This window comes from Hydra vulgaris, chromosome 06 (genome assembly GCF_038396675.1).
Source record: "Hydra vulgaris chromosome 06, alternate assembly HydraT2T_AEP".
Classification (NCBI taxonomy): domain Eukaryota; kingdom Metazoa; phylum Cnidaria; class Hydrozoa; order Anthoathecata; family Hydridae; genus Hydra; species Hydra vulgaris.
The window spans coordinates 8351286-8487500 of NC_088925.1; the positions used below are offsets into that span (position 1 = coordinate 8351286).

Consider the following 136215-nt stretch of genomic DNA (forward strand, 5'->3'; position numbering starts at 1 on the left):
AAAAAAGCATGTATTTTCTACAAAAAATATTCTTCTTATTGCAAATCTTTATATTACGTTGAATTTCCTGTAGATACTATATTTAGAAGTGCATTTAAATTTTTTTGGAACTAAAGTAGGCTATCTACGTCCACTAATTTGTGCAGTATAGTTTTTATTGCAAGCCAGAGGAGTATTTAGCAATTTCTCAGACAGAAACGAAAATACATATAATATATATAATTTTTTTTTGTCTTACAAATTACTCAAAATATATCTGATTTGCTTATACTAAACAAAGTAGTGGACGCAGATAACCTACTTTAGTTCCAAAAATATTTACATGCACTTTAAAATCTGGTATCTACAGAAGATTAAACGTAATATAAAGGTTTGCCATAAGAAGATTATTTATTGAAGAAAATACATGTTGTTCTTTTTTGTAATGTGAATTAAATCAATATACCAGCATATCGATAATATCAATATGCTGGTATATTGATTTGATTCTCGTTACAAAGCTATAAGCATCTATCAAAACATTTTACTTGTATTTTTTATCAGATTATTGATAATGTCCAGTAAACAGAATTTGGAAAAAATAAAAAATTTAAGTTTAAAGGAAATCGGTTTACCAAGTCAAGCAGGGTGAAACTTTAAAATCCTCTTCAATTCGTTATCAAAAAATATTAAAAACTTCGAATGAGACTTCTAAAGAAGATGATGATAATTATTTTTTGTTTATAAATTTTAAAATTCTCAAATATTATATAAGTAGTTTAACATGCTCTGTGTGTAATGCACAAAGGCTGAGTTTATCCAATAAACTCGACCTAAGCATGGGTTTTGCAAACAATTTTTTAATAAAATACTTTTTTTGTGATTGGTGCAATAAATTTTATACATCTCTAACTTGTTCCTGTCCTCAAGATGTACCAATAACTGTTGATATCTGTAATGAAAATGACATTTTCATACAGGGGCGCAATCTATTTGAAATTAATGTTAAAAATGTAATTGCTTTTTGAGAAAATAGGAAAGGTCTTGCAGCTATCAAAAGTTTTGCTAGATGCCTCAATATGTAGTCATTATCCGAACCCAGTTATCGTAACATAATCAGTCATTTGTATAAAACTTACAATAATGTTGCAAGTAATAGCATAGTAAAAGCATTAGGTGAGATTAAGTTAAGCCCTAAAAAAAAAAGCTCATTTAGGCATCACAACATGTCGTGTTTCAGTAGATGGTTCTTGGCAGAAGAAGGAAATTTTCATCCCTTAATGGTTACGTTGCAGCCATAAACCATGGTAAGTGTATTGATATTTATGTAATGACAAAGTATTGCAGGCATTTTCAAGTTTTGAATAGAAAAAAAGGGTCTGAAGAACACCAAAGCCGGCTTTCCAAGCATAACTGTCCAATTAACCATCAAAGTTCATCGGGTGCAATGGAGTCAACTGGTGCAGTGGAGATTTTTATAGTGGTCAGATTTAAAAAACAACCTTATTTACAATGAATATCTTGGTGATGGAAACACAACCTCATACAAAGAAGTCTTTGCTTCTAATGTTTATAAAGATTATGGTATTAATCCAATTAAATTAGAATGTGTTGGACATGGGCAAAAGAAATGTGGAAACAGACTTCGAAATCTTCATAAAAAGTTCAAAGAAACAAAAATTCTTTGTCTGGTTGCGGTAAGCTAACAGATAAAAAAATTAACTCAATGCAAAACTTTTATGGATTTGCCATCCGACAGAATTTAAATAACCTATACGCTATGAAAAAAGCTGTCTTAGCAATTGTTTGGCGTTGCTGTGAAACAGATAAAGGGGACGAAGTTCAACATCAGTTTTGTCCACCTGGTTTGTCCAGCTGGTGCAAATATAAAAAAGGTTTAATTAATGGCACTAACAATTATAAGAAGAATATAAATTTACCATCATGGAGTTTTCAAATTTTGTTGCCAACATTTTCAGAACTCAGAAGTGACGAGTTGTTATCAAAATGCCTTCATGAACAAACCCATAATGCTAACGAAGGTTTCAACAATATTGCATGGTCACGTTGTCTGAAAAACACTTTTGTAACAAAAGATGTATTAGAGATTGGTATCAATCAATCAATATATCACGATAAAAGATCTTTCAATCGAGGTCATTTACAAATACTTAAAAACTAATCTTAAGTAAATACAATGAAATAGTATTAATAATACAAATAATAATGATAATAATGATAAAAAATTAACAACTATAAGAATAATAAGAAAGTTATATAATAATAAAACAATATTAATTTTAAAACAGCAGTTGAATATTATGCAGAGACAGGAAAGTTAGAAACAGTTATGTACTGACAAAACGTAACAATGATTTAATAAATATAATAAATCTTAATATCAATAATCATAATAAAAATAATAAAAGTAATATAAATATTTCATTAAAAAATAACTATATATAAACAAAAAAAATTTTCAATAACACTCACAAAGACGTGTCACCCACGCACAAACATTTACTCACAAAAATTATAGAGTTTTCATAGTAAATAAAAACATCCAAATAAAAATAAAAATCATATCATAATACCCATAAAACACATATCGTCCCTCAAAATTAATAAAATTTAAAAATATTTCTTTTTCTTTTCTTCAAAAACAGAGCAATTTTTATATTTTATTTAATTCTTTTTAATTACTTTCCATTTTCGAATGTTTTTTTCTTTTAACTTTGGTTTTTTGTTTTTCTTTTTTTTCTCGTTTCTTTTTTCGTTTTTTCTCTTTTGTTAATTTGTTTGATTTGTTTTTAATATTTTTTGTCTATGATTTTTGTTATCAATTCTGTCATAATTTAATTTAATGATGAAGCAAATGGTGTAAACAATGTAATGGCAGAGCTTGCAATTAATGGATGCAAACTTATGCAAAAAGCTACTATATTACTTAATAAGTTAAATATTCGATGGTCTGTAAATAAGAGTAATGTGAAGATTAAAAAAAGACGCAAACAATTAAGAATCAAAAAAAAAGGTCTTCCAGATAATGCAAACAACAAAGATGTTGCTGAAGTCTATGTTTCTGGTGGTTTATAAGTTGATTGTTTCAAATTTTTTTTTGTATTATTTCAAAAAAAATTTTTTTGTTTCTGTTTTTGTTTTTCGTTTTTACAAGCTTTTCGTTTTTCCTTTTTTTTTGCAACTTTAAAACGGTTTTTTTAATGTATAGTTAGTTTTTTTTCTTCTTAATATTGTGTCCAATTTGAGATTTTTTAAATATTTTTCTTTTGTTTTAGTAGAAATGTATAATAATAATATAAAGAAGCTTTATATTTTTTTTTCTTCCGGAGGTTTTTTATGAGATGCTTTTTTTTACAAAAAAACTTTTATAATTTATAAAAACTTAATTAAGTTTAAAACTTTTTTAGTTAAGCAGATAATTTTTTAAAATTTCTAGGAAAAGTATAGAATTATGCATTGTGCTTTAGCCTGCATTAGAGCTATTGTTGCTCTCAACTTTGTTTCCAAAATAGGCTTTGTTCTAAAAGAAGCCTCTTTGTTGGTTTTTGTATGTTTTATTAACAATTATAGCGAATATTTAAAATTTGCGCTAGATTTAAAAACTGTTTTTTAACCTTCTTTCCAAAAAAAAAAAAGGCAAAAAAATAAAAAAACCTTTTATACTTGCGTAACCAAAAAGAAGTCCATTTATGGCGAAGCCGTTAAAAAGTGACGTTTCCGTTTGTAATTAAAATAATCAATTGTTTGTAATTAAAGCTGAAGATGCAAGTATCAAAAAGTAGCGAAACTTTTTCAAACTGTTAAACAATAAATATCTCGTATATTAAACAATAAGAGAGCTCGTATTTATTAATGTTGCTACATCAAATTGCAGCCGTGGCGCAGTGGTTAGAGTTCTAGCTTAGAACCAAGAGGTTCAAGGTTCGACACCGGCTCTAGCCTAAAAAGCCACCTTAGTAAGGAAGGAGGCATGAACTTCCAAGTTAAATGCTCTTTTTAAAACGATGAAAATAGAACCTTTCGCGGTGCTCGTATAGACCTCAAGGAGCACCTAAGACCGTAAGGACTTCTGGGTGCCATTTAATAACCACACACACACACACACACACACACACACACACACACACACACACACACACACACACACAAATTAATCCAACTCTCACACAATATACTTTTTACGCCAGTTTCTTTACGCAAAACTTCAAAAGTAGCTACTAAAAATATGAAAACATTTTCAGGAGGTTGCAACATTTCAGGAGCTAGAAAAATTATTATAGTTTCTTAAAAGATCAATTTTTCTTTTATATTTTTGTAAAGAAAACTTATTTAAACTTCATTTACGGAAAAAATTTTACAAATACTTTTATTACGACTTTAGTTTATAAGGTTTTTATGCAGTTATATTCAACAATCTAACGCCCTTAACAACAGTAAACAGTTTTGTTTTACCCACAAAAACCACTATGGGGTCGTCAATAAATTACGTCACGCTCTAGGGTGGGGGTGGTGGGGAGGTTTGTTTTTGTGACGAATCAATCATACTAAATTGTTAAATCATACTAATTGTTATACTAAATCGTCTACTAAAGTGTTATACTAAATTGTCATACTAAATCATACTAATTGTTACTAAAAAGCTGACGAGGAGAGGGGTTATAAACGGTCAAAAATTGCGTGACGTAGTTAATGGACGACCCCTATCCAGTGGTTAAAGCATTAGCCAATAAAATAATTGCAATGCTCAACTAAAATAATATTGCAACTTTTGGCAGTTTTTTGTAGCAACTCTTGTGCATGTTGCAAGCTATTTTATTTTAAAGTTGTTACATTTTATTCACAAATTATATATAATCAACGAACAACAATTAAACTTAATAATGAAAAATCAATTAATTTAACAATTTGACACTATAACGATGGTGCATACGGTGTTAAAAATGTTTTCTTTATTTGGACTATTAGGAATTATTAGGAACTCAAAGTCTCAAAAAGACAATATTTCACGTGTAAAGCGCAAGGAAATTAAATTAAGTGAAAAGTTAAAAATAGACAAAAAAAAAAGCTCAGAGCTATATAAAAAAGACACTGATAAACAATATCAAAACTAAACTTTATTATTTGTATCAGTAGGGTTTTTAAAATTATGTTTTTTTTATTACATATTTTATATAATTTTTTTTTTTTATCTCAGGATTAAAAAGTCCAATTTACTTGAAAATTTCATAGTGTGTCAAGCACATATAAAATGTGCATTTAGTAAATTTACCGTAAATTATGGATTATCTACTATGTATTTATTTTAGTTCATATGAATTATCTCTTGTTGAAGAGCAAACCTATAAAAGTTTTTTTAGGTTTGCTTTAAATAAAATGGCATTTTGCTAATAGATGATTCACATATATATTTAATTACATCACTTTTCTCGTTTTCGTGCAGTGTTTGAATTAATTATTTCCCAATTACAACTAAAATTACGCAAACTGTGCAATGACGTCATTAAAATTTTATGAGTATCAAACTACACGACATAAAAATTTTTTTTAAAAAGTACTTAAATTAACATTTTAAATATTAAATAAAATTTTTATTATTTTTTTAAATAGGCTGCAAGAGGCTGCAAATTAGGTTTTGAATGAATTAAAGTAAAAGTTAAAAAACCGTGGCTAATTATAACTCACACTTAAAGTTAAATACAAGAAAAATACACTTAAGACACAAGACAATATTTATAAATGATATTTACAGATAATATTTACAACAATTTTAAATTTAAAATATATTTGCCTTAAATTAATAATTCAATTTGAACACCTTTTTTTCTTACATATTTAAGTAGATCAGGAGTGGAGTGGGTCAAGTCTTTAGAGTTTTTTAACTTTTTCCTACATATAAATTTTATCAACGATTTCGGTGATTTTTTTACTGGTAAAACAACTTTGTTTAAGTTTCCAACTGACCCAAAACTTTCTAATCGTTTTTGAGAACCAATATTATTTACATTGCTTTGAGGCACGGAATGAGACTTAATTTTATACCACTCTTTGAGTTTGTTTGTTTTGACTCGAGGTTTTTGATCCATTACGCTTTTAGAGTTCAACTTTTCGTAAGTTTCCGAATCATCAGATAACAAATCATTATCAGAAAAATAACCAGAAGTTATTGTGCAACCTGTTAAGTGACTATCTAATGATTCAGTTGAGTTGGAACTGTTTAGACGTTCGCTGCTTAATTTACTGTTGGCGATGTTCGACAAAAACTTGGTATCATTTAGTACATGCCAATCAAAAAGTTCTTCATCTTCGGAATATATGTAAGCATTCCTAATAGGCTGTAGGGTGGTAGAGTGGTTGTTGCGTTCTATTAGTTGAATGCCTCTATTTACACATTCCGAGCTTTTATCAAATGGAAACGTAAATGCCCTCCGCGAGTGTTTTAAAGTATATTTTTCATTACACGCTTTACTTTCAATTTTATTTTCATCTAAGTTAATTTTATACTCGCAGTGTTTTGAAACTTTCATAGCATTCTTTAACTTTTGGTTAAAAACTACAAATGTAGATTTTTCTTTCATTCGATTTTCGTTTGACTTTTTTTGTTTAACATTACAACAAAGTTCTGGAATAATATTGCATACTTTCCGTCTGACGCAGACATGCTCATTGTTTTCCTCGATAACATTTTTCTCACTGTAATTTCCATTTAGTTTTGAGATATGCAGTTCATCACGTAAAAACTCATCACGTTGATAACGTTTTTCTAAAATTTGTTTAGCTACATAGCTTAACGGCATATATAATAAATTTGATTCACTATCCATAACTGTTTCACCTTCTTCTATCATTTTAATTTTAAAAGCGATTGCTTGTTTGGACGTCATATTACTCCCCATGATTAAAAATAACCAATAAATACACATAAAAGTGTAATAATTTGTTCAATTAATGCACAGAATTTATAATTGCCGGTTAATGTTTCCTTTACTTAAAGCTTTCACTTAAGAACGCCGGAGACTAATATTAGGGTTTCAATACTTGCTAACTATTTATTATTATTATTTGTTAACAACTGTTACTAGTTGAAAACATTTTTTGCATAATTTTTAGTTATAATATTATTATTTGAAACACTTTTTAATTTATAACTATTTTATCATTTTTGGTTAGATTGGAAATTATAACAATGATAATATAGGTCAATGACGAACAATAGCTTTATTTGTGCCAATGAATATTAATATAGCTAGGAATTAAAATACATGAAATGGCTATTTTAAGAATAAATTGATTTTACTTGTGACATCACAAAACTTTCTGCTTGTTAAACGTTTTGTATCAATATAGTGATATATGTATCGTTATAGTGATATATGTATAAAAATAATTCTTGTTCATGAATAAACCGCACGCGCAAAATTTTTTATGATGTCATATAACTGATTTAGAAATTTTTAATCCCTTAAAAAAGTATTTGCTTATTATTGCTTAATTTAATTTTAAATTTTATTTAAGATAAACAACGTAAAATAAACTGTTTTGTATTTTTTTTTTCTGTAAATACTAAAAATACTCATCATTATTGTTAGTATTATTGTTGTTATCGTTATAAATAATAATAATATAATAGTAACAACAACAATAACAATAGGAATAAATGATTGACATACATACATACATACATACATACATACATACATACATACATACATACATACATACATACATACATACATACATAAATACATACATACATACATAAATAAATACATACATACATACATACATACATACATACATACATACATACATACATACATACATACATACATACATACATACAAACATACATACATACATACATACATACATACAGACACACATACATACATACATACATACATACATACATACATACATACATACATACATACATACATACATACATACATACATACATACATACATACATACATACATACATACATACATACATACATACATACATACATACATACATACATACATACATACATACATACATACATACATACATACATACATACATACATACATACATACATACATATATACTTACATACATACATACATACATACATACATACATACATACATGCATACATACATACATACATACATACATACATACATACATACATACATACATATGCATACATACATATGCATACATACATACAGATTAACAATATTAATGTGAAAATTCGCAAAATTCTTTAGTTTTACATAAAAGTAAACATTTTCGAGATTTCCATCCATCTGTAAAGCAGATGAATTTTTATGATTTTTTAGTTCACACTATCATGAAACAAAAAAATAAAAAATAAATAAAATAAGATAAAAGTAAATAAGCGACTAAATAAGTGAAGCCAAAAATTAAAAGATAAATCTAATTAACCAACTCATGTTAAAAGACTAAACTCATGTTAAAATGACCAACTCATGTTAAAAATACTTAAATTACTTTTTTGAAAATTCTTATAACATTTTATAATAATTTTTATAGCCAAAAATGTTTAAACTATGGTATTTTATGGTATATAATCGGTTATCTGTAAAGCATATATTATAACTATAAGGAGTATATAAAATAAAATATGATTATAAATGAAAACAGTTTGTTGTCTTTTTTATCAATATAATATATATAACAATATAACGGTGATTATTGATAACTTATATAAAATAACGTAAAATTTTGATCGCTATCATCAATAAAGTATTACAAATATTATAATCGTTATTATTTATACTTATTTCAATTATTTATACACATTTCAAATTTAAAACAGAAATTGAATATAATTTGGATTGTACATCTCAAAATTGTTTACCCCAGCAAGAATTTTTGAAAAAAAAGTGAAGGGATTAGACGGAAATTTTTTGTTTTCGTTGGTTTGGAAAAATTATTATAACTTAAAAAAAAAGGATTACGTAACCCATCACCAACGTAAGGAGAAGCAGAATCCTCAAGACTAGTTGTAACTGCACAACAAAAACATTCATTATCAATAATTTTTATTAAAATATATTTTATTCTAATAAATTTTACAAAAATGTTTGCACAAATTTTAAATGTCTCCTAAAAGTGTTTTTTAAACCTGTTTAAGACAAAAAGCTATTATAGACAGCTTTATTAAGTAAACATTGAAATGTTTGGTGAAATGCTGTTTGTATTACATACCATGTTTAAAAACAACCTAAGCGCATAACTTTAAAAGGATACGAAAACCTTATCGTATTCACTCAAAAAATATTGATTGAAGTAATCAAACAAATTGACTTAGCGTAAAATACAAAACGAATGTTTTGTTGTTTTTATTTAAAATTAATACTATTAAATAAAAAAAACGAATTTTTTCTAAAGTTATGAGTGTAAATATTTTAAACAAAAAAAGAAAAACCTTGTATTGTGCGTATGTTCTTAGTTACACTTATACGGTATACATTTTAAGTACTTGGGGATTTTTAATTATTTCAATGTTTACGTGAAATAATGAATCAAAGCATTTCATCAACGGCTTTTGTAGCTAGCGCTGAAATAGCTAAAACAACTTCAATCACTAGTGACGGAATTGTAAAAGGTACATTATACATTTTGCTGATCTTGTTTGTTGTGTTTATTAACGTCATGGTTATTCTGTCTTATTGCATCAGGGAAAAATCAAAACGAAGTATACCTGAGGTTTTTATTTTAAATTTAGCCGTTTCTTCCTTGCTTACGTGTGCGTCGGTAATACTTATAGTTGCTTATATTCGGATGGTAAATCTTGAAAAACGAGAAGAAGACTTTTTTTGTAAAGTTCAGTGTTTTTTTGGAACATTGCTTAGGTTAACTGATGTTGGAACGACAACAGGAGTTGCTGTGGACCGCTTTATTGCTGTTTATAAACCAATAACTTACCGTACGCGAGTTAAGTTAAAACATGGGTATGTACTCAGTGGAATCTTGTGGTTAATATGCATTACAATAGCTGCACTACCTTTTTTAGGAATTGGTGGTGTAGATAGAGGCTTGCTATCAATATGCACTGCAAACTGGAGATCAGAATTTACTTTAATAGTGCTTTCAGTAACATACTCTCAGTTTATTGTTGTTTTAGTGTGTTATATAGGTATTTTTAACTGCATTAAAGGTTTCATTGGACGTAAAAAAGCAATGATAAAATCTCAAATCACCAGCTACAGTCCTCAAATTACAAAGATTGTAGAAACTAATGAAAACCCACGAAAAGATATTGTAAATATTGTTAAAAACTCATACGTAGTTAGTAATGAACCAAACCACCTTCAAATAACTTCAAGTGAAACTATATCGGGTACGGATGAAATAACTGTTGATGAAACAACCTTTGATGAACCCAATGAAACAACAGCAGAAGAAGTAATACAAGAAAATATTAAAAAAAAAATAGTTACATCAACATCTCATAAAGTCAATAGAGTATCTTGGTTAGATAAAGTAAAAAAAGATCTTGTACCTGATATTAATGAGCTTCAAATTAACCTTAAAAACTCAAATATTATTGAAGACGAGCTTACTCTACGTGTGAATTTAAGAAAAAAAAGTAAAAGGGTTTATAAAGTAAAAAAGTTAAAAAGGTTTAGTGCAATCATGGCGGACAGATGGAATGCAGTAAAGATACGTAAAAGAACATCAAATATAAAACATATAAAAGAGAGTCAACGTTTTGCAAAAGTGATGGGAATCATCGTTTTGATATTTTATTTATCATGGATGCCACTTGCAGTAAGTATTTTTTTAATGAGCAAAAAAGAAAATGAAAATTAAGAAGAAAAACTCAAGAATAAAAAACTTGAATTTTACTTTAGATTTCGATAAACGTAGTTTATGCAGATGCACTTTCAAACGAGAAAGAACACGATTTACTGCAAATAGGTTACAACATAAGTATGTTTAGCTCAATCGGCGTTCCCATTGCTTTCCCTGTAATGTGCAAGCCTTATCTTATTGGATATAAACGGATTTTATCATGGCTTTGTAGAAAAAAAAAATGCAAATAAATATTGCAACCAAAGGTAAATATAAATAACAACTGCTAATTTTTATCTATCATAAAACAAGCTGTTTTATGATAGAAAAACAAATTTTAACAACAAATAACAAACAGCAATAACAAACAAATTTTTTCAATTTATCAAAAAAACTAATTTTTAATTTTTTAAATTTTACTTCTTTGAAAACTAGGAAAATTTTTAAAGTAGAAAAAATCAAAACATTTTTATTTCTATATACCTAGAAATTTTAGTGAATGTAAAAATGATATTATTTTGAAATAACGTAGTATCCAAGTGCACGATTTATCGTACATATATTATTATTATTATTATTATTATTATTATTTTTATTATTATACATATTGTGCATATATTATTTTTATTATTATTACTATTTTTATTATTATATTACTATTGTTATTATTATTATTATTGTTATTATTACTATTATTATTCATAAATCCTTATGCAGTATAGGCCAATAATTATTAAAAACTGTTTTTCATAAATGCCCTGGTATATAATTAACAATTTAATATTTAAAACAGTAATTCATTGAAGGTTATAATGTTTCACTTTGTAAGGTTTGCAGCGTTTGTTATGCTTTGTAGGGTTTGTGTCGTTATATATTTTTATGTTACGCTTTGTAGAGGTTTGTAACGCTTTTTAGGGTTTGTGACGTTTGTTATGCTTTGAAGAGTATGCGATGTATGTGAATGTACAAAAAATTCATCTAAACAAATGCGCATAGTTTTAATTTTTTTCTTATTTGCCAAAAAATTTTGCCTATTAAGGTAAGATATAAAACTAAATATTATTTTGAAATTATATATTATTATTATTTTCTTTATTACTTAATTTAATAAATTTTATTACTAAATATATAATAATATAATAAATAAATTTAATACTTTAAGTAATAAAATAATAATAAAAATTACTTTAAGTAACTTTCTAGGTAAATAATAAATTTTAAACTTTAGTATATTTATAATTATGTCATATTTTGTGCGTAGCCTGAAACTGTGGTCATTACATCTCGGGAACATAAAAGTAAACGTCAGCCACAAATATGAGTGTGTGTAGGACGGGGAGGAGGATTGAACTTTTGATAAGGTTAATTAATCTTCATTAATCATCAATAATTTTCCCTACAATTAAACTGATAAGACTAGTCGTTTTTTTAAGGAATATAGTCGGATAGTTGGATACTTGACACATTTTAATTTTTTACATAGGTCAATTTTTGACACCTTATTAGACACATTTTTTCACATTATTTTGACACATTATTTGACACAATTTTTGACAATTTTTTACACAAGGTAATTATTAAATTAATTATTAACACAATATTTGACACATTTCCATTTTTTCACAAGTCAATTTTTTAATTTTGAAGATTTTACTCATTTTACTCGTAATTAATAACGTTGATAAGCTAAAGGTAAATTTTCAAACCCTGAATTAAAAAATACCAACTTAACTTAATATACTTTGTGGTTAATATTTTGTATCTAATCCGCATTTAGTGTTTTTAAACTCTGGTATGTGATAATACGAAAAAAATTGTTTGAAACTAATAAATAAGGTGGGAGGGAATATTATAATAGTTGTTAAAAGTATACTTATATCATTTTTCAAAAAAATTCTGAAATAAAAACGGTTATGTAATTTTTAAAAAAGAAGTCCATAAAATTTTTAAAAATTAAAATTCAAAAACATTTTAGTTATGATTATTAAACTTTAAAATTAAAAAAATTCTGGAAATAAAATTTAATTCATATTAATGAGTTTATAAAAATTTATTTAATGACACTCTAACGAGCAACGTGATAAAGCCGAACTCGGTCTTAATGTATCCGTTTAGGAAATTATAGCCATGCAACTTTTGACCGCACAAACATTAACCTGCTATTATTTATTATATATTATATCATTTTGAGCAGTTTATATTGGTAGTAGAACATTGGCTTTAATTAATAAAATTTGTAAATGATTGTAAAACTTTTAACTTATAATTTTATACATAACTAAAATATTTTACTTTATTATAAAACGCATCATTCAGAATTTTAAAACTCCGATGTTGAATTGTGATCGTTATATATTCTTAACTGTTTTTTTTCATGCAGCACACACACTCAAACACACACACACACTTAAATATATATATAGGTATACATGCATACATACATACATACATACATACATATATATATATATATATATGTATATATATATATATATTTATATATATATATATATATATATATACATACATATATATATATATATATATATATATATATATATATATATATATATATATATATATATATATATATATATAAATGTATAAATTAGTAAAAAACACTTATCTAACTTTTATCTTCGACTTGAAGTTTCACCATTGCTGGATCATCAGGGAGTGTGGCTGATGGTCCAGCCATGGTGAACTCTGCCTGATGATCCAGCAAGGGTGAAACTTCAAGTCGAAGATAAAAGTTAGATTAGTGTTTTTTACTAATTTATTATTGCTCTGTTCTTTAAGAACATTGAGCACTCTATTTGTAAAATACACTAACATAATTTACATATATAAATATATATATATATATATATATATATATATATATATATATATATATATAAATATATATATATATATGTATATGTGTTTATATATATATATATATATATATATACACACACACACACACACACACATATATATATATGTATATTTATATATATATATATACATATATATATATATATATATATATATATATATATATATATATATATATATATATATATATATATATATATATATATAATAGCTATTAATTTCTATTTGCTATAGCGGCAATAAAAACGAACCCGTAAGATGGAGTCAAGATTTTTGCAACAACACGTCTTGATAAAGCGAGTCAATCTTTTCTAATTTAAATTATCCAAAAGACTTTATACTTCATACATGGATAACTCAAAGAACTCAAGTAATGGAAAGAAATGCAAAATGTCGCAATTTTTAAATATAGAGGTGTAATCTTAATAACGACCATAAAGATGGGTTTTTACAAATATCGAAAAACAAGAAACGAAAAAATAGTATTTTAAAGATTTTTTTATAATAAAGACTTTAAAACGTTTTTTTAAAGAGGAATCATAATAAATAATATTAAAACTATATATTCTGGAACTTATGAATAATAAAATTTTTCAATGTATATAGATATAATTGTATATACACTTGAAATAAAAAAGAGCTCTTGCAATAGAAATATATTAAGCAACAACACTCCCACTAAAAATGCACTTATATAACCCTCACAATAAAAATAAATTAAACAAAATTGTTTAATAAAATTTAGGGGAAATTTTTTTTTTGAATGGTGAACTAACCTAGGAGTAAGCTAGTTGCAAAAACCTGGCTAGTATCTAGTGCTTTTTAATTTTAATAGGTTAGATAAAATCAACAAAATTCATTTACCCTGTTGCTAGGTAAGTAATTATAGTTCGTAATATGAGACCTGATGTTACAGTTGAACTGTCTCAAGTTGCCATTGGTGAATTGGAGGATCGGCAACAATCATCAAAAAAGATTTTTGGTAACATTTTCTAAAAAAACAATATTAGTTTTACAAAACTTTTCTAAAAAAAACTGACATTACCATTATAAAAATTCTTAAGAAATCAAAACCATTAACTTGTCGTCAAAGCTGAGTCTGGGTAATAAACTTTGTAGCTTTAAAAGTATATTGTCAAATATCACTTTTCATTCATTTCTTGGACTCCACCATGCTACATTTAATGAAAAAGTTCACAAAACAATTTTGTAATCACTGAACATATTGGTTCCTGGAATAAAAATCATGGTAACCAAGATATGAGAAGAACTTGTTTGCCAAATATTCTTTTGATTTAAACAACTGCATTTCAAAAGTATTTTAATTGCAGAACTCAATTTATGGCAACATAAAAATCTATCTTTTTAAAGATCCAGTAGGTCAAAAGTAGACATCAAGCTATGCACTTAACAGTGAGCTAGAGGGTAGACAAAGTGTGAAAATTTTTACTTTTTGATCTCTACAACTTACTTAATTTTAGTTTCTCTATAAATTTAGAAATTTTTTTGTTAGTTAATATAATCCTTAGTTACGTTGACTCTAACCATTTTAACTATGTCCATTTTAACCTGATTTTTTTCAACAGACTCCACTCTGCAGCACTATAATTGTTATAATCAAGTTTTGTAATATTTGTAATGTATTTGTCTGTTTATTATAGTATTATTTTTTTTTTTTTTAGCATAAATAATGAAATAAGTACAATATCACTTTAAACAAAGACTAAAATGTGAAGGCAACGGTGTATTTTCGCAAATGCAATAGCCAATATTCTCTAACGTTGATGAAAATGATGAAAATAATTATCATAATGAAAGCAATAATTTTGCTAAATTTAATGAGAAATCAAGTGTATATTATATATTTGCTTCATGTATATGTATACATCCATTACGTTATTTCCGCACCCGTAGATATGAAATTTGACAAAATTAGTCTGTTTTAGTTTCAATATATACTTCAAAAATGCAAGTGAAAAGGTATATTATGGTATCTGAGCGTTACCAACAACAAAAACAACCAAAAACTACAACAACAGCAATCTCAACAAGGGTGATAAGACTGCAAGACTGATTAAAAGTTCAATGCTTAACTTTGAATAAATTTAAATTTGTAGTTCCCATACTAAAAAAAATTCAATTCTGTTGATAATGCATTACCAAGCTTGAGTTACTTGAGTTACCAAGCTATACACAAAGTTTTATAAGTAGTTTGAAACTTTACAATTTATGATGAGAACTAGTAGCATTAGATGATGTTGTGTTTGTAATTATTTACTCATAGAAAAATTTAAATGATTAGAATCAAAGAACAGAATGATTTATTTTGAGTTGATATAAGAGTGTGTTAAAATTTCAGGTTTAATTAGTTCGTATATTTAGTTCAAAGATTTGTCCTTTTCGCTTTAAAACACTAAGGGTCGTAATCCTACTGAAAAAAGAAATAGGTTGTTAATCCGCAGGGGCAAATACAGCAATATTTGTGGGTGATACCTATGTTTTAATACAAACCTCTATGCCAGTAGAGGAAGTAAAAAGGTAAATAGTTAAATGGTGAGGGAGAAGTTAATACAATCTTTTCCAACTATGCATGCCATAAAATTGATTTAGTTTTTCGTAAATCGTGTAATGTTTAAAATGTTAATAATGTGCAAGCAATTTTATTAAGTTCATTTTTTCTGATCAAGCAAAATTAATTGATACGTGTCAATCTATATGGGTTCTGAAACATAGAGGTTTTTCACTCAATGGAAGAAATCACATACAATGAAGGTAAGAATTTTATTTTATTAAAGGTTTATCCTCATTTCTAGATTTTTTAGGTTTACTTTATAGGCAATTATGGTCATTTTTTTAAGTTTCTCATGCACTATTTATATCCAAATTTTTAATATACATTAAATCATAGCAAAAAATATAATAACTAAATTAAGTATATTATTGCACGCACAGTGAACAAAAAGACCTTTTGAATTTATAAATTTAATTCTAGATAACACAACTCTAGACATTGCCTCTTCCCTATCATAACTAAGACCACTACATTTTCTGATATAAAGATTAATTGCTCACTAGTTTTGCTTATCTTTACCGCGTTTTCAGAAAAAGAAGAAAAACACGAAGCATAATAAAAGAAAAGATTGTTGCCCCATGCCAAACCCTCAGTCGATGTAGCAGCACTTCGCTGCGAGTCAGGCTATTTTTCAATCAATGTATGTACTGAAGCCCCCGGCAGCAGGCTATTTCAGTGTGACAAAAAATTCTTCATTTTTTGTTTCTATTAGAACAAAAGCTACCATTTCTGAAATTCTTAAAAAGAAAGGATTTATTTTTAAAACAGTAGATCTTTTTTAATGACTATTTCTTTATGATTATTATTGAGCTTTGCCTTGTAAGTGTAAATTTAAACAAATACTTGCCTTTATTAGCTTTTAATACCGATGAGTTCATAATTGTAAATAAAAATAAAATTCTTTTTTAGATATTACTAAATGCACTAACGTTTTTCAACTACAATCAGTAAATTTCCTTTTATTTAAATAATTAAAGGTTTATTAAAACGATTGAGGTTTTTTGCGAATAATTAAAGGTTTATTGGAATAATTAAGGATGCTTTTTTATATATTGACGGAACTGAAAGAACCCTTTTGATCAAATGTTCCAGCAAATTTTAATTGCCGTCTACCGGAGAATCAGGTCAAATATATCCTGAAACATTAGGATTTTTTTTGGCTTTGTTTACGGTAAACAAAGCGGTTTTTTGAACATAGCGGAGAAGAGCTATTTTTAGAGATATTTTGCTTATAAATATGTCTCTCTTTATATATACTTGAATATTATAAGTTTGAACTTTTTTTCTAAGTTGTCTAGAAAATTTTATTATAAATCATTTAAATATTATGGGTGAGTTCTGGGCATCGTAGGATACATTAGATCCACCCCTGATCCGAGAACCATTAAACTTTAAAAAATAATTTTAACACAAGACATCATATATTTATTTTTGTGCATATTAAAAAAAAGTTCGAATATTTAGAAAACCGGAGTTTTTTCCTTTTTTTCCGGAGATATTTAGTTAACCGGTAATAAAGATGAAAATAATATAATAAGTAATCATTAAAGCAATTATTACTTTGTTTTTTATAGCTTTAAATAATAAAGGTTTTAAAGGAATAATCTGAGTCGGTTCTCTATACATTTCGTCACCAGTAAAAATGAATTGAATCAACTCGATAGTTAACCAAAATATTTTTTACTTTGAAAAAATGGCGATCTATTGCATAAAATGTGTATCAAATAAAAACTATTAACTACCTTTTTTTTTTTTACATTAATGATGCTGTTTAACAATAAATAATCAACATATATATACAAGAAAAAAAATATGTCAGTAGAACAAAGAAGACAATAAAATCTTGTTAACGAGCACCGTTTTTGTATAAACAATAAAAAGTTTAAACTTTTCTTTTTTACAATGATCTTCATAAAATAAAGAGTTAAACAAACAGGGGCTTAATGACTTTGCCGTACATTTGAATCCTATTTGATAACTATTCCATATATTTGGTCCTCGATATGCAATTCTATATTCAGCATATTTATTAAAGTTTTGAGGCAGTTTATATGAGTTACTATATTTCCTCTTAGATAGTAGTTTTCATTTATGTTTATTTCAAACTTGTTATTAAAGTTTTCAGGAGAGAGATTATTATTGAATCGATACATAAAAATTAAATGCTGATAGATATTTATTTCAAAAACATCCATCATTTTCATATCTTTCATCATAGGTTTGGCGTGTTTACGCTTATTTTTAGAGTAAATGATTCTGCATGTTTTTGAAGACTATAAATTTTTTTAAGTTTTGATGGTTGTGTACTCGCCCATGTTATGTTTGCATTGCTAATGAAGTAATGAATTAGTCCAAGATATATTAGTTTGAGACTTTGTTTATTGATACATGTGGAACTCGATACATCATACCAATTATATTAGTGATTTTAGAATATATCTTATTTGAGGAGGCCAGGATAAATTCTCATCAACAAAAACTCCTAAGAATCTAATACTGGTTTGTTTTTTAATTAAGTTATTATTTAAGATAAGGTCAGACAACTTAAGAGGAATATTTTCTTCTTGTATTTTTTATGGAATAATATATAGTTTGTTTTCTGAGTTAAGTGAGAGTTTGTTAGCCCTAAACCAATTATTTACTTTATTTAGTTCAATATTCATATCTAAGTATAATTTCTTGATATCATTGTTAGTAAAAAATAGATTTGTATCATCAGCAAACATGACTGAATTAAGTTTTAAAGATGCATTGCATAAATTATTTATATAAATTCAAAATAGGAGTGGACCAAGGATAGATCCTTGGGGGACTCCACATAAAACATTTAAAACTCCAGATTGTATATTACACACATATTGTTTTCTATTGGTAAGATAACTTATAATCTAATTGTAAGTTTTATTAATTATACCATAGTGCTTTAGCTTATCTAATAGGATGCAATGGTCAATTGTGTCAAAAGCTTTTGATAAGTCAATAAATACTCCAAGAATAAATTTGTTTTGTTTAAAACCATCAGTTATTTGATTAACTAATTCAATGATTGCATGCTCTGTTGAGAGGTTTTTTTGAAATCCAAACTGGTTTGGGTAAAATAATTTGTTTTTAGTGAAGTGATTATAGATTCTATTATAAACTACACGTTCAAAAAGTTTTGAAAATAAAAAAAATATTGATATAGGTCTATAATTGGTTATGTCTGAAAGTTCGTTACATTTAAAAATAGGAATTTATTTTGCTAATTTAAGTAGGTCAGGGAAAATCCCCGATGTTATTGAGAGCTTAAGTATATGGATCAGAGGTCTGCTTAGACTGATTTTATTGAAGATAACTAAATCGCAAGTTATTTCATCAAACCCTCGTGCTTTCTCTTTTTTTAAAGAGGAAAAGGCTTCTTCGAACTCTTTATAGTTGAATTCATTATCATACAGCGTTATTTGCGGGTTTTAGGTAGTTTTTAAATGAATCAAATGTTGGACTTATTTTATTAGCGAGATTAGGACCAATATTTATAAATTATTTTTACAGAATATGTCAATGTTGTTGATAATAATTCTTTTTGGTACATAAGTTGGATTTGCATTTAATGATTTGATTACTGCAGTATTTATTTAAGCCTTTTTGATTAGATTTTGGTAAAAATATTTATAATTTTTGTAATTTATTTCATTTTCAGTGTTTTTATTTTTTAAAAATTCATTATAAAGTTTTTGCTTCTTTTTTGAGCATTTTATCAGTGAATTATCCATCCACGGATTGGAAAGTCAGTCATAAATATCCCGGTTTCAAATTCCATTTCCAGGTAACTATTAATTAAAATATTTTCTATTGCCGTTGCCGAGGTTTTTGACACTCGTGTTGGCTTATTAATTGCTGACAAGACATTAAATTTAAGAAGCATATCAAAAAAGGATTTTGTTTTAAGATACTTTGAATAAGTTAGAGCATCAAGGTTCATACCTCTGTTGTAACATAATTAATCTTTATGGATTAAACAAGAAAAACTATTACGTAAATTTTTTTTTGACTTTTTATGGTTTTTAATTAATTTAGTATACTATTAAGTTGAAAATAAATTAAATGCATAAGTTTGATTTTTATCATAAGCAATTCAACAGTTTATCAAAAACGTGTTTTTTTAACCCTAAAATTCCTCTTTAAAAAGCAAAATTAAAAATATTTTAGACTCTTCTTTTAATTAGGAACTACTAATTTAATTCTGTAAATAAATATTTAAAAAGTTAAAATTGGAAAAAACTTTAAGAAATGTGAGCATGTAATGTAAATATAAGTAAATATCCTATTTCCGCTTGGGGTAAATCCTATTTCCGCTTGGGGTAAATCCTATTTCCGCTTGGGGTAAATCCTATTTCCGCTTGGGGTAAATCATATTTCCGCTTGGGGTAAATCATATTTCCGCTTGGGGTAAATCCTATTTCCGATTGGGGTAAATCCTATTTCCGCTTGGGGTAAATCCTATTTCCGCTTGGGGTAAACCATTCAGTGATCGTCGGTCCTCTAGTCATTGACGTTTTGTAACTTAAAAATATGCTCAGCAAATACTAACTGAAGTGGCGAAATAATGTCTGAAATGATGTTTATCTTTTATCGTTTGTCTGAAATGATGTTTATGATTGTATTTACTTATTTTACTATCTGAAATGATTGTCTATCTTTAATTTATATATGAAGGAAGTTTGACTATCGTAAACATAAAAATTAACACATACGATGATTTAGAGCAAAAAAAGTTCCGTAAATATCCTTAGCTCTTCGGAACAATTTTCATAACTTTTTTCAGATAACCACAAGGAAGGCATGACATATGTAGTGAAATAAACTTTTAAAATCAAAACCTTTAAAATCAAAACACTGATAGGGTAGAAGAGATACCTAATTCTGAAAGAAATATATTAAGTTTTCCAGTATTCAATAACAACAACAACAACAACAACAAAAAATTTCTACCATTACTTTAGCCACAAGCAAGTATTTGATTTGATTTATGCCAGTAATTTATGTTTTAAACTAACACTTCTATAAGTAATTGAATTTTATTCCAGTTTAGTCTTATTCCAGTTATCGACTAAAAAAATGTTTTAATTTGCTAGGGTTTTTAGTCAGTTATTAAAAAAAAATTACTATCTTGATTGTTATTATTGCTTCACAACAATTCCCTTAGGGCAATTATTAATGTTTTATAAAGTTCTATCGTTTTATAAAGTTCTATCGTTTTATAAAGTTCAATCGTTAAGGGTTGTAACACTGTAATTCCCTTGGAGATTAATCCGAACCAAGGAGTTCTCAAATGATTATCTACTAAATGTTTATATTTGTATTAAATATGTTTATATTTTTCTAACTTTAATGAAATTAAAAGTAAAATAAAGTTAAGATAACTCTTAAAATAAACAGCTGCTTAATAACCATGAGCGAGATCTCGTCTCGTTCTCTTTTCTCGCGAGAAATGGGACTTCTCGTAAGAAACGAGAAATATAAAATTCTCGCGAGAAGTAGAACGAGACTTAAATATTATAATATTTTCCAAATTAAAAATTATTATAATTTACAAAATGCTTAATAACTTGTTTTTTTTGCGCAGCAAACTACTTAAATCCTGCTTTAAAGGGACTTCACTCGAAACTCTTCAAAAAATTTCAAACAACAAAAGAATGGTTAGCCTCACAGGTTAAGGATAATGATGAGTGCCAACCTGTTGCCAGAGTCCTTTCAGCAGTTTTGCCCCCTAATTCAAAACTGAAGCGTCAGTTTTGTCCCCTAATTCAAAACTAAACGTCAGACTTGAAACACAAGAGCCAACATCTGAACTGAATCCTATTTTGAGCGAAATGTGCCAGTATGAATATCTCCCTGATGCCAAAAAAGACTTTCCGATTCTTGATTGGTGAAAATTGCATTCAAATACATTGCCAGAACTCTCTTCATTAGCTAGACAAATTTTAGCTATTCCAACAAGTTTAATTAAATCAGAGAGAGTTTTTAGTTCAGGTGGAAATGTCGTCCGATTATCCAGACACAACTTACACCCAGAAAAAGTAGAACAAATCATCTTAATCAGAGAAAACATTGTCTTGTTGGAAAAGTTTGGCAAAAAAATTCTGAATTAATATTTGAAAAAGTTGTTTACATTTGACAAATGTCATTTGTGTCTATTTGTCAAAACCATGTTTACATTTTTTTTTTTTACTTGGATTTTAATAAATTTGTTTTCAAAAATTGTTAAATTTCTCGTCTCGTCTCGTTCTCGGTCTCACGAGAAGTACTAACTTCTCGTCTTGGTCTCGTCTCGGTTTGAAAAAACCTAGTCTCGCTCATGGTTACTGCTTAAGAATTGCATCAAAATTCCTATATACCGAGGAGAGTATCGGCAATGCAATTGAGGGTGCTATGAGGTAAATTTGATATATTTAATGTTCCGTTTACCTATTTAATTTAGTTAATTATTTAACTCTATATAAATTTAAAAAATTTTTCGTAAGCGTTGAAGAATTGGAGAGCAAAAACGTCGATCTTAGGATGTTGTCATGCGTTCGACATTTTGACATTTCGGGGCCTATAACCCCTTTATTTATTTTTGGACGTCATTAACGCTTTGTTTATCTTAAAGAACAACTATTTCTTCATACGATAAAACTTTGAGATCAACGATTTATGAAATAACGAGTGAGAAATTATTATTTAGACTAAAAAAACGTCCACCACTGGATGGTTTACCCTAATAGAATAATGGCTGTAATAAAAAAAGTTCATTACTTACTCTCAATATTATTATTAAAAACTAGTCAACCCGGAGCGCCAAAGAAATATATACTACAAGTTAACTTATACAGAACTGGCGTGTTTCGTACTGGCGTGTTTCGTACTGGCGCGTTTCGTACTGGCGTGTTTCGTACTGGCGTATTTCGTACTGGCGTGTTTCGTAAGCCCATTAACAGCCAGTCAGGCTAGCTTGTTCACATAATTGCACGGAAGATTATGCACTGTGGTAATATGGTGATAGTTGATCGAATTTTGCTTTGAAGCAATTGACACTAATAACACTTACAACTTTGTTTGGTAGTGCGTTCCATGGGTGAGAGACGCTGTCGTTGAAAATGTTTAAACAAACAAAGTAATTATTGTCCATTTCACAATGAAATTGCGATGATTCCCTCCGATATATTACGCAAACATAATAAATATCTCCTATGGCATCCGTTTTTAGTAGTGAGAATATTATATACATACATAAAAACTGTTTTTTGATTTTTTTCTAAACTAAATTAGAGGTTAACCATCCTTAAACAATGGCTTAGCGTTTTTGTAGACGGAAGCATAAATTTACCAACGTTTGTTAATCTGGCTTCCCACACAGCAACACCCAATGGGTACGGGACCTAAACGGAGGCGTGGTGGCCCCAAAGGCTATGCGGGATTCCCGCATGGGCTTTTCACTTTTTCATCTAAATATGGGCCTTTTGGCAAATTTTAATTTTTCAACATTTTATAGAAATTCCACAATCATTTACAATATTTCTGTTCACACAAATTAAATTTTATTAATCATTTGATATAAAGTCTTCAGCTTTGAGCGCAATTATATTAGTATTTTGCATAATAATAATATTGCTCTGAAAACAAAGTAGTTGTTTTAAGACGTATTATGATGAAATTATGAACCCATAAACGATTTTTAACGATCGTAATGTTGACGAAATAAATTTAAATAAGTCCGCAGACCCAACAATAATAATAGCTATTATTATATAATTAAATTAACTTAAATTAACTTAATTTAAAAATTTAACCACAAAACATTTTTCTTTAATAAATTAAATCGCAATACAATTACAATATAGTAATTGTATTGCGTTTTAATTTATTTAAGAAAAATGTTTTGGTGTTAAATTTTAAATTAAGTTTTATATAAATAAGTATCGAACTCATGTTTTGCATTTTTGTAACGTTTCGAAACAGATATAAACTTGTTTTATGATAAATAAAGTTTTTTATTTTTATACAGTTTATATTATTGTATGTAAATAAAGAATTCACTCCGTAATATCCTGTCCTCAAACAGATTAAAAAAAGGAGCACATATTTAAATATACAATATATATTAAAAAAAACTCCGAGTAGAAGGCAGCGTCGTTCATGGTTTCCTGCTGCAAATATATTACCAATCTCATCTATAGGGATTTCTTCTAAAATATTCGCATTGTAGTAACATAGTAACGTATCTCGCGTATGTTCCTGGGTCAATTTGTTTCTTAACTTGTTTTTTACATGTTTAAGAGCGGAAAATAGTCTCTCGCACTCATCAATATCAACACTTATCGTCAAAATATGGTGATATTTATGAAACGTATTTTTCATTGCCAAAGATCCGCCTAATGCTCTCCGTTGTAGAATATATCTAAAGTATGGAAAAATAAACATAATTAATTTTAAAATATAATAAATAACTGAACGCATAATAAAATATGAAAAACTCACTTGTAAGTGCATACAAGACATTGGTGCACAAGATGATTCTTTTCTTTATGAGCTCCTGTTTTGTAGTCATTTTCTGCCAATACGCGTTCTTCGTTATCTGAATTTTCTGCTTCGCTATCTTCCATTTCATTGTCGTCATTCAGTATCCCGATTCGACGTGAGCCAAGAGCTTTCAAATAGAGTCGAAGTATTTTGAGTTCTTGTCCAAGACTAACACAATCAATGTTGTTCAATGAGGGGAATTTTGCAATATATGTATTGAAATTGTACGCATCAATTTCTTTGTCAGTCTTACAAATCAGCATATTTGGACATACAATTGAACACAAAGTATTCAAATCTTTGCATCCTTTATCACTAAATCTAGCACGCATCTCTGTCAATATATTACCGAATATTAAAGAACGTATTTCTTGAAATGTTGATCTCGGAAACGCATATAGCTGTTTCATACGGACACTGCCACCACCGTTCCCGTATGCTATACTTAAACGTTTTAAATCATTTTTCAACTCTGAGTTTTCAGGATCTAATTTCATGATACTATATACATTTCTTTGAAGTACCCATAAATATAATAGTTAACATGCAAATATTTTAACATTAGAATGTATATGTACCAAAATATTCTTTTAACAAGGTTAAATAATTATGAAGCAATCAAACAAGATAATTCAAAGTAATTTAATATTGATATTATTACCTTGCAATATGAATCAGCATATCTCTAGAAGTGGTCAAATTTTTTTCCAGTTTCTTCCAATTTCAACAGTTTCTTCCAATTTCAACGGGGTTGCAGAGATTAATTGATTCACGCAGGAATAATCGCTATCTCGAAACTGCATTATTGCCATTAACTCATCCACGTGAGACATCATCTGGGAATATAATATAGCTAAAATTATACTCTCTTTTCGTAGAACTTGTTGAAGAAACGTAAAGGCAGTTCCTCGCGTTTCCATATCGAAATCAGAGTCAGCGGCAATTAAATCCAAAGTAGAGATTAATTGAACAACTAATCATTCGTTAACTGCTTCTCGGCATCCTCACTGTTAAATCTACCTATTAAACTAGTTACAGCCTTGCATTTTCCTTGCCACTTATGCGTAAGGAACTTAGCCAGCTTTCTACTTCCACCCTGATTATGCTTGCTTCCGTTGATTGTATTCACAAATACTGCACATCTCTTGTAACCTGCGTTTACAAAATTAAATAGGTTTTAAAGCATAGAGAACAGCTGCTGAATTGAAGGATGATCAATGAGGCTACAATGGTCAACAACAGCAAGACTAAGACGATGAGAATGACACCAAATGTGTTGATTCACATTTTGAGTAGCTTCACGAAAATGGTCCGCAAGCTTTTTCATCACTGATGCACCGTCGAAACAGTGCGCAATGCAATTCGCTTTCCAGTCAAGGTTTGTTTTGTTTAACATATTAGATATGTCTGTAAATAAATTTGTTGCTCTTCCACGAGTTATTTCACACATATCAATCAACCTCTCTTCAATGACATTGTGTAATGGAATGTAAGAAACGTATTCATCGATTTCCACTTGGTGTTGCTTTTGAGTGGTACGAATTACAAGACACATCTGGTTGCACAGATCTATATCTGTTGTTGAATCAGCTTGTATACTAAAAACACCATTTTTATTTATTAGGCTGTTAATTCGCTTTTGCATTTCAGTAGTGAAAACTTTCAGTAGTGCATCAAAGGTGTCGTTACTAAGCCAGGTAATTTTTGATCCTCTGCCAACTGCACCAGATTTTTTACTAAACTTACATTTTTGCGATGTCTTTTCGTTGGCTGAAAGCTGCCTCAAGTGTTCATTAAGCATTGGATCCACTGTTATAAGAAGTTTTAACAAGGCTTGAATGTTTCCATGCCGCAAATAAGGTTCCAAAATGGCAGTAGCATTTTCGTTTCGGTGCCCACGCCATGGTAGGCCTTGCGAAATGCTTTTATTATGCTTTTAAGAACAAAACGGTTTTGGTCTACAACTGTTTTAATCCCTTGGTCTAGAAGGTGACGAGTGGATTTTCCTGCTTTAGAGATAAAGAATGCGTCTAATGCTGCAGAGTGGGCAACTGATAGCTCATGTCTATTAATATTGTGTAGATGGTGTGATCTTCCGGTTGGGTCTAACGGACATCCAGTCACGAAAATGTTGTTAGCATCACCATTAAAACATATACATACACTGCAAAAATATTTCTCTCTCTTCTGGTTAAAGCTGAGCCATGTACGTACAGTTTCATCTTGTTCGTTATCAATATTGCGTTTATAACCTTTGGATACTGTATTCTTTACAGAGCTTGGTTGAATTGGATGGATACAAGTTATAAAACTTACCTCTTGTCCCGTTGCTGGCCTTTGCCAAAGTTTAATTGAATCATCTATGTTATCCAATGTTTGGAGGGATTGGATACTAATATGGTCTGACGTTTTCGAAATTGAAAAGTCAACTGAATTAATGTGACTAGAAACCTTGTCTGTAATTGCTTCAAAGGTATCATTGGAATCAGATGGTATAGAAATAGTTGATGCTGATGCAAAGAATCCAGGGAGAGTTTTTTGTCCCGATTGCAATATCTTTAACTCAGCTTGGATTTTTTCTTTCTTCTTTTCCCATCCGGATTTCTGTTTTTTCATATTTTTCTGGAAAAAAAATTTTAAAAATGATAAATCACACACTAATACAGAAGCAATTAAAATTGAACAAAATTTAGAATACATTAACAATTATATATGAACAAAAAAAGTACCTTTTAAGTGCTTTGTTCGAATCTTTGTTGAAATATTATAATAAAAAAATATCTTATTAGTAAATCTGTTACTCAGATCATTTTACTCACTTAGTCAATTTTCATGAGTATTTATACATGTCAATAACAATTAAGATAACCATAATATTACTCCCCGCTATCAATAAAAATAACTTGCACACGTTTTTAATATGTAACTCCCACGAGTTTAAAAATATGTATAACATAAATAACCTTTTAAAAATAGCGTAAAACCATATTATTTAACGAACTTATTTTAATTGAGGTGTGGGAGTACCGCAAATATTTTCAAATAAAATTTGATATTACAACTATACACTTTATATATTTACGACACATTTTTATTATTATTAATCATAGGTAAGTTTAAAATAAATTATAAAGATTCCATGGCTTTAAATTTTTTTATTTTCATTATTTTATTTTTGTTTTTTTTTTGAAATGAAAAAACAATAAAATAGCATTTTTTTTTAAATATGAAATACTTTTCAATTAAGTAACTGCTAAATAAAACTACGTTATAAAAACTTTTATGTTTAAATTATGTCAATAACGGTACCATTTTTAGAGCGGCATTTTTGCTGTTGTGAGGTTAAAACACCGAACTAAACAAAAGCATTAACTATCTATAAAAAGAATTTCTTATTTTTCAAGATTTTCAATATTTAATTTAGAATAAAATTATGTATAATTTAAAAAAATTTATATTATTATACAATAAAATATATATCATTATATAGTAATAGAAAAATTAAAATCTTTAATTTTTAATTTTGTGTTGGGCTATGTTCTTTAAACAATAAAATACTAATCGTATTTACTTGCATTAAAGTTAAGAAAATCAACACAAAAACCTGGTCGCTACATCGTGTTGTATCATTTTTTATTTTGAAGTATTACAAACAATATTATTAATTACAAATAGTATAATCTCAACTTGTTGGTTTGTATTGATGATTTATTAGAATAAGGTCAGTTCTTATATATATATATATATATGTATATATATATATATATATATATATATATATATATATATATATATATATATATATATATATATATATATATATATATATATATATATATATATATATATATATATATATATATATATATAAATATAAATATATATATATATATATATATATATATATATATATATATATATATATATATATATATATATATATATATATGTATATTTGTTTTCGTATGAGCCTTTACATCAAGCATATATGGTATTATCCCGCATGGGCTTTTTAGAGCCGCCTCGCCCCTGGACCTAAAAAAGTTGTCTTTTGAACGTTCAAAAGACGTCCAAAACATTCAATGGACGTTCAAAAGACGTTTAAAAGACGTCATTTTTACATCATTTAAATTTTCTTGCAAGATCTTTTTGCGGCTGACATGGGTTTGCTTTAACAAAGCTAGAGATAAGTTTTGCTCTATATTTATTTTGCAGCAGATTGAGTCTACTTATACCGCCGCAAAATAAATATAAGTGAATATAAGAAAACACCGGCCAAAATTGAACTATCAACAATGATGGTTTTTCAAGAAAAATATGTGTAAATGTAAAACTTTGTTTTTTGTTTTGATATTTGTTTACTGATTCATATAGAGTAAAACCGGGTTAAACCGCATACCATATCATTCTACACACTGATCAAAACTATCAAATAAAAACGGATATAATTATGAAAAAAAAAAAAAAATAGATTCAAATATATTCGAATTGATAAAATCATATGCCCATTCAACTCCATTTCTTTCTTTTTTTATACAAGATTTACGGAGAGTCAAAATTTTTATATTTTTATCGTTGCGAAACTGATTTTAAAATTTTTTAGCACTATCTTGTTGGAAATTTAATTTTAATTCTGATAGTATAAATTTTATGCAGCTAGAACAAAAAATTAAATCAAAAATCAAAAAAGTAAAAAAAACTATTTTTTCTGATAAAACCGCTCACTCGATTAATTACTTAGTTTAATTTTTGGCAAGTAACTAAGTGTCTATCTTTTCTAATTAACTAAGTGTTAATTTCGGTTTAATTAAAAATGAATTATAATATCATTTGTCAATACAATCATCACTTACTTATTAAAACCCAATTATTATGTTCATTCTCAATACAATCATCACTCACTCAATTCAATTTAACTCAATCACTTTAACATGTCAAATAAAAAAACAAATGCATACAAGGAAGACGATATACTAGCCGCATTAACTGATATGAAAGAAAATAAAATATCACTGAGAAAAGCTGTATTTAAACATGGCGTTCCAGTCTCATCGCTCAAAGATCGTAAAAGTAACAACAAAAAGGCTTGTGAGGAATGCGATCCAATTACTTTGTGATTAGGGTTATGGTTTATCCCGAAATATAATCCTAGAATTTGTATGTGGCTACCTTAAACGCGAAGATCAATTGCGCTTATTCAAAAATGGCAAGCCTGGTAAACACTGGTTTTATGCCATTATGAAGAGATAGTCAAAAGAAATTTCAACAAGAAAAGCGAATAACTTAGCATCTAAAAAAGCCGTTTCTTGAACACCAGAAATAATTGGTCGTTATTTTGAATGCGTCAGCAAGCAATATCAACAGACAGGTATAACTTCTGGGTGGCATATTTAGAATTGTGATGAAACAGGTTTTTCGGGTGATCAAGGCAAAGCAACAGTAGTGAGTCGAAAAGGCACAAGACGTGCATTTAAACTTACTGACAACGATAAAAAAATTCATTATACTGTCAACAATTATTGCAACGCTGATGGGCATTTTGCATCAACATTTGTGATATTCAAAGCCAAAAGAAACTTTCGATCTGACTGGGCAAGAGGTGATCCAGTAGGCACCAAATATTCAATTTCAAAATCAGGTTTGATGGATAACGATACGTTTATTGAATGGCTGAAAGAAGTATTTATACCCAAAACTGAGCAAATTGATGGTAATCATATTTTAGCATTAGATGAACATACAACTCACATAACTTTGGAAGCGGTATTGCTGTGCAAAAAACACAATATAATCTTTTTTTAGCAGAGCATTCTTCACATATTCTACAACCATCGGATAGAGGTGTCCATTGCCATGTCAAACAAGGATGGAAAGAAATTCTTACAAAGTGTTACAAAGTCTCAAAATGTAAGAATTTAGATAAACAAAATTTTCCATCGTTGCTCAAACTGCTGCACGAGAATGGTAAATGTTTTACACGCTTACATGCAATCGCTGGTTTCCAGTACACTAGCTTATTTCCATAAAAACTAAAATTTCCATAAAAGCATAAAAACACAGGCTTATTTCCATAAAAACAACATAAATCATAAAGCATTAGCAATCACACAAACGTTTAATACACCTTCACCAACTTTAACAGCCTCCGCAGCACCTACACTAACTTGCTCAGACACAGCTTCATCCTCGTCAATGGCCGCCGCAACATCTACTCCAACTACACACCGATTACCATCTTTCTCAACTAAACCAGATTCAAGTTTTGATAAGTACCAACCATGTGTTCAGCGTGTGAAAAAACAGTATCGAGAGTTGAAGCAGTTTTTTCAAGCCAGAAATCAATCGCATGTTAAGAAATTGAAGCATTGCAACATGCCAAAACTTGGCGGAAAATGTATTACCAAAGAAATTGTGATCGAGTTTCTCAAGCAAAAAGATGAAGAAAAAGCAACTAAGAAAGCCGTGAAAGTTGCAAAACTTAACGCAAAGCGTAGACTCTCTATGCCAAGTACTCAAATGCTTGAGCATAACAATGCTGAGTAACCTCTGCAAAACAATAATGAAGAACAAGTACCAGCAGCCAAAAGATTAAATGTAAAAATGTAGAGTACAGTTACACACAGAAATGTTGCAATGCGAGAATTTGATGTGTTAGGAAAGGTTGTGCAAAGAAACATGTTTATTAAAGAAATATGTAGTTGGAACTAAATTCTTTTGTTGCAAAAAATGTAAAAACTTTAATATAGTTTCTTAAATATAAGTAGCGTTAAAAAAAATAATTAAAAAAAAAAGTTAAAATTTAAAAAATTCAATGTTTTCTCAAGTGTGAGGTTTTATCAGAATGTCGCCTAAAACCGCTTAATTTCTTTTTCTTTACATTGAATATTTTCGATAATTTTATAATTTTTTTAAACATATATGTACATTATCTTATGTAGTTTTTTATTACCTAATATAAAAAAAATGAAAAATAAAAAAGTTATTTAATTTTTATTGATAAGTGTGCGGTTTGACTTCTACTCATTCGATAATAATGATAAGCAATACTAATTACCATAAAAATCAAAGAATGACATTTTAGCAGACACTTCACATGATTTTGATTTCTTCACTATCTTTAGCCATAATTATTACCAAAATATGTGAAAAATATAGACGATTTCAAAATGAGTTCATTTTTTAAATATGGGTAATTGGTTCCCGAGTTTTGACGACTTATGTGCTGCCCAATAATGCCTATTTTGGGTCAATAATGCGAAATTTGTGGAGTTTTTCTTAAGAATTTTTGAAACCGAAAATTAAAATTTTTATTTACTTTTCAATTGACATCGACGAGAAGACTTACAGTTGAGCACAAATAATAAAGTGTATTCATTAAATTTTTTTTTTAAACAAAGGAATGAATGCATTCAATTATACAAATTGTTTTTGTGATATAGTTGGCCCTGGCGTTGTTTTTTCTTTTTGGGGCATTAGGGTCAAGAGCTATAAAATCACGAGAAAAGTAATAAAAATTAACTTTAGTCAAGGAAAAAAAGAGCTTTTTATTATGTTATTAATTGTCAAAGTGAACTTATTCATACAAATTTATGAAAATCTAGAAACCATGTTTTTTTTTTCTTTACAACAATCATTATTATATATTTCAAAAACAAATAATATTTACATGTCTCCAGTTTATATAAATGTCCACCACAAATATTTACAATATCTAAAGAGCGTTAATAATGCTGTTTTACGCATGCGCGTTTGACATTTTAACTCATGCGAATTAAAATAATAAACTTAAAAATTCGTGGTTTATAATATAAAGTGCTGGCTATTAACTCATGCATTTAAAAAATATACACAAGTCCGTCGTACCATAGGGCTACTAGGGACTTGCTTGTCGTTGTCGTTGAAAATATATGTTATTTGTTGAAAATATATATTAACATATATTAGTAGTACTGTGTAGTTGTAGGAAAACTAAGAAAAGTCTTTTCATCGAGAACCTTTAAAATACAAAATAAACTAAAAATTTAAAGAGTAAAGACACACATTAATTTTTTGAGATCTACTGTTCAGTAATATTTTACTATGTATAGTTGCTAACAATTTTTATTTATTTATTTTTATTTTTTTAATTTTTTTTATTTTTATAGCTTAAATTGTTCTTTTTACATTTTATTATATTGTTTTTTTATATTTAATACATATCGATAAAATTGGTTTTGTTAATTATGAGATCTTTTAGTTTTTTCTTCAGGGCAATAAGATTTTCCAATTTAGTAAGCTCTATATTTTGAGGTATTGTTTTTGGTGTGTATATAGAGAACTTAATTTAGATTTATTTGTACTTCCCCTGGCAATATTAGCATATGTTAGATAACTTTGTATATAAGAAAAGTAGAGAACTTTCAGATTCTCCTGGGAAAGTATAGTTTTGACTTTGTAAAGTATGCCGATACTTTTTGATATTTTTGTATTTAATGTTTTTATATGGCGTTTCCAAGAAATCGTTTCGTCAATAATTATCCCAAGGAATTTAATAGTTTTTAGTTAATAGAATTTTTAGTAATGGTAGCATGCTTGGTATTTTTGGTATTTTGCTGGTTGGAATGAAACAAGATGTATTTTTTTTTCTTGATTTATAGATAATTTATTTATTTTAAACCAAATGTTTAGACTCTCAAGGTCATCATTTGCAGATTAAAATAAATTTGTGTCATCAGCAAACATTATTGCATCAAGTTTTTTTAGTGTTTGTGGAAGATCGTTAACATAAATTAAAAATAAAAGAGGACCAAGAATGGAACCTTGGGGAACTCCGCATTTTATTTTTAGTAAATTAGAATATTTATTATCGTTCGAAATAACACATTGTTGTCTGTTGCACAGATAATTTTTAAACCAATCTAGGCTAGTATTTTTTATTTCGTATTTTTTTTTCCGTATTTTTCCATTTTTTTAAGTAAGATATCATGATTAATTGTGTCAAATGCTTTGGATAGGTCTATAAAAGTTCCTAATACAAATTGCTTTTTATTAAAAGAATCACTTATGCTATGAACTAAATCTAAAATTGCATGTTCTGTTGAGTGCTGTACTTGAAAGCCGAATTGTTTTTTATTTAAGAACTTGTTTTGAATTAGGTATTCATATAATCTATTGTAGATTATTCTTTCAAGTATTTTAGAAAAGGTTGGAAGTATTGAGATTGGTCTGTAATTGTTCTAAAACCGGTTTTAAAAATAGGTACAATTTTAGCTATCTTTTATTTATCTAGTACAGTTCCAGTTATAATTGATGATTTAAATATTTCGAAAATAGGTTTGCGTATCTCCGAAAAGACATTGACGACGATATTACTGCAAATGTCATCTATACCTGGAGACTTGTTTATTTTAAGAGAGTTTATTGCATTTTCGAGTTCATCAATTTTTAGTTCTTTAAATATTAATTCGTTGTTGACACTAGTTAAATAAGTTTCAAATGAGTTGTTTGGACAAATGACTTTTAAAGCTAGATTTGGGCCTATGTTGACAAAAAAACTATTAAATTTTTCTGAAATTGCATTATTATTGTCATACTCTTTATTATCTATGACAATTTGAGCAGGTAAACTATTTATTTTGCAGGTTTTTATCCCAATTATTGGAATTGCAGGGCTCGTTTCCATTTGCGGTAATTGGGCCAAGAGCAACGAAATCTCTGTAAAAAGTATAAATATTAACTTTAGTTAAAAGACAATAACCTTTTCAATCTATAAAAGTAAACAAATTCATAAATTTATGAAAATCCTAAAAACATATATAAAAATCTAAGGGCTTGTTGCCCCCAATTACCCCAATTGGGTCAAAAGTAACAATTTCTTTGTAAAAAGCTTAAAAATTAACTTTTGTTAAAAAAAAGCTTTTTCATACTATAAGAGTGAAAAAATTCATATAAACTTGTGAAAACTCTAAAATTTTGTAAGAATCTTAAGGCTCGTTCCCCATTTGGGGCATTTGGGTCAAACAAAATACAATTTCCGCAAAAGCCATAAAAAACAAGAGTTTTTTCAAATTATTAGAGTGAACATACTCATATCCACTTATGAAAATGAAGAAAATATGTAAGTGAGTCATAAGCAATAAAATCTCTGTGGAAACCATTAAAAACGACTTTAGTTGAGAACAAGAGCTTTTTTAATCTTTAAAGCATTTCATAGTGCTCATATGTTCCTGAAAGTAAAGTGTTAATAATAAATTTGATTATTATTAAAAAAGTATAATAGATTTGTTTAAATTTAAATAGTAGGATCTGAAATAACAATCTCAGGATTTTCAATTAATAAATACTGAAAAAAATTTTCATTGATTATAGCATTTATCTTTCTAAACAACTCTTCTTTTTGTTTCTTAATCAAGTCATTGCGTTGGCTTTTTTCTTTTAGTGTATTGTTCCTTTGTTTTGGTAGAGGAAAGTTGCATGTGGGAATAATAATTACCAAGTTCTCCATCAGCTCACTTGAATTTAAATCAATTCGTTTATTTCCAGAAACTTTAGTTTTAAAAAACAGCTTCAATGAACATTTTGCCCCATTGAATTATGATAAAAATCTAATTGACTTCTAATAACTTGCTTCCTTAAAGTATTATTATCAATTTTTGAAGATTTATCTTCTGCTTTTTCTACTGTTTGCCAAACTTGTGATTTCAATTGAATAAGCACACTTACTATATTCGCTTTTTTTAGTGATGCTATGTTTTCTGCATCTGCTTTGAATTGCAGTTTTATTCTCAACATTGAAGTTTTTTTTGAAATTAACTCTACTTGTTGGTCTTTATACTTTAATTTTATTTTTTTAACACTATGAGAAGCTGTTTCAATTAATTAATTTTATGTAACGGTCTTCTTCTGATTTTACATCCAGCCATGCTAAGGTTTTATTTCAGTACCACATAGCATATGCTTGAATTGTTTGAATTTTGGCATATGGTTTAGTTCAAATAAGTAGATCCAGAATTGCGAAGTTACTTTCTAAAGCTTTGTTAGTCGATGATACATTTTCAGTAGCCTTTTGGATTTGATCATCTGAGTTTCAATATTTACGGCCTGAGAGCTGTTCAATTTCATGTCTTTTTTTAAGTATTATTGGAAATGCATGGGAAATTATTTCTAATCACTGTTGCACCAAGACATCAAATTCTAAATTGCCAGTATCCTCAAATAGTTTTTCTTAAAATTCATCTTTATGTATTTTAACATCTCTTGGGTTAAATACAGGTTTTTCATTGAGCATTGGACAAGCATCTTTGCAAAGATCTGACAATTTTATTTTTAAACGAAATAAATACTTATTCATGCTAAAAACTTTTTTCTTTTCTTCAATAAGTCTCTAAAGAGGAACAGTAATAAGCTTATCAAAAATACCTAGTGCACGAGATTCAGCTAAAAATAACTTATTTGATATATCTTCCTTAACTACTTTAAGTAGATTATTAGAATTTGGACATTGACACAAAAATTCTTTAAGAGATTTAGATTGATAATACAGTGCAGCCCCATAATAAAACAAAATATTAAATCTATTGGCTTTAAAAGGAGCAAACACTTTTCTTCACCTTTTCCAATGAGAAAAGAATTGAAATATCCTGCCACACCAGCTTCATCACTACCTCGTTTGTAGAATGCTTTATATGCAGTGCGTATAAGTCTTGCAGCCCCAGATTTAAAAGTTTTAAATGTAAAAGTGTTTTCGTGAGCATCATTCAGAGCAACTTTTTCAAATGAATCCAGTACTTTATCTGTTTCAGTTGCAAAGTTTATTAAAAGATGTAACAGGCAAAAAAAGTTTGACATATCCTTAAATTCATTTTTCTGTTCAATTATTAAACTATCCCAATGTCCTATAACTTTTGGTAATAATAGCCCCCTCATTTCTTTGAACTTACTGTTAAACAGTGGATTGACAGAACCTAAATCTGACATAGTTGTTTTAAATAAACAAATTACCTTTGCAAAGTTTTTTCCCTGTCCTTTTTGTCTAGAATATCACAAATATCATATAACATATCTGTGAAAGAACTCAAAATTGATACAGCATCCCCAGATGCCATTTCTGAATTCTATATTTAAAGTTTGAGATTATTTTTCAAATTTTGCTTTTAAAGCATCAATTTCTTTTCTTGTTTTTTCAACTTTATATTTCAATAAACAATCTTCTTGTTTAAATTTCAAATTTTGTTTGTTTTATTCTTTAGTTTCAATACGGTAAACTTTTTTTCTAGACTCAACAGGTTTTTGTTTGTTGCTGTATATAGTGCACTTTACACTCCATGGCTTGTCTTACAAATTCTAATTTCTCTCCATTGCTGGTTTTTACAGCTAATTTAAGTTTTTTGTTTTCACTTTCAAGACTATTCAACTGGTTACAGTAGTTTTAAAAAACTTTTTTAAAATTGTCGATTTCTTCAACTTTGCGCTTACGAGTTTTATTTTTGATTTTGATATGCTGGTCTTTCATAAGATTTTTTTCTTTTTCAGATGGCGTTGATTGTAAAAATGGTTGAACATTTGTTTCAGATAGTGGTGATATAAAATTTAAAAGCAAAAATTCTTCTTTCTTTTTTTTTGGTGAGCAATTTAACTTTTTGAATCACTCTTTTTATTTTCGAAAATTTTTGAATCACTCTTTTTATTTGAGCAGCCGTGGCGCAGTGGTTAGATTTCTGGGTCAGAACCCCGAGGTCCAAGATTCGACGCCAGCTCTAGCCCAACAAGCGACATTGGTACGGAAGGAGGCGTGAACTTCCTTTTAAATGCTCTCCCGCGGTGCTCTGTAATAAGACCGTAAGGACTTCTGGGAGCACCTAAAATAACTAAAAAAAAAAAAGTATGGTCATTTTTAGCAATATGGAAATTAGAAAAAAAGTGTTGTCTAAAAACTGTGCACACATTGGCTAAGTTTTTATCTTCTACACTTTGTACCAGAAATACAGATCTCTAATCTGTATTTCAAACAGCCAAATATAAAACACTAATTATATATCAAAGTCACATTAATAAGCGCTTTCTAAATTCTATGTAGATATATAACTATATAGGTCAAACGGAATACCATAATGGCGCCTAGGAAAAAATCGAAAAATGATAAGTGTATTTTTTAAATTGATAGGTCCCGATATAAAAAGCAAATGATTATAAAAACTAATATCAAATACTATAATTTAATAACCTTAATATTCATTTTTAAGGTGGTAGAGTGCCAAAAAAGCAATGTAAATCAGCATATTTACTTGTCAAAATGTGTAAATTAACGTAACTATGAAGAAAACGACTTAAAAAATTTTCTGGCTACTTTTTTAAGGAACTTTGAAGAATAACCTTCACAGAATAACATTTTTATTTAACATTTGCCAAAGGTATACAACGGGCAATTTGGTTTGAAATTAGATTTTTTAAAAAATACTTCCAGAAAAAGTTGCCGAAAAAATCGCGGTTATTTATATGATAAACTTGCGACATGGAAAAAGTCACGTGACTGAAATCCTTAATATTAGCTTCCGTGTGCAAAAAATAAAATAAAGCAATAAAAAAAATAAAAGTTTGTTAAAAGTTTTTGAGTAATAAACGAAAATTAAGAGTGCTAAACACGATCGTGTTCAACCAATAGTTTTTAAATTAAACTCCTTAGAACTTGAAAGTCATAAACTGAGGAGCAACTTTTTAACATACTTAATATTAGCAATTTATACTTTAAACTTGATTTGTGAATTAGTCGTTTAAGGTGGTATCCCAAGAAATTAAAGTTGACAAAAAAAAAAAAATTAGCTCCTTGTTTTTTCCTTCGCAGAATGAAAAAACTTTTAACATTTAACATTTAAGATTTTAACATTAAGTTTTAATAATTTTGGATTACGTCTTCCAAATCAATAGTTTTTTTCCCGTAACAACGCTGTAATAACCGATATATAAACAAAACATCTGTAAACTTGCGAAAAAATTCATTTAAAAGCGAAACAATTCCTCTGCTGCTCGGCAATTCTATGGCTAATGGCAATTTCATCAAACAATGTGACTTTAAAACCTCGACTTTTACGGAGCCGAGCAAACTACGTAGCGAAATCCACTACAACTACAAATAAAAACTTGCCAGAGAGTCCAAATGTAACCCCAGACACTTACATGCACATGTACGTATCAAACAGAGCGTCACATTGCTAGAAACAGCTAATAGCAACACCACTACCGATACCGGTGATATATGCCCATTGTTAAATAACTATTTTTAATAGGTTTTTATTTTGGAGCCCTTTGAAAGTCGTACTGAAGCAACTTGTATTGCCGACCCTGCAAGTTTTTTCGACAATAAAGTGCAAAAGTGCCTCAACCATCTCGACAAAAGAAAATTAGGCGGCTACGACGGCTAACGCCCACGGGTCCTTAGTAAATGTACAGCTTCCAATGCCAAGCCTCTTTCGCTTATCTACAAGTGCTCGTTTGCAATTGGAGTAGTTCCTAACTTGTGGAGAAAATTGAATGTAACGCCTATTTTTAAGAAGGGGAGTAAACAGATCTTGCTCACATCCATTCCACGTAAAATGATGGAAAGTATTTTTTAAACAAGCATAATGAAACACTGCGTTGCTAATGGCTTAATTACTCCAAAGCAGCATAGCTTTGTTCATTTCATGAGTTGAGTCTAAAACCTATTAGAAATTCAGGACATCATGACGTAAGCAATTTATTGCAGATACGCAGTAAACGTCAAATGCACAGACTTTGCGAAGGCGTTTGACAATGTGCGCTCGTATTCTGGATCTAAACTTGGTTACGCGACCAAAGTCAACGAGTGGTCATCAACGGGATCACATCTGAATGGCAAGCGGTCACTAGTGGCGTGCCTAAAGGCTCGGTCCCATTCCTAATCTCCATAAATGACTTGCCTGTCAGTCATTTATGGGTTTAATGATCACTCATCTTTATCACTCATCACTATATGGATTTAATTATCACTCATCATTAACTTAATTATCACTCATCATATGGAACTGTATGTCCACGACTGCAAAATTATTGACATAATTAAAAATTAGTCGGACAGCATCACTCTCCAAGCTGACATTGACCGAGCAGTGGAATGATCACATATTGGTTCATGCATTTCAACGTTGACAATTGCAAAATAATGCATGTTTGTTGTCGGCGCTAACGTCTTTTTCCACTCGAAAAGACTGTAGTTGAATGAGATCTTGGTACGATGATCTCTAAATATATTAACGTCAGACAACAAGTAGAGTCAGCCGTATCTATAGCAAATAGAATTATTGGGCAACTTAAAAATATATTTCGCAGTCGCAGCTTTTATTTATGGCATACCCTGTATCTCATTTACATTTGCCTCCACAATGTGTCACCATATTTAAAGTTGGACATCAAGCCCAACTTCAAGCAACAAAAACAATATTATCTATTAAATATCAGTCCTATGAAAATTGACTCTAGCCGCTCGGTCTAACAACACTGTAAAAGAGCAGACTTTATCAAGCAATCTAAAATCCCTCATTAACTCGAACTTGTTTGATTTTTCGTCCCGCAAAAACTTTCAAACAGTAAAGCCGAGTATATTTTGAGAGAGCATAACCATAAACTAGAACGCCAGCTTGTAAGGAATTGTGAAGAACAACATATTTTTTTTTCAAATAGAGTTGTTTTCCAATAGAATGCGCTTTCCCAAGCAGCAGTGAACGCATCAATCAATGCTTTGAAATACAGCATAAAAAATTAACTTTTAGAGACACAATTTGCGAGGTTAGAATTATTTTGTTCTATCTTTTTGAAGTTCGAGTTATTGATTATATTGTGTACCTCAAAATATTTAAATAATGTTTTTCAACTTTATTGAAGTTATAATCAAAAAAGTTGCGGAGAAAACGTAATTAGTAAAAATCTTTTTATATGCTGTTTCCTTTTTATTTTTTAAATCATTTTATCTCAAAACTCAAAAATGTGGAGATATTTGTCTGTGTTTTTATATTCGTCAGCATAGAGGGGCCTGGTGAGGCACCTCTTTATCAAACTTTATCAAGATTTATGGTATTAGTTATTTTTTTATCACTGAATTAAAAAAATAAAAATAGATAATTATGCAAAAGAGCTGAAATTTTAACATTTTGTTCTTCATAGTAATAAAATTTGTTTAGTGAAGGATTTTGTTCAACGCATTTTAGTTCCTAAAATTTTATCATATTAATCTTGTTTGACTGGCCTATTTTGTTAGAGTGTGTGTCGTTTTTTTTATACACTCAAACATATATATTAGTGATACTAGGGTATTAAAAAAGTAATTTTATAGAACTAAGGGTTAAGTAAGGCTTTCAATGTGCATAATGATAGAAAAAGTAAAACTCCCTGAATTTTTTCGACAATTTTATTTACATTTCAAAATAGTGTTTAGGCCAATATGTTATTTCTAAAACTATTGATGTTTGGGAATCCTTTTATATCTGATAAAAGAAAATTTTTATAAAATCATGCAAAAAATAATCTTTATTTGTATATATAAAACTATAAGTAACCATAAACATGTTAAAATTTTTTTTTAATTAAGAAAAAAAAAAAATTAACTTCTGCTTATAAAATTAACTAGAAAAAAACTCCCATATAATACCAGAGCGTTTCCAACTTTATTTTGCTCTTTGCACAAACAAATTGCAATTAATCTAACTATTATTTTATACGTTTTACAGAATAAAAAATGATAAAAATAATAATACTTGCTAAATATTCAGGAAAAAAAAACAACTAAAAGTTAAGTCCGAAAAAAATTATGTATAAATATAGTTAGTCTTTCTAGCATCGTATAGGCATATTGAAAAAATTTACAAGACCAAAAAATTTGAATATGGAAAATCTGCTATTTACAATAAATTCCAAAAAATTTTCTAGTCTTCTGAAGATTGCTTTTTTAAAACAGTTTACTTAGGATAAAAAGCATTTTTCAATTGGAGTAGTCTAGAAGAGAACCCGATTTGTGTATAGAAACTAATTTGGCTACCTTAAAAGCTTCTAAAAAAATACCATTTTTGAAAGAGTTATTCGTCATTGTACATAGATGTGTGGAGATTATTTGAGATAACAGCTATAGAAGAAATGTTGGTAGACTATTAGGAGTCCCAAATTTGGACCAAGGTTTTTATTATTTTTAAGAGTAGCTTTTATGAGATTTGAAACCTCATTTTCAGTTACGGGTCAAAATAATAGTAATCATTACTTGGTAGGGAACAATATTTTTAAGTAATTTGTTTTGAATAGTTGCAAAATAGTTACTAAATATATTAGCAACACTGGCATGATCTGAGACGATATTTTGATTGGTTTTGAGACTAAAAGACTTAGTTTTAGAAGAAGATTTGATGTTTTTGATTTCTTTAATTCCTTGTCAAATGTTGTTTACTTTACTGAAGTTGTTATTAAAAAAAGATGCGTAATACAATTTTTTATGATATCTTAGCTAACTGCTAATTTTATTTTAGTATAGTTTTAATTTCGTAAATATAGATTTTCGGTATTTACACTTTTTGATCTAGAATTTTTTTGTAAACTATGTTTTATTTTTATTTTTAATAAACTATATTTTATTTTTATTTTTAATAAACTATATTTTATTTTTATTTTTAATAAACTATATTTTATTTTTATTTTTAATAAACTATATTTTATTAAAAACTAGAAACAGATTAAGGAATACCAGAAGTTATCCAGAGCTTATATATCTACAAGGTGCTAGAAAAAGACTATTTATGTATAAGTTGTTTATTTATGTATAAGTTATGTTAATTTATGTATAAGTTGTTTCGGCTATAATCTTTAATTCATTTTTAATTCCCAAATATTAGCAAGTATTATTATTTTTATTATTATTTATTCTGTAAAATTTATAAAATATTAGTCAGTAAATATTCAGGAAATAAAAAACTATTACTAAAACCACTATATAAAGTAAATGACTAAAACCATTGATATAAAAATAACTAGTATGTCAAGCAGTAACATTCAGAATTTCTTGGCGTTTGAGATAGCTGACTTTCAGACATAAAGCAAACTCAGAACATTTGTATGTTTATATTTATGTCAAATAATGATGTTTTGCAAAAAATGGCGGTGATTGGAGGCTAAGAACAAAAAAAATTTAACTTCATACCCCCCCCCCCACCCCTAACATAAAGGGCAACAGTTTGATAAAATATTTTTTGTCATTTTCTCAACTAGAATTATATTTATCGATAAGTTTCAAGTTTCATAGCATTATCTTTTCGTTCCCAGCCTCCAATTATCGCCATTTTTTGCAAAGCCTTATTACTATTATCAAAATTATTATTTTTTTAATTCTGATTCACTCCCAGCAAGTCTGCAAATAACCACTATTAAGTTGGGAGTTACTACAAAAAAGAATAGAATATAGAATAGAGAATAGAAAAAAGAATAGAGCAAGGAAACGATTGACAGAGAACTTGAAAAGTTAAAGGGTGTATGTGTCAGGAAAACATGAAAGTAGACGAGAGTTCCAAATGTGAAGTGCGGATAAAAAACTATACGAATAATAGTTTTTAGAGAATGCAAAAACAGATACAGTAAAAGAACAAGACTTTGCTAAATAACACGTCTAACGATATGTAGTTTTAGTTGATGGAACTAGAGATGATAGCTCCTTTGAGCAGCGACATGATAATATTTTTAAAAATAGAAAGAAATGCAACTTTACGACGGTGGAAAAGAGGCTCAAGCTTTGCAGATAGACCGGGTCTAAATACGCTTACAATGCGTTTTTGGACCTTGTCTCTAAAAGAAAGAGCATCATTTAAAAAACCAGCGGAAATATGACAACAGTATTCCATACAGGGACAAATAAGAGATTTGTAGACGTAGAGAATGAAATCAGGAAAGAGAAAATGGCAAGCAAGATAACCTTAGCTGATGTTAGTTTTGCAATCAATTGTATATTTGGTTTCCATGAAAGGTCAATAGTAAATAAGAATCTAAGTAGACGTAAAGAAGAGGCCTTAGTAAAACGGTTGTCATTCATTAATATAAGAATGTTGACAGTACTGCGATAGTTGTTTGCAGTAAATAACTGAGTTTTGTTGGAGTTAAAATTTACTAGTCACTGTGAGCCCAATTTATTAAAGAAGTGAGATCTAATTCAATATTTTCTGCCTGTTCTAAGCGATCAAAAAGAGAACACTTTTTGTCAAGACAGGAGTATAAAGTTGAGTCATCAGCAATTAGAGACACTTTAGATGTAAAGTTCTTAAAAGAATAATTAATGTTGATAAGAAACAAACAGAACCAAGGATGGAACCTTGAGATACCCCAAAAGTTTCCAGAAATGAAGAAGAGTATTGGCTTTCGAGGATGACTTTGATGAAGCGGTTATAAAAAAGCAATTTGATAATCTTAAAAGCTTTCCCAGATACACCATATGAAACTAGCTTATGGAGAAAATCAACATGCCAAACTCTGTCAAAAGCTTTAGATATGTCAAGAGCAATACCCCTAGCCTCTCCACCTCCATCTAATGCAAGATAAAATCTTTCAGTAGAAGTAGTTAGCAAGTCAACCGTAGAGCAAGAGGATCAAAAACCCTATTGATTGTCTGACAGTAAGTTATTTGACTCAAGATGGGATGTGAGAAACTTGTTTATCAAAGACTCAAAGACCTTGCTAATAACAGAAAGAAGACTAAATGGAAGATAGTTGGAAGGATCAAAATGTTCACCAGAGTTTTTAAAAATTGGAACAGCAGATTCATAAGAAGAACAACAGAATCAAGGTTTACATCTACGCCAGCCTAATAGATGAAGAAGGGGTTAGAGGCTGGTTAGCAGAATTATTCTGCTTATCCCTAAAGTCTTTGCCTAGGAGGCCACCTACAAGACAATAGCTGGATGCAGTTAACATCTGCCCAAAATGAGTATTTTTATTGTAGCACCATCATCCTTTACTCAACCAAGAGCCCCAAGGCAGGAAATTTTTAAGTTGGGGTTTATTTCTCCCGGCCAAGACACCAGGGCATAAGGCAGGTAGTACTGGGTTATATAATACCATTTAACAAAATACTAGAGATAAGGGAGAGCGTAGGTTCGATTATATAATTTAATAGGTCGATTATTTTGTTAGTTAATGAGCTCACACTGCATCAAAACAGGTTTAAACATTTAAACAGAACATTTATATATTTAAATAGAAGACATACATATGTAAAGTAACTTATGAGTGAGTAAACACCACGCCAGAAGTTCAGACAGAACACAAATATAAATATAAACATTAAAAGACAGAACACAAACATACAGATGGTAACTTACGGATGAGCCAACACCGCGTCAGAGGTTTAGAAAGAACACAAACATATATATAAAGTAGATTACAGGTGAATTAAAACATTAACAAAGGCACCTCCAACTAAATAAAAGAAACAAAAAATAATAAATATATATCAATATATTACTGCAGGTATGATCGATTTTAAAAAGTACAGTTGACAGGAAGCCAACTTCTTCCAGTCTTTTCTTAGAAAGCAAATCCGACAAGGCAGCAGGATACGGAGCAGGTTGCACTGGGTTAAATGTTACCAATAGCAGAGTGATCATCAAGACCATACACCTGACATGACACAATTTGACATAAGTGTAAACATACAAATGTTTGGAGCTTGCTCCATGTCTGGATGTTAGCTACCAAAAACGCCAAAAAATCATGGATTCGTCAGTGATGTCAAGCATCTTGTATAACCATAAAATACATTTGATTTTAATTTTTTATCATTTTTTTAACAATCAGTTGAAATTTCCAATGCGAGTTAAATAAAATAGTGCAATTTTGTGCAGCTGGATTTTTATTGTTGCAATTTATTAGTGTAAAGAGCAAAATAAAGTTGGAAACACTGTGGTATCATGCGGGAGTTTTTTTTATAATTAACTTTAAAAGTAGAAATTGATTAAAAAATTTTAAGTTTTACATGTTTTATATATACAAATATATGTTATGTATATACAAATAAAGATAATTTTTTGCATGATTTTATAAAAATTCTTTTATTAGATATAAAAGGATCCCCAAACATCAAAACTTTTTTGGCCTTAACACTATTTTGAAATGTAAATAAAATTGTAGCGAAATTCATGGAGTTTTACTTTTTCTATTATTATGCACATTGAAATCCTTACTTAACCCTTAGTTCTATAAAATTACTTTTCCAATATCCTAGTATCACTAATATATATGTTTGAGTGTATAAAAAAAAAAGTTAAAAAAAAACATATTAACATTTAAAATTTGAAGATTGCCACTTTTTCAACTCTCTCAGACATTGTGCGTTGCCGTAAATTAATTTTGAGTAAAATTCTCTAGCCTATAATGTTAAAGTGAACATGTGACAAAAAGTTCAACAGATTTCTTAGACACTTGTGAATCAATTAAGATTAATAGAAAAGAATGTGTCTATGAGAAGAACGTATACTTACTATAAAAAATTTTGTAAGAACATATATTATATTGAAAAGCACTTTTTTATTTCAATTTATAAATGTTCTACAAGAGTTTGAATTTCCAGACTATTTCTTTTAAAAGTATGGAAGTGACAGGAATATTTATCCTTTGTGGTATGACAAAAAATCCCGTTTGTTTAAGTAATTTTTTGAAATTAATTAAAATATTTTCGTTTAAAAACCTGTTATGATATTTACATAAAGTACGAATTAGATATATTATTTAATGTACATGATAATTTAAATATTCTTTTTAAAATCGTCGTACTCTTATGTCTCTCGTTGTATTTTCTTCATTGCATTTTTCAATTGTATTTAAAAAAAAGCATACTAAAAACTATATTTTGCTGTCTACTGATGATGCAATTTTGGATGGTAATTTTTTCTCGTAATCGAGCATGAAAGTGAAACTTTATTTTTTCATCATTCTTTCGAACTCTGCAAAATAAAGAAATTTTTATTTACTTTAAAAGTTTGAATTTACAAGGCAATATTTTATATAAAGCTAATACGACAGTAAAAACCCATTAAGAATAAATGTACACAGTTATAATAAACTAGAAACTATGATAAAATAATAAACATATTCTACACAATTATAATAAACTATAAACTATGATCAAATAGTATTTTAAACAATTGATCTCAGATGGTTCTTATAAATCAAGAAGTATTTTACAGCTGATGCAAAAATAGCGTACTTAAAAAGTAAGTATATTTAAAATAAGAAAAATGCAATAAAAATATCAAAAAAAATATTTATTTTTATACTTTTATAACATATTAATACTTAGGAATCTATCCATTGTTAGGTAATATCATTTGTAGTCTTCTTAATTGATAGATTTTTAAAATATTTCATTAGCATATTAGTAACTTTTTTTAAATTCTATTATCAATGGATGTGATGAAAAGTGTAACTTGTAACTATGTAATTACTAGTATATATTTACTTACTAGTATATATTTCTTTGTAAGATTAAGATCTGGGGAGTTCTCAAGTCAGTTAAATAGCTGAAAGTTTTTAGTTCAAAATACTTTAATAACCCTCTTCGACATTCAGCACTAGGTATTATAATGCAAAAAAAAAATGTGTGGACCCACCAAAAACAAAAGTTGCAAAGTTGTAGAGATTATTTTTGAGTACATGTAAGTATCTATCAGCATTTTGAATGTTTTTTGGTAAATTCCTAATAACCAACATCTCCAGAAAAACAGCCCAAAATTATTTCAAAACCAGCATACTTTTGCAGTCTAAGTTTTCTTATCATTGAGGTAACTTTTCATATTTGATAGCATTATATATATGTATATACACACATATATATATATATATATATATATATATATATATATATATATATATATATATATATATATATATATATATATATATATATATATATATATATATATATATATATATATATATATATATAGTTAGATAAGTGGTTTTTACTAATTAATTATTGCTCTGTTCTTTAAGAACATTGAGCACTCTATTTGTAAAATACACTAACACAATTTACATATATATAATATATATATATATATATATATATATATATATATATATATATATATTTATTTATTTATTTATTTATAAGTACTAACTGACTTTAGTCTTTAAAGTTAACTAATGATAGTAATGTATTTTAAAAAAATCAACATTTAATTGATGTTTACATAAATAGTTTATCTGAAGTGTTTTGAAAAGTGAATTTTTCTTGCTTTTAAGAAGCCAAGTCATCAACGATGTCATCCTACTTAATACACTTAGCCACAGCGTAATTAATCAACAATATTGACAAGTTAGATAAGCGCTCTTGTCCCATTGACAATATAAGATTTTTGACCAACTTCTATCTACTAAAATTTCGCACACAAAGTAACAATAGTTTGAACTATGAGAAAAAGTCGTTGAGCAATTTTTATGTTAAGATAAACTGCAATAATGGATTTAAAATGAATAACTGGTAAAAAATCCATTGTTTTAACTTTTTAATTAATTTATTATCATCAAATTAGCTTGAAATTTAAAACATAGCATTTCAAATAACTAGAAATTTTGACTGAATAATTTTTCAGCTTTAAGATGAAAAAAAATTTATTATTTTCAATTTTAGATTCCCTTCAGGCTTTTGGCTCTCTTGGGTTGATTGAAATCGCACCGCTCGTACTGCCCTCACTACCGCTCTGCTTGTTATAATCTCTTTATCTTGATTTCCTCATAAAACAGGGTAATAGCCTTGCTTTAAGATCACTTTATACTGATTATAGATTTGTTATGTCAGTATTTTAACTGGAAATTAGAAATGGGTTCCTAAAATATAAAAAAACACACAGAAAGTTAAAACAATTGGAAAATACTTATAAATACAATTAGAATTTTCTTCTCTTTTGAGAGTATTACGCCATTTTTATTTTACTCCACCTGCATATACATAAAGATCAATTGTCTTTTATAAATCTAGATAAGATACATCAAAAAATATTAAGAAAAATTGATTTAAAATAAAACTAATGAAACATAAAGCATTAATTAAAAAAAAGTTAAAAAATAAGGGAAAGTGATGTAACTTAAATTATTTTTCGAGCCTAAGTTTTTTTTTCATAATGCTTAAAATAATGTGAGGGAAAAGTGAAGCATCAGGATAGAGTATGTAAATCGTATCATCAAATTAAAAAAAGTTATAGTATTTATAGATTTAAAATTGTAAAAAAAATATATATATATATATATATATATATATACATATATATATATATACATATATATATATATATACATATATATATATATATACATATATATATGTATATACATATATATATGTATATACATATATATATGTATATACATATATATATGTATATACATATATATATATAAATATATATATATATACATATATATATGTATATATATATTCGTATATATGTATCTATATGTATGTAAATGTAACATGTACATTTTAAATCCTATAATTTATTCGTATGAATAGTGTTATCCTCCTTTAATGCAGTGGTCATTTTGGAACCTTGGAGAGATGATTGTAATAATTAAAAAGCAAAACATGGAACTCTATATAAAAATCATAAAAATAGAAGTTATATACTTCCATTTTCATATTAACGTTTACGTAATGATTTTTTAACGTTTACGTAATGAATTTTTGCTCACAGGTACTTAATACACGGGAGAGGATATTTATTTGTATTTGAAAATCTTTCCCATCCACCCAGAGCTTGTTAAGACTTACCTCCCCGTTTTTTCAATTTTTATCTCAAAACTAAAAATTTAAACTTTCGGTATAAACAAGTCATAAAGAATAAAAAATATAAACTGATTGATAAAAAATTTTTTTATTCTTTTAATCAGGGTTTAAATATTTTTGACCTATAAAACAAATCTCGTAGGTCTCGATTGGTCAAAAATCAGCTTTTAATTCCACTACTAAGTGCATAATAATCCTCACCATAGTATAAATTAACTCATATTATATAACTTATATGCATATTAAATTCAATCGAAATTATGAGCTATTCTTCTACCCCCTTCTAATAAAACAACCCCCACTTATTTGATCTGAACAGAGATTCCCACCACCTGGTTTATTTCCACCGTGCCATGTATTAAGTACGTCAGAATAATTATGATACTTACATAATTTATAATTGAAGTTAAAATTATAAGATGATACAAATATGTAATTATATGTAATACAATCTTTCCAGCCGGCACAGTTTCATTTAAAATCTGTATTGACACGTGTGCGTCACGATACAAACGTAAACCAAAAACACGTTTGTTTCACTGGCAGTTTACCCGAGTTTAACTCGTGTTTTACGATGTTTTAAAGTCAAATTTAAATGGCACGTGTTTTTTTACTGGTTTCACATTTGCTACAAAAACGTAGCATGATATTGTAGTTGGTATAATATTAGACTAATATACTACGTTTCTTTTACGGTAAAACCATGTTATTCTTTTTGTTTTATAAGGTTTTAAACTTGTAATAGAAACTATGCGTAACGAAGTTGTGCCAGCTGGCATATTACACATAACCTATGTATCACTAGTTTGTTATTAATCTTTTATTTAATATTAATCATAGTTAATAATAATAACTTTATAAAGTTTAAATCTTCAACCCCTTTAAAATCTTATATCGTTTAAACCTTTGTAGTCTATCTCTCCATCCCCATCAAGGTCTGCTTCTTGTATCATTTCATCAATTTCTTCATTATTTAACTCTTCTCCTAAAGTTTGCATTGTTATTTTAAGTTCGGCAGCAGTTATTTTCCCGTTTCCATCTTTATCAAATACGTCGAATGCCTAAATTGTTTAACCAGATAAGTTCAGAGGTTTTGATAACAGTTATTTAAACAAATCATTAATAGTGCATCTTTAGAAGAAGTTTCCACATTTATAAAAAAATAATATCAAAATAAAAGTGACATGAGTAAATTATTTTTGTTTACAAACATACATACATACATACATACATACATACATACATACATACATACATACATACATACATACATACATACATACATACATACATACATACATACATACATACATACATACATACATACATACATACATACATACATACATACATACATACATACATACATACATACATACATACATACATACATACATACATACATACATACATACATACATACATACATACATACATACATACATACATACATACATACATACATACCAACAATTAATACATAAAATCAACAATTTCTACTATATTTATAAAAATTTTAAAAATTGTTGAGAAATGATTTTTTTTTTGAACGTTTTCCATAATTGTTGGATTGGAATTTCTTTTTTCACCGCAACTCACGTTAATATTAGTGCAAAATTACATTGCATATTTTTCTAACTAAAATCTTTACTGATTTTTCCCTTATTTTTTAACTTCTGATTAATTTATTATACATTAAAAAAAAAAAAAATTAATTATATTTTTAAATATCAAACTTAAGTTGGTTTGATCTTGTTACTGATTGTGTTAATCTTGTTGTTGATTGTGCTATCTTGTTATTAATTGTGTTAATCTTGTTATTGTGTTAATCTTGTTATTGATTGTGTTAATCTTGTTATTGATTGTGCTATCTTGTTATTGATTGTGTTAATCTTGTTATTGATTGTGCTAATTTTGTTATTAATTGTGTTATTCTTGTTACTGATTGTGTTAACTTTTTTTAGCTTTAATTTTTACAACTCTGATATTTTTCAAATCCTTTTTTTTAATTTTACCAAGTAGACTTGCAAAGTTGCAGTATAATTTGAAGTAAAAAATATTTATGCGTACTTTGATGTTCTAACAGTACAATTTAATAAATTCTCAGCACATGTAAAGTAACTGCTAAATTGGGTTTTTTTATCAGAAATATCTGCTTTTTTAAATGTTGGATTCACTGCATGTCTTCAAATGTTTCAGTCAATGTTGCAATCCTTGCATGTTTTCTAATGTTGCAATCACTGCATGTTTTCAAATATTTTAGTTGCTCCATGTTTTGTAATTGTTATTTCAAATTTTAACCCTTATTTCAGTTTTAAAGCCAAGATGAGGTCCGGTAGAGCGTTTTAGTGTCACTTGATTCCTCTATTAGCTGTAGAGGTTGTAATTTATCCTAATCTAAGTTGTTGATAAGTTCGTTTAGCTCAAAAACTTTTTTCTGTTTTTAGTCAAAGGGTTCATCCTTAATCTTCTGTTTATAATTTTACAAAATGAAAATGTGCCTAAGTGCCAAAGATTTTTTTTTTAATTTGAAATTAAAATTCTAATTAAAAAAAGTTAATATAGGGTTTCTTAAAACTAACTATAAACTTGCTTGGTTTCGTTATCTCTTTGTTGAATTTGAATTGAAGACCAAAAGACCGGATTACTATACCAAATAACATAAAAAAGAAAAATAGATGTTTATTTTTTTTATTGCCTTTCCACGCTGTTTACCATAAAATAATATATTATTATAGTTTTATTAATATATTATATATAAAGTTTTTTTTTCAAAAATAAAAGTTTATTTTAAAAGAAATAGATGTTTTGAATTTAATACGATGCCATTTTTTTTATTAAAAATTTCCTCAACATTTGTCTTTCTTTCGGTAATATTTTGAGCTTAAAAATATTTTTTTCCTTTAAATTTCTGGTAAATATTTCAATGAGGATATAATTTTTGAAAATCCAATCTTGTCACTGCGTTTATGAATTTCATCAACATTAATCAAAATAACCCATACCCATATTTTTTACTGCCTGTTCAAATTGTGAACTGTCGTATTCATCAAAAACTAATTTTGAGCCAATATTCTGGATCTTATAAATCTTTAAACAAATCCTTCAATTCCGTCAACAATAAATTTGCCGTGCATGGGTGCAAAAAAAGACCAATGAATTATTTTTTTGTATCGCTTTTGTAACCTTTAAATTCATTATATACAAATTTTTGAACTGAGAAAAGGCATTATAACTCCAAAATGTAATTTTTTAAACGGTTTCTGGCAGTTCTGGCTCTATAATTACATCAATAAAAGGAATCACGGTTTCTTTTGAGTGCTTTTGATATTGCAGTCACTGTATGTTTCAAATTATGCAATCACGGCATGTTTTCAAATATTGCAGTTACTCCATGTTTTGCAATTGACTGTTGTTTCAAATTTTAACCCCTTATTTCAGTTATATAGCTAAGATGAGATCCGGTAGAGCGTCTAAGTGATACTTTGCAAATGTCATCAATGATATACAGTTGAAGTGAAGATTGAAATTAGAGTCTGGCCGTAGTGAGCGCTTTGTAGTTCATTTTGATTAATGCATTTAAAGTTTTCTGCAAAACCAACACGATAGCTTCATTACAATTTGGTTTTATACATTTATCAATCATTTGATGATATACTTGATTAATTTTTGTATACGCATGATCGAAATAATCACGAACTAGTTCGTATATTTCAAATAATAATTCGTTTATTGACCCAGTCTTAGAAATTTTCTTAATATTGCAATAAATGTTACGACGAGTCTCTTTTGATTAATTTTTTACCCATTTTGCCAAGTTACTTAATAATTTTAATTCTCAATTTCATGCTTCAAAGTCTGAATACTTAGTACATCTATTCTATTATTTTATGTATATTTAGTACAATACTAGCGATGGTTCTTAAAGCACTCGATAAGTGGATACATACATGTGAAACTCAAGTGCATTTCACTGCCTGTCAACAATTAATCAACAAATCAAAACAAAAAAGTTTATCTTAAAGCATCCAATAAACTTCCTTAAGAGGGTAACATTAAGTTAACAAGAATTAACAAGAGTTTAACATAAAGTTTTTCCTTTCACAAATGTTTAAAATTAGATTTTTCCTTAACTTTTCACAAGCTTTAACACTGCCTGATCCTATTTAGTCATGTTCTGCTTATACCATCACTAAGATAAAAAATTTTTCCAACTTGACAATATCACCAGATAACCTTTTTCAGTTACTACAATCTAACAAAAATAACGGTTCACTTTGATTAACGTTTAAACGTATTAACGTCAAGATGGCCATATTTTGTTCTGGAAAACCTTTTAAAGCATTTTTTTTATTCTTTTCGTTAAATTACCTTTAACATGAGGACAAAAAAATATTGTCTTAAATTTTTATATTACTGACAAAACGCAACTTTAAATATAAAATTTGGAAGCAAGTTGTTTTAAAAACAAAAAAATTATAAAACTTTGTTTTGAACAGTCCAAAGTTACATTTTAATAAAAAAATCATAAAATAATTAAATATTTTAAAGTAAAAATTGTGTCCTTATACTATTTCCTTAACTGATGTAACGCAAATTTTCGCATTTTTCTCATAAAAAATTTGTTTTAATTATTTACTTTTGGTTAAAAATCTTTTTTGTCAAGTAAAAGTACATTTACCTTTTTGTTTTAGGCAATTTTTGCCGTTGCAATTTTTTAGAACCTTTTAAAAAATTGCAACTGCATTTGTTCAAAGTATTACGTCTTAAATGTGCTTTATTGAATTTTAAAAACGAGAAATTTGAGTAGTTTTGGTAGTGTCAAGTTGTCTCATAGCTAATATTATAATTTATATGTATGTGACTTTTAGGACCTATAAAGTGTATATTTTAATTATCTATAAGTATAAACAGTCAAAAAACATTTTTTTTAATCACAATTTTTTATGAAGTTTTTGAACTTCCCAGGAAAAAAAGTTCTATTTAATGATCTTTGAAACATGTAGTGTAATACATAGAGAAACATGTATAAAACTATATAGACCTTTTATAGAATTCTATAACATTTCTAAGTATTTTAATAATTTCTATAGAAACTGCTATAAAACTTTCTTTTTTTGTGTAGAAAAAAAAGAAGGTTTTATAGCAGTTTTTATATTTCTAAATAGAGATTCTATTAAAATTCTATAGATTTCCAATAATTTCTGTAAACTATGTTTCAAAGGTTATTAGAAATTCTACAGAACCTTTATTCTTGGAAAGTTTCTGCATTAAAATGAGTAAATTCCAAATGTTCCAGTCGAAAAAATAAATGTTGGATTCCTATTACAAATGTTTTTCTAAAAATAAACACCCTGGTTGTCAATGATTTGAATAAGAAAGAAGCTATCAAATTTTTGACCAAGAATTTGAAACAAAAACTATAATTATTTTGAAATGTTTAGAAAAAAGAATTGCTGAACTGTTTTACTTATAGAATAAAATATTATCGTTATTACTTTTGAAATGCTGATTCATTTTTTTTTTTATATGTCGAATTTATTAACTTTAATGCTAAAAAAAATAAGTCTTTTACGTATGGATATGCTGATTTTAAATTTTATTTCAACTTCTGAAAACAAAAAAAAAACTGAAAACAAAAAAACTCCTAAAGGCACCAACAATTGTACAAAAAAGAATTTAAAATTGATTCAAGAATTTATTATGTCGTACTAAAATGGAAATAAGAAGCAAAATATGTACCAATAGTTTGAAAAAGTACAAAAAAGGTGAACAAAAATTTGACTGAAAACCAGCTAAGTAATGTCAAAAAGCTTTGTTTTCTTAAAAGAAATTGTTTATTAATTTTTTCAGTTGTTCGTTTTTAACTTGAAAACAAAAAAAATTAAAATTTTTCAAATTAAAAAAAAAAATATTTACAATTTACACTTTATTTTGTAAAATATAAAACAAATTCTAGCGTATTTTGTCATTATAAACTAATTAACCAGATACGCTAAAATTTCAGAATTAAATCACCTACTTTTGGGTGATATAATTCTTAAATTTTTTTTTTGGGATTAGTATATGTGTATGTGTGTGTGTGTGTGTGTGTGTGTGTGTGTGTGTGTGTTAGTGTGTGTATACGTATATATATCACATACAAATGATATATATATGTATATATATATATATATATATATATATATATATATATATATATATATATATATATATATATATATATATAACATTTAGCACATATAAAACACCTATTTTACCTTTTTAATATCTTCATTGTTTTCTTCTTTTTTTTGTTTTGCCATTATTTTAACAAAATCTTCAAAATCAATTTTTCCATCATTGTTACCATCAACTTCTTTAATTATGCCATCAATTTCATCACTCGATATTGAAACACCTAAGCCTCTAAAAAGAGTTTCTATGTCTTTTTTAGATATCATGCCACTTCCGTTTTTGTCAATTAGATCAAATGTTTCACGTAGCTCTGCAATAAGTGATTCAGATAAACTTCCCTATACAAGATAAACTTTTCTTTGTGAATAAAATATTTTATCAATTAGTTATATTAATAACTGAAAAACGCTTTGAATGAATTTAATTTTTATTTCAATTTCTTCTCCTAATTTTTTTATAAAATCTTTTTAATATTGCTTTTTGATCCACATATAACAGGCAATACGCGTTATTAGTTTATAATGTAATACACTTTGACGCAAATTTGTTTTTACATAAATATAAATTTTTGATGAGCTGATCATAGAGTGCCTGTAATAATACATAACTTGTCATTAGCTCAAACTTTTAGTCAGTGACTTCTTATTTTATTAGTACCTGACATTTTTTGGTAGTATTAAAAATGCTGCAACTTTTATGATTTGCAAATTGAGATAATGACAAAAGTACTTTTTTTAGAAAGCTGTAAGAGTATGCGTAAAATCTGATAAGGCCAGAAAGACAGTTAACAATACAGAAAATATTTAAAATTGAGATAAAACAAAAGCAATCGAAACGAAAGTGTTAGAGAGAGAGGTTGTCAATTAAGAAAAAGAAAACCTACCCTGGGTATACAATCTTGTTATGACATTGCTTTAATAGACTGCAATTTTCTCTTTCCAAATTTTACTTTCTTAAGTATTCTCAAGGACGTCAAACACTACCTTTGATATGGGCGAAGAGAAGGTTTCACAAGAGCATCAATGGATCGTAAAGTCATTTTATCTAATAGTTATTCAAAATAAGCCGAAATTTATATTTAAGAATTCTAAATTGGTACATCTCTGTGATATCTCTTTATGATCGATTGGTGCTTTTGCAAAAGCATCTTATCACCTTAAAAAAGAGTAGTGTTTTACACCCTTGATAACGATTGAGAATAGAAATAATGGGATTAAATTTGAGTGTCTCAAACATTTTTTTCTTTCATGCAGAAAAAATACTGTTGGCCATACAATAAAAATTTGTCCAACTGTTTTATAAAGGGACAATACAAGTAGCATAAAAGTAATTCAAAGCAGAGACCTTTTAAAACGAAACATTAAGCAAATAAATAAAAACAAAAACTAAACAAAAGTTTTACGAAATGGCATTTGATGCCATTTTCATTTGCAGTTGAACTTTTCTGTTCTTTAATAAAAAATTTTTTGAAACATTATAAACTATGCAGTGAAGACAATAAATTTGGCAGTTTGTTTTCTGTAAAGCAGCAAGATCTCACATAAGATCTATTTTAAACAGATACCCTTACATTTACTTACTTATTCTCTCAGTTAAAAACGTAAGTGACGCTAGAAAAAAGTTTAAACATATTCCTTAGTTGATTTGAGGACGTCGCTATAAAAAGTATAAACGCAGATGATGATGTCAAACAGAAAAGTTCAACTGCAGATGAAATTAATTTTTTAATAAAAATTGTTCATCTAGATTGAACAGAAGATGCTTACAACAATCACAAAAAAGTATTCAAACCTAGCACAACCTGCAAAAATTTATTTTTAATCTCCCGGTAGTAGTGTGTATAGTGAGTTGCTATTTTCAGGAGCAAGTATAATTTAGGATAAAAAACGCGATCGTTTCTTAAGTAAATTTAACATCAGCCTCTATATTGTAACATCAGTCTCTATATTGGACAATTTAATTACAACTGACGTTTTTAACTTATCTTTAAAAAAAGGTATTATTAAAAGTGACGTCTCTGATCACTTTCCCATTTTTTTCTCCATAAACAAAAACATCAAAAAAATTCTACACCATAATAAACCTTTCATCAAACGTTTTTTTACGAAAACGAATTGCTCTGCTTTTAAGGAACAATTATCTTTACTTCATTGGAAACGTATAGATTCTAATGATGCTAATTTAGCTTATAATTCGTTTTTAAAAACATTTTTTGAAATTTATGATATTAATTATCCTAAACATAAAATACTAAAAAAAAAAAAAATATTTCACGTCACCATGGATTACAAAAGATCTCAGAAAAAGTTCTAAAGTTAAGCAAAAGTTGTATATAAAGTATTTAAAAACGAGAACATTAGAAAGTAAAACAATTTATAAGAATTACGCTAAAAAATTTGAAATGCAAAGAAAAAATTTACTAGAAAAATATAAAGATAATTCAAAGCAAACATGGCAAGTTTTAAGAGAAATTACAGGCAGTAAGAAATTGAAAGCTAGCTCTTTACCTAAAGCTATCAAAATTGATAATAAAATATTTGATGATCCAGGAGTGGTAGCTAATAAAATGAATGAATTCTTTACTTCAGTTGGACCAAATTTAGCAAAAAAAATTTCAAACACAAACAAAACAATAAACAGATGTAGTTTTCCTTTAATATCTTATCTAAATTCTTTTGAATTGTCTTTTGATGAATTTGATAGAGCTTTTAAAATGCTAAAGTTAAATAGAGCAGTCGGTCCTGATGATATCAATGGAAACATTGTCATTGATTCATATGATATCATAAAAAATATCCTTTTTAAAATATTTAAATGTTCAATTCAACAAGGAATTTTTCCTGATGAATTAAAAATAGCTAGAGTTTCACCAATATTTAAAGGTGGAGACTTACTTAATGTTAGTAATTACCGTCCAATATCTGTTCTCTCTGTTTTCTCAAAGATTATAGAGAGAATTCTTTATAATAAAATTTTTAATCATCTTTCTCAAAATAATATCCTATACAAAAATCAATATGGGTTTAAAAAAATAACTCCACTGAACACGCTATACTCCAAATAACACAATATATTACTGAATCATTTGAAAGTTCCAAATTTACTTTAGGCATTTTTATTGACTTGTCTAAAGCCTTTGATACGATAGATCATAAAATTCTTTTTAAAAAACTTAAATATTATGGAATCTCTGGCAATGTTTTGAAGCTTTTAAAAAGTTATTTAAGTAATAGAAAGCAATTTGTTCACTATAACGTATCATCGAAATCAAACTTGTTAGATGTAACATTCGGAGTTCCTCAAGGGTCTGTCCTAGGACCTCTTCTATTTCTCATTTACATAAACGATCTTTATGAAGCATCTAATTTAATGACAATTATGTTTGCTGACGACACGAATTTTTTTCTCATAGTAACATAATTACCCTATTTCAAAGTATGAACATAGAATTAATTAAAATTTCAGAATGGTTTAAATTAAATAAGCTTTCTCTTAACATTGAAAAAACAAAATGGTCTCTTTTTCATCCATACTACAAAAAACATCTTCTACCAAGCGAATTGCCTGCTCTTTTTATAGATGACATTCAAATTAAAAGAGTAACGGCTAAAAATTTTTTAGGGGTTTTTATTGATGAAAATCTGACATGGAAAAAACACATTGAAAACTTATCCTCTAAAATTTCTAAAAGTATAGGAATACTATTTAAAATAAGAAGCATGCTAAATAAACATACTTTAATTCAGCTTTACCACTCTTTTATTCATTGCCATCTAAACTATGCTAATGCGGCTTGGGGTAGTGTAGTAAAACTAAATTAGAACCACTTTATCGCCAACAGAAACATGTTGCACGACTTATTAATTTTAAACATCGATTTTATCATGCTAAGCCTCTTTTAAACGAAATGAATATTCAACGAAAACGAAATGTATATCAACTTAATATTTTTAATGTATTGTGTTTTATGTTTAAATGTAAGTCTCGCACATCTCCAATTTCTTTTCACAATTTATATTCTTTAAAAGTTAAAAATAAATACAATTTGCGTAATGAAAATTTTATTCTTTAACCTGTTTTCAAAACTAATTTTGGTAAATTTTGTATTTCATTTAGAGGAGCATTTTTATGCAACAAAATAGTGTTAAAACTTTTTGATTTCTCTCATGAATGGAACTTTTTCTTATTTAAAAGAAAATAGAAAGAAATTCTTTTCTCAGTTGAAAACATTCTGATATATTTTTAAGTTTGTTTTGTTTTTTATTAATACTCTTAGGAAATATTTTATCGTAATTTATATATACGAAATCTTTTATCTTAACTTATATATATATATATATATATATATATATATATATATATATATATATATATATATATATATATATGTATGTATGTACGTATATATATATATATATATATATATATATATATATATATATATATATATATATATATATATATATATATATAATATATATATATATATGTATGTATGTACGTATATATATATATATATATATATATATATATATATATATATATATATATATATATATATATATATATATGTAATATGTATATATATACGAAATCTTTTATCTTAACTTATATATATATATATATATATATATATATATATATATATATATATATATATATATATATATATATATATATATATATATATATATATATATACGTATATGTGTATGTGTATTTGTGCGTATTATTTGTATGTGTATATATATATATTGATGTGTAAGTATATTTATTTACATGTTTGTGTGTTTAAATATGTATAGATAATTATATTTTTATTTATGTGTGAATATTTGTCTATGAATTATTAAAAGATTATTTATTATTTAAAATCTGTTTAGGCGGTTCTCGATGACGAGATCTTATGATCTTCTGCGGGTATCCGCGTTCTTGTTGTAAATATATATATATATATATATATATATATATATATATATATATATATATATATATATATATATATATATATATATATATATATATATATGTTGATTTTTTTTGTTAAACAGCAACATAAATGAAATACAAAAAAGTAATAATAATAAAAAAATAAATAAAAAAGTTAAATAGAATTTCAATAAACTTTTGAAATATATGGCCTATAGAAATTCAATTGACCTTTTATAGAATTTCTATAGAATGTCTATTAATTTCTATAGAAATTGCGATAAATAATTTAATAAAATAATTTCTATAGAAATTCCTTATATTATTTTATTAAATTATTTATCGACAAATGCTAAAAAAATCATAAGTTATGATATATTTCATTTATCATAACTTATGATATTATTATCGTATTTAATAAACTGATTTTTTTGTTAAATAAAACATTAGTATGAATAATAGAATCTAATCTAAAAATTTGGCATTGCTAAAGCGCATTTTTCATTTGTAAATCTGTTACGAAAAATTTAATTGTTAAAAAAATTTAATTTCCGTACAACTGTTGATTATTCAAAAAAATAAATTCAATTCAAGCCCAAATCAAAATAAATTTGTATTAATTCTAGATGAATGTTAAGAGATATTGAATTTTTAAATGATTTTTTCAATATCTAATTATTAAAAGGTTGAGTCCGTTCGCACGCACTTGCGAATTGACTTTATCTTATTAAAGTCTATTTGCACATTAGATAAAAAAGTTAAATTTTTTTATAATGAAAGTTAACAAAAAATAATAATTTTTATAATAATAATAATAAAAAATAAATAATAATAATAAATAAAAAGCCATGCCAAATTTTTAAAGCATGAGATTGAAAAAAACTGAGGAACGGAAGTTTCAAAATAAACTACTAACACATTTAAAGTAAAACAATAATAATAATTTAATCAAGTAATGACAGTCAAAAAGTAATGAATGTCAAAAAACATTAAAAAGAAAAAAATTGTAATTTATTAAAATGATTTAATATTTTTTTAAATATTTCAATTTTTTTTTTCCGATTTTCAAATTGCTTCAATGGCATATCTCATTGAAGCAATTTGAAAATCAAAAAAAATCTTGCACCTTCATGACAAAAATCCATCATGGAACTACAATCAAGTCCCAAAAGCTGCTAGAACTCCTATACATACTGTTGGAAGGGTTATAAAACGAAGTAAAAAAGATTTTATCTATCAAAGGATCAGGAAGAAAATTTTTTTTAACAATAAATCAATAATAAATTAGATTAGTTATTCTTTTGAAAGAAATCCAGATTTGTCTAAAAGAGAAAGAGCTATAAAGTATAAAGTTTCTGATTTTTTGGTAAAGAAAGTGAAGAAATACTACAATTTCAAGTCTTTCCGAACAATCAAATACCCAAACTGTTCTGATAAACATAATTCCTCTGCCAAAATACGAGCACAAAAACTTTACTACAGAAGTTTTGACAAAATTGAATGGCTGCATTTTGATGGACAACATGGCTTACATAAAATGTGACTTTAATCAACTTCCTGGTGACAAATATTAAACTTCAATTGTTTGAAGCAGTGTAAGTAATATGCATAAATACAAACTTTTGGGCAAATATGGCGAAAAATTGCTTTTATGGCAAGCAGTTTGTAGTTGTGGAAAAAATAGTAGAGCATTAGTGACTTCATAAACACTGACATCAGAAATTTATATTCAAAAATGCCTTCAAAAGCGACTTTTGGCACTCATTTGATCTTTTTTTTTGGCTTGACTTTGTTTCGTGCCATTATGCTAAAAGACTTTGGAGTGGTATAAATTGAAAAAGGTTAATTTTGTACCTAAAAAGCTCAATCCACCAAACTGCCTACAATTCCGCCCCATCGAAAAATATTGGAGTATTGTCAAAAAATATTTGCGAAAAACAAGCAAGACTTTTAATTCAGTACAAGAATTGCTCAAGGCATGGTCAACCATAAGCAAGAAAATTACAATAACAGTTGCGCAGAAATTAATAGGCACCATCACCAGTAATGAAAAATTATTTTTTAATAAAAGATATTGGTAAAAAACAATAATATTTAATAAAAATATTTTTGAAAAGATTTTCAATTCTCATTTTTTTCGATCTCATGCTATAATATAAGTTATGCATTTTTAAAGCAATTTAATCTAAAGAAATAATAAAAAATTAAAATTACCTAATATAATTAAATTTTCACTTTAAAAAAAAAAAAAATAGCAAAAAAAATGCAAAAAAAAAAAATAATAATAAATAACGTGCCAATTGATAAATAAACTTTGAGAAGATCTTTTTTTTAATTAAAAGATTGCTTGCATAACTCCACTACACCTATTCCTAAATAGATGTACACTTCACTGCGCAAGATTACTTCAATTTAAAAAACTAAATTTAAAAAATCTTCCCTTTTTTTATTAAACATGCGAATAGACAATAAGTAAATCTAGTGTCTGTTCACGCGTAAACGTGCTTTATTAAAAATAAGAATTTAATGTTATGATAAATAATGAAATAAATAAAAAATTGAAAACTGAAAACTTAATGACTAGTTTATACTTTTTTTATCGAATTGATATTTTCTCGCAAAACATGGAAGTGAAATTTCTAACTTTTGTTTTAAAATTTCAATTTTAAACTTTTGTTTTAATGTTGAAAATTCCAATTTTAAACTTTTGTTTTAAAGTTGAAAATTCCAATTTTAAACTTTGGTTTTAAAGTTGAGAATTTCGATTTTAAACTTTGGTTTTAAAAAGTATTTAGATTAAAAACTTGATGTTTTGAAAAAAATAAAACTGACATAATAATAGTTTTTTTTTAAAATAATAGTCTAACAGCAAATCATATAAAACGCAACTCTAAAGCAAAACATTTAATATTTTCATCTAATTAATACTGAGAATGCTCGTTCATTTCTAAACAAACGTGAAAACTTTTTTCGTTTATTCCGGCGCAGTAAGCATTGTATCTCCTACTAAAATAGTAAATAACTTATTATTCTGGTTATTATTACTAAAATAGGACAATTAATAAAACTAATAGAATAATAATTAATTTGATAACCATTGAATATTTTAAAATAATTTTTACACAGAGCATTGTATATTGATTTTTGTTCATATTCTAAAAAATCTTAAATATTAAGAAAACCGGAGTTTTTTTCTTCTTTTCCGAACAATTTGGTTTACCGATAATAAAAAGTTATAAACCGGTAGTTTTCCTTACTGATCATTGAAGAAAGTTTATTTATTATATCATTTTATTTTTCATAACTATTAATAACAAAGGTTTTAAACCTGATTTTTTTATACAGTTCACACCTGTAAAAATGAATTGAATAGTCTTCTACTAGGGTAAGATACTTCAATTCGTTGGTAATTCAATTGGTAGATTTAGATTTAAAATTAATACATTTACAATTTTAGCTACTTTACAATTCTAGATAGTCTAATCTACAGAAACCTAGGTAGTAAATCTACAACTGGTACATTAACAATTCTAGGTAGCCAGAATATTTTTTTATTTATAATGTCAATGTCAATTTGTTAAATTAAATGTCAATTTGTTGCATAAAATTTGTCTTAAATAATAAAAAATAAAACTACTACGCAAAAACCTATTTTGACTTTTTTGAACATATTTATATTGAAGTTATTCCATCAAGTTCTAAATCAGAAGATTTGTTAAAAAAATATTTTTAAAAAGCTTTTACTTTAAAAAACCCAAAAAGAAAAAATCAAGAAATGATGCAATATTTGAACAAATAAACGCCACCTCTCTGGCTAATATTGACCGTAAAATTTTAAAAAGTTTTTTTAGAAAATCACAATGAAGAAGAACCATATGTTATATTAAATGTTTGTCCAAAGATTTATATTTTATTGAAATAGAACTTTTGTTGTCAGATTTTACACTGGAAAAACTTACTTGCACAATAAAAGAGGAATTTACTATTCAAAGAAATGCAACTTTATTGGTTACCAAGTTATCAAATGTACTTACTTATCCGAAATAATAAGGACATTAAACGTCTTAAAAGTAGAGCTGAGATTTTTCAATTGAAATGAAAGAAATCTAAAACTATTTTTTTGCAATGTTATGCTTTTTCTCAAATTAAAAAATACCTTTTTAAATATTGTTTTAAAAGTTCGTTTACACCTTAGTACTTGTAAAGTAATGTTTTTTTATGGCACTCCTAATAAACTCAGCTTTATTGTTAAGTTCAATGCAATTGTGGTTTTATAGAGGGTTTACTAAATCAATTTTTAATTGTTTATCTATTTGTTTAAAAAACTTTGCTTTGTCAAAGTACAAAAATTGTTTAGTGTACCACATGTTGTAACAATATTGACTGTGTGTTTAACTGTTGTATCTAATCTCTTTTAAAGACATTGAAATCAAACTTTCAATCTTCCAAATGCATTCTCAATTATTAATCAACATTTACTAAATGATGCGTTAAAATGGACTTCTTCTGTTTTTAAATTTTTACAATCTGAGTAAATTTTCAAGGGAATAAGTTAAATCACCGAGAATAAGAGGACCGAGTTCTATATTATCAACTTTTTTTACATAAGTTATTGGGTAAACACTTGAATTGTGAGATTTGCCAATCCACCATACAAAAATATTTTTGAAAAAGTGTTTGCTATCTGCCAATCCCTTTAAAATAATAGAGTGATATTGTTTTCATATATATAATCATCTATATAAGTATATATAATCCTCTGAATTTTTATAAAGACTCTTTATTCTTATGTGGGGTCCATCTACTGCTCAAATTACTTGTGGAAACCATATAGTTCAAAAAAATTCCCTTGGATAGATAATTAAAGCCTGCTTTGGACATACGTTTTGAACCCAATCGTCGTCGTTCCAATAATAATTGTACCAAAAGTTTTGACTACGAGGTTTAGTCCAAGACTTTCGGTGAACAGAATAATTATAAGCATTAATACATTTTATCAATATGTGTTGTAATTGCAGTCTTTTTTTTTCTTGAAATATACAAGAATAGTCTTTTTTGAGAGCGCCATTTTTAATGTGGAGATTAAAACGTGAACGCAAGAAAACTGAAAACGTGTTTTAATATAAAACTAGTTTTTCTTTAAAACAAGTTTAGTTAAAAACAGCATTTAGTGTGAACGGGGTATAACTTCTTAGGATTTGATTTAAAAAACGAGGTTTAAAACAAAAACAAAAAAAAACAAGTAAACTTTGGGAAATTTTTTCACCAAGTTTTTCTATTCCTATTCATTTCATGTTTAAATAGTTAAATGAGTTTAAATTTAAGAGTTTTTTTATTGCACTAATAATTTTTTTAATGTAGTTAAAATTTTTCTCGCCCACACCGAAGTATAACACAGAACAGAAATAAGATAGAAAAAAGTTATTTAAAAAAAAAAAAAGAAAAAATATGTGTGTTTTGACAAAATACATAAATACTCAAAAATACAATCATAACAAAGGTTTTGATTATATCTAAAGTTAAGAAATTAAATTATATAATTCAAGCTAGAAATTGACAAATATGCATTAACGTAGCATCAAACATAAAGCATAAAAACAAAATTTCCCGACAGAATACAAAAATATCCTGGCTAGAAGTACACAACTTTGGTGCTACCAAAATATGATGTTGAGATTTTTTTTTGCGTTACTACGAACATTATTAGTTAAAAAAATATAAAACAGAAAAGCGTAAAAAAAAAAAAAAAAATACAACTGTAAAGAGTTATTCTTTTTTTAGTTGGCAGAACAGAATAAAAACTGCAAAATGTCAGAAATCCATATTCACTAACTAATGTTAAATGTCAGAAAACAGACCGCCGTGTTCAGCAGAATGTTATTTTTGCCGCCGGGAGTCATTTCTGAAATGAGAAATGTCTTATTTTTTTATAATATATAATTTTTTTATACAGTTTTTTAATTAATTAGAAAAAAATATAATTTTTTAAATCTTTTGAAATAAAGATTTTTTTGAGAAAAGGTCAATTTTAACTGCCTAGAGTTTTCTGAAAACAATATTTTGAAAAAAAAAAGAGGATAAAACAAAAAATATGGTTGATGAGTAAGAACAATTGACAGTTTAAAATTATATAAAACATTTGCATTGTTCCCAGACCCGTTTTGACATCTTACCTTTGGCTGGGTGGGAACATTTTAAATACCACCATAGAACTCACAGTATATGTACTGAAATATAAACAACCCATGAAAACTATAAAAAGTAGAGCAATCAGGCACTCGCTGACTAGGTTAATCGTACAAACCAAAAACGCTAGTATGGGTCTCAGAATAATTTAAATATGTTATATGTTATTTTTTATTTACATTTGCATTTCTTTTACCTGCTTTAAAAAACTTCATTTTTCTTAAAAAGTTGATGGCATTTTTTCGAGGATACTTAAATGTAATATATAACTTAAATCTATCTTTAAAATCAGATCGAATAGAGATTGAACAATTAATAAATTAAATCAAATTAATTGTAAAAAAAAATTAAATAATAAAAACTATGTACCATAACTACAATTCCAGCAGAAAATTTTTTTTTGCAAAACAAAATCCTTATACTTTGGTCGTTTTCGATTTACAAAATTATAAAAACATTTTAAGGAACACTGTTATTTCCAGTTAGTTGTTGCTTCTATAATTAATGCAACGGAGTAAAGGTTTTCATTATTTATAAAAAGAATAAACCAAGCTTGTTTATAATTAATGTGATAAAGTATAGATATTCTTTATCATTCATTTAAAATCTGCCGGATGATTGAAGTGTGCAATGCAAAAAGATATGTGTTTGGATCAGTTCTAGTGTAACTAATCCTATAAATGATATTTGCCTTAACAAAGTTAAATGTTTTTTGAAATAAAACTAGCAATATTTTATTGTTCACTGATCAAAATGTTAAAATAAAAGTAGAAACAAATAACAATAATAAAAAATAAAAAACACCAAAGAAAGGAAAACTACACCCCATTATAAGTTGATGTTAAAGTCTGAAACTAACCTCTATTTTTTATACACAAGTTTAAAGGAGAATCTTAAACTTTTATGATTGTTATTTTTTTGGCCAACGTAAAAACTGGTATCGCTTTTATCCTACTTCAACTGCCGGCCACACAACAAGATACGCAGAAAACAAGTTCAATTGCCGGCCACACAACAAGATACACAGAAAACAAGTTCAGCCCATTAAAGAGCATTTTAACTTGCCGCGATTCGTAATCAAACAAAATTTATTTAGTGTAAAATATGTTAAAATGAGTTTCATTTTGACTTAGTTTTATGCAAGAAATTTACCAGCCATTGGGGAAGAGCTCTAGTCTGAAAATCAACAGGTTTGAGATTCAATGTTTGCCATATAAGCAAATATATAGCTTGCCATGTGATATGGAAAATGACCTTGTTAAATGCTTTTCCGCATTTTGTAACATTTGAAATGTTTTTTCAGCGATTTAGGATAAACTGCTACTTGAGATTTTTAATGGGTTTAACTTTAAGTCTGTTTTTGTTTCTGTGTCCTAGATAAAATATAGATTGGTTTATACAATATATATTTTATATTTATTTATACAATATATATTTTAATATACAATATATATATTATAATACTTTATTTATGCAATATATATTTTATAACTTTATTTATTTTATTTAATTACTTTTATAACTTTAAAAATTTACATACATACGGTAAACGGGGTATTGGAGTAAAATGGCGTTTTGCAAATACACTCTTTAAAAAACGCAATACGAAATGACGCCATCTTGAGGTAGTGTCTACTTTTCACAGACGTTATAGTAACAAGGTAAATATAAATTTTTGAATCTATTTTTTTCATAATTTTTTAAACTTCAACTTAAGAAACTGGTAATTTAAAATTAAAGTTTTGAACTTAAGCTTTTATTGTATCTGAATAATACTTTATCGTTGACAAATCTTCAATTTAAAAATAAAATCTGTTTCGATTATAATGCATTTTATTGTGCCACACTACAATCGGATAAAATAGAGTAAGTCACTGCTGTTGGTATTACACCAATCTCATTGTCTTAGAACTAACCCATATCTTAACAAAAATTAACTTTTCTAAATTTATACCACTCCGAGGTTCTCTTAGCAAAGTGGCACAAAGCTAAGTCGGGTCAAAACAAACCATGTTTAGCGTGGAATCAAATAAGTGGCAAAGTCGCTTTTCAAGACACTCTTGAATAAAAATTTTTAATACCAATGTTTATGTTGCCACAAAAGCTCTACTTTTTTTCCGCAACTATAAATTGGTTACCATAACAACATTTTTTTTATTATATTGATCCACAAGTTTATATGGGTCAGGGTAGCAACACCAGTTTTTGCCATTTTTTTAATGAGGTATAATAACATCTGTCCAACAACATCTGAAATTTCATTAATGTCTAACAAGATTTTATTGGTGTCTAAAAACACCTGTACAAAAATTAAGTTGATATTACAGATGTAGTTACATCTTTTAAATTACCAAAGTGTAATAACATCTGTGCAACTAAATTTTTGGATTTTACAGAAGTAGTTACAACTTTTAAATTATAAAAGTGTAATTACATCTGTGCTACTACATCTGTAGATTTTAAGATGAAGTTATTTTTAAGATGAATCAACTAATAATGCATTATTTTGAACATATGCTATTACATATAGAAATATTTTACTACATCTAGAGAAATTTCTACCAGATTTTATAGGACTTGGAGAAAATCTACCCGATATAGTTACATCTTTCTTAAGATAATGTTAGGGGTTGTTGAATTTTCAGATGATGTTGGACAGATGGTGTTATTAGAGTAAAAAAAAATACAGATATTCTTGGACAAAATAGTAAAGGTGATCTTCGACTACTCCACAAATGTTGTTGGACAAATGTAGTAATCTTTTACCGTTGTCAAAGATTATTCAAATTATAATTATTAAAATGTCATCGAAGCAAATTAAAAGTCGGAAAAAAATCTTGCGCGTTCATGGAATGTGAATCAACCTTCATGATAATAAAGGAAATTAATAATGGAACTACAATCGAGTTTCAAAAGCAACTGAAATGTCTATATTTACTCCTGGAAGGATTATAAAAAATATAAGAAGATTTTTTCCATAAAACTATAGGATCGGAAGAAAATTTTTTTAACAATAAATCAATGGTAAATGAGATTTATTTTCTTTTGAAAGAAATCCAAGCTTGCCTAGTAGAATAAGAACTTAAGGTACAAGGTTTCTGATTTTTTGGTAAGAAAAGTGAAGAAATGCATCAATTACTAGTCATTCTTAGCAATTAAATATTCAAATTGTTCTGACAATCAAACTCTGCGAAAAGCCAGAAAGAAGGTTAAAAAAATTTAACATCCATGGTTTGACAAAAATAAATATCTGCATTTTGATGGACAACGAGACTTACATAAAGTGTGATCTAAGTAAACTTCCTGGTGAAAAATATAATACTTCAACTTTTTGTAGCGGTGTAATCAAGTATAAAGATAAACGGTAAAAGATTACTACATGTTACATGATTTCTACATGATACATGGTGTTACACGTTACAAGATTACTACACGTTATTAGACATGGCAAAAACTGACGTTGTTACCTAACCCTTTGACAACTACTACTATTACTTGATTAAAAGATTGTTATTGTTTTTTTCTTAATATGTTAGTAAATTTTTTGTATGTGTTTTCTCATTTTTTTTCAATCTCCTACTTTTTAGCTTTATCGTATTTATTCTTAGAAAACTTCATCAACTAGTTTTTTTTCCTTAAATTCTTTAAGAGTTTTTCTTTGTTCCCTTGATGAGTTTTGACCTTTTTTTTGCCCATTTTGAATTCTTTTAAAACATTCTTTTTTTGCAAATTTAATTTTTTTCCAAAAAATTCTCTTGATAAGAAACCTCTTGAACTGGGAGAAGTTCAGTCTGCAGCTAACCAATGCCAACCAATTAATAGATAGTAAAGACATGATATAGAAATAATTTCATGCGATCCGAAAATTGATTTAAAAAAAATATTTGATCTAGATGCAATTTCTAAAAACGCCAATATTAAAGAACCTGACGCTTTGTATGATATATTAAAACCGCAGCAGATTATTAATCGCAGAATTCTATCAGAAAGATGCGCTAAATAAATTGGGAACTCAAAAAATGGCTGTAATCATAGATAAAGAGGGAATCAATTTAAGTAGAGTATCCAATTCTGTTTTTGAGGTGGAGAGGTCATGAGCTTAATCTAGTAAAAAGAATTGAAAAAAAACTTCGTTAAATAACCTGCAAAAAATGTCTACAGATTTGTTAAAAGAGAAGACCTGTTTATTTATCCCTATGGACTTAGCAAATATATTTGTAGACTTAAGTACAAAAGTTAGAAACCACATCCGCGAGAAAATTAAGCCAAACGATAATAAAGTAGCAAATTATGAAAAAAGAGTCTAGCAATTTAGATTTATTGACAGAGAACAAATAAAATAATAATGCTACCGACAATGTTTATGACTTATTAACAGGACGATAGTTACTGACATACTTAATGGTATCAATAAAGTAAGAAAGCAAAAAATGAAAAAAGTTTGATCTTCGTAGTAACACCCAGCGAAAAAGCGCACATGGGATACGCGTGGATTTTTTCCATATGTAACCCATGGGATTATTATTTTGTCCCATGTGGGTTTCATATGGTAAATCCCACATGGATTCCATATGGGAAATCCCATATGGGATACGCGTGGGTTTTTACCATATGGGGATTATTATTTTGTCCCATGTGGGTTTCATATGGTAAATCCCACATGGGTTTTGTGTGGTAAATCCTACATGGGATATAGGTGGAAAATACTACATGTTATAGATCTTAAATGCCACATATTTTAATCCAAATGGTATAAAAGTAGTCAATACTAGACAAATGAAAGTCCGAATGCTTCTATGATAATTTTTAAAGTTCTTTTAATTTAAAAATTACTTAAATAGTAATTTAAAATTAATCATCGAAGCTTTCAGAGAGGCTTAACTTAATCTGGTATTTGCTACTTTATCCCATTTGGTATTCAAAATGTGTAGCATTTTTGATCTTTTACATGTGATGTTTTTCACCTATAACCTATGTGGGATTTACCATAAACTATTATGACGAAATTTTATAAAATTAAAAAACGTGTTGCAAAATGAATTTATTTTAAAATAAATGCTATTAATCAATACACCCAAAATGAATATTAAAAAAAATTATTTTTTCTTTTGCGATTTACACGCCGTTTTTTGTCGATTGAATTAAATCGCTTCGGCTTGCAGAATACCAAAGTTTTTAGTATCTAAAAAAATACAAATATATTTATATATATTAGTATTTATACTTTTTTTCTAAAAAAAAAATAAATATATATATATATATATAGAGAGAGAGAGAGAGAGAGAGACAGAGAGAGAGAGAGAGAGAGAGAGAGAGAGAGAGAGAGAGAGAGAGAGAGAGAGAGAGAGAGAGAGAGAGAGAGAGAGAGAGAAGAAAGAGAGAGAGCAATTTTAATAAGGAACCTTATTAGTCGAGCAATTTTAATTATTAGCCAGGTTGAAGTCATTAGTGACTAATTTATTACTTACAATGACTAACGTATTATGGGTAATTAAACACATATTATGCGTAACGAGCTTGAACACATGAGGAGAATCCTGAAAAAAAGTGATCAATTAGGATAAGTAGTTAAACAAAAAAACAAAAACAAAAATGTAAAAACCTACTTTTTCAATGATGTAGACGTTGGGTGCAATAGCCACTGGATGCAAAAGTATCTTTACTTTTTCGTCACACACACGGCCTTCTATAATAACAGGCCTTGACATCGCGAAATGCCGTAAAAACTGAGGGCCGATTAAACTTTCACTTTTACTTATATTGATATATTTTTATATTAGGTAGGGTGTAATGGCAGTCTGTTTTCTAATAATAATCTCTAGTAAAGACGGAAATATAAAAAGAAAACCAAAAAGTTGTTAAAAGATCATCATATTTTTCGTATTTCAAATTTCATTAAGAATATTTATGTAATATTAAATAGTATCAATAACAAGCAGAACCATAACAAAGTATATATCTATATATTAAAAAGATAACTGTATTTTTAATTTTTTTTGCTAAAAATGGTAACAATAAAAAACACCAACAAAAGTTGATTCAAGCAAAAAAAAAGTTTTACCAATATATCTCAACAGGGTAAATATTTACAAATCCAAACATATTGAGAGACATATAGGCTAATGAGAAAATAAAAAATATAAGTAAATAGCATAATAAATTACAAAATTAATTTTCACATAAATTATGATAGCTTTAGTATTTTGGAGTGGTAATAAGTGAGTAATTCTTTAGCAGAATATTAGAATATACTCTGCATTGTTTTTTTGTGATTTATATTTAGCAGCAATGAACTGAAACTGAGTAACACAAAATGTTCTGCATAAAGGGTCAGAGCCACCTTGAAAAAAAAAAAGAGCAAAATATTGACCATTAGAAAAGAGTGTTAATACGACAACTTTATTATACTTTTATTTTTCGACTCTGTCTATTAAATTCTATTTACAATTTTTATACAGAAACAAAAATTCTCGAGGGCGTAATTATATACAAAAATAGCTTATGACTTGACTAATAAATTACATCAATTAACTTTGATAACATTATGACAAGAATTTTATACACGTAACAATAAAGTTTTATAACGATCAGCTATTATCACATCACCCCAAGAACTGAAGTTCTTAAGTAACATAGTCATTTAAATATGTCGGCTTTTTCCTTTCTCTGGTTGATCGTCTGATCGCTGGTAATAAATTATCAACGATTTCTCTGCCGTCAGCCTCCTCCTCAGCGTCAACAACTGTTTCTTCAGTTCCTTCCTCTCGTGTAGCAAAAATGTCTAAATCTTCTAAATCACTTTCATCACTGTCAACCTCTTCACTGATAACAATTTTACTTGAAGCGTTTGAAGAATTTGAGGCAGGAGCTATTCTCACGTCTCGCACATGTCTTGGTACACCATCAATTTCAATATTTGTGTTTGTGAGTATGTCAGTTACAGTACCAATTTTCCAAACTGAAGTGCACTTTGCATCAGCGGGGCGAACATAAACTTTTTCTCCAATTCTATAAGTTTTCATAACTTGCCGTGAACTTTCCTGAGTTTCAGTGTTTTTCTCCTCTTGAATTGGCAGACGCCAAACGTACTTTTTTTTTTGAGAAGCAGGTGCAGATTCCTCGTTTGTTCCCACCGTTGGTGTTGCATTGTACCAAAATACCGCTAATAAAGGACATATTTGTGCCCTCGCAGCTGTTCGTTTTACTGTGCGGTGGTTACGCTCCACAATCCCATTTCCTGATGGTCTATTGCACATCTATACTTCTTTTTAACACACCATTTTTCACATATATTTGAAAATTCACTAGATTTAAACACCGCTCCATTATCCATTAACAGTTCTTGCGGCGGGCCATGCTCCCTAAATAAGAATTCCAATTGACTTACTACATTTTTGGTATCTTCGCGAGGCAACTTTCTCCAAATTGCAAACCGACTTGGTCCACAGTCAATCATTGTTAAATATGGCGACCCTTTATAGTGAGTCACATCACAAGCAACTCGGTACCATGTGTCTGGTACATCTAGCACTCCATTTTCCCATTTTATTGGCGCTGGATCAATTGAATTACATTGACAACATTTGCGAACACATTCTTCGACATCTTTTCTTAATACGTGCGGAAGTCTTCGCTTTGAGTGACAATTACGAATTTCTTCAGCAATACTTACTCCACATAGCTCTTTAGCACTTCTTCGTGAAAGCTCATTTAACCAAGTCTTTGGAACTCTTGTCAACACATCAGCTTTGTTTTTGGAGGAGGGAACCCATTTTAACGTGATGTTTATATTATATTCTTTTATTAGGTCTTGCAATAGAGAAAGTCTTCTTTTAATAAGCATTTCTGATAATGCATTTGATCGAATCCTATGACTTTCAGTCAGCATACTTTTTAGCCATCCATGAACTGTTACTGAATCAGTGAACACCGACAAATTCTTTATATCCCACTTAGCAGCTAGGTTTATCCCACGCACCACAGCATCTAATTCAGCAATATTAATATGCATAACATCATTTATACTTCGAAGCCAGGCTGCATCCTCAATTATTACGCCATCGTATTCTATAGCAACCCCTATTGCCATGCTGCTAGCATCACACCACAATGTTGCTCCATTTTGAATCCCTTTAGCATTCCATTTCCCTCTCACAGAATCACAAACTTCTAATCGACACAATATTTCGATTAACCATGACTGAGCTTGATCTCCGATTAGATCATCCCAAGTATTTCCTTGACTATGACGTTTTATAAAACTGCAGGCAATTCTAAGCCACCCTCCAACAGGATAGTGACCTAATAAGTGTCCACATATTGAAAAAAGTTTCCGTCGTGTTACTTTTTCAGTTTTGATATTTTGTGACTTTGGAATGATGTTTCCACGTTTCCAACATAGCTCCTTTTTTTCATTTCTAAACAGTTGCAAACCCAACACTCGTGTAGTATCACATTGCACCGGCTCTTTTGTTACCAATCCATAACACGCTAAATGATTTACGACCTTTTCAACTGATGTCTTTTCCAAATTGACAATTATGTCATCAATGTAGTGGTCTGTTGCTTCACTAATACCAGCATTAAGATTCAACACACTGCCTAAGACTGAAGACATTATTTTTGGGGCAGAATTTAACCCAAAACCAAGATAGTATTTTTCTTCTTTGTAGACTACCTTCTGATGCTCCCACAAACTCGGATCAATATGTATTTGCATATAGGCACATCTAAGATCAAGCGTTGCAAATTTGTCACCAACAGTTCTCCATTTTCTAACTTTTTCATCACATGCATCACTTGAGGCATTATGTGAATTAACATACTGATTCAATTCGCGAAAATCCAGGACAGGTCGTATCTTTCCTTTATTTTCCTGCTCAACAGCCATTAACGGGACAATCCCTATTGTACTTTTTTCTTCTTTGTTGCATGGTTTCAACCAGCCATTTTTTACCCATACGTCCATCTCGTCATTAAATTGATGTAACAACTGGGGTTTCACCTTGTACTGCGCGACAGAATTTCTCAGTTGTGGTTGACCTTGTTTCCATTTATATTTAGCAGTCCACTTTGTACCATCAAAATAAGCATCAAAATCCTTGTCCTTTATACCAACAGCTTGTTTCTCTGCATGAATTGAAACAAAACCAAATTCAATTTTTCCATTGTACAAATGCACTCCTCCATAGCGATTAATGACATCCATACCAATAATAGCATCAATACCGTTGACAACACTTTTCAGAATCATTACTGATGTTTTGAGCTTTTTTCCTTCAATTATCAATGTTACTGTAGCTTCTCCCTCCGTTTTCACAAATTCTCCATTAACAGCCAACACCATTAGTTCATTTCTTCTGATACGAACACCGGCTTTCTGAGCCATATTGTTTGAAATAATAGTTCGAGTACATCCGCTGTCAACCAGTGCTTTTCCAGCAAAGATGTTCACTTGCACAGTGCATATTGGGAGCGCCGTTAGTTGTTTAGGGAAACAGCTGGCGCTCGCGATTCCCCATTTAAGTTTCCCTGATGCAACGAACAAAATCTTGCAATGTGTCCAGATTCTCCACATCTAAAGCATTTTATTCCATCATTAACAATTTGTTTCTTCGAAAAACAGATTCGGGCAACATGTCCAGGCTTGCCACACTTGTAGCAGTTAAAATCAGTAGCGGATGGTTTTTTAACATGTTTATCGAAACCAGAGATTGTTGTTGAAACATACTCTTCTTTTTTTTTTTCCGTCATGAGTACTCGTGCATGGTTTAATGCATCCTGTAAACTGATCCCAAATATTTTCACTTGTGCTCGTAGCTGCTTTGAAATTTCACCCGGCAATCCAGTTATGAACGCTCTTAGCAATAATTCTTCGCTTTCAACGTTGGCCAAACCCATAAGTTGACGTAAACTGGCCAAATACACATCAACAGATTCACTATCATTCCATCTCCGATCTCTGAACTGCTCGTAAGCTTGAAAACCATCGACTGCAAATGCATCTAGTAGAGCTTTTTCAATGTCCGCAGCGGCGGTTTTTTGGCTCTCCCCAAGTTGCTCATATAATGCAAACGCAATGCCTTCAAGAAACAGCGGAATGATCAATGAAAGATCGCCCATATTTTGCAGCTCTCCCACCAGTTTGATTTTTTTCAGCCACACTACAACATCTCCAGATCCATCAAATTTTCCAATCATTTTCGCCATAGATGCCATACTGCCGAAATAGCTTGTTAATACGACAACTTTATACACGTAACTTTATACACGTAACTTTATACACGTTAATACGACAAATTTTATACACGTAACAATAAAGTTTTATAACGATCAGCTATTATCACAAAGAGCATCAGAAGGAATTTCAAGTCCGCCTCTGTTTAGGCTATACAGATAACTTCCATATTTATAATAATAATTGGTAGAATCATCATAAATTTTTATTTCGCTTTTTTGCACATAGCCAGCTATGTTAACTATAGCCACTAATGTAGATTTATTAACTGAGCTTTCAAGATCATGTATATTATCCAGAAGTTCTTTTTCATCAGTAGAAATATCTCTAAAACATATGTCACAAGTATGACCATCGATACCATCAACAGGAATGTCAAGTTGTAATATCAATTTAGTAAGTTGAATATTAATTTTTTCAACTACAGATTTAGCGTTTATAAAGTAAGTACCTCCAGATCTCTGTCAAAGCTTAGAAAAAGCTTTTTCAAGTGGATCTGTTGAAAACCAACCTAATAAGACATACTTTGCTCCATTACTCAACAAAGTTTCTACAAGATCAATAAAGCCATAACATAAATGCGCTATTGCATTGCTAGTATCTAGCGTAAGCTGTTTTTCACGCTTACCTGTAGGTTTCATAAAATTTGACAGTTCAGCAATACCTCGTAGCAGTTGTAACTGTTGATCACCAACTGAGTGGATTTCTTCGCATAATTCATTTCTAAACCGAATGCCAGCACCAGGTGATTTGACATTACCAACATTCGAAAAAAAATTATTTTTCAATAAATACAGCAGTACCTTCAAATGCTTTATTTTCGATCTCTGGATGCGTTCTTAATGCAGCTACTGTTTCTTTGCAAAAAACAGACAAACAAAACTTTACAGATTGTCTCACTATTGGTTTTGGATAAACTGATTTAGCTGTAAGTTTAGAGAGTTTAAAAAGACTATTGCACTCAGTTTTATATATAGTTTCTAAATCACTCCACTTAGCCAAAGCCAGTTCTTTATTGTTCAAAAATTGAAGTTCCCCAGTCTTTTTTGTCAACCAATTGTTTCGTATAGATTTTAGTAGATGCACATAATCATACAATAAATATATACCTGATGTTGTTAACCATGGTTTAGTATCAACTGTTTTAAACATTCCAAAAAATCTTTGATTTACACGGTTACTATCAGTAATTATTACCAGTGTCTTACTATTTTCAATATTATTTATTGTATAGGCAATTTGTTGACATTGAGCAAACTAAAATTTAGAGGAAAGATTTGCAACAGGTTGAGCTCTACATATAAATTCTGGACCTCCAAAAAGACATTTAATCATAAATGATAAAATTGTTTTAGCTAACTTTTCAGGGTAGTTTACTGCTTGACCAAACAAAGCACCTCTTTGGTAAAGTAATGAAGCTTTGACATAGACCTCATCAATTAGTAGTATGGAAATTCTTTTTAATGGATTCAAATTCATAAAAATACTATTTATGAAACTTAGGTCCTCCATTGAGCTTATTTTTGAAGTCAATCGTGTTAAAGTCTTTATACTTGGCAACTTGTAGTCAATACACAAACAATCATATAAACTTCGTTGTAGTTGTAATTGATATTGTAGTTGTAGTTGTATAAATTGATATTTTTGTTGTAGTTGAGATAGTTCGACTTGCAAAGAGATACACAGCATTTCAAAGGCATTTTTAAGGCATTTAAAAAATCTATTCGTTAGTTTGACAATATTATTACCTTACAATGTTAACGCCTTGAAACTTACAACGTTATCGTCTTGAAGTTGCGCTATCTAATTTATAAACCAATCAAATTTTAAAGATTTATTAAAAAAGCGCGAACACAAACTTTCGTCTAATGTTAAAAGATCAATTTAACAAATTTGTTGCGCGATGTCAAGGCCTGTTATTAGAGAGCTTACGATACGAGAACTGCAACGGCAACCACGACAATTTATGTTAAATATTTATCCGTACGCATGCGTCCTGGATGGGATTCCCTGGTGTGCCGTTTTAAAACTTTTTCCACAACGTCCAAACATTTAAACTCGCGTTGTCTGAAAACGGCTCCAAAATGGATGAAAACAGTTCTTGTTCAAAAAGTGCACCAAAGTAAGTTTAAAATTACTGCATTGAATTTATGAAGTATACATAAAATTTATAAAGATATATATATATATAAATATATATAAATATATATATATATATATGTATATATATATATATATGTATATATATATATATACATATACATTATATTATACATATATTATATATATATATATATATATATATATATATATATATATATATATATATATATATATATATATATATATATATATATATATATGTATATATACATGATATTATACATATATTATATGTATATATATATATATATATATATATCTCTACATATACATTATATTATACATATATTATATATATATATATATATATATATATATATATATATATATATATATATATATATATATATATATATATATATATATATGTATATATATATATATATATATATATATATATATATATATATATATATATATATATATATATATATACACATGTTCTTATATTATGTAATGTTCATATGGGTTGTTGATAATTGTGTTCTTATTGTTTTTTATTCTGTTAACTTATCATTTTATTATTTGTTACTGTATATATTTTGCTGCCAAAAAATTCAAGTTTACTAAGTTTTTTGTTTCTTAGTTCAATTAGATGGACAGGGGATCATGATGTGTTTTTTCTTCGTGAAATTTTGTTACATGAACCATACCAGTTCAAAAAAGGGTCCATAGAAAGAGGGAAAAGTTGGGAAAAGATTGCGAGTGTTCTTAATTCTACAAGTCAGCCATTTTTTAAAGTTTAGTCACGAGCTGTAAGAGATCGTTTAAATGTTTTAATTGAAAACCATAAAAAAAAAAACCAGAGATGAAGAAAAGGCATCTGGAATTGATGTCATAGAATCAGAGGTTGATATAGCTGTTGCAGATATAATCGATAGATTCAAAGAAGCAGATGAAGCACACACATCGCAAAGTGATGCCAAAAAATTAAAAGAAGTTGACGATCACAGTAAAGCTGCAGAAATGCGAAAGCGTAGTATGGAAACTTTATCTGAAACTAATGAAAGAAACAAAGGAAAAGCATGCAAGCGTACAAGAAATAATGGTTCAGAAACTATTATATACTTACGAGAGAAAGGAGAAAGAGATGCGGTTATTAAAAAGGAAGAGCTTGAATTAAAAAAGCAAAGTCTTCAGAATCATTGTGATATGTTGAAGCTGTTTCAACAGCAACAAACAATGATGCAGGAAATGGTGCAACAACAATCGCAGCAGCAAGCGTCAATGGTTGAAATAATAAAACAACTTTCCAGGAAATAAATGACATTTATTTGTATATTATTGTAGTTTTATTTTTATACAAAGTATTCTTCAAGGGTAGGTGGAATAATATCAAAATAATTAGATGTCTGTGAACCATATAAACAACTTAGACCATTATTTAGTAAAGCGCAAACTATGTACATTTTCCCCACAGCATTTAGACCAATTTTTAAGTTTTTTCTAAAATCTAAAAATTTAAAATAATTCAAAATATCTCCAAACAACCATTCAACTGATACTCTGACTTCACTCATTTTTTTGTTCCAAATTTTCTGTTGTGGGGTTAACACTCCACCTTTAAATCCTGTTTGTAAATGCACCCTAAGAGGATATGCAGGATCACCATAAATACATAAAGGGTTACCTGCAGTATCAAATGAGTGTTGTCCTAATAAGTTTAATAAATTAGAATCCGCTAACATACCACTGTCATGTTTTTTTCCTTCAACTGGTCCAAATAAGTTAGTTATAAGTCCATTTGGAGCAACAACAGATTGAAATTTTAGACTATGTATCTTTTTATGTCCATTGTATAATACTCTTTGGTTTTTTCCAGGTCTAGTTATTGGCCTAACAGTGCCATCTATAAATCCCCAGCAGTTTGCGAGAGGAGCCCCTTTGCGATGGATAGCATCAGCAAAAATCTCAAGGTTATTTGGAGAAAGCCAGTTTTGATTAAATGTTGTAAGTAAATGAATCCAGCGATCATAAAGAAAGTTCATAACTTGATTTGAAATCATGCTTAACTGTGGAACAGGTCGTCCAAAACGAGGTATCATGTTTAGCAATCTACAAGGGTATAAAAACCGTTTTAAAAAAATGCACAGTGCCTCTATTGCAGTAACTTTCAATCCGTTATAACATACAAACTCTTGAGGTAGTTGAAGTACGTTGACTAAACGATATATATCACTCCTTAAAAATCTAAATTCGCTTTTGCATTCGTCGTCGGACATGCTTTCTAAACAAAACTGCCTATAACTCCAAAAAGGTAAATCAGGATTCTTAGAGACATTTAAATTGTACAGTAATAAGAATTCCTCGCTATCTATTATATTTGATTCTAATGCAAGTAATAAGTTATTTCTAACATTTCTTAAAGGAGCCATTTTTAATTTAGAAATTTTCCGTAAAACAATGTTGATTTTTTGTAACGGAAAGTCGTAAGTTATTTTATTTCAAAACGGCAACATAAAGATACAACCGCTCGTCCCAGACCTTTGAAGTCTTCGTTGCTGTTGCCGTTCTCATATCGTAAGCTCTCTTTTATAGAAGGCCGCGGTCACACATAATATAATATTCTGAAACTAATAAACAAACATCTAAATTTCTATAAGTAAATTTATTCTTTGATCATTGCCTTTATATCCTATCTTATTTTCATATCATAATCTATTATGGTATTATTTATATAACATATCACAACAATATTATTAAATTTGTGATGTTCAAATATCATATGAACATTCTCTAACATGTTCATATGATACTTGAATATAGTTCTTGAGTATATTATCTGCAAACAATTGACTGATGCAAGTTCAAATGTTGCCAAAAACCAAGCATGCATGCATGGGACACTGCAGTGTCCCACAAAGAAATGCTGATTTGAAAGTCAAATTTTCTTTATTAAAAAAAAATATTAAAAAAGGGGGAGATAGGGAGGTTTCCGTAATTTTTTTTAGGCTCCAAAACTTTTAGCTTTATATATAATAAGGTTCATAAAACTTAAGGGACTTACGAAGTAAATTGAGGAACAAAAACAGGATATTTACAGAAACTTTTCAATTTTTAATCTGGAGTACCACAGTGTAATTGGGAATAAAGTCGCTGGGTCCAGTATTCAAAGTAATATGATCTAAAGTAATATATAAATCAAATAAAATGCTTTAAAATGCATGCAGTTATACATATAACTCCTGATAGTTAACTATATGTATAACTAGTTATACATAAAATTTATTATATAAACTTATTTTTTAAGGTTATGCTTGAACAAATTAGTACCAATTAATTCAAATTCAAGATTTAGTTCAAGTTCAAGTTCTTATTTGTTCATTGTTTTTTCACTATTTTACATTTATTATTTCAAATTTGTTAACTAGTACTAATTCTTACTACAGTAAGAATATTTATCATTGTTGAACGTGATTTTATTAGTAACTTAATTTTACTTTCAACATATTTTGACAACACCCTTTACATTTTAAATGATGACAGCTTTACTTTTCTATTGATGTTAAATTTATTACGTTTCAATAACTCAGATTGAATTTTACTGAATTATTGTAAGCGTTGTAAGAATTTGTTGTATATCAAATGGTGTTGTAAATAAAGTAAAAATAATATATATATTTATATATATATATATATATATATATATATATATATATATATATATATATATATATATATATATATATATATATATATATAGTATTTAGGCTATGGGATCATCTATAAATGATGCCAGAAGATAGAGGGGCAGTGTGAGTTTAACAATAATTAACAATGGGGAGGGAATATTGAGACCAAAATAATGTCAATTAAAAAATTGAATTAAAAAAAAGAAAAGAAAATTATTTTATTTAAAAAAAAGTAAAACAATTTATGCTAGCTATGAGCAGGTTTAAGAGGTATTTACACCAACAATGTGGTCTAAAAACTTCTTGCTTTTGTTGCTTAAAACTGTAGAGGATCATAGGAAAAACAATTTAAATTCAGAAATTAGCTTGCTTATCTGAAAGAACAATTTGTGTTTTTTTTTTTCTTTTAGTACTGTTGAGAATAAATGTATAATTGAACCAGAAAAAAATTGATGGCATATGCATTTTTTATATTATATTAACAATTCAGATATACCATCATAATATGATAACAAAAACTGACATCATTTTCAATGGGAGATGGCAAAAAATTGACTGAGTTTGATAAAGGGTGAAGGTGTTCAATAAACCGGGTCATCATCTGACATCATTATGCATAGATGATCCTATGATTTAGGTAAAATAAGTAATCAATTTGCCATATTTCTCTTTAGAAAGTGTAAGAAAAAAGCATTGTTATGCTGAGAACCTACCAATTGAGCAAGCTTCGACCACCTATTTTATAAATTTGAGAGACAGAAGTGGAAGTGCGAATCGCAAAAGAACTAATAACAATGCTCTAAATTGATTTTAACTTTGTAGACTAACATTAATATAGTATTTAGAAATAATAAATGAAGTTTACATGATTTTTATAATTTGTATTTATTTCCATTAATTATCAGTTATCAGTCTCTGTTTTATAAAATGAATTAAAAAACTATTTATTTATAGTATAATAATAATACATAAATATTAGTTTCCTAATGCTATTATCATCACAATGTTAATGGTATTCGTTTTAAAGTGAAATTTTGTATCGATTTTATTGTTTTAATGTTATATATATATATATATATATATATATATATATATATATATATATATATATATATATATATATATATATATATATATATATAGATATAGATATATATAGATATAGATATAGATATATATAGATATAGATATAGATATATTATTTTTACTTTATTTAAAACACCATTTGATATACAACAAACCCCTACAAAGCTTACAATAATTCATTTAAGATTTAATCTGAGTTATTGAAACGTAATAAATTTAACATCAATTGAAAAGTAAAGCTGTCATCATTTAAAATGTAAAGGGTGTTGTCAAAATATGTTGAAAATAAAATTAACAAATAAAATCACGTTCAACAATGATAAACATTCTTACTGTAGTAAGAAATAGTACTAATTAACAAATTTGAACAAATAAATATAAAATTAACAAAAACAATGAATAAATAAGAACTTTAACTTGAACTTTAACTAAATCTTAAATTTGAATTAATTGGTACTAATTTGTTCAAGCATAACCTTAAAAAATAAGTTTCTATAACAAATTATATGTATAACTAGTTATACATATAGTTAACTATCAGGAGTTATATGTATAACTATATCAGGAATTATATGTATAACTATATCAGGAGTTATATGTATAACTATATCAGGAGTTATATGTATAACTATATGCATTTTAAAGTATACTATTTTATTTAAATATTACTTTAGATTATATTACTTTGAAAACTGGACCCAGAGGCTTTAGGCGCTACTGCAGTTTCTCCCCCCTTTTTTTTATTGCTGATTATGATAGAGAATTTTATGCTGATTAAGAATCGTATAAAAACATAGGTCTGAAAATTAACAAAAAGTGCTCTAATTCGCTGTTGAAGTTTAAAAATTTACACTAAAAAACGCTAATATTCGCCATTTTTTTAAAACGTTTTATATCAAAGTTTACATTTTGAAATCAATCGTTTAGAAAATCTTTTTTTAATTACGCAACCCGGTTTTATTGTCGTCAAAATTAAATTATATTGAAATTAAATTGTTTTTAATAATATATTTTATATATTTTTAATTAATTTTTTAAAAATTAATTTAAGATTTTGCTTTTTAAATGTACATAAATCGACTGACAAATAGGGATTGGCGCAATTAAATGTACATAATTTGAGACAGGGTTAGGGTTTGGGCTAGAGATAAATCAGAAAATGATGCGCTCAGCATTTTTAAACAGTTTTGTTTTACATTTTTGATAGAAACCAGGCTTTTTTAAATTCATCGTTGAGAAGAATTTTATTTATAACAGAGTATGAAAAAATGGCAAATATTAGCGTTTTTTAGTGTAAATTTTTAAACTTCAACAGCGAATTAGAGCACTTTTTGTTAAATTTCAGACCTATGTTTTTATACGATTCTTAATCAGCATAAAATTCTCTATCATAATCAGCAATAAAAAAAAAAAGGGGGGGGGGGGAGAAACTGCAGTAGCGCCGAGGCTTTATTTCCAATAACACTATGAAACTCCAGATTAAAAATTGAAAAGTTTCTGTTAATATCCTGTTTTGTTCCTCAATGTAGTTTGTAAGTCCCTTAAGTCATAAGGACCTTTTATATCTAAAGTTAAAAGTTTTGGAGCATAAAAAAAGTTACAGAAACTAATGTCCCCCACCACCACCACCCTATTTTTTTCTTTTTTAACAAAGAAAATTGGGAATTCTTTGACTTTCAAACCTGCATTTCTTTGTGGGACACTGTAGTGTCCCATGCATGCATGCTTGGTTTTTGACAACATTTGAACTTTCATCAGTTAATTGTTTGCAGATAATATACTCAAGATCTATATTCAAATAACTATTATATTATCTTAATAATACGTCTATTTGCACAAATCTTAATCTTATTTCTATAAAGAAAGATAAACATTATTCGTGGTACTTACATACTTGCTTGCCATTCTCTATATTAATATAAAATATTTTCACACAATATAAACGTAACGCAATGCAATGTCGATTTAAAAATTTTTATTTAGTTTTTTTTTAAAAGTTTTTTTTTTAGTTTCCAGCTTTCAAATTAATTCCCATGCAAATCTCACATAAAACCCACGTGGGATTTCCCATGTGTGTAAATACCATATGGTTCCCACATGGGTTTAAGGTGACAAATTTCCATACGGATACCACATGGGAAAATCCGTCCCACGTAAATCCCATCAATCCCACACGGAACCCACGCGGAACCCATGTGGGACGCGGTTTTATTTTTCACTGGGATAAGTGTGAGGCAGCTGCAAAAACTGGCATAAGTGTGAATTGGCATAAGTGAAAGCTGGAAAAATATTGAATTGGCCTAAGTGTGCCAAAAGAATTTACTAACTGGCATAAGTGTGAATTAGTTGCAAAAGCTTGCATAATTGCAAATCGGCATAAGTGCAAACTGGTGTTAGTTCGCCAATCAACATAGGTGCAAAATTGCATAATTGCACAGCATTTTCAAAAACTGACATAAGTACAATTTAGAATAAGTGCGCCAAAAATTTTTTGGCATAAGTGCCAATCGGCATAAGTGCGAACTGACATAAGTGCAAAGCAGTTGGAATAACTGGCATTAATGCAAACTGCTATAAGTGCGAAGCATAAGTTTGTAAATGTGTGAACTAGCAAGTGCACACCGAAAAAATTTGGCACAAATGCGCTTAAAGAATTTGAAAACATTGGCATAGGATTTGCACTAATGCCTAAACTAAATCAAACTTAGCAATTTTTGCGAATTCTTTCGGCGAACTTAAGGCAATCCTCACTTATGTCAGTTAGCACTCATGCCAGTTTTTGCAACTGCTTTGCACTTATACCAGTTTGCACTTATGCCAACACTAGATTGATTAGAACTACATGTTTATTTAAATTTGGGAAGTGCTTTAACATATCAAGAAGAATTTTTGTAGCCTCTCCCAGAGGAATTGATGGATATAAATTGACAATTAAACTAAAACAAAAAACTAAAACAAAACTAAGCGTTTCACAAATAAAATCACTCATAGAACTGTGTTTATATAAACGTTATTTTTTATGGAATGAAGAAATTCACGAGCTTGTAGATTTAGGTCCCATAGGACTTTCACTCATGGTAGTGCTTGCGGAAGGTTTCCTGCAATTTTTTGAAAATAGAGCAATCGACATTGCGCTTCATTCTAATCCACCGTTAGAAATAAAATCGTTTTTCAGGTACGTAGATGATAGCCACGCAAGATTTACAAATAAAGATTATGCCATCCGTTTTCAACAAATATAAACAGTCAACATCATGCCATCAAATACACAATTGAATTGGAAGATGAAAACAAAGGATTAAATTTTTTAGACATCCAAATAACCAATAATTGAAAAGGTAATTATGATTTTAACATTCATCAAAAAAAAGCAATAACAAATATTCAGGTTAACCCCAATTCAAACCACGATCCAAAAATCTTAGAAGGAATATTTAAAGGATTTATTAATAGGGCTTTATCAATTTGCTCTGAAAAATTTTTAAACGAAGAAATCGATTTCCTAATAAATGTGTTTGCTGAAAATGGATATGAAAAGAAAAAATTACAAAACCTTGCAAGTATTGTTATAAAAAAACGTCACTCAAATAATGAAATAAAATCTTAAATCTTTACTAACTTCACGCAACAAAACAAAACTACCATCAAATAGCCATCCCGGAGTATACCTAATAGAATGCGAGGGTGAACAAAAATACATCGGCGAAACAAAAATGAAAATAGCAACAAAAACAAAACAACACCAAAAAAATGTTTTTGAAGAAAAATTAGAACAATCTGCAATTGGGCATCATAAAATTAAATATTCATGTAGTATTAAATGGGATCAAGTAAAGACGTTAAAAGTAGAACCCAAAAAATTTGAAAGAAAAGTTCGAGAGGCAATCGAAATTCAGTTCAACAAATGCGGACCTAAAAATGGAGGTATGAATTTAGATGATGGTCAACATGTAAAGACGCAATTCTGGACGCCATATTTTTTATACCTACGTAATATTAAAGAAGCCCAATTAAAGCGAAAATTAAAAGAAGCCATTAAAATGTGACGTTACCGTTTGATTGTAATTTAATTAATAATTTGTAATTAAAGCTGAAGATGCTAGTATCAATAATCTAGCAAAAATTTCTTAGAAAAATAAAAAAATTAGTATTAAGAGAATTCGTATTTATTAATGTTCATATATTAAATGAATATATATATATATATATATATATATATATATATATATATATATATATATATATATATATATATATATATATATATATATATATATATATATATATATATATATATATATATATATATATATATATATATATATATATATATATATATATATATATATATATATATACACAGTGCCGGCTCAAGGTATTTTGCCGCACGAGACAAGATCCCAGTTTGCCGCCCCAACTAAAAGGCACCAATATATTAAAAAAAATACCTTTTTAAGTAAAACTATGAGTGACGTATAAAATCCTATATTTGCAAAACATTAAATCCAAACAGTACAAATACAAAAAGCAAGCAATATATACAAAATGGGCATATTTTATCATGACTTAGTGAAAGAAGTTCACTTTTTTACTCTTTTCAGATGCAAACCCTTCAATAATTCAGTAAAATCTAATTTTCTAGCCATATCACTTTCTATGGAAATTAAAAAAAAACCTGTCAAACGACTTTGTGACGTAGTAGATCTTAAGTAATCTTTAACTAATTTCAGTTTTAAAAAACTACACTCTCTAGATGCAACTGATACCGGCTGTGTTAACAGAATTCGTAAAGCAATAGAAACATTTGGAGTGAAATTATTGTTTCTTAACATAAACTCTAGTATTTTTAATGATGACGTTTTTGGTTCAATTAATTTAGACAATGCAAGCAATTCATCTAATAATTCCATGCCATCAATATCTGCAGAAGTATCTGGGCCTAATATTTTTTGAAAGTTTAAAAAATTTTCTCTAAGACTTTCCTTTGAAAAATCTTTTTTTATATTTGCAATATCGTACAAGAATTGAAAAGCATCACAGTGTTCATTTAACTGGTTAAATCTGTCTTCAATCGAATTTAAACATTCTATTTTAAATCTATCTTTTGGATTTATAATGGGATCATCTCGAGTTTCATCAGAAAGCATTTGCTTTTTAAACCTTGGTCTAATAGAAACTTTAAATGAAAATTATGGCTCCAAATATAATTCTGCTGCAATTAATTCTGCATCAGAAATAACTTTTTCAAAAGCTTCATCTGAACGATATAACTTTAAGAAGTTTACAGTTTTGTTCAAAGTTTGTTTGGCTTTAGAAATGTCAATTTCAATATTCTGAACAACTTTGCTTGCTAAGTTTACTTGGTTCAAAGAATTGAACCATATCACAGTACAGCAACAAAATTTAAAGTTTTTCATCTTTTGAGCTAAAACCTCTGCTTCATGACGTGAAGATGGATCATAAGCAATGTCCTAGCTGATTTTAAAAAGAGCATCAAAGATTTCTCCAGCACAGTATCGAAAAGGTCGCACAACTTTAATCCTGCTTTTCCATCTTGTTGCACTCAAAGGTTTTGGAAAGGTTTTTTTTTCCAAGATGATTTTTCAAAACTGTCTACGAGATGATAATTATAAATGGCTTGCACCATTCCAAAATAAACCACAGCCTCTCTAGATGATTTTGCAGCATCATTAACGACCAAATTTAATGAATGAGCATGATATGGAACAAAGAAGGCTCTGCTGTTCTTTTCTAATATTCTTTTCTGCACTCCTGACTGATGTCCTCTGATAATCACACTGTTGTCGTAGCCCTGTCCATGCATATCTTCAATTGGAATCCCAGTTTGAGTCAAAATTTTGTAGAAAAGCATCTGTGAGTGCTGCACCAGTTGTCTGCTCTACGGGTATGAAATTGATGAAATGTTCACAGACTTTAACTTCAGCATTTTTTATCTGATTAAAACGTAGCACAATTGACATTTGTTCCACTTTACTCACATCTTGGGTACAATCCACTATAATGGAAAAATATTTTGCCATTTTCAATTTTGACAAAATTTCTTCACGAATTTGTTTTGCAATTTTTTGAATGAGTTCATTTTGTGTATTTTTCCCCTAGTAATGGGTGTTAATCACCTCATTCTTTATTTGGTGAACATGATCTGCCATAATTGCATCAAACTATGCTAGCAGTTCGACTAGTTTTAGGAAGTTTCCATTACTTTTCTCATGTAAAACATCAGAATTTCCACAAAAGGCAAGACATTGTTTTCCTAAAAATGTCACTATTGCGAATAATCTTTCCAGAACTAACTGCCAACGCTTTATCTCTGCACTAAGAAGTCGTTGTTGTGATGCATCAATTGTTTTGTTGGGATCTAGTCGGTTTGCTAATTCCATCCATTTGCTTAATGAACAGATGTGATTTTTGGAAGTTTCATGTTCCTTCAGTTGTCTGTGCAACTTTTTCCTGTCTCCTATCTTCAAATGGTATGTCCATTTTACCAAACAACTTACATGAGAAACAAAACACAACGTCTTTTCTTTTAGAGTATATAGCCAGGATCTTTTAACAACTTTACCATTCTTGAGTACTTTTTGCGTGCATGAAGAATAAAATCTTCTGTTGTTGGCATTGACAGGAAATACAAAAGATGGACTAGATGCTGATGGACTATTAGAGTCACTCGAAGATCATCTAGAATTCGATCAGGCCAATCGGTAGGATCTGTCAGGTCTGTAATTGGTAAAGTTTGAAAACTCTGTTCTTCTTCTGGCAATGCAACTTGCGAAGTCGTAGATAAATTTGCTTCATCTCCCAATTTAGATTTTTCACCTTTCAGCTCATTTTTCACTTCCAAGTTTTACTGTTATATAATATATAACAGTAAAACTGAGCTGAAATAAAAAAAGAAATATATGTATAAACATACATATACACCCTAATATATATATATATATATCTACATATATATATATATATATACATATATATATATATATATATATATATATATATATATATATATATATATATATATATATATATATATATATATATATATATATATATATATATATATGTATATATATATGTATATATATATATATATACATATATATATATATATATATATATATATATATATATATATATATATATATATATATATATATATATATATATATATATATATATATGTATATTAGGGGTGTCCCTTATATAAGTAAAATTTTTTTTTGGATATTAAAGTGCATACCCCAACTTCTTTTTAAATTATCTTGACTTACCTAAATACAAAATACTATTTTCGTACGACAATATTAACGCATGCCAACATAACTCTAAAGATTTAAAAAAAATTTTCAACCATTATGTAACTAAATCAATTAAAAAATTTACTTTTAATAAAATATTTGGTAAAAGAATATAAAATAATGGATCAGGCAGTATATTTTCTTGTGAGGGACTCTTTTTTACAGTCTGGATACAAATTTCTATGCTCTCGCACACAGCGTAGCAAAAATTGCTTTTTATCTTTCTTCTTATGGAATGTATCTCTTCCCAGAATCAAGCAAACTCTCTCTCTTTGTAAGTTCACTGCAATGTTTTCTTTGGTTTGTTCATTAACTTCACCTTAAAAGAGTGATAAAATTGTAATTTCTTCTAACAAGTACCATAGATGTTGACAAAACATGTTCTGGGCTGCTTTAGAGATCGATTTGTCAACAGCTTTGTATTTCTTAAATCTCTATAATAAGTACAAATCTTGATTTGGTGCTTTCACCACCAGAGTACATCTAAGCCTTGGTTTCACATACATTACTTCAATGAATAAACAAATTTCTTAAAGTGCTTGTTTATCCTTGGCCCTAATTTTCATTTAGGATTACAACAAACATATCTTTAAAGAGTAAATAGCTCTAGCCATCCACCTAGCTTGATGCATTGCTGGAGGAGGTCTGATTTTAATTTTTTACTAATTATCACCTCCTAAGAAAATAACAGATTATTTAAACAGTTCCAGATAACCACCAGGTACAATAGTTTCTTGCAGTTCTCGATTACAAAATGTCAACAACTCTTTTCTTTTTGTATTACAAAAATGTTGTTTGACAATATTGGTATATGTTTCAATAACAGCTGGATTAAATGTTTTCCAGGGGGAAGCAAAAATTAGCAACTCCCTGTCTAGTTTTTGTTCCAAAAATATATAAGCACCTTTGAATGGCTCTGCATTAGACCCTGTTGTGTCACAGCACATTATTTGTACTTTGTCATCAAGGTCGCAGTAATAAAGTGCGTTTTACACAGCTTCAGCTTGATCTTGACCGAAAAGGCTCTCCAGTTTAGATAAAGCCGCCAGTTGTTCTTTTTCATCAAATGATATTAAAATTGCCAGACATTCTTCTTTAGAACTTTTTGTGTCGATTCCAGGTAATAATTTCCCATCTCAATGAATGGTCACCATTTCAGACATATTGTTCTTAAAGTGATAAAGTTCTTCCTTCCTTTTTTTGAAGTAGTTTCAGAACTTACCATTTGAATGAATGATAGAAAGGTTTTCTTAAGGCTTTCAGTGGTGCTGGTGTATTGATCGTGATATTCTTGCGTTTTTATAAAATCTTGTGTAGTAATAGATGACGATAAACTCCCGAGATACATTTGCTCATCTCTATTTTTTTCTTCTTTTAATTTTCCCTGTCTTGCCCTTTCTTTATTTTCGTCTAATTTATTTTTACACTAGTTAAACATCCTGGACGCCTTGTTTCTCTTTGTTTTTGTAAAAATATTTTAACTTCTTATATTTTTATCCGTTCCAAAGTATCAGCATGTGCTATATTGAATAAATGTGTTTCTTTCAAACATCTTGTTTTTTTTAGAATTATTTTGCAGTTCTCTCCAAATATGGTGAAAATCGACACATTTTTTACACAATTAGGTATAGCTCTGTCATTAAATAAGAAAATATCTTTTCTATTGCTTCTTAATTTTGCTACCATTTCTTAAATATAAAAGAACATGTGTTAATTACAAGAATAACTGAATCAGGGTTTTCTAAATGTGTGGATTTGCTTAAAGCTATTTTTACCGTGTCACAAAATTGATAATAGTTATTTATTTACAATTATTGTAAATAGATAATTAGTATCTATTTACTATAATTATCTTTTTTCAACTATCAATTCAGTGTCATTAAAAAACCGCTTTGAGCATATTCATCCTTTTAACAAATGAAGCGAGGAAGTGCAACTGCTGCGTCACTGCTGCACAACTTGTATTTTAAATTTTTTTTCAATTCTAATTTTGTTATTTAGGTGCCTCAAAAAACTTAACGGTCTTGTCCCAGAGTACCGCGGAAGTGCATTTAACCAGGAAGTTCACGCATCCTTCCTTACTGTGACGCGAAAATATGTCCTCCGCTCTTTTCGAACCTAGATCTCCTGCTTCTAAAGCAAGCGCTCTAACCACTGCGCCACAGCCGCTGGGGTTAGAGCGCTGGATATGAACATAATTTGATGCAAGTCCGCACAATTTAACGAATTCCAAATTAGGTAAAAATTTATTTTCAAGTATTTTAGAAGCAAATAAAAAAAACTAAGACCTATGCTTTAGAAAATTAAAACTTTTGAAACTATTGATCCAAGATCAAAACAGCATAAATCTTTCCAAATTTGTAGTAAAAAGTCTTGTATCAGCTCTATGAAAAAAAAGCTGCTGAGACAAACGTAAGGAATGAAAAACCAAATTCTTAAAGTTTTTCACTGTAAGAACTTGAATGACACATTCAACCATGTTCTTTCAGCAGGAAGATTTACATCACATAATTTAGTTAAACTTGCAACTAATGGAGGTTGTTCATTCTTAAAAATCATCCAAAGCATAGTTGACACAAAGCATAGTTGACACAAAGCATAGTTGAAACAAGTTCCAAGAAAAGTTATAGATAAGAAGCATCATATCTAGAATTAAGCTCACTTGCCCAGGATGGTTGTTTAAAAAAATTAGGCTCACTTGTCCAGGATGGTTATGTAAAATTAAGCTCACTTGCCCAGGATGGTTGTGTAAAAAAACAGATGAATTGCTGAAGCAGATGGTATGACTGAAACATATGAAAATTTGGGACACTAATAAGCTTCATTTAAGTTGAAGATATTTTTTACATAATTTCATGTAACTTGATTTTATCCAACACTTTGTGTAATATACAGTCTCTCTCAATGCAAATGCCTATGTTATTGATGTAATGTCGATTCTGGCAACCCTAAAAACTCTAGCCACTCTATATCATTTCGTTCTTAATGCAATAGCTATGCTAAATTCATCTCTTCAAGTAAAAACTTTGATCGACTAAGAATTATTCAAATTTTTTCTACCCTTTATTAATTAACTCCTGCGGGCAATCTGAGCTTTATTCTTGATATAATTCCTCCAGTGGATTTTTCGCAAAACTAAGGAAAAAAAAAAAAAACTTAGACTTTTCGCAAAACTTAAACAAAAACTTACTTTCACAAAACTTAAAAATTTTTCGCAAAACTTTTCGCAAAACCCCAAGGTGGGCTTTGAACCACGGATTTTACGTTTCTGAGGCAAACTTCTTTGTTATTTAGGGTTTTACAAAAAACAGAATTTTTTGAAAAAAGTTGTGTGTTAAAGAATGCCATATTTAAGAATAAATAATTTTTTTTAATTTTTTAGTAATTTTGATATATAGATATATAAATTCTTTATTAAAGCTTATTCTTATCTTTTTAGGATGTTAGTTTATGATATTTTAAATGAAAGTTTTGAATATTTACGAACTTAATGTTGATATATTTCATGTTTTATGTTTCAATGTAAAGAAAATATATCACCTAGTGCATTTAAAATCTTTAAAATTTGAAACCTTAAAAAGTATGATCTTCGTGTCTGTATTGAAGAGCCATTTTGAAAAACTAAAAATAACCAGTTTTGTATTTCTTGTTGTGGTCCTTCTCTTTGGAAAAAAATAATTTTTCCTAATTTTGATTTTTCTTTTAAATGGTTCTTTTAAATTCTTCTTTTAAACAGAAAGTAAATAAAATTTTATTTAAAAAAAAAAAACTACTAAAAACTACTAAAAATAGATATGAACACTTTGTGTTGAAAAGATAATTTTAAAATTATCTTTTCGACACAAAATATTTTTATATATTTTTAGTAGTTTTTTTCTATATTTATACTTTATTTTTCTTATTATACAGATTGTGAAGAATATTTGAATATTGTTTTTTTTTTGTTGTTGTTATATAGATTGTAAAGGAGTTCATGATAAGATCCGTTGATCTTCTAGAAATCGTGTCGATAATATATTCAATTTAAATTTACCTTGTACATATTCTGGCAAATAAATAAAGAAATATAAAAATATTTGCAACATTTAAGTCTTAAAAATTTTTTTTTTTCGGTATACGGCAGTGAAAACACATTTCAAAGGTAAAGTTTTTTCGTATATTTAGGGGAAAAGTTTTATTATAATTTTCTGCTGCTGGCCTGATTAAAAAAATTTAATTTTTGCTAAAAAGTCTAAAAAACATAACTTTTATCATTTAGGAACGAGTTTTGATTACAAGACTATTGTATAATAAAATCTAATTCCTTTTCTTTGTTTTCTTTGTTTGGGCTCAATTAAACTGTTTTAATAGCCTTTGTAAGTTTTATAAGTTGCTATTCGATCCGGATTAAAATTTTTACATTATCCTGCCCTCACAAACATTAATGGAGATAGAGAGGTTCAATGCGGTGACATCGTCACATTTTAGAGACATAAGTAGATGGTGGAATGTGGTAAAATGTATCACAAGTTTAAGAACATTAGGAGGAGCCTTGAAAAAAAATTAAAAAGATTGAAAAAAACCTGGAAAAAAAGATTTCCATTACAAGTAAATAATAATTTTTATCATGGTTGGTAGAAAACCTTTTTAAAATTACAGCCTTCACTTGTTTTGAAAATTTTGTATCATTTTTTGCAAAGATTTCATTATTTGGTAATAAACATTTAGTAAGTTTAAAACATTAAATTTCTGAGTTGCACATTGTTAATATCATGAGTTAAAAAGATTTCATTATTTGGTAATAAACGTTTAGTAAGTTTAAAACATTAAATTTCTGAGCTACACACTGGTAATGTTATGAGTTAAAAAAATCTCATTATTTTGTAATAAACGTTTAGTAAGTTTAAAACATTAAATTTCTGAGCTGCACACTGGTAATATCATGAGTTAAAAAGATTTCATTATTTGGTAATAAACGTTTAGTAATTTTAAAACATTAAATTTCTGAGCTGCACACTGGTAATGTCATGAGTTAAAAAGATTTCATTATTTGGTAATAAACGTTTAGTAAGTTTAAAACATTAAATTTCTGAGCTGCACACTGGTAATGTCATGAGTTAAAAAGATTTCATTGTTTGGTAACAAACATTTAGTAAGTTTAAAACATTAAATTTCTGAGTTGCACAATGTTTTGAGTCATGATGTCATGAGTTAAAAAAAAATATTAGTGAGTTAAAAAAAGTTTTGTTTTAAATTTATTTTAAATTTCATTAAAATTTACGGAGAGATTTTTAATATCTATCGAAGACTCCGAATTTGATGCAGTTGCATTTTAATTTTATCTTCAGAATAAGAAACGACCTATTTTAAAAATTCTAAATTATGTCTTTGTAGATACAAAAAAGAAGTATTGAGATTAAATAATTTTTTTTTACAAAATCAATATTGTATATATATTTGAAAAGCTATTTTATAAATATATGAAAATCTACTAAAATGTTGATCAGCTAACAAAATCTCGTTTGAAACAGCTCTCGAATAGACAAATTGTAGTTTATAAATGTCAACCTATTGTTTAAAACAAAAATCAAAAACAGTTTTTCAGATTTGTTCTTTATTGGTACAAGTCCTCAAGTTTATTTGATTTTGTGAACTGTTGTCTTGAAGTAATTTGAATCGTGATTTTATTTCTTTAAACAAAGAGCAAAACTCTAAAAAAAAAATAACGCAAAATTGATAAAAATTTAATTTAACTTTATGAAGAATAATCTTTATATAAGACTGTATAAAACTTCTCAAATGTATGCAGAGACGATTTTACATAGGAAAAGGTGTGTGTGTGTGTGTGTGTGTGTGTGTGTGTGTGTGTGTGTGTGTGTGTGTGTGTGTGTGTGTGTGTGTGTGTGTGTGGGAGGGGGTGTTCCACACCCTCAAAGAAGGTGATTTTTAAGTTATAGCTGGTTTTTTTACAAATTTAGTCGGGTATTTGACACAATCCAGTTGGGTAAATTTTAGTTTTGAGAACCTTTTTTTATGGCACTAGTTTTAAAGGGTTCACCCCCCCCCCCCCTTATTTTATTTTTAGAATCGCCTCTGAATATACGCGTTATCTGATTTGACGAGGTTTTCAAAATTGTGAAACACCAATCTTTCTATATGCAACTTATTTATGATATTGTGAAGGTTATGTTTTCTATTTATAAAAAAATTAACTCAAAAAAAGAATAGAAAAAGAAACTTTTACTTGAAAAAATAATAGTCCTCTTAAGTAGTCTGACGCGTTAACCTAATGTTATGGCAACGTTAGCATAACACTTTTAACGTTGTTCTGATGTTGACCCAACATAGTGAGTTGCTTTTATATTAATCTAGCAACAACTATTAAACAAGTTATAAAAACTTGGTTGTTCCAATTAAAGCCAATTGGTTGGCCTAATCAAAATCCTTTTTAGATTTTCAAGTTTTCTACCTTAACTGCAAAATAGCGTATATATAAAAATTATATTTTATTATATGCACCATTTTAGGGTGCATGCAGTAAAGTATAACTTAAAAAATTTTCTGAAATAAAAATAAAAAGCAAAGATGCTTTTATTGTTGTTGTTTTTGGTGCCCCAAGAAGACCTAACGATCTTGTCACAGAGCCCCGCGGAAGTGCATTTAACTAGGAAGTTTACGCCTCCTTCCTTACCGGGATGTGAAAATATGTCCAGAGTTTGTTTCGCACCTGGATCTCCTGCTTCTAAAGCAAGCGCTCTAACCACTGCACCACGGCCGCTTTAGCACTGAGACAGGCTATCAAAATACTAAATGAAGTAAAATCGGTGGGTAACAACATGAAATTTGAAAAAAACTAGAGTGATAACTAGACAACCCACTGGTCAGGCGTCGCCTAGAGGGCATCCGTTGGACGTTTCACGGACGTCCAGACATCCGTAAGACGTTCAAAGGACGTCTCCCTGACGACGTATGCCCACTGGGAAGATAAACCAATCCAAACTTTTCCCCAAGTCTTTATAGGAAGTAGCTTAACTGAAAAGTAAGGTGTTGATTTAATTTGTAATCTGCCACAACCAAAATTTAAAAGATATGTTATTAGGAGCGCGTGCAACATCTCTCATAAGGATTCAACAGACCAAAATGACTGCAAAAGACAAAGTTATTGCAAAGATCAAGTAACATTTAATGAAAAAAAGTTAAACTCAAAGTTATTTTTTCCAAACTCAGAAACTAGTGCGAAGTCAAAAAGTAAACAATTTACATCATTTTAGTTTTAAATATTCAACAAAAGGTGGAACTTAAATCATACATCTAGCATCCTCTAATATTAACAACAGGACTAATTACGATCTATATCTAGCTTTGATAAAATTGGAAAACGCTCCTGTTGAAATAAGTATTTCTTAACCTTCTCATATCATGAGCAGAACTACCAAATCAGCTTATTAGCAAAAAAACTTGAAGTTAACACTTCTAACGTACTTTATAAGCAAAAGATAGTTAAAGTTTACACTTCTAACTTTTATGTTCTACTTACTTTAATGAACTCAATTGACGTGACGTAAGTTTTAGATACATCAAGAAAAGTTCAAAATTTACTAAAGAAGAATTGCAACAAACACGCAAAACATTGAATAACATACGGAATAGCTACGGAAACAGGATTCGAATATAAGATAGAAATCAAAAAAATGCCGAAAATGTCACAACAATAAATCAACTTTTAAATAAAACGCTTTTATTCCTACCTGATAAACTGAAAAAATATGCAAACGATGCTAAATTAAAACCTAAAATTAATGCCAATACAATTGCAGTAAGATTAGAAAGAACATTAAAAAAACTATACGCCATAATATACGAAAACTGTAATGATTCGTAAATAAATAATTTGCTATAGATATTATAATGATTAGTACTCAAATAATTCCCTATGGACATTATGTTAGGTTTAAACAAAAAATTGTAATAAGCACAAAATATTATTAATACAATAGATATCATTTATACGCCATATTTCCTTACTAAATCAACTTTTTATGAGAAGTACTAATCTAAAGAATAAAAATATACAAAGAAAACAATTAAATATACGAAGAGAACAATTAAATATATGAAGAGAACAATTAAATAAAAACTTCTATTATGGATGTAACTCTTTATTTTTTTTGAATTAATTTTAATACAATATTTCAGGGGGATACCCTCGTTATCAAGTATAATTTATATATACAAAAAACCGTTAAAAACAAAACAAAAACAAAAGAAATCAATGTAATAGTATCTTTTGATTCATATATCGAAACATAGGTTTCCAAAGGAAGGCGGTCTGAATCAGGATAACCTCCGTTATCCTGATTAAGACCGCCGTCCGAAGGAGTTCATTCATGGCGTTGAATTTTAAGTGCCTCCCTCACTTTTCTGTTAAAATTGTTGATCTCTACTTTTAAAGTATTTTTATTGTTCCATGTAAAATTACCATGACAATTTTTTGAATACTCCGCTATTGCTGAATAATCCCATTTTCCTTCGTATGTATTTTTCTGATGTAGGTAAATGCGAGATGAAATTTTTATTTTTGTTACACCAATATTACATTTTTTGCAAGAGCATTCAAGTTTGTACACGCCTGGGTAAAATTTTATAGGAAAAGGAGCTTTATTTTTTATGGTAAGTGTATGTTGTAAATTTTTTGCTGATTCAAAGACTGGTGTGCAACCTGCTTTTTCGAAAGCTTTTTTTAACTTTGGACTAATTCCTGGAATCCACGGTAAAGATACAATATTTTTTGAGGAAATTGATAAATGTTGAGTTTCAATATTTTAGTATGTAAGTTTTTTTTTTGTGGTTTTTATAATATTTTCCAGGCTTGTTTTTTTATAACCATTTTCTACAAAAACATCAACTAGAAATAATAACTCTCGTTCAATATTACTATCACAGCATAAATATAATGCCCTATGAAAAAATCCTTCGAAAACTCCAGTTATACTTTTTGGATCATGGCATGAGTTTGGTTTGATTTGGACGTTAGTTATGGCATCTTTACGGTAAACTTTAAAATCGTACGTCCAAGTTTTATTGTTAATAATAGTTATGTCAAGAAAGATTAGCGTGTTATTTTTATTTTCTATTTGTATGGTGTACTGAGTATTTTTATGTTGGTTATTGAGTCATATTAAATAGTTTTTTGCATCTTCAGTAGAGTTAAAACGAGAATGGGAATCATTGACAAATCTTTTAAATCACTTTATATGAATATTATTGGAAATCGCTTGTGCAATGGCATTATTTTCGTGAAACTGTAGAAAACACTCCGCAACTAATACCATAAGTCCTAAACCAATAGGTTCAAAATCTTTTAGTTCATAAATGTCGTGTTCAAATAAAAAATGACTATACACAAGACATATATCTAAAAGTGTTTTTATTTCATCAAAGGTATATTTTGATGTAAAACTAGGATCATTTTTTAATCTCTCAATAAGGACATTGATTGCTTCCTTCACTGTGACTGAAGGATATAAATTAATGATATCAAAAGACACTTGGATTTCATCTTTGTCGATATTCCATGATTTAGCCAACTTTACAAATTGTTGAGAGTTGATTAAATGTGTATTGTTCTTATTGAGATTGGGTTGTATTAAATCAGTTAAGAATTTTGAAATTTTCTTTGTAGCTGTTCCAATAGTGTTTACAATAACTCGCATAGGATAGTTTTTTTCAGGAGTTTTTTTTTTTATGACTCCATACAAATGAGGTGGTATAGTATCACTCGGGTAAAGATCTTTATATTCTTTAACCGTAAATTGACCTGCTTTATTTAGTTTTCTGAGTGTGTTTTTAACATTACGAATGCATTGTGGAGTTGGATCATAGTTAAGTTTTTTTGTTTTGCATAAATGTTCTTGTATTTCGACTAAAGCACTATCAGAATTAATTCGCACTAGTCCAGGTCCTTTGCCAACCGGATATATCTTTATCTTATAGTCCTAAATCTCATAAAGAGCTTTTTGTTGTTCTTTATCCTCATTTCTTTTTATAGGGTTAACCATTTCTAAAATTCTCAAAACATCTTGTCTTAATTTAACTCCGTCAGTTTTTTTAAATTGTTATCCTGTAATTTTAAAGCAGATGATTCAGTAATCGTTATCTAAATAACGCATGTATTTTTGATTGGGTACAAACTTTTGGCCGAGATCAAGTAATAATTTTTTAGCTAAATTAAGTGCTGCCTCTTTAACTTTTTAAACTGATTTGTAATGGTTGTTGTTGCTTTAATTATTTTGTAAAATAACTTTTCTCTGGATTTTATAAACATTCGTTCATAAGACTTATCGGTAACATTTATTATCGGTAACATTTATTATCGGTAACATTTATTATTGATAACATTTATTATTGGTAACATTTATTATCGGTAACATTTATTATCGGTAACATTTATTATTGATAACATTTATTATTGGTAACATTTATTATCGGTAACATTTATTATCGGTAACATTTACTATAGTTTGAAAATCGCGTTTGTCGTTAACAAATGTTCGCTTATAATCTTCACAAAGTTTAACCTCATTTTTGAAGTGGAAAATTCTTTGCTTCTTTTTTTGTTCTGGTTTTTGTTTGGTTTTTTATATATAAAAATTTTACTTGATATTGAGAGTATCTATATTCCCCTGAAATATTGTATGAAAATTAACTCAAAAAAAATAATAAAAGTTTTTTATTAATTTAATCAATGTATACAAAAACGTTCTAAGTCATTTTTTTTAATATTTGACTTTTTGATGAAAATTTGTTCTTTGAAGACAGTTCCACCATTGTATAGTAAAACATTCTAAATAAGATCTCTCCGTACACGTTAAATAGAGAGCTGAAATATTGTCTGTAAACTAAAAGGTTCTAGGTCAGTGACTCAGAAGGTTTTTGTTGGCAGCACTGAGAAAACCAGCTGTGTTCTGCTGGTAGCTTTCAGATGTTTTTAATCCAATTTTTTTTTGTTTTGGTTACGTTTGGTTAAATTTATTTCAGATCTTTTTTATTCATTAAAAAAAGTGCCTCTACAAAAATTCCTCGTTCAACTTATACTTTAAAAAACACCTCAAATATGCTCATAAAAAAACCGTTTAGACTATATTTATATTTCCACAAGGAAACTACGTCAGTCAAATCCGCCGTACAGGGTTTCTCCAATGCAATTAATAATTGAATTGCGTTATGAATTGTAATTATTACAATTTATCTTGTTGTTTTAATGAAAAAGACTTATAATGGATGAAGAACCTAGTAGTAGCAGTGGAAAAAAGGTTAAAAATGAGGCTATGTGGAAAAGGAATGTTGTTAAAGAAGCTAGAGTGAAAGGTAAAGAGTACATTGACTACAAAGGAAGAATTGTACCTGCTACTACTGTTGGAACTGATTGCATGTGAGATTTGTATTGCAATTTTGATACCCAATTAGCCTTTTAATAATTTGTTTAGGTCTATCATAGCATACTATGCAACATGTTTTCATAAAAACGTCTTAAACAAAACTAATCTAACACGTTCCATATCGTTCCATTTAATTGTCTGTAGGCCACTTATTGATGGGCTGATGGTCCAAACTTACAAGATGTCTCAAGTCGTCGATCGCATCGTCGAATTTCCGCAAAATGAGTGCTACCCATTAGGTTATGTTCCAATAAAAAGAGTGAAACTGCAGGATATCAGGAAGCTAATGCAATATGTTCCGGATGAGTTCAGTGGTTTTTATGATGAACTCATGAGCTGGCCAAAAACCGACGAGACGAATGGCGGGGAAGAGGAACACGATATCCAGTGAGGTGTCTGACAAAGGCTTTGTAATCGGTCTTTTTACACACTGTGTGATTTAACATGTGTAATAGTTTGAACTTTGATTTTTAATAGTTTTTTGTACAAAAAATGAATAAATATATAAAAGACAAGCTTTTTGTTATTATCCTTAACAAATGTAAACAAAAAGGTTATAAGTCAAACAACTTTAACTATGTATAACACTTATATATATCACAAATTTTGATATATATTTTAACAAATCTAATATTTAAAGATGTCAAAAAGCACCCAGAATTTTTTTTGAATTTATTAAAGTAATAATTTTGGGTTTAATAAGTTTTTTCTCTTTCCCCGAAAAAATAGTTTTTATGACTTAGAACGTTTTTGTATACATCGATTCAATTATATATTAAACTCTTTAAAGATGTCTTTTAAAATTTATACGAAGAAATGACAAACTTTTAAATACTATCAAAACTATTTAAAAATACGTATTATTTAATAAAAATCTTGTAAAATAAATACTAATAAAATAATAAAAAATAGAGCAAATAAAAGTATAAATATTCAATAACTTTTTCTGTTACCTTCATGGTTCAATTGACAATCCATGTTAAACGAGTTGCCATCTAAAAGACTTTCCACATTAAAAGTAGAATTTTCAAATGCTTTTCTTATTGCGTCATTTAAACTTTGGTACGAGACAAAACCGTGATTTTCAAAAATATGAAATGCTTCTATTAACAATTTTTCTTCGTTAATGGGTTCCATTACTTGATTCATTAACTCTTCAAACTCAGAGTAACTTATTTTTCCGTTTTCTGAGAAGAAAAAAATTCGATAAAAGATTAGTGTAAATATTAAATTAATATTTAAACATGTTTAAAAAAAAACTGTTTTATAAAAGGGTTGTGCATAGATTACGTCCTGTTCTAGGGGAGTAGGGGGAGGAGTTAGAGGTTTGTGCCGACTTGTACGGAACTTGTTACTTAAAAGTTATAATTTTTTGACGAGGTTGTATTTTTTACGAGGGTGACGCAACTAATGAAAGATGTTTATCTCTAAGATGTATTTAGTAACAAGGGAATTATAAAAAAATATAATATTTATTTTTAAGTTTAAGTGTTACATTTATATATATTTGCAGTTTCTATACAAAATACATCTACAATACATCTATACATATACATCATACAATATCATATACAATATCATACAATATCATACAATATTATTCAATATCATACAATATCATACAATACATCAATACATCTACAATACATCTACAAATACATATTAAAAGTTTCTATACAAAATACATCTATAAATATACCGTCAACATCAAACTTAACAGTTGTATCTAGCAACCAGCCTTCAGTAGGGTTATATCCTAAACATCTCATAACAGATTTTAGGTTCTGAGTGTCTATTTGACCATCTTTATTTTTATCATAGATAGTAAATACCTCTTTGTATACTAAACAATATTAAAAGTAAATATAAAACACTATGGTATATACTAAACTAAGTAAGCAATTTAATATTTAACAGGTTACCTTCTACGTAATCATCTTCGAATTCCTGTAAATTAAAAAGACTAAACCAAATTTAATTTCCATTAATAAAATTAAAAAAAAAAAACATAAAAAAAAAATACAATTTTCTAATGCAAATTATAAGAAACTATCATCTACATTTTAAAAAACTACGGTTTATTATCAATTTTCAGAAAAAGTTTTAAAGAATTTCTATAAACTTTTATATTTTACTATATGATTCAAAAAAAATTTTATAGTGTTTTTTTTTCTGGGTAAACTTGTCCTCCTAACTACCCTTTCTTAAAATGAATTCTGCTTTAATATATAGGGAAAGTTCGTGTACCTCCTTGTACTTGGGCCACCCCACTTTATTTGAAAACTATATAGTTCTACGTTCTGCTTCTCAGTCTGTTAATTAGTAATAAATTTTTTTTTTCTATTTGGATTCTCAAAGAGCGTTGGACATCAAGTTATAATCGGAAAAATCGGTCTAAAATAAACTTTTGTTGCTGGAATCTTAGATTATTTTGCAATATTGGAGAAAATGCTATTCTATAAGTTCATGTATATTGTTTGTTACTTGAGTTCTAAATGCAATGTTCAATAAGTTTCCTCTCAATCCGAGTTTTTTAATGGATGACATTTTTTATGAGGCAATCAAGTCTTGTAGCTAAGACCATATTGTTTGCTTGTACTTAGGGCTATATGCGCGTTTCTCTAATAAAAAATTTGTTTAATAACGAGCTAGATTTTTGAACTTTGGTGTAGAAAATTTTTTTTCTCGCTAAAAATAAATTTTTAATCAAATTTATGTGTCTATTTTTGTTGTCAATTTATAATAGTGTTAAACCTAACTTTCAGAGAGCGGCTCTAGGCACAATAGCTAGCAGCCTTGAGTACAACTAAAAATATCTTATTGTACCCAGGGCCACTCATTTTTAAACTTTTTTTACATGACGGACTTTTATAATTTTAGTCATATTAATAGAAAGTTATTAGTGAACCCGTTTTTACAATTTTCAGACAAGTCTACGGACTATTGATTTGGGCAATGTAAAAATCCGGCCCTAGGTACATAAACTTCCCCTAATAGCAAGAGCTAATGTTACTGATAATAAATGTGAATAAAAATTATTGAATTTAAATTAGGGTTCATTTTCGAAACACAATTTTCGAAATTTTTTGATTAAAACGTTATCGATAAAAACTTTTTTTTCGGATTTTGTAAAAACTTTCGAAAATTATCGAATAGCTAAAATAAATTCGAAAACTTAAATTTAATTTTGAAAATTAATTTTAATTTCGAAAAAAAATCAGTAGTTTCGATATACTAAATTAATTTCGAAGTTTAAATTGAATTTCAAAAAGTTAAATAAATTTTGAAAAAAAAAAAAGAGTTTCGAAAAGTTAAATTAATTTTGAAAAAAAAACCCTTTTCGATTAGCGAAATTATTTTTGAACAAAAAAAAAAATTAAAAAACGAATTAAATTCAAATTAATTAAAATCAAAAAAAAAAAGAGCTACATTAAGTTAAATTAATTTCGTAAAAAAAGGTTTTTGATTAAAAGAATTTTTTTTTGAAAAAGAAAAATGAGTTTCGAAAAGTGGAATGTCAGTTTGCGCATTCAGTGAACGCGGACGTATACAGGGCCGACAACGCCTGGGGGAGAGGGGGCCAAAAATTCTGAAAAATTTCAGAAATTGGCGATTGTGCTCCTCCACTTCGAAACCCATATCGTCGGTCCGGTTGTTTATACTTATGTTAAATAATGATGCTTTGCAAAAAATTGCGATGATTGGAGGCTGGGAACGAAACAGTCCTTTAACTTTATTCCCACCACAAAGGTGAGAGGCAACAACTTGATAAAATATTTTTTGTACTATTACCAACAAGACTTATATTCATAAATAAGTTTTAAGTTTCATAGTATTATCTCTCAGTATTCAAAAATTATGGCCATATAAAATTTATAACCCCCTCAAATTGAGGGAGGTTTAAACTTTATATGGTCATGATGATAAAAGATAATACTATGAAACTTAAAAATTATTGATGAATAGAAGTCTAGTTGAGAATAATACAAAAAATATTTTATCAACTTGTTGCTTCTCGCGTTTGAGGTTGGGGGGGGGGGATGAAGTTAAAAGGTTTCCATGTCTGGAAGTTAGCTATCTCAAACACCAAAAAATCCTGGATCCGTCACCGATTGTGATTTTGATCTATCTGATCCACATTTTGAAATTGTAAATATTTTTCACAGTTTGAAGAGTTATTGAAAAACAAGAAAAATTGCTGATAGAGTTATAGAGAATTATAGAAAAGTCATTATATATACCTTTTGCAAATTAAAATTTGCAAAACAAATATATAACGTTGTTCAACGGGCTGTTCATATGTATGAAGAGCATTTTGCCTGGGAGAGAAAAACAACAATAATTTAGCGTGATGTTGTTTGTTTACCAGATGTATTCGACTTAGATACGATAATCTTAGGAACGATTTTTATATCTAGAAAAGTTGACAGACACTATAAAGATGCATCTTGCATGTGCCGGATGCATCTTTATAGTGAAATTATAAAATATATGTCTAGCAATTGTGTTAATAGTGAAGTTATACAATAAATATGCAGTTATTTTTTTAATGTTATAATAAGAGTAGACGATTTTTTGTCAGGTTTTTTTCTGTAACGTGTGGGAAATGTGACAAGAAACCTTTGACTTTTTACGCTAATGTATTTTTCTATTTACCGGAACATATATGTTGCTGTAGCCTTTCTTTGAAACGAGCAAAACTTAATACAACATTTTTTTTACTGATATCGCTGTAAGTCAGATTTCTATTTAATAAAAATTTGTTTATAACAAATTGAGTTTTTATCCTTGAAAGAAAATAGAGAAATTAAAATGAGCTAACAAGTTTTCAGCAAAACCGCCAATGTAAACGTACGGGGTATTTTGTGAGAAACAAGAAAACTGGAAACAAGTTAAATATATATGGAAAGTTAAACATATATGGAAAACAATGTAGGCAGTTTTTGGTAATAAAAAACTTATTTTTAATGCTAGCACAGTAAAAATGAACTTTTAAAGCAAAATTAATTTGGTGCAGAAATGAAGATACATAGCTTCAATATTGCAAATTAAATTGAAAACTTTTTCTACTATTTATTAAGCAAAACAACGTGCAAATAGACCATTATCGTAATAAGGATATAAGATGTATAAAACGGAGTCAAAACGCTTATAGCATTTTGCGATATAGATGAGGATGATACTAAAAGTTCTAACAAAATAAAACTGAAACCCATATGAAACTTATATGAAACCCAGAAAAAAAAAAAAAAAAGGCCAAGAGTTTTCTAATTTGCTGACATGTGATAAATATCCAAGTCCTATTTTGCCAAGTGAACCTATCTAAAAAAATGTCCCGATTTACCGACTGATTCATTAAATAGGGGTATGTCACAATCTTACTCTTTATCATTGCCACACATATTCTTCGCGTCGGCCTTGACTACATCTATAGCCATCAATATTTATACTGAAGAGCGTATTTAAAAGAATTAAGAGATTTTGAGAATTATTTTGTCCTAATTTTAGGAGATTTAATTTTTTGTTATTAACTTTGTAAATTGTGTTAAATACTCATTTAGATGCAGTTTTAAGAATTAATGTAATAAAATAAATATTTTGAAATGATTTTAAGAATTTTGAAAGTAAAAAATTGTTTCGATACCGTTTTTATGATTTCGATAATATAAAAACATTTCGATGCAAATTATTGAGATTCAAAAGTGAAATATTGGTTCGGTGCTCTTTTTAGAATTTCGATAATATGAAAAATATTTTGATACAAATTATAGAGATTCGAAAGTCTAAGTTTGTTTCGATAAATTTAAAACAAAAATAGAATTATGAAATTTTATTTTTTTAATCGAAAATCAAAGTTTTGCAAAAGGGAACAACCCTAATTTAAATAATGTCTTGTTAGTAATTAAACGTCTTAATTACGCGTCTGAGGTTGATAAGTAAAATACTTTAAACAACGTTAACGCGATAAAAAGAAGTTGCAAATGTCTTATTTGGCGTATATCGTTAATTAGAGTACGGTTAAGAAAAATTAAGTTTTAAAATTTAAACATAAATAATAAGTTATAGCACATATTTAGCTGATAAATGTTGAAAGCATTTCTTTGAGTAATGAGTCAGTGCATGCCTATCTACCTCCACCCCAAACTAATTGATCTTTGTTGGATATTCGCGATATTTGTATAAATGCGATAAGTTTGTATTAATAAGTTTGTATTCCCTTGTGCATATCACAAGTATTGACTCACACAAATAAACTTATATAAATCACGTGTGCACAGGTTTAATAAATCATCTGAACATTTGTTAATCGAATCATAAGCCAAAATGTTGAATAAGTAATCTAGACACTGGTTAAACAAATCAAAATATAAGTAAAACCCTCATTGATGTGGAATGTTAATGATAGCAATTATTTCTTTCAATTATTATTCATGTACAGGTGCCGTTATTCAAATAAGATTGTCCCAATAAAAAAATCTCAAATAAAAAGAAACCATTTTTCTCTAAATTTTTAATAACAAATAAATACTTTATAGAACTAAAACATAATAATTTAGTCATAAAATGGCCATGGTTACTAAACTAAGTTATCATGTTATTGCATAATCATTTAGTTATAGAATGTTTGAAATAAATACAAGCTTATGCAGATGGTATAACTCTTAGTTATATTTTTTGAAGTCTAGGGAAGCTTGTAAAAATCTGCGCAGTAATTTAAATTGTATAAAAACAATATAAACTGTTTAAATACTACTAATATAGCGTTGACTTTTGAGTTGCAGGGGCGTGTCTAGGGGATGTCTGCTACGTCGTTGGACGTACGTAAAATCAAATAAAGTTTTTTCATTTTGAATATATTGTTGAAAAAAACAAAAGTTTTACTCTATAACTATTATTATATACTATAACTATGAAAACTAAGCTGCAGCGGTAACTAAATAAATTATGCACAGAGTTAATTATCTTAAACGCTTGGAAAGAAATTAAAAACATAATAGTATTTCGGTTTCATAATTTTGCTATTATATTAAAAAACTTCAATATTTTGATGGAGGTTCATCTAACTTTTCAGATGTACAACTTAATTAGAAACTTGAATTGACATTAACTTATTTTATTTCGTTCTATAGAACTTTATTTTTTGAATATTTTCTTTTAGTTAGTTGATAAAAAAATCAAAATGAGTATTTCAGTTAGAACAAATTTTTAACTTCCTTTTTAACATACGAGTAAAATTTTTTATCAAGTTTTATTGTTTAATTATCATTAGGAGAAGCTGTTTATAATTGCGTAAAACTAGGTAAAAACTAGTCTGTATTCTTTGTTTTTCTTGGATAATCAAGCATTTGTAGCAAAAAAATGGAATGTCTATATCCAGATTTTATGATCCAGAGGCCAATTATTAAAAAAACTGTAAGTAGCAAGTACTGTGACAATAAAACCATATTTTGTAAAAATAGACCAAGGTTATGCGCAGAATTCAGTGAAATCAATAAGAAAATGTGTATTTTTATAAGGCCAAGACCTAAACAATCAAGGCCAAGGCCAAAATTTTCAAGACCAAGACCAAGGCCAAGGGCAACAGTTTCAAGATCAATGCTAAGGTCAAGGCCTTAATTTTTGGCTTTATGGCAAGGCCAAGGACTAACAACTCTGTTAAATAGTACCAACTGGCTCATTAAAAAAATGTCCTCAAAACTAAAATTTAGCCGACAAAATTTGTTAAAAAATTGACCATAACTTGAAAATCACCTTCTTTGGGGGGTCGAACACCCCCGCAAACTCACCTCTGTCTTAAATTAGAAATATTGTCAATCAACACCTTCAAATATACTTTGAACAAGCCTAAAAAGTGCATTTTAAAATATTCTAAATTGATTTATCGCTGTTCCTTTGCTAGACCATACCATTTGTGTACAGAGTTTAACATAATGTTCGGTAATACAACTTTAAAGTGTTTTAAAGTACCTGTCTTTTAGGTTTTTTTGTCCTAATCTTTAGTTTTTTCAAAAAACAATTGCAGAATGTCAGTGATCTTGTTATACTATATTGGAAAGGCCACATTATATCTTTTAATGGCGTTACACATTATATCTTTTAATTACGTTAATTTTACCAGTAGGAAATTTGTTTGAAATTTTTGAATTTCAAACCATTTTTTTACTAAGGTGCCTAAAAGGTTATAAGAGAATGGTTAGAAGAAGTTGCAAAGCAAAATGGTTGAAGAAGTTGCAAAGTCTAAATGGTTTAGTTAAGCTTTTTACACAGAGTTGTTTATAAATAGAAAACAAGTTTTTAACAAACTTGTTATAAATACTTGTGAATTGTGTTTTAAATAAAATTCAAGTATAAGAAAAATATAATTCCAAGAAATGTCTTAGCTACCATTTGTTGAACAGCTATTTTCATACCCAGACATTTTTGTAAAAACATTATTTAGCATTGTAAAGTTATTACAGTAAGTTTTTTGATTCTTGGTAAGTCTTTATAAAGTTTATTTATAATTAAAGTTTTTTATAAAATTATATTTAAAAAATTTACACAACTGAATAATTTAAAAATTCATTTTTGCAAGATAGCGTTAGGAGGTGCTCCTTGTAAGTCATTATGAACTTGAGAATAAATAAACAGATTTTGTTCCCAGTTAGTTATCAATAAAAGATGCGACATCCCTTGTACCTTATTTGTTTGATTTTTATTATAAATAAAATTTATTAAGTCTTGCGCTTACTATTTAATTTTTTTTTAATTTTTTTTTATGGTAATATTTTGAATTTTGTCTACAGAAATCTTGGATTTAAAAATTTATAATCTGTATTTATTATACGTTACGTTAGCTAAGTATTTATTATTAGTTTGCAAAATCATTAATTCAGCTTTGGTGACCATTTTAGCGATGTTATATGTCGTTTCAATAATTATTGAATTATTTTTATGAAAAACACTTAATTCGGCCAATTCTAAAAAATAAAAATAAAATTGGGGGGGGAGGGGCATATTTTTTTTTGGACTTACCCAAAAAATTTCTTGTACACGCCTCTGAGTTGTATTTTTAATAAATATAAATCTGAGTGAAGTTTTTATTCAATCCAGATTTTGGTTTATATATCCATCACTCAAATAGGTACTTTACCAAATAATAAGATAGTATAAGCACAGTTATTTATAACTACACCTTTTTGCGCTTTATTTGGCCAATTTTCACTTTAATTTTCACATTTACAAATTTAAGTGAAAATTACCAAATTAAAATGAAAAAACGCCAAATTAAAGTGAAAATCGGCCAACTTAAACGCAAAAAGGTGTAATTGAATTTACCTACGTCAGTGTCTGAAACATTTCAATAATTTTAATAAAAGTTTGTATAATTGGAAGAAGCGCTCTGCGTAAAATCTCATTTGCAATTGGACTTTAATCTTATTTGAAATTAGTTTTGGAATGCGATAAAAAAGATAATCGTACCATTTCCATTCCTATTAAAGTTAGGTTTGGAGTTCTTTGTGCTATGTATATAAATAGAAACTTCTGAAATTACCTCAGAAATGCAAGATATACCAGAGCTGATTATTTTTGTATTTTTTTTTTAGTTGAAGATACAATAATACATAACTATAATTAAAGCCGACAATAAATGGGGGAAGGGCGTAGTTAACATTTGTATTTTAATAAAGCAGGTCGAAATCCTTCAAAATACCAAGTGTTGCCGAACATTCGGCCGCCAAATAACCGGTGCAAAATAAGTTAAACTTGTTTATGCGTTTCTTTTCTCAATAAATTAACTTTTAATACTATTTTTTGCAAACTAAATCACCTTATTGTATTGATTGATTGTACATTAAGCTATTATAGACGGTATTCAGTAAGCATGTTGTTCTAATAAATTAAAAGTGCAAAGCCATCTATTTGGGCAATACAATTTTCAAAGATATAAAATAAGCATTATTAACCACAAGTGTTGAAATTCAATAGTTTAAAGACCTATCTTTTAGCAAGCTCTCAATAAAAATATTAAAGTAAAAATCACTGAGAAAAATATGTTTGTTTTAAGAAATCTGTAAACTTTAAAGACATTGTTACAAAAAATGTTTTCTAAATATAATTACAGTTGCTGTTTAAAAAAATGCAATTAAAAATAACTTATAATCATTAAAATTCATTGTAAACAAGCTAAATTACCCAAATAAATGTTGTTTTAATATATTAGGTTTTGTAGTCGAATTTACCTGTTATATGTAGTAATCTTAAGCAAAAAAAAACTTACTTAAAAATGTCTCAATTTAAGCTCCTTCAATTGAAGAGCGCAAAACATATAATTCAAATTTTTAATAATATAACCACTTGAGCAGCTGTGGCGCATTGGTTAGAGCATAAACTTTTTGGATCACCATAATTACCAGGGGAAAAAATACAGTCAGATCGTCATTTGTTAATTTAACAAGTGTATAAAGGTTATACTTTGTAAAGCTAGTAAAAATAATTATGTTTACATAAAAATAAAATAAAACTTCTAGAAAATAAATGCAAAATTAAAGTTGCAATAGAGGTAAAAACTAATCTATAAATAAATTATATTTTTTTGTACATAAACTCAATTTGAAAAATAAACATGATACAAACAGTTTTTTTTTTTTACATTTGTATAATATTTTATAATTAAAATCTTACCTTGGTCTCAGATTCACTTTGAAAGTTTCTTTTTTTATATATCTTGTTTCGAATCGTCCGTGTTATTTTTTGCATGTTTATTTCTTTTAAAAATTACCTTAGGAAAAAATTTAAAATATGAATATTTATTGCTTTAACTTCACACAAGACGTAGAGTGTTTCTTTATGTGTGTGGTGCGTGTGCACTCGTTTGTGTGCGTCCGGTAATAAGTCGCCAAGGAGAGCAAATTTTTAACTTTAACCAAAAAGTGCCAAACATCACGTTATAAACTTGAAAAATGAAATTATAGGTTATAAACTTGAAAAAAATACTTATTTATTATAAGCTTCATAAAGTATTTATTTGTTAAAATAACCTGTGTATGGTAACGTTAATAGAGCTTGTATTGAGTTAAAGCAAAAAACTCGATTGGAGCAATTTATTTGGGGTAAAAGAAATAAAAATGAAAAATTTTATGAAGAGCATTATCATTATTCAAATGTAAATTTTAGTCTCATGCATTAGCTTTATAGACAATAGAATTCAATTTTATCAACATATTTAGATGTGTGTTTATATATAAAGACTCCTCAGGAGGAAACGGCAGGGTCACATTTTAAAATTTTTGACTTTTTAGACTTTCTAGCTTTATAAACTACCATCTTTTGTATTTGATTTTAAATCAAATAATTTATGTATATTTAAAGTTTGATAGATTTAGGCCTCTCTTCTTCAATATGCAAATAGTCACTTCCCCGAAAAAAAGAATGTAAATAACACTCAGTACTTACTAATTGACATATGCTATATTTACTCTGTATTAACAAGATTTACATTAAAAGCTCAAAGTCCTTGTTTTTCATAATACTCGCAGATGATTTCGTTAATATTTATAAATTTTTGTTACAAATCATTTTGCGAATAAAAGTTCGAAAAAAAGTTCGTTTGCTCATGTTTGCTTTTCTGCGTTTATTTCAATCTCTAGCATAAAGAAGGGAAGGGTGGAGACAATAAAAAAATTCTTTTAACCACAGGCAAGTTATATTTTTTTTATTGAATACATTAACGATCATTAAATCTTTATTCGTAATGCAAGTTTTCAATAAAATAATTCATATTAAAATTGCAATAATTTATTATATAGGTCACTCACTTCACGATCAAAGAGGAAAACACAAAAATCATTATAATAGCTTTGCTCCTGAACCGTAAAATTCAGAGGTCGAGAATCCCACTATTTTAATAATAACTAGGCGACTCTATCTTCCTGATGAACTAAATAATACTTGGATGTTTAACCTATTTAAAACCAAGTAAAAAATGATAAACTGTTGTATGAATCTCATCGAAACACATTTAACGCTAATTTTCTTTTGGATATCTAGGACTGACACTTGTTCCAAATGTGATAAGTTTAAATTTAAAATTGAAGCTATAAAAATTGAACTATCTTTTAACTCAGAATGTAAAAAACTTAAACAACATTTTGATGATATAGAATTACAAAAAACAGAACGCGACAAAGATGTACAAATATTTTATGTTGGAAAATGAAATGCAAGGTTCAAAGCGCAAAGGCAACAAAACTTTCAGTCAATGGTACTTGATTTCCAAAAAAACCTTAATTTATCAAATCAATCCACCAATGATCAATCCACCAATTTTACTACAAAAGAAAACTAACATTTCATTAGTTGAATATTCATGCGCTTACAAGTAATGAAGTTTTTTTGTATTTTTATGATGAAAATAACCTTGTAAAGGAGCTGATGAGGTAACTTCAATGTTATATAATTTTTTATGAAACATTTAGACAAATTCTATCTATAGAGTTATTTGCGATTCATATGCTCGCCAAATGTGCCAAAATAAAAACTATACATTAATTCGTTTTATGGATTTTCTTATTCATGAAAACAAAAAAATTAACTTCATTAAAATTACATTTCCAGAACGTGGACATTCTAAATGGAATGTAATAATGATATGTAAATTAACTGCAAAATACCTTCACGTGTTCCATCAGATTGGAATAAAACATTTAGAAATGGTCGTAAAAGACCCTCTCTATTTTATGTTGAAAAATTGATTTTATAAGACCATTTTATAAGAACAAATATCCGATTCCAACTCGTCCCTTCTCGTGAAATTTAATTTAGAGGAGATTCAATTTTAACGTGATTCATGAAATGAATTATTGTTAAAAATAAATTAAAAAAAAATTGAAAGATTGTTATAAAAAGGTCACATCCCGATTCTATATTCTTCAAAACTTTGCATCTCCATGGCAAAGTTTTAATACTTGTAACAAGTATTAAATGTCCAATACTGTATTTTACAATTCTTTGCCTTACAATCAAGAGCTCGCCGAAACATTTTATAAAAGTATTGACTCTGAAGATGAAAAATAAATAGGCGTCTTTTTTTTATTTAATGTTTGTCTTTCTTGTTTTTTAAGTCTTAGTGTTTCTTGAAAGATTTTTAAAATTTAATTTGTTTCTTTATTCTCTTTATTTTACCTAAAAATTTTTATCCTATAACAATTTTATATCGAATTTAATGCTGCCGTTACCCATTCGTTCGTGTTGATACGGAGTTTTTTTAAAAAGATTTATCACGCTTGGCCTTATAACATTTCCTTTTATTTTTTTGACCACGCAGTAAGGTATTCTTAAATCTTTATTAACAAGGATATATTTATATATATATATATATATATATATATATATATATATATATATATATATATATATATATATATAAATATATATATATATATATATATATATATATGTATATATATATATATATACACAAAGACCCGTATTTTTACAAGTAATTTTTTTTTTAAGTTTATTTTAGGTGCCCGAAAAGTTCTTTACAATCTTATTACAGAGCACTGCGGTTGAGCATTTAATTGGAAGTTCACGTCTCCTTTGTGTCCTTCCTAACCAATGTCGCAAAACTTTGAGAAGTTAAGTTCCAAGCACTAGATCGGAAATGCACTAGACGGAAATGCAGATACTGTTGTTTAAGCTGTTGAAAGCTATTCTTGATGAATACAATTTATGGAAGAGTATGAAGATGATTATATCGGACAGTAAGAATCTAAACACTGAAAGAAGGAATGAGACTGTCATTTACAAAAATGTTTTACTGGAAAGAAAATGGAAGAACCGCTATTCATTGTTTGCTAACATCCTGTTCTTGACTGAGTCCATTGCGTAGAAGTGGATAAAGAACTTAATTGAATGAAGAACCAATATCAAATATCCAGTTATCCCGAAACTTGTAAAGAACTACGAAAAGTTTTCAAGAATTTCAAGTTTGAAAAAGAAGTGATTACTGAAACAGCAGGATGACGTGGTGATATGAAATTTCATTTACCTCAGATATTCTGCTTTTTTGGAGTATTTTCTCAAGTGAAGTTTCAGAAAATAATGCAAGATGGATCTCACTACACGACATTTGTAAATTCATTATTTACAGTAAAGTAAAAGTTGAGTATTTATAAATGATAACTAAATAAATATAAATGATATATCTGACAACTTTCCAGTCTTTTATTTTACAAAAGCCAAGCTTTGATAGAAAAAATTGAAATAAATATTTCATTTAACGTCAAGAAAATTATATAACTCTGTTATGTAGTTTTTGAGTAATAAACAGTAAAAGCCTAATTTCAATTTCTTATAATAATAGGTTAGGGCAAGGAGAAACAAACTCTAACATAACATTCTATCAACAGCTATTAAATATTAGAATATTAACAGTGCCGTGTTGCGCATGTCGAGACCACATAAAAGATCCTTTTATTACAACTTTTTCAGCACGACTGAGACAACTGTATAGCTTGTTGTCATGGGACTCAAACTTTATTTACCATTATCTACATGGCTCTATTTATGATTCAGTCAAGTTCTCTTTAGCCTAAAACATGACTAAAATACCTAAAAATGTTAAACATAAAATCATCACCATCAACTGTTATATCTTTCATATATATTCTATATGTCATATTTCTTACAATTATTTGTGATCTTTGATGTAACTTTTTGTTCGTTGAGTTTTAGCTCTTGCAAAATTTACCATGTTCTCTTGTTTTTTGTGAGACTGATTTAAATTTAGCTGTTTCATTTTCGGATATCGGAGTTGACGGAAACTCTTTTGATTCGCAAAGGCTCCATAAGTCAATTGATTGGCGAAGGCAGATACCTATGCATTAATTCATATATATGTAGTGAAATCATATTTAAATCCTCTGACTATTCGTTTATATGCTTTCGTTTAGCCCCTCTTTATTCGCACCATAGCTCCTCCTCACTCTATAACCTTCCTTTTTTTTCTTTATCGTTCTCCTTCTTTTCATTATTACACTTCTCTAGATGTAATTTCTGACCAAATTTACCAAGTCCTTTTTTTTTATTCCCCTGCCAATATTGTTTTTATTGGTGACTAAAGCTCATATCTATTATATTTCTCAGTCCCTTAATCTGATAACTTTATTTATTAACTTTGAGTATTGTTTTTTAGATAACCCAGCCTACTTATTTTTACTCCTTGGTTTGTTTCTTGTCTCTGACCAAAGATTGTGTTCAAAATATTCAAATTGCTCCGGCTTTTGTTGTTAAACTCATCTTCTCAATAACTTGTGGTCCAGACTCCTATCATAGTGTTACAAAAGTGTTCTTCAGAACTCGCTTCAATCTAAATTATTTAATAAGTGCTTGGTTGAATCTTGATATCTTGCCTGCTTGATAATGGCATCTGTCGTTCTAATTTTAAACAATTCTGGAGGTCACTTTGACCCCTCCAACTAATGTTCAAATAGTATTTTCTCAATTGTTAGCAAGGTCTTTGATTCTTTAATAAATATTTCTAACATCTCATCTTAATTTTAATAACTTACTCTCTTACAATCAATATGGATTCCGATCTTCTCGTTCTACAAGTTATATGCTAATTGTTTTAACAAAAAGGTTCTATCGTGCATTAGATGAAGACGAATCAAAGGCTATTGCTCCTGACACATCAAAACTTTCAACTAAATTTGCCATGATAGTCTTTATTATGATTTCTCCAAAAATTTTATGTAATTATTACAGTATTTCTTTCTTAAATCATTAAATTTCTTAAAACTATACTTAAATAAATGGTTTAATAACCGCAGTATGAAAGTCAATCTTGAATGCCTATACTCTCCGTCCTTTTCCGATAATTTTCCAGAGTACCAAAAAGTTCCATCCTTGATTCTGTATTGTTTCTTATCTACCTCAATGAAGTTCCTGATAACTTTACATCCAAAGTGACTGTATCTACAACTCTCCTATCTTGTCAAAAAGTCTTCAGTTTTCGATCTCGTAGAAGAGGTAGACAATCTTTAGGCCGATCTCTTTTCTGTAACAGCTTGGGGCTTGTGAATATTAACTCAAGTAAAACTCATTTCCTTACAGCTATTAATTGATACAAGGTTATTCCTAAATTATATAATGTCAACACTCTATATAAGTCCTCTACTTTAATAAATTTTCAAATTATAATTCCTTAGTGACCTTCCACCGTATACAGAATCTATTGTAAAGTTAGCATCAGTTAAGGTTACTTATTTATTCTTTTTTAGTTTTAGATGTACCAAGAAGACCTAATTGGTCTTGTCACAAAGCACCGGAGAAGAGCATTTAACTAGAAAGTTTACGCCTCTTTCTTTATCAATGACACAAAATATGTCCAGAGCTCACTACGAACCCTAAATCTCTTATTTCCAAAGCTAGGGCTCTAACCACTGCGACACGGCCGCTTAATCATTCGCTTTATAATTCTCGCCATTTTATTTCTCCCAATTCCATACTCTACCTCTTATTTGTTCCTGATATCATAATTGGGCTGTTTATTCTTATGATATATAATTGTCGTGAGGTTGCATCTTTTGGTTGCTGTTCTAGAGATAATCTTGACTATCTTGTTAAGGAGAAAATCCCACAAGAATAGAGATTTAAAGTGTACATGGTATAGTTGATAATCAGTGTATTGCAGTCGAGTTCTCCTAAAATTTAGTTTAAATAAAGAAATTTTTCTAAATTTTTATTACCCGATATTAATAAAAAATAAATATATTTTTCAAAGATAAACATATTAGGCATAGTATGTTAAATTGTTTGTTAAATATTTTGGTTTTATTGTTAAATGACTTTTTTATCTGCGCAAATAAGCAAAATTTTGGTTTTATTGTTAAATGACTTTTTTATCTGCGCAATTAAGCAAAATAATTTTGAACTCAAAATATAATAAAGATAACTTAGTGGTACCGAAATTTATCGAACTTATTGTTTGAATCTAACTTATAAAAATGTTTACCAAATTTATACAAACAAAAAAGGTAGGTATTAATAATATTTTAATAGCTAATAATAGTTATAATAATAACAATAATAATAACTATAATAATAACAAAAATTGATAAATAATAACTGTATTAGTTATTTTACGTTATTTTCTAAAATATACGTTAAAAAAAGTGTTTTTTTTATTTTATCGAATAAAAAACTCGGTAAAACTAATTCAACATTTATCTGACTTTTTCAAACTATAAAACTTTTTTTAATGATACTTTTGCTTTTTTTTTTCTCATTGTAAAAAAGTACACAATAATTTTGTCAAAGATAATTAAGATTTTTTGTCGAACTTTGAACGTCAAGACCTTTTGGATTAAGTAAGCACTTTAACCACCTACTAAAAGAAAGCACTCTAACCATCTATTAAGAGGAAGTACAATAACCACTTTGTTTTAAAAATCTGCTTTTTAACGCTTTATGTTAATTAGAGCCAAAAAAAATCTTTCCCACTAAAAAAAACTCTATATAATACATTTCTTTACAGTTAATGCATGAAAATACAAAATTTTTTTATCATTTGACTAAAGTTTGTGAGATATACTGCAGTATTTTTTTCTTTTTCATATCTTTATTTATTGAAATTATAATTCAAATTCGGTTTTTACGGTTACTATTGATTGAAATTATAAAAAATTACAAAATTTATTTAAGTTTGTCTAATATTTTTCTATCTGGTTCGAGCAATTTTAGGTTTAAGACATATACCCTGTAGTACCAATTGAAGTGCGAAGTTTGTTTAAACTTCTCATGTTAACAGGCATGTGCTTTTTATATAGTTCCCGCATTTATTTGTATTGTTTGAATAGATTCTAGATGACTCGTTGTTCAATGGGGAACAATGGTCATTCCAACAAGACAGTGCCCCTTCGCACAAAGCGAAGACAACACAGAGGTGGTTGACAGCCAATGTGCCCGATTTTATCTCTACGGATGCCTGGCCGTCAGCATCACCAGATCTTAATCCATTGGATTATGCAATCTGGTCTAAACTGGAGGCGAAGGTGTGCTGCAAACCTCACACTTCCGTTGATGCCCTCAAGCGATCACTTCTCAGAGAATGGGATGCTTTATCCATGGATACCGTGCGTAAATCAATCGAGGAATGGCGTCCAAGACTGGAGGCGTGCATACGGGCAAAAGGGGGTTATTTCGAGGACTCTCTTTATTAATGTGTACTTTAGCATTTTAACTAAAACATAACATGCATATAATATGTATATATTACATTTGTTCTTGCATTAAAAACATGTTCTCTTAAATTTTTTTACTGAATTAAAATTTCGCACTTCAATTGGTACTACTAGGTAGGCATACCACAAACACAAGTTTATAATATTCATTTATGACACATGTAATAAATATTGTAAAATATATAAAATATATATATATATATAATATATATATATATATATATATATATATATATATATATATATATATATATATATATATATATATATATATATATATATATATATATATATAGCTGTATATATAGTATTTTATAGTATATACAGTATTATATATAGCTGTATATATAGTATTTACATATATATAGTTATATATATGTAAAAATATAGTTTTTATATATATACACATTTAGCGTTGCAAGTATATGTATATTGGATACTTTACCTATAAAGCTTCTTTCGTTTACTGAAGTATAAAAAAATTTGATCTTCTTTATTAGTATTTAACTATTTTTTGAAACGAAAACGATGAAGTTGTAAAAATTTATTAAGATAACCGATAATGCACATAATTTAAAAAAAGTCGCCATGAGTTCGAATCATAATTATTGTTTCTTTACAATATTTATTATGAGTGTATATTAATAATTCAGAAATAGAATGTTGAAAAGCGATAAAAGATCTTTTAATTACAAAAATGTTTTTAATTATTTAATTTATTCATAAAATAGTGAAAACTGGAAGGTTTGAAGTAGCAGTCGTCTATAAGAGTATTATAATAAAATATTAACGAAAGAAACATGTTTATGTAAAAAGTATTTTGTATATTAATTTTTATTATAACATTAAATACTGTAAAATATATATTTATATATATATATATATATATATATATATATATATATATATATATATAATATATATATATATATATTACCTTACAAAAAAAACATGAAGCTCGTAACAGTACCACCTTTACCCCTAAGCCTACCAAGGCATTTACAGAGGGCCCAGCGCATGTGAGGGCCACGACGCCTGTGAATTGAATACATTATAAGTATATAAGTTATAAATTATATAAATGATATATCAGCTAAAGATTCATAAGCTTACTTATATAGAATTATAAAGATTAGTTTAAATATTTTAAAAAATTTTACTTATATTTTATTTGCCGAATAAAAAAAAAACCCGTACTAAAGTACAATGGGAATGAAATATTGAATTCAATGGAAACTTTTATTTTGTATTTATTTCAATAAAATGTTTTGTTGAAATAAATACAAAATAAAATTTTTTTGTAGAAAGAATTTCTTTTTAAAAGAAATGCGTGTTATCATATTTTTTGTTGATGAAATTTAACATTAGACAAAATAAAACGAATTCATTTGAGTGGCGTACTAAAGAGAAAAAGAGCCTGTGTTGAAGGCAGCTTTCTCTTTTTCCACTACAAAAGCTTCATTTAATATTGCACCTGAATCTACGAATTCTACATCAGATGCAAAGTTAAAGCAGAAGAATTAATGGGATAATTTACTGAACGTACTGCAGATGGACATTCATATAGTAGAACCATTGTTGTCAACATTGCTGAGTATTATGTTCAGAACATTCTGTCAATTATTCTAATAATTATTATTTTATTTTAAACCCTTTACACCCATACACCAGGGCCAAAAAATGAAACAACGTCAAAAATTGTTTTTGTATTTTTTATCGGTTACATTAAGTAAATGAATTTTATTTTTCATGTTTTTCAAAATGCACGTTTTTATTTCCTGCCACTAACCCTACCCATACCACCATCCCACCCTCTCCGAAAATGTGTCAGCGGGCACTCATGGTCAGCGCTGTCCATACATGTTTCCGGTTACCTTGAAATGTTAAGACGTCCCTGGTTTTCAGACGTCCCAGTTACTTATTTTTAAGATGTAATTGAGAACATGAAAGTTGAAATGAAGAAAATATGAACTTATTTACATTCTTTGCTGGAACAATGACTTTTTATTTTTCTAATTTGTCGGCGTGTAATTCACTCAACCAAACAAGTTTGAAAAAAAACTAATTTTCATTAAATAGCAGAAGTTGGTAAAAACGCTATAAAAAAAAAAAAAAAATTTAATGACACTAACGTCTCAAATATCAGCAAGGAAGTTTGCAAGGGATCTCATATTTTGTAAGTAGCTCCAAGCCAAAAAAATTAACAGAGGATCATATTTAACTTAAAGAATTAAGATTAAAACCGAATGTCAAATTTTTTGAATTTTATAAAACGGACAACAATAAAACAAAAATAAGCCAAATATAATAAGCGCATCAACGAACATGTTACAATTGGTTGTCAGACTATTTGGTTAAATAAAACAAATTTTAACTAAATATAAATTATTTAATACGAGTTTATGTAACGAATGAATGTTTGCATAGTTTACAGACTTAAGGGAACACAACCCCATTAAAAAGTGTAAATTATTTTAAAAAAATCAAATTTTCAAAAATACACTTCACTCAAATTTATCGTAGAAACTGATGGTGATATTTATTTCTTCCAAATAGACGCTAAAATTGGTCAAAATTTATTTACTCAGATGTTTGTTATTTTAGGTCTCCTAGCGACGCACATAGCAACAGTTTTTAAGTACTTTTATTTAACTTTTTTAGCACTATTTTCAAGTTGATTTTAAGTTTTTGTTTGTACACATGACTTTTTGTTTGTAAAAACGACATAAAAGATGTAAAACCGACATCAAATAACGAGTTCTTCCGGTTGACTTACTGGTTTTGACATTTTACCAGAAACTGTTTTAAATATATGTTTAATTTTTAGTTTAATAAAAATTTGCTTTATAAGATAATCTTGTGGCTGTTTAGCTATACATATTTATTTATATCGTATATCGTATATTTATATCGTATACAAGTTTAAAAATATATATACTAATTGAAGTGAAAAAATCATCTCGTAAACTTCGATCTAAACGACGAAAAAGTAATGTTTTATAGAACTAACACTCTTTTTCGATTTGACAGTTTTACTGAAAGCTCTGGAGTTACAATTAAAGATAACAGAGCAAAACAGTTTCTGATAAGAAGTTAAATGATTAAAGTAATTGATGACTGTTGTATAAAAAATATTACAGGGAACCAAATAGTTCAGATAACATTGTTAGCTGAGATTTTTAACATTCTTTTGTATCCAGAGTGTCATCATCCAGAGTGTCATCATCCAGAGTGTGTAAATCAATAAAGTTAAATTAAAATCAGAAGTTAAGAGCTTTTGAACTTAAGTTGTAACGTACAATTTGCGATTGGTTTAAGTCATTTGGTCATTGTCAGTTGTGTAATATTTAATAGATAAAATAAATGTTCAAAGGTTCAAAACAAATATAATTGTTGTTATAAATAGAAACTCTATAATTTTTTTTAAAGCATTTTTTAAAAGTGTATTAATATATTTTTAAAAGGTATCAATATTTTTACTAACTTTGCTTGACTGTGGATATTTCAGAAACGGTTTGACCAAAACTTATCATATTTGGACAGTTTGTTAGTTATGTATAAAGTTGTGTCATAAACCTCAAAGTTATATGGATGTAAGTGTTAAAAAATGTAGCCATTTTTTAGTCACCATTGAAGAAAAATTAGCATCACTTTTAAATCAGTTAAAGAAATGAAGCACTTAAGGAATGAGTTAGTTTTGAAGTTTTAGAGTTTCATTTTTTTATATATATATTTTGCCGTTTGGCAATAATTACAATAACTTAATAAATAAACAAAAATTTACATGACAGGAGCAAAAAGAAGACTATAGTTGTATTATCACTACGCCCCGTAATACATAGCATAACTTTTAAAAACGATAATACAAAATCTTTTGAATATTAATTAAATTTTTTTTAAAATTATATTTTAAATAAAGAAAGAAAGAAAAAAATAAATAGATAAAAAAAACTAAAGGAAAAAAAAAAAAGTTTATTTTTTATATTTTATCCTCCTATTTCTTTTTTCTTTTTTTAAATTTCTTTTGTTAGATTGAGAATATTGATAATAATAAAAAAAAAAGAAAAAATTTTCATACCTCTAACATCATTTCATACCTCTAACATCAAGCTAGATATATGCAAAATTTTATTCTATGTGATTTCTTACATTTTGAAATATTTTTGCTACAAAATTGACAATTTTAAGTTTCCACTACTTAAAATTTGGCTCCTATGGCGACCCTAATATTTTTTTTTTTTTAATATATTAATTTTTTCTTATTTTTCTTATATATTTACTGTATATGTAGTAAAAATTGTTCGACTGTTAATATTAAAGATTTCTTATCTATGTGTTTTCTCTTAACTGGTTTGGAAACTCAAAGTTTTGCGTAACAAAACATTTTCATGTTGAAATTGCGTGACGAGATGACGTAACATTGACCATGCAAATCATAAAAATGTAAAAATGCTGCAGAAGGAGAAAACTGTATTTTTGTATAATAGTGAGTTTATAATGCTCTAATAAAGTTTTGAAAACGATGCTAAACTTGGCAACCGTGCTGAATATATTGTAGAAGATGTAAGTACTTTTGCAGAAGATTTAAGTACTTTTATAGAAGATGTAAGTACTTTTGTAGAAGATGTATTTACTTTTGTAGAAGATGTAAGTACTTTTGTTGAAGATGTAAGTACTTTTGTAGAAGATGTAAGTACTTTTGTAGAAGATGTAAGTACTTTTGTAGAAGATGTAAGTACTTTTGTAGAAGATGTAAGTACTTTTGTAGAAGGTGTAATTACTTTTGTAGAAGATGTAAGTACTTTTGTATGGACAACTTTGTTTACTCTTTTATTGATGGTTTGTTAACAATTTTTGGAATTTAATGAAAATTGGTTATAATAATAGTATGGTATAAATATGAGCAAGTAATATAAAAAATTAAATGTGAATTTATTCTAGCTTATCGCTAATTTTCCTAGCTGGCAATCCTCGTGGATAAAACGCAGTCAGTATTGTCACAAGTTGTCAATAGCTAGTTGCTAGCCGATTTTCCACAAAATAAATTCCTTGCAACTTTATGGTTGTGGAATATATGAAAAAAAACATCTAATCTTCTTATTAAACTGGCTAGAAGATGGGATCCCAGGAAAAAAAGTTCTATAGAATTTCTATAAGCTTTTGAAACATATGACCGATAGAAATTCTTTAAAATTTCTATAAAATTGTAAGTGCAACGTGGGGCGATTTTTTTTCTTGCAGTTGATCTTTGTAAACGAGTGGATCTCCTTTTATTTTTACTCGACGTCTGTATAGGATTACAAAATCCTGTTATTTTAGAAAGTTTGAATCCTACTTATTATTGATCAGCGTTTTGAGTTAAAAATTTTTTAACAAACTAACCTACTTATCATAAATTGTGTTTAAAAAATTTTGTAATGAAAATCTTTCCTAATTTTAACGGCTTTTTATATTTTTAAGGTCTTCTAAGCGCGAATTTTGGATTCTTTATCTAAAAACCTTTGATCCTTTAATAATTAGTAACTCCAAAATCTACAACAAAACCAAACGCCAAAATCCGAGCTTTTTTAAAAAAATATTGTTACCCAACATTAATTTTTTAATAATTATTTTGTAAATAATTTTATAAAAAAAAAATTAAATTTACAAAATTTTGAGCAGAAATTTTCAACAGACTGTGGTAAAGTTAGTTTAACGCTCTCAACAAAAAGGCAACTCTTGCTCAAATGACAGAATTTGTTTTTATTAAAATTTGAGACTATGAAAATAACCTTTTTAAATATCTTTTCTAAATCTAAAACTACAAATTTGGTTTAAAGATTATTTCTTGGTTTCTCTTCTCAATTAAGTTTAAAGATTGTTTTTTCATTTCTCTTTTTAACAATTTTTTCTCTTCTTTTTAGACTGGATTTTATGTTGGAGTAGTTCACAGCCTTCTTTGATTAGTTTACAAGCTCCTTTAAATAGTACAATAAGCGAACAGGAATAAAAAGGGTTAAAGATATTTTATAATAGATTTTTTGGATTTCTTGGTTGAACTAACGCCGCAAGTTTTTAAAAAGTGTGATAAAAGCCCTCTTGAAGCAACTCTGCAGTTTTCTCGATTGAGTAACTATTTTTACTCAATACTACTTCTCCTGTTTTAAATAGTATAAAAGCCTGTGGTGATATAGACTGAAATCCACCACAATTTTTTATATAAAATTTTATAAATAGTATAATAAAAATCATTAGGCTTACTCATCAAAACTTTTTTTTTCTTCAATTTTTCCTGTTAACAAAATTGTGGGTGTATCTAACAAAAAACTTTTTGCTTACTTTTTATAACATATATAACGATAAATAGGACTATGTTCCCTCTCTCTCAAGCATTGAATTTAATTTTGTTTTAGTTTGTAAACTCGATTACATCGTCAATAACTTGAACTAAGGTGGCTTTTTACACTTAGTCAAGCGAGCTAAAATATAGTTTGCAATGTAATATCCTAAGATTTGAGGTTTCATCAATATATTTGTAAAGATATATAATTTACAAAAACAAATAAAATTTTTAAATGTTTTTAAAAAAATCGAAATAAAACTACCGCATCACCATTAAAGCTGTCAAAAGTTTATTTTATTAGATCAAACAAATTTTTCATGGCCACATTTTCTAAGAAAATGTGGTTTGAAGTCTTATCTCTAAAATATGGTGGGAAGAAAAGATTGTTTTTAATAAATATAATGCTTTTTTTCTTACGAGTTATTATATTGCCTGTAGATTAAGCATGTTACAGATGTTAACATGTTATCAAATGGGTTTAATAATGATTGCAATATAATAGGGTTTTTATCGATTTATCTATTATTTTTAGACACAGTAAACCATAAGATACTTTTGAATAAACTAGAAAATATGATATTAAAAACAAAAGTTTACTTTCGTTTAAATAATACCTAACAGAAAGTCATAATAAATGCATAATAAATAAAAAGATTTAAAAAACAACATAATAACTAGTGAGGTACCCCAAGGTTCTATTTTAGGACCATTATTATTTTACTTTAAATAAAATGACTTATACTCAGCATCAAAATTAATAAATACTTATTTGCAAATGACAATAATTTATTTTTATTCTCACAAAGATAATAATGTTCCTTTTAAAGTATTTAATAAAGAATTGGATAAGATAAACGAGTGATTTATAAGTAACCAACTTTCATTATATGTAGAAAAAAAAATTTATCCTGTTCCATAAACCTAGTAGAGCCGATAATATTCCTCTTAAATTTCCCAATCTTTTGATCATTAACATAATAATTAAAAGGAAATTGACTAAAAACTTTCTAAGAGTGCTTTTAATGGGTGATGCGGAAGTTATCGGACATAATAAAAACGTCAATAACTTATTTATAAATTAAAAAACAAACTACTATTATTATTTTTTAATAACGCATTTATCTTTTAATAGAAATATATCATTTTTTATATGAAAAAACACCACCATCTGCAATTGATCTCAATTTTGCTCTGATGCCTTTCATATGCGACTGTAAAAAGTTTAAATCAATTTCTTGTAGTTTTAGTTTAATGCGATCAATCAAAACTTGCTCTGTTGAAGCTTGCCAATCTCCCTCGTAAACCTTGTGTGCCAAATGTCCCCAAAAATTTTCAATTGGTTGTGCTTGAGGCACATTTGGGGGATTGGATTCATTATCAACGTAATAGACTTATTGGTCCATCCAATTTAGAGAATCTTTAGAATAATGAGAACTTGCTAAATCTGGCCTAAATAAATAGTTAAAGTCTCCATGATATTTGTGAATAAATGGAAGAAGTCGTTTTTCTAAACATTCATTAATATAGATTGATGAATTGATCGCTACAGCCTTGGAAGTGCGAAACAATGGCTCGGACATACCACGGTCAGATATGGCTATTCACATTAATAATTTTTTTGGAAATTTCTCTTTTCCTATAAAACGAACACTTTCTGGGCATGTTTTTTTGTTGTTTGTGTAGTATCCAGAATTTTCAGGCATGTTGTCCCCTGCAAAACAAAAGTATTTTTCGTCATCGATGACTAGAAGCGATTTTGTGTTTTAGAGTTTCCTGCTTCTTTTCTTTTCCTTTATTTGTTGTTCTATAGTGTATTTTGGAGTCTTTTCATGTTTTCTATATATAATATTCATTTTTTTTAACTGACGACCAATTGTCGATTGATTTACACCGAATTTAATACCTATTTTTCTCAACTGACTCCTTTTCGATTGTTGACAAGTCTCATTAATTCAGCTTTCTTTCCTCTAGTCCAGGATGTCGGACGACCAGGGTGCTCTCTATCAGAAAACAATTGAACAGTTTCAAGTCTTTTTAGGTTATCATATATTGTACTTCGAACAAATCCTTCCTTTTCAAAATGATTTACGAATTTTTTTTATTTTTATATTAGGTTTATTTACAAAAAACATTTTTAGTCGCTTTCGAAAAGATTCTCGTTGAGCTGCATTTAACCTCATTTTAAATAACTGTGTTTCAAATAATAAAGTTTATATTTTATAGAACGTTTATGCCTACGCAAAAACTAATTATTATGCTCAAATAATGAAATTAGGATTTGTCTCATAACTTCCGCATCACCTGTTAGATGAAAAACTGTAATAGAAACTTCATATTTAGTATATCGAAAGTAACATCTCAAAATCAATTTCCATTCATATTGAACAAAACCTTTTCTTAATAATGAATCTTTCAAAAAGCTATAATTTTTATTTATTCACAGCTATATTTTCTACTGAAACGTTACCTGGGGTAGCGCTAATTAAACTGAACTCAAAAAAGTATAGAGCAAACAAAAATATTCTTGCAGGATAATATTAAATAAATTAAAAAAAAGCATATGTTACAACCAGATGGTTTACATGGATCAAGAAATTTATTATTTTTTATTTCATATTTATCAGTAGATGTAATAAAAAATAGAACTTGGATAAAGACAGGAAAAAAAAAAGAATTAGGATAGAGATTGAATAAGTAATCAGAAAAATAATGTTTGGATGAATGAATGTTTTTGTTGTTGAAGTCATTTAAGAATCATTCAACGCACAAATGATGTTAACATCAATTGTTGTGTTGAATAGTTTTTAAACGACTTTAATATTAACAGTTGAACAATAAAAAATCCTCTATCTGATTACTTATCCATTCTCTATCCAAAATAGTTTTTTTTTAGATCTACTGATAAATATGTAAAAACAAAAATAATAGATTTTCTTGATTCATGGAAACCAACTGAACCAGTTAAGGCATGTACATAAATAAAATGAAAGAGTAAATACGTCATTTGTTTCAGCGTACAGTGTGAACAACAAACCTTAAACGATTTTTAGATCGCCCATCATTATTATTGTTATTATTATTATTCAGTGATCAAATACAAATACAATAATCTATTTATAATTTGATGAAGAGGTGCTACACCAGGCCCCTTTATGCTGACAAACATGGAGATACAGACGCTACAGACAAAGCAGCAATTGTATCTATAAAGTTACTTTCTTATGTTGTTTTTGAAAGCGTTGATGGATTGAGCGTTCGCTGCTTCTTGCGAAAGCGCATTCCATGGGGCGACAATTCTATTTGAAAAAAAGTTATAACGCTCCTCACAGTTTTTTACCATCTGACGCTCTAGTTTATGGTTATGGCCTCTTTGAATATACTTATCTTTACTTTTTTAAATTTTTTGCGGGACGATAAAATTAACAAGCTCGAGTTTATAAGTGATTTTGAATTGCTCGATAAGATCTGCTCTTTTGCGGCGTTCTTCAAGAGTTGTTAAACCGAGCCGTTGGAGTCGATCTTCATAGGTCAGGTGTTTAATAGTCAATATTGTTTTTGTTGCTCGATGTTGGACTTGCTCGAGAATGGTAATGTCTGATTTTAAAGGCGGTGACCAGGCTTGTACAGCAAACTCAAGATGGGGGCGAATATAAGTGAGATAAAGAGTTCGCCATAAATAAAAACTGCGACTGCGAAATGTTTTTTTTAGTCGCCCTAGCATTCTATTACTACTGATGCGGCTGACTCTATTTGCGGTCTGACGTTAAGGTCATTCGAGACCATCACACCAAGGTCTCTTTTGACTGCGGTTTCTTCGAGAGGACGACGGGTGCCGTCGACGTTAGACATTGAGTTTTTGTACGTTGATTTGTTACATTCGCGCCCAACATGCATTACTTTGCATTTCTCAACGTTGAAATGCAAGAGCCAAATATGTGACCATTCCACTGCTCTGTCAACGTCATCTTGGAGAGTGATGTTGTCCGACTCCTTTTTAATTATCCCTATTATTTTGCTGTCGTCGGCAAACAGTTTCATATGATGAGTGATTCTGTCCGGCAGGTCGTTTACAAAGATTACGAATAACAATGAGCCCAAGACCGAGACTTGAGGCACTCCACTAGTGACTGCTTTCCATTCAGAAGTAATGCCGTTTATAACCACTCGTTGACATCGATTGCTTAGCCAAGTTGCAATCCAGTCAACGAGAGCGCCTTGAATACCGTACGCTCTCAGCTTATGAAGAAGGCGTTTATGTGGTACTTTGTCAAACGCCTATGCAAAGTCTGTGTAAATGACGTCTACTGCGTGTCTGCAGTGAGTTGCTTCCGTCATGATATCCCGAGTTTCTCAAAGGTTTGATACGCATCCCTTACGATGAACAAAGCCTTGCTGGTTTGGAGGAATTAGACCATTAGCAACGCAGTGTTCCATTATTCTTTTTTGTAAAATACTTTCCATAATTTTGCAAGGTATGGGAGTGAGCGAGACTGGCCGGTAGTTGAATGCTTTAAGCCTACTCCCCTTCTTGAAAATAGATGTTACATTCGATTTTTTCCACAAGTCAGGAATTACACCATTTGCAAACGAGCACTTATAGATAAACGAAAGAGGCTTGCAAAGGTAGCTGAACATTTACTAAGGACCCTTGGATGTAATCCATCGTAGCCGGTTGATTTTCTTTCATCAAGGTTGTTTAGGCATTTTTGTACTATATCGATAGAGAAACTTGCTGGATCGATGATACAAACTGCTTCAGTACGACTTTCAAAGCCTGGCATTGAACCTTCGGGCTCTAAAACAAAGACTGATTGAAAATAGTTATTTAACGATGCGCTTATATCGCCGGTATTGGTTGTGATGTTGCTATTGACTTGTTATTTGATCATGTTAGGTGTAACATATTAAAAATTATTGCATCAAAAATGCAAAGTTGTCTAATAAGATTTTCCTATGAGTTACTACTAAGCTGAGATTTTCCTATTAATTATTATTAAAAACTAAGGTTTTCTCATTGATTATTGAAAGTTAGAAACTATAGTTAAGCATTTTCTAAGTACTATAGTATATATTCATGTTCTGAAACTTTTAACAGGATGTTAAACCTTTAACAGGATGTTGATAAAGAATTTCTTTTTCAATTTACTTCTTCATTTTTGATATCACTTCTTTATATTCTTCAAAGCATAGTTGTTTTACAGAATCTAACTAAGACATTATGTTAGTCCATAAATATTGTTTAAATGTGCTTTAAAATCCAAATTTTTTTAAAATTTGGAATTTAAAGCGTTGATGAGTTTTTAAATTTATTTGATTGAAATTAATAAAAACTGCCGAGGCTCAGTAGTTAGAGTTCTGGTTAAGAACCAAGAAGTTCAAGGTGTGATTGGTTTTTGTTTCAGTAACTTTGATGGATTTTGTTTCAGTAACTTTGATGTGATTGGTTTTTGTTTCAGTAACTTTGATGGATGTTTTAAAAAGTGAGCACTCGTCTTTTTTATTTCGATAAGATAAGATGGAAGCAGTATGACTAATTCAGTTTGTAAATAAAATAGTATAATTGCTATCAATCGCTTTTCAGTGCAAAAACTCAATTCATCAAATTGTTGATTGGCCTCTTGCTGGTTAATTGAACCTTCTTGATTTGCTGGTGATTCAACCATTTATTTCAAAAACCGACTCAAACCAAATCTGATTTCTATTAACAAGTATATTTATTGTGGGCATATTTTGGAAAAATAAATTTCAATCTTTCTCTTTATCTTTTCTGATTTAAATTTTAGTCATAATATAATGAAATCCATTATCTACGCTATCTATGTCATCGAAAGTTATTTTCGAAAAATGAAAACGTTGCATTAGGGTAATTCCACATCAAATCACCCAAAATTTAGAAAATTTTGAACCATGGGTTTTCAAGTTTTTTAAAAACCTCTTTGGCTGTTCCATCTTAAAAAGAAAAGTTAACATATAAAATTTTAGCTAAAAATGTTGAGAGGTTGACAAGATACTGCAATTTTAATACTGACCTGGTTTCCTAAAATGACCCGGTTTTCATAACACTCTGAAAAAACATTTTCCTTAAAATAATAAGAAATAAAAATGGCAAAAACATGAAAATAAACATATATAATGTTTTTTTGATGCTGAATTCAATAAATGTACTTAAAATGCTAAAATATAAAAAGAACATGCTTAAAAATTAATAAAACAACTAGTTTCTATAAAACAACTTTTGGGCCCAATATCTCAAAACACCCCCATCGAAAATTTTTTTTTTTGCTGTTAATATTTTCAGCTGTTTATAATCTTACTAGGCACAAAAAATCTAACTGGAAAAACGACTGAAACATACGGAACTTTAATTTCAAAGATGTATCGAATTTTCCAATAAGCTATTTTAAAAAAATTTCAAATAGAATTCTGTAAAATATTATATTTAGTTAAAAGACTCCTTAAAAAAAAAACAATTTTGTTATATTTAAGGAAGTCTTAATTATATGATAACTTAGTTATTTGAACTTAACAACTGAAAAAAATATCCTGTTTTGTTTTATATAAAAACTGAATTAGTGTGATATGGATGTGCATTTGTTTTTAAAATTTTGACAACTTTTGTAAAAGTTTATTATTACAAGTTATTACAATTGTGCAGATAAGCTATATACAACTATACATACAATTATACTATATACAAAATACATAAAGCTATATGCAATTATATATACAATTCAATTACTTTTAGAAAATCTTAGAGTAGTTACGATAAATGAGTCACAAGACATGATGAGAAGTAGCTTAAATATTGCTCCTGGGAAGAAACTTTGCAAACCCTGTAAGCAAAAGATTGCCAAAAAAGCAGATCTTAAAGAAGAGAAGCAAAGTCAGGGTGAACAAGATAAAGATTTTCTAATATCATCATTCAAATAAAAAAGACAGGAGATCAATGAAGAACTTGAAAATTTTAATATATCTCCTCTAAAATCTCATTCAAAGTCATCAAAACATATACTCTCAGGAGGAAAGCGAAAAGTTGCGCGCATCAACGAAATGGTAAGTAACCTTACTAGAAAAACTGAAAGTCAATTCAATGTTCCCTCAAAACTGTGTTATCAACCAAATGACATTAAAAAGAAGGCTGAAAACTTTGATGAAATTATGAGCTTGATAAAAGAAAAAATTCTATGTTCTGACAAAAGAACTATTGTTCAACTTCTAACACTGGCACCCTCAAGTTGGTCAATAATAGAAGTACAAAATAGCTTTGCAGTTACAGAATACCAAGCAAAAAAGGCTAGACAAATTTTTAATAAAAAAGGATTGTTGGCTATCTCACCTTTGTATAAAGGGAAAGTCTTACAAAAAGAAATAGAAGATTCTGTTAAACTTTTTTATGATTCAAGTGATTTATGTAGAACTATGCCTGGAAAAAAAGATTATGTTAGCATTCAAACGAACGTCCATAAACAAAAAAAACTGCTTTTGTGTAATTTAAAGGAACTATATTTATTATACAAAGAAAACAATCCAGAAATACAAATAAGTTACTCAAAATTTGCTTCACTTAGACCAAAGTGGTGCATTTTGCCAGGTGCAAGTGGTACACATTCTGTTTGTGTTTGTTCTTATCACAAAAATGCCATATTGCTAGTAGATGCTTTAAATATTGGACTAAAGTATAAGGACTTACTTTCGAAAACCGTTTGCTCAGTAGAAAACAAAGAATGCATGCTTGCACAGTGTGATGGCTGTCCTGGTAAAGAACCCCTCACCAAATATTTGTATGAGATTTTTGGAGAATACGAAGATGATTTTGAGATACACTACAAGCAATGGCAAACTACTAACCGTGCAACACTATTAAGTTTAACAGCTGATGTTCCAACGTTTGTTGAACTATTAGCATCTTGTTTTGAAAAGCTACAAGCTCATTCTATTATTGCTCACTCTCAATCACAGTACCTTAACCAACTGAAACAATATATGGATCAATCAAACATTATCATTATTTGCGACTTTGCTGAAAATTATGCTTTTGTTGTCCAAGATGAAATACAGAGCTATCATTGGAACACCCAACAATGTTCTTTACATCCATTAGTCATATACTATAAAGATGATAAAGGTGAACTGAAACATATTTCTTACTGTTTTATATCAGATGACATTATACATGATGTAACTTATGTGTACAAAATATTACAACTAATCATACCAATATTAAAAATAAAATTTTCCAATCTGTCCAAATTACAGTTATTCACTGATGGTTGCGCAGGACAGTACAAAAATTGTAAAAGCTTTTACAATCTATGTCAACTAGAGAGCGAATTTTGCCTTAAAATTGAATGGAACTTTTTTGCCACGTCCCACGGAAAGTCACCATGCGATGGGATTGGTGGTACTGTAAAAAGATTAACAGCACAAGAAAGTTTCAAACGACCGTACAGAAACCAAGTTCTCACATCAGAAGCTATGTATGAATTTTGTATTGATAAAATCAAAGTTGTTATCTTCATTTACATAAAGGGATTGGACTTACAATTGCAACGTGAAGAGCAAAAAGAAAGGTACACTGGTGTAACAACTCTACCTGGTACTCGTAGCTTTCATCAATTTATACATCTTGGAGATAACAAGGTTGGGGCAAAAAGGTGTAGTACAGACACTAATTATATAATAATCCACAATCTTAAAAAGAAACAAGACATATCTCAACTTGATACTGTCACTTTAGGTTGTTATGTCGCTGTAGTCTGTGATGATAAGTGGTGGATCGGCATTGTAACTAAAACCAACTTAGCAGAAGTTGATGCTAAAGTTAAGTTTCTTCATCCAAATGGTCCATCAATCTGTTTTAACTGGCCTGAAAGAGACGACTACTGTTTTATTCCAAACACCAACATATTGAAAAAACTATCTGT

General features: G+C 28.2%; 5 protein-coding genes and 1 long non-coding RNA gene across 7 annotated transcripts; 2 read left to right on the forward strand and 4 right to left on the reverse strand.

Annotated features, from left to right (window-relative positions):
- The first annotated feature begins 9274 nt into the window (after positions 1-9274).
- LOC100200500 (QRFP-like peptide receptor) lies at positions 9275-14339 on the forward strand. 2 transcript variants are annotated; one of them, XM_065799140.1, is made up of 4 exons: positions 9275-9620; positions 9741-10786; positions 10870-11076; positions 13925-14339. In XM_065799140.1, exons 1-3 carry the CDS (start codon positions 9533-9535, stop codon positions 11059-11061), a joined length of 1326 nt encoding a protein of 441 aa, XP_065655212.1. In that variant the 5' UTR covers positions 9275-9532; the 3' UTR covers positions 11062-11076; positions 13925-14339. The 2 variants fall into 2 exon arrangements, with proteins under 2 accessions (XP_065655212.1, XP_065655211.1); XM_065799139.1 differs by having other exon boundaries at positions 9281-10786.
- A 32113-nt stretch (positions 14340-46452) lies between these two features.
- On the reverse strand, positions 46453-67397 carry LOC100211011 (calmodulin). The gene is made up of 4 exons (XM_065799141.1): positions 67258-67397; positions 55857-56111; positions 50501-50657; positions 46453-46756 (listed from the first exon to the last, which is right to left on the reverse strand). The coding sequence occupies exons 1-4, from the start codon at positions 67258-67260 to the stop codon at positions 46731-46733; spliced, it is 441 nt and encodes a 146-aa protein (XP_065655213.1). The 5' UTR covers positions 67261-67397; the 3' UTR covers positions 46453-46730.
- A 6114-nt stretch (positions 67398-73511) lies between these two features.
- On the reverse strand, positions 73512-76276 carry LOC136081163 (uncharacterized). Its single transcript, XM_065798460.1, has 2 exons — positions 74276-76276; positions 73512-74144 (listed from the first exon to the last, which is right to left on the reverse strand). Exons 1-2 carry the CDS (start codon positions 76274-76276, stop codon positions 73512-73514), a joined length of 2634 nt encoding a protein of 877 aa, XP_065654532.1.
- Positions 76277-79036: 2760 nt separating this feature from the next.
- On the forward strand, positions 79037-80611 carry LOC136080932 (uncharacterized). Its single transcript, XR_010638737.1, has 2 exons — positions 79037-79247; positions 79875-80611. It is a non-coding gene; the product is annotated as an uncharacterized LOC136080932 (long non-coding RNA).
- A 7975-nt stretch (positions 80612-88586) lies between these two features.
- LOC136081164 (uncharacterized) lies at positions 88587-89153 on the reverse strand. Its single transcript, XM_065798461.1, has one exon. The coding sequence runs from the start codon at positions 89151-89153 to the stop codon at positions 88587-88589; it is 567 nt and encodes a 188-aa protein (XP_065654533.1).
- Positions 89154-96668: 7515 nt separating this feature from the next.
- LOC105843625 (uncharacterized) lies at positions 96669-121549 on the reverse strand. The gene is made up of 6 exons (XM_065799142.1): positions 121415-121549; positions 113408-113504; positions 104665-104689; positions 104442-104585; positions 103696-103929; positions 96669-97015 (listed from the first exon to the last, which is right to left on the reverse strand). Exons 2-6 carry the CDS (start codon positions 113480-113482, stop codon positions 96906-96908), a joined length of 588 nt encoding a protein of 195 aa, XP_065655214.1. The 5' UTR covers positions 113483-113504; positions 121415-121549; the 3' UTR covers positions 96669-96905.
- Positions 121550-136215: the final 14666 nt, after the last annotated feature.

Coding starts and splice junctions, on each gene's coding strand:
- LOC105843625 (XM_065799142.1), bottom strand. CDS start 113,482: ATGCAAAAAATAACACGGACGATTCGAAACAAGATATATAAAAAAAGA. Junction 104,690..113,407: donor AAAGTGAATCTGAGACCAAG/GTAAGATTTTAA, acceptor TTTAATTTACAG/GAATTCGAAGATGATTACGT. Junction 104,586..104,664: donor CGAAGATGATTACGTAGAAG/GTAACCTGTTAA, acceptor AATATTGTTTAG/TATACAAAGAGGTATTTACT.
- LOC100200500 (XM_065799139.1), top strand. CDS start 9,533: ATGAATCAAAGCATTTCATCAACGGCTTTTGTAGCTAGCGCTGAAATA. Junction 10,787..10,869: donor TATCATGGATGCCACTTGCA/GTAAGTATTTTT, acceptor ATTTTACTTTAG/ATTTCGATAAACGTAGTTTA.
- LOC136081163 (XM_065798460.1), bottom strand. CDS start 76,276: ATGGCTCAGAAAGCCGGTGTTCGTATCAGAAGAAATGAACTAATGGTG. Junction 74,145..74,275: donor GCGAAGATACCAAAAATGTA/GTAAGTCAATTG, acceptor AAAGAAGTATAG/ATGTGCAATAGACCATCAGG.
- LOC100211011 (XM_065799141.1), bottom strand. Junction 50,658..55,856: donor ACAATGAAGATATTAAAAAG/GTAAAATAGGTG, acceptor TAAACAATTTAG/GCATTCGACGTATTTGATAA. Junction 46,757..50,500: donor TGGAGAGATAGACTACAAAG/GTTTAAACGATA, acceptor TTTATTTTGCAG/AGTTCGAAAGAATGATGAAA.
- LOC136081164 (XM_065798461.1), bottom strand. CDS start 89,153: ATGCTTTCTGATGAAACTCGAGATGATCCCATTATAAATCCAAAAGAT.